Raw genomic sequence first — 144,179 nt, forward strand, 5'->3', positions numbered from 1 at the left:
GGTAGATATTAAACTCAGGGAGATAGACTGTTAGGTTCTTGAGAACATTGTCATAGGGAGTGACTAGGTATTGGAGATGCTGGTCGGTTTATAGGTGGACAAATCTCCAAGTCTGGATGAATTGTGTCCCAGGATGCTGTGGGAGGCAAGGGAGGAGATTGCAAGGGGCTCTGACCCAATTTTTAACTCCTCTCTGGCCACTGGGGAGGTGCCAGAGGACTGGAGAACAGCTAATGTGGTCCTACTATTTAAGAAAGGTTGCAGAGATAAGTCAGGGAACTATAGAGCAGTGAGTCTCATGTCAGTGGTAGGGAAATTACTCGAGACAATTCTGAAGGAGATAATCTATCTCCACTTGGAGAGGCAAGGTTTGATCAGGAATAGTTAGCATGGCTTTGTCAGAGGGACTTCATGCCGAACAAACTTGATTACATTTTTTGAGATTGTGACTTGGGGCGGGATTCTCCGCCGGCGGGATTCTACGTTTTGCCAGCGCTTGGGGGTTTCCCGATGGCTTAGGGCCACCCCACAATAGGAAACCCCATTGACCGGCCGGCTTAACGGAGAATCCTGCCAACGGGTTGAGGCAGAAATGTGGTGCGGCGGGGCGGAGAATCCAGCCCCAGGTGTGTAGATGAGGGTAATTCAGTTGATGTAGTCTACATGGATTTCAGCAAAGCCTTTGACAATGTCCCACATGGGAAACGTATAAAGAAGGCAAATGCACATAGGATACAGGATCACTTGATCAGGTGGATTCAAAATTGGCTTAGCTGTCGGAGGCAGAGGATGATGACGGCTGCTTTAGTGACTAGAAGTGATCCAGTGGTGTACCACAGGGATCTCTGCTGGGTCCTCTATAGATGACTATGTGGGAGGTAGGATCAGTAAGTTTAAGAATGACATAAAGATTGGCTGGGTGGTTAACAGTGAGGTTGAGTGACTTGGGTTACAGAAGCATAGAGACAGGATGGTCAAATGGGCAAAAAAGTGTTAAATGGAATTTGGCCCTGAAAAGTGTGAGGTGATATACTTTGGAAGGAGTAATTTGCCAAGGAAGTACTCAATGAATTTCCTGATACTGGGAAGTTCCGAGGAACAAAGGACCTTGGTATGTGTGCCCATAGATTTCAGGAAGCAGAAGGGCTGGTTAATATGGTGGTGAAAAAGGCATATGGGACACTTGCTTTTCTCAATCAAGGCATAGATTACAAAAACAGGGAGGTTGGAGTTGAATAGTACTTTGGTGAGGCCACAGCTGGAGTACTATGTGACATTCTAGTCACCACATTATGGGAAGGATGTAACTGCACTGGAGGGGGGTGCAGAGGCAATTCGCTAGGATATTGTCTGGGATGGAACATTTAGTTATGAAGTGGTTGGATAGGCTTGGGTTGTTTTCGCTGGAGCAGAGAAGACTGAGGGACGACCTGAGTGAGATTCACAAGATTATGAGGGACATAAACAGGGTGGATAGGGAGCAGCTGTTCCTCTTAGTTGGAGTGTCAGTTACGAGAGGACGCAAGTTCAAGGTGAGGGGCAGGAGGTTTAGGGGGATTTGAGGAAAATCTTTCTTACCCAGAGGATGGTGATGGGCTGGAATGCACTGCCTGGGAGGGTGGTAGAGGCAGGTCACCTCACATCCTCTAAAAGGTACCTGGATGAGTACTCGGCACGTCATAACATTCAAGGCTATGAGCCAAGTGCTGGCAAATGAGATTAGGTAGGCAGGTCAGATGTCGGTACAGACTCTATGGGCCAAAGAGCCTCTTCTGCACTGCATTATTCTGTGATCTTTGGACCGTGGGAGGAAACCAGAACACCCAAACTCACCCAGACACGAGGGGAACGTGCAAACTCTACACGGATAGTGATCCAAGGGCAGAATTGAACCCAGGTCACTGATGCTGTGAGGTAGCTGTGCTAACCTCTGTGATGATACTGCAAAGCTGTGAAAATATGGCTAATAATGAACCTTACTGGAGGTCTGTGCTACATAAAGGAGACTTGCATTTATAATAACACTTTTCATGACCACTAGGCACCACAATGTGTTTGACATCCAATGAAGTACTTTTGAAGTGTAGTAACTGCTGCAATGTTGGAAATGCGGCAGCCAATTCTATGCATAGCAAACTCAAGCAGCAATTTGATAATGATCATACAACGTGTTATTTTGTGATGTTGGCTGCGAGATACATATTGGTCAGTACACCAGGGATAACTCTTCTGTTCGAAATACCGCCATGGGGTGTTTTTACATCCACTCAAGCAGGCAGGTGGGAGCTCTGTTTAACGTTTCACCTGAAAGACCTGCACCTCCGATACAGCACTCCCTCAGCTCTGTACTGGAGTGTTTGGCTCGAGTTTTGTGTTTAAGTCCTGGAGTGGGACTTGAATCCAGAACAAGTTGTGACTCAGGAGGCCAGAGTGCTGCCAGCTGAGGAACCGCTGAGAAGAAGAGAAAAAAAAGGCTAAAACAGACCAGAGAAGAAAGTACATTAGGCGTTAAGAATTAATACTGCGTGCAATTCATCATACGCCCTTGTGATTTGTGCCTGCAGAATCTGAGTGACTGTCCCTTCAGCCGTTTACAATGTTGCAGGTATGGCAACTTGTTTTGGGGGCTGACACCAACCTATTTTGAGATGGACAGTGTTGCCAAAAGTTTCAAGTCTAGAGTTTCGCATGCACAGACGTAAAACAAAACAAAAAACAAGCGAATGCTTTTTATTCCAGATCTCAAGCACCAAACGCCTCGCCCCCGGGAATTTCGTTCTCACTGTTCTCTTTAAATCTGGCCCTTGTCCCGCACTCTAGCACTCCAAATAACATTCCACCTTCAGATGGACATTTTCAATTGAGGTTGATCACGCCGAAAGTGAATGCTGGCTGGTGGGAGGGGCTTGACTGTGGTGTGTGTCCCTCTCCCTCCCTCCCAGTGCCATTGGGTTTTTAAAAAAAGGGGACAGCCAGTAACATTGTGAAGGGAGAGAGGGTGCTGAGATGTAACTTGTGTTGCAGATTATTAATAATAACAACCAGAGCCTCCCTCCCCTTCAGTGGAGGTCAGCAAGAGCGTGGGGCTGTGTGAGGGAGGGTGTGAGTGAGTGAGGAGAGGGTACATATCAGTGGGAGCAGGACTGGAGCAGAGACAAGAGGCAGCCGCAGGAGGGGGGGAGGCAGAGGTCGAAGCTGCTCCCAGGGAAACCGTAACCGGCCCCTCTCAGGGTAATAATGATTCACAATGAATCAGAGAGACCCCTTGATACATCTGTTTGCTGGCGGGTAGGTAACGTTATACATTTTACGGGGGTTGTGTGAGGAGGCGAGTTCACTGCGCGACATGTTTAATGTTTTGAAGCTTTATTTATTTGTGACTTTTTTATTTTGCGGTCATTCCCCTCCTCCCTCTTGCACAAGGTGTAATTGTTTATTTTACGTGTTGCCCTTGGCTGATTCCCCCCCCTCGCTCGGCTGCGCTGAGCAGAAGAAGCCGGCGGTTTCTGTTATGTTTATTTATTTGATCCGTATCATGGCAGTGGGTGTGCGTTGCCAACTATTTAGTTCACGGTTTTTTTCAGCCGCCCGCGGGCATTCGCTCCCCCCCACCCCACCCTCAAACCCTAAAGATTATAATCATTTCTGAAGTGTTTATTTTTCTCTGGCGCGCCACACTGCGGGCGGGTGGGGAGCGCAGGCCTCGGCCAGTCCCCGGCTCTCTCCTGGCGGCTCTCCCGCTCCGGGATGCGCTCGGGCCGGGCTGACTGATATGGCGGTGAGCTGCAAACTGGGCAACTCTTCCCTGACACTCCGACGTTTGGGAGGAAGAATAACTTTCAGTTTTAAAACGAGACGGTGCTGGCGACGCCGTCTATCTCTTTTAAACAGAGTTCAATCTTTCCAATTTCTTCCATAACCCATTTATGATCTAACAGCTCTGGGATTTGTGTGTGTGGAGGGGGTGGGCTCTCATTTCAAAGCCAGGTGTGACACAAAAACTACGCTGTTTACTCCGAATTTTCAGTAGTAGCTTCTAAGCTGCCATGGAAGAGAGTAAAACTTGCAGCAAGGTTTGCTGCTGGTTGCCCTGTGCCTGATTTCAGATTCTGCTTCTAGTAGTCCTCTTATTTACATCAATATTTAATGTGAATGGTTAGAATCGTTTATCTGACCTAGCTCCCTTATGACAGAATGTGTACAGGTTAGCCTCAAAGCTATCTTTCTCTAGTTTCAGCTGCCATGCCCCCCCCCCCCCCCCCCCATGTACCCTCCTCGAACTCACCTTATCCTTGAGACCCACCTGCTGCTCCCTAGGTCCTATTCCACTAAACTGCTGACTGTGGGCATGATTCTCAGAAATGGAGATAGTGTTCGCGCCGTTGTGAACGGTGTTGCGTTTCACGACGGCGTGAAACGGGCACGGGCACTACCGATTCTGGCCCCCACACCGTTCCAGCCTCCCTTCCTGGCGCCAAATGGGCGCCACGCCAACCTGCGCATGCGCAGTTGGGCTGCGCCAACCCGCACACGCGAAGTTGGGCCATGCCAACCTGTGAATGCGCGGGGGACTTCCTCAGCACGCTGGCCTCGACGTATCATGGCGTGGGAGTTCAGGGGCCGGCCGCGTAATAAAATAGGGCCGCCAGCCCGCTGATCGATGGGCCCCGATCAAGGGCCAGACCCCATCGGCGGCCCCCCCGGTAAGGAGCGCTTTTCCCCGCACCACAGGCCGCCTGCCCGACCCTATGCGCAGAGTTCCCGCCAGCTGCGAGCAGATGTGAACGGCGCCGGCAGGACTCTGCCGTTTCCGCTCGGCCCATCAAGGCCGGAGAATCGACGGCCCATGACCGGCGCCACACCAAACGTGCCGCGCAAATGGCGGCGATTCTCCGATCCTCGGAGAATCGCCTGCCGGCGTCGGACCGCGCCGTGGGGAAAAAGGCGCGAACGGCAATTCTATACGGCATGGGAGAATCGCGCCCTATGTGACTAACTTCCCTCCTGGCTCCCATGTTTGTTTATGTTGCAAACAGTTCTATCTTTATACTGTCCCTCTCTTCTTTACCATTCTTTGCCTCTTCTGTCACCTCAAAAAAACAACCCTTGAGCCTAATGTTCTTGCAAACTACTACCCCACCTTCTAACCTCCCTTTCCCCTCAAAACCTTGGGTGTACTGTCACCTCCCAAATACTGGCCTATCTTTTTAAAGTGGCATGTTTGAAATCCTTCAACTAGGTTTCAGTCCTGCCGAAACTGTAGAAACAGTTCTTAACCAAGATACAAATGACATCTTAATTTAGCTGTTGCAAAGATAAAATATCCCACCTCATCCTCAATGATGATGCCAGTGGGGTGGCATGGTAGCACAGTGGTTAGCACAGTTGCTTCACAGCTCCAGGGTCCAGTTTAGATTCCCAGCTTGCGTCATTGTCTGTGTGGAGTCTGCATGTTCTCCTCGTGTCTGCGTGGGTTTCCACCGGGTGCTCCGGTTTCCTCCCACAGTCCAAAGATGTACAGGTTAGGTGGATGGGCCATGCTCAATTGCCCTTCGTGTCCAAAAAGGTTAGGTGGTGTTACAGGGATAGGGTGGAGGAGGTTGCTCTTTCCTAGGGCTGGTGCAGATTCGATGGGCCGAATGGCCTCCTTCTGCACTGTAAATTCTATGACTCAATCTGCCTTTTGATACGGTTGATTACAACAATCTCCTTCAATGCCTCTCGCTGTTGTCCAGATGGGTGGAACTGCTCTCAGGACTAGGACTTGGGAGCGAGTAGGCAATTCAGCCCTTCAGGCCTGCTTGACACATGGCTGATCGGATTGTAACCTCAACTCCACTTTCCTATCAACCCTCACATAATTCTTGACTTCCATGCCTATCAAAATCAATCTAACTTGGTCATTTAATTTATTCAAGACTCAGCCTATTGCTCTCTGGGGGAAAGAATTGCACAGACCTATGACCTTCTGAGAGAAAACAATTTCTTCTCATCTCTGTCTTAAATGGGAGACCTTTTTAAAAAAAAAAAAAAAAAAAAAAAAAATTCCAGTCACCCCCTAGAGGGAAATATCCTGCTGGCATCCACCCTGTCATGGCCCCTCAGAATCCTATATATTTCAGTCACAACCATCTCTTGTTCTCCTCGGTTCAACCTGAAGAATCATAAGTCCTTCATCTCAGAAATGAGTCTGGTGAATCTTCCCTGAACCACTTCTAATGTCATTATACCCTTTTTCAAATAAGAAGACCAGAAATGTACACAGTACTCCAGATGTGTTCTCAACAAGGTCGTAGAGCAGAACCTCCCTTCTTTGAAATTCCATTCCATTTGCAATAAATGTGGACATTCTGTTTGGCTTCCTTTAATCACTTGCTACACCTGCAAACTACCTTTTGTGATTCATGAATCAGGACACTCAGATGCCTATATACCACAGACTGCGGCAGTCTCTTTCCATTTAAATGGTATACCACTTTTCTACTTTTCCTGTCAAATGAGGCAAGTTCACATTTTCCCACCTTATACTTCATCTGCTAAAGTTTTTTGCCCACCCATTTAAACTATCTGTACCTCCTTTGTAGGTTTTTGATCTCCTGGCAACTTCTCTACTCACCTTTGTGTCTTTGGCAAATTTAGCTACCATATATTCGGTCATTTCATCTGCGTCATTGATCTAGATTGCAAATATTTGAAGCCCCAGCACTGCTCCCTGTGGCACTTCACTAAGTTGCAGCTTGCCAAACCAAAAATGACCCACCTATCCCTATTCTCTGCTTTCCATAAGCTAACAAATCCTTTATTCATGCTAATATGTGACCCCCCAATACCATGAGCTCTTATTTTCTGTCATAAACTTTGATGTGGCACCTTATCAAACGTCTTTTGGAAATCCAAGTACACCACAACTACAGGTTTCACTTTTAATCATCTTTCTTGTTACTTCGTCAAATAACCTCATTTGTATGTTTGTATGTATGCTCATAGTAAATTAGTTAAACATAATTTCCCTTTCAGAAAACCATATTGACTCTGCTTGATTGCATTATGATTTTGTAAGTATACTGTTATAACCTCCTTAATAATAGTTTCCAGTCATTTCCTTATGACAGATGTTAGGCTAACTGGATTATAATTTCTTGCATTGTTTCTCCCTCCTTTCTTGCATAAAGATATTTAATTTGCTATTTTCCAAACCGCTGGGACCATTTCCAGAATCAGGAATTTTGGAAGATTATGAACAGCTAAGACTCTAGTATGCAGGGGACTGTCAGCCTTTGATTCTAATAGTTTTGCCAGTACCGTTTCCCTGATGATTATTTTTAAGTTTCTCCTTCACCTCTTGATTTTCAAGTATCTTTGGGAAGTTTTCGAAGTCTTCTACAGTGAAGACAGACACACAGTATTCTGTTCAATGCTTCCCCATCTCCTTGTTTCCCATTATCAGTTTTCCAAATTCGCTCTCTGGAGGACCAGCACTTTTGTTACTCTTTTCTTTTTTTATTTCTAGATAGCTTTCTCTCCTATTCAAATTTATTTTAGTCATTCTTTGCTGGTCCTTAATATCTGTCCAATCTTCTGACCTGCCACCAATCTTCAACGGATTGTACGGCATTGCTTTCAATTTGGTAATTTCCTTATTTAGCCACAGACGATGCATCTTTGTCATTGGGTCTTTCTCACTGGGGTGTAACTTTGCTGAGAGATATTAAAGCTCTTCTTAAAAGTTTGCCAATGCTTTTGCACTGTTGTACCTTTTCAACATTCAACATATTAGCCTAGGTGCAGCTTATATTTCTGGAATAGAAATTTCACTCTAGTTGCTGGATTTCAAGAAGTGATTACACAAATTTGGGTTTGGGCTTGTATTCCCTGGAATTTAGAAATTTAAGGAGTGATTTTAATTGAAATTTTCAAGATATTAAGGTGAACAGATGGGGAGAAACTACTTCTGTCGCTGCGGAAGTCTGGTCACTTTGGGGGCTTGGTCTAAACATCGAATTTAAATTTATTTTATATAGCTCCTGAATATCGTGCTATGGAGTGGTTATTTGGATGGAAAATGTAGGTGTGAATAAAACATAGTGCCACTACTTTCCTTCATTCTTATGCCATCTTCCTTTTTTTCCTGAAACAAAAACAAGTGCAACCCCAGCCCCTTGTATCAGCAGCGAATGTTTGGCATAGTACATGTTGGTGGTTCTGTGGCAATGCTGAGTGAAAGGGCATCTTTCCATTTTGGGGTGATGCAGGATTAGTGAATTATTAAAGATAAGTAGGTGACTATCAGCAAGGAAAACATTTAATGTCTCAAGAATATACAAATTCTTGGTCACGAGGCTTTGATTTGGGGACATGATCATTGGTGCTGTTGACCACTGAGAGCTCAATTTTCCCCCTCAACTGCCCAAGCAAAGCAATTTCCTCAAGTAGTCAGCCCATCTGCTGCACAATTACTCTGCTTCTCCTATTCAGTAATTTTGAATGTTAATGTTCCTTCTTGACCTCCGATTGACTGAGCTGCTGGCTTTAAATTGAAGACAACCCAGAAGAACAGATGTAAGGAAACTAGAGTGAAATTGGCAGCAAAAGGCAGGGCTAAAGGCAGTTACTGTTTAGATATTTGTGTATGAATGAAGCAATGGAGGGCATGTAGGCACTAGTTGAAACAAATAAAAACGGAGAGAAGTATATGGTGCCAGCTGACCGGAAATTGAGAATCTTGACTGGTAGGAACTTGGCCCTCATTTAAAAAAAAAAAAAAATGTTTTTATTAAGACATTTGTACATACATTAAACACAATCAAAACCAAAGTCAGAACAAAACAAATAAATACCCAACCACCTGCATCCTCCCTTTGTTTCCCTCCACCCATCCTGCCTTTCCCCATTTTTAACCCCTTTATCTCCCACCCCTCCCCTCTGCTGACATCTTAATTATCCTTGAAGAAGTCGATAAACGGTTTCCACCTCTGGATGAACCCATCCACTGGCCCTCTCAAGGCAAACTTAATTTTTTTCAGCCTAAGGAACTCTGCCATGTCGCTCACCCACACCCAAGGCTTCGGCAGGCTCGAGTCCCTCCACTCCCAACAAAATCCGTCTCCGGGCTACCAAGGAGGCAAAGGTCAAGACATTGCCCTCACTCGCCCCCTGGACTCCTGGGTCTTCCGACCCTCCGGATATCGCCACCTTCAGCACCGTTGACATTATGTCTGCGAAATCCGCCAGAACTCCTTCAGCTTCGGACATGCTGAAAACATATGAACATGATTTGCAGGCCTCCCTGTCCAGACCTGCCCTCCACCCCCTCAATGATCCTGCTCATCCTAGCCACCGTCATATGCGTCCTATGCACTTCTTTGAATTGAGGCTAAGCCTAGCACACGAGGAAGGTGCGATCACCCTCCTCAAAGCCTCCTCCCAAAACCCAGCCTCCATTCTCTCTTTTCCCCCCCCCCCCCCACAAACTCCTCCTCCCACTTCCATTTACCTTCTCATGTCAGGGCTCCCTCCCAGTCCATTAACTGCTTGTAAATCTCGGATACCTTACCATCACCCACTCCTGCTTTTGATATCACCTTGTCCTGTAGCCCCGGGGGCGGCAGGTTGGGAAAGCACGGCATCTGCTTCCTCACGTAATCCCGCACCTGTAAGTACCGAAACCCATTCCCACTGGGCAGCTCATACTCCTCTTACAATTCCTCTAAGCTCGAAAAGCTGCCCCCGACTAAAAGGTCCCCGAACCGCTCGATCCCTGCCCGCCGCTACCCTTGAAACCCCACGGGAACTTGGCCCTTATAAGCGAGTAGTGGATTTGATGGGCAAAGTCACCTTGCATGTAGGTTACGTTGTTTGAGGATTTGTGGAATTTGAGGATTTGTGGAATTCTATTTCAAAACAAAAATCTGCATTTGTTTCAACATTACGTTATTACGAAGTAACCAGTTTATAATGTTTTCAATTGTCTGACAATCTCCTCGCATTTCTGGATGCAATTTGTTAGCATCTTGAAAATCTTCAAATGCCAAGTCCTCAATTTGCATGATTTGTTTCAGCCTGAATTCCTGCTGCTGTCCATGAATGAATCATGAGCTGTTAGCACTTTTAGTTCCCTATAGCTGTCTGTTACATGGCAAATAGAATAGAATCAGTGGAGAATTTTGAAGTCTTTGCTGACCTTTAACATACCATTTGACCCAGATGTGCTCTTGATGCACAATGTGCAGTGTGATCTAATAGCTTACAATTCTCCTGAATATTGCCTAATTGTAGCATTTAACCTACAAAATGTGATGGTCTGAATCCAGGAAATAAACCTACATGATGCGAGAACAATTCTTGTAAGAAATAATTTTTTGCTTGAATATTGCATTTTGCCGCCAATTTCTGCTTCTCCTCTCTACCCCTTCTCTGTTTTGAAAAGCACTGACTCCCTGCTGATGTACCATTCTCTTTGATACCTGGATCCAATGATATTCTAAACTAGGAGGTTGATTGCCAGAAAGCAAGTTGACCAATTTGACATTCTAGCACAACCTGGTCTATACTTGACCTGCATCCTCACTCATGAATATCCAGGAGGTAGAATCATAGAATTTACAGTGCAGAAGGAGGCCATTTGGCCCATTGAGTCTGCATTGGCCCTTGGAAAGAGCACCCTACTTAAGTCCATATCTCCACCCTATCCCAGTAACCCCACAACTTTTTTTCGACACTTAAGGGGCAATTTAAGCATGGCCAATCCACCTAACCTGTACATCTTTGGATTGTGGGAGGAAACCGGAGCACCCGGAGGAAACCCACGCAGACATGGGGAGAAAGTGCAGACTCTGCACAGACGGTGACCCAAGCCGGAAATCGAACCTGGGACCCTGGTGCAGTGAAGCAACCGTGCTAACCACTGTGCTAACCTAGATGTAGTGACAGGATGAGTCTGATTTTTTTTTTCCATCCACCTCGACCACCTTTGAGAACACTGAGGTCAACTGGGACCATCCCCACCCCAAGACGCGACCTGTTGAGCTACTTGAATACTAGATCACAAACCTGAGACTCCCAATCTTTGTGCTTCAGACTCTTAAGCCCTCTGAAATTCTGTTCACCAAAGTTTTCTCTCCCTTTCCTGAAGTTACAAAGTGGGTTGGTCATCTTTATGGAACTACATTACAGTGTAAATCAGTGCCTCTCACAGTGAGCCAAATTGGGAGGGAGAGAAGAAAGAACCCCTCTTTCAGCAAAGAAGGGGTGACAATAGGAACGTAGGGAAGGTTTTCTTTGCGAAAGCCTGTATCTGCAAATATCTAAAGCCCTCCCTCCTTGGGAGCTTGTATTTCTCCCTCTATTCTTCAAATGTTGCAAAACAACCTTTCAGAAACGGGTCTTTCACCGTGATCACACCTTTTTCCTCCCAGTCTTGGAATCCAGCATCTATTTTTGCCATTTCAAACAGATGGCTTCCTCGGACTGGCATCAGTTTCGATCCTGCCTCTAACTTAAAATAGTTGCAAAACTGCTTCCATATCTTCAGTGTTGAAACTACAACTGGGCTCCTCGAGTATTTGAGTGGCGCTGTAGCCAGTGCCCATAGTCCTGACCCCTTATTTGCCCCTTCCTCCATCTGTACCCACACTGGATCCGGTCCCATACCGCAGCACCAAACCTACTCAGTGTTCACTGCCCAGTAATAGTGCAGATTTGGCAGGGCTAGACTGCCCAATTGTCACCCCCTCTGAAGCAACAATTTACAAATCCTAAGGACCTCACAGCCCATATAAACGAAAAGACTAATTGTTCCACCCTCTCAAAAAATGCTTCAGATAAAAAGACCGTGCGACATTGAAATAAAAACAAAAACCATGGTAGAACGTTCATTTTTACCACATTAATTCGGCCCACAAGCGATAGGAGCACACTATCCATCTTTGTAAGTCTTCCTTAACCCTTGATATGAGGCTTGTAAAATTTAATTTACGGATCTGAGCCCAGTATCGAGCCACCTGTACCCCCCAAGTAATGTGGTTGGTTGATGCCTGAAATGGGGTGTCCCTACTACCCCAGTCCTTTCCTAAACATCTATATATAATCCTAATATAATACAAACCACCAAATATGTCAATAATAAACATCAAAACCGTATATTAGGGCGAGATAACTACAACATAACACCCCATCACCTCCAAACCAATCCAATCTAGCCAGAATATTAGAGCCCCAACGTAAGAATTAATCCAGTCTCAGGCCTTCACCCTTACGAACATCTCTGCAGAATCAAAAAAAAGGGTCCTTGGAGTTGTATGTCACTAGTAACCTCGCAGGGTAGACCATTCCGAATCGTATTCCCTTCTTTATAGCCTGTTTTTTTTATTGATCTGAAACATCGATTCAGCTAATTGTCCCTTTAGTACTTGCACTTTCTTCTCCACATCAACAGAAAATCAAAATATCTGTTCCTCTCTCACCATTCGAGTCTTGCAGCCTTTATTGGGTGTTTATTTTAGTTCCATTGGTAATATTTTGACTGCATGTCTTTTATCAAAGCTGCTTCTCCTTTCCCAATTTTCCTGCCCTTGCTATGACATTCCCAGGAAATTTAGCATGCATTCATGCCTGGCTTAGTCAGGTGTTTAGATAATGGTTACTGCAACATATTCAAAGCTGAATTTTGTTTTATTCTGCTATAGGCATTTGCATGTCCAGTTCTTTACCTTGGGGTAACTTCTCTGGATATTGGTCATTGTATTTGCAATATAAAGCTCTGCTCACTTTGGGATAACAGAGTACTTGCTTTTGTTCTTGCTGGCAGAACCCATTGTGGTCCTGAAATTCAGGGTTGAGAGGATGCGTGCATTACATTTTTTTTTGAGTATCTCTGATATTTTCTGGGTAGATCTTGCTGCTTGAGTTTAATGGCACTCAAGATCAATTTTTAGATGCCGTTGCAATTTGTCATTACTAAAGCCTGGACCTCTTGTCAAATTTTCTGTATTTTTGCCAATACCTATGCGGTCTACTATAGATTTATCTTATGACTAGTGAATTTTCTTCAAACCATGTGGGTTCGACAGTATTTAGTCCGCTGCTGCTAAGTCTGTTCCTGGTCAGTACTACTACCAATTAAACCAGCAACCATTCATTTAGGTAGAAGACCTACACTTGCGATGTCTCAAATATCCAGTCAGGATGGCAAACTGGAGAAAAGAAATCTGTTTCCCCAATCTCGTGACTGTAATGACCCAAAACCTCATGCGACGGTCAGTGAATGATTTCTCTGGTAGTTAGACTTAACAATGCATGTTTAATTTTTACAGTAATTGCATAGCCTGTTGCTGGATGTACAAGATGGAAATGACATTGGACACTACAGGGCATTTGGAATTGGAACAAGCCATACAAGCAGCTGTGTAAATGCTTAACTAATCGGCTTGAAAGTCTGAAATTGTTAGTGCAGACAATGGTGTTGCAAATTACAATTGTAAAAGAAAGAGAAAGAGTCGGATAGAAAGATTGGACTACAAGAGAGAACAAACCGACAAAAAAAATCTAATTAAAACCCATAGGAATGACATTCCATATTTTAAACAGATAATTTGCATTACCAGGCAGATTGACTAACTGTAATTTACACATCCTGCTATTTAAAAGGGTACTTGGTCTAAAATGGACCAGCCCAAACTTTGATGCGAGTTTACTATGTATTTACTATGAAGTACAGAAACATTGCACCTTTTGAAGGCATTTGAATGGGGATATGGACAGAGAGATGCAGATTTTTACAAGCTTAATGACGGAGTAACGCATCACTGACAAATATTTTGCTTTGTGTACTTAATCGCGCATCTTACTTTGCCTTGAGTTGCTGTGACATTTGTACTTAAATACCTGAGCGAGATAATTATTTCTGGCTTGAGTTGGAGTACTACGCAAATAGCACCACTGGGTAAACTGTTTAGATCACCACTTTTTATGCCATAAAAGCTGTTATTAATTTGAATAGCATTTCATTATTTTTCATGGTAAGTTCACGTACAAATTAGGAGCAGGACTAGCCCGTTTGGCACCTCCTAGGTTGCTCTGCCATTTGATAATATCATTGCTGATCTGCTTGTGATCTTATCTCTACTTTCTTGTTTACCCCTCATACCCTATAACTTCAATCAATAATCATTTCAATCAATAATCTATCTAACTTGACCTTCAAAATATTCAATAATCTGCTTTTACTGCTCTCTGGGGAAGTGAATTCCACAGATTAATAATCCTCCGAGACAGAATTTCTGCTCATCTCCATTTTAAATGGGAGACCTTCTTTATTTTTAAACTGTGTTCCCTGTTCTGGTCTCTCCCAAAAGGGGAAACATCCCCCCCCCAATATCTATCCTATCAAGTATCTTCAGGATTTGTATGTTTCAATAAAATCACCACTCATTCTTCTAAACGTTAAATGATGCAGGACCAACCTTTCCTCGTAAGATAACCCCTTCATCCCAGGGTTCAGTTGAGTGAACCTTCTGTGAACTGCTAATACAATTTTATATTCTTTCTTAAGTAGGGAGACAAACTGTACACAGTACTCCAGATGTAGGGCACTATTTCCCCCCTCCCCCATGCCGGGTGGGAGAATAACCTGGGCGCCGCGCGAATCACACCACACCGATCCCCGCACGTGATCCTCTTCCCCCCCCCCCCCCCCCCCGAAACCAGCGGCGCGCGATTCGCACCGGGCCGCTTGGAGAACCGGCGAACGGCGATTCTCCGGCCCGGATGGGCCGAGCGGCCGCTACGACACGACAGGTTCCCGCCGGCGCCGTCCACCCCTGGTCGCTGCTGGCAGGAACTCTGCGGGAACGCTGGGGGGGTGGCCTGTGGGGGAGGGAGGGGGGCTCCTTCACTGGGGTGGCCTCCAATGGGGTCGGCCTCTTCCCCCCGCCCCCCCCCCCCTTCCCGGGCCTACCACTTTCCGCGCGCGCGGCCCCAGAACACCGCGCCATGCTGGTGAGGGGCCGGCGTGCGTAAGACGTTCCCCGCGCATGCGCAGGATGACGCGGCCCAACTGTACATGCGCAGTATTGGGCTACCCCAACTGTGCATGCGCGGGTTGGCGCGGCGTAAGGACGCTGGAGCAGCGTGAACCACTCCAGCGCCGTGCTGGTCCCCTGTGGGGGCCAGAATAGGTCGTGCACGGGCCATGTTCGTGCCGTCGTGAAACGCAACGGCGTTCACGACGGCGCGAACACTTGGCCTCCATATCGGAGAATTGCCCCCGTGGTGTCTTCAACTCCTGTACAATTGTAACACAACTTTTAAATTCCTTTTCTTGCTTATGAGAAATAGAGATTTCCAAATATGCTGGTATTCTACAAAAATCATCACGTCTGATTTTTTTTGTTGAAAGAAACATAGAAATTAGGACCACGAGGAGGCTATTCGACCCTTCAAGCCTGCTCCACCATCCATTATAACCATGGCTGATCATCCAACTCAATTGCCTAATCATGCTTTCCTCCTCCCCCCCCCCAGTATCCTTTGATCCCCTTTGCCCCGAGAGCTATATGTAACTGCTTCTTGAAAACATGCAATATTATGGCCTCGGGTACTTCCTGTGGTAACAAATTCCACAAGCTGACCACTCTGGGCGAAGAAATTCCACCTCATCTCTGTCCTAAATGGTCTATCCGTAAACTGATTCCAATGATTTTGCAGTTTTGTAGATCTACGTCTCGAATTTCTGCAGGGGTGTCACCAATCTCTAATCTCAATTCGCTGAGAGATAGTAAAACAATGGCCATTTGCACCATTTCGCCACTGATTTTGCCACATTACAGTGGGAGATTTTTGCTTCCCATGGATTGGCCCGATTTTATATTCCTTTGTCATGAGGATTTTGTTTGAGGCAAATTAGTCTTAATGGGGATTCAGAAACAGTTTGATCTTAAAAATACCAGCAAACACAAAAAAAAAAGACCAGAGTTTGCTGTTCCAAAGCATCCTCCATGAGTTAGGCTGCGCCCTTCAGTCAAATTGTTTTTCCATTAAGTTGCTGGAAGTGCAAGTTGGTCATGGTATAGCAAGAGAAACAGGGCATCTGGAACCTGAGCGAACCGAGAAACCAACAAGGTTTCTCCTTCACCAGTGTGATTTTTAAGAATTGAGGAGGAAGTAGCAGAACTCTGAAGGAGCTGTAATTTAGGGTGGATGTTGAATTCACCCAATCAATTGAAGAGGGAAAGAAAGATAGAGAGGAAGAAATACAATGGAAATGTACACTTTATTACAACATTTTAGAAATACACTTTGTAAATCTCCAACAATTAATAGCTTGAAGGAACTGGAGTCCACACTTGTAATTTTTAATTTTCGGAACCAGATAGGTTATTTGAAGTAATTGATAATTATAATATAATTAAAATGGTGCTTGCACTACGAATAATGACTAGCGTTTCTCTGCTGAGTTTAATTTGTTAATTTGTATCGGTTGCCCAGTACAGCAACCCCAATGACATACAGTGGTGGAGCATACAGTGAAATTACACTTCACAGAGCTGAACAAAATGGTATAATCTGGACAGCACCCTGACATTTAACTATAGATCGGCTTTTTGCCTAAAGTTCCTGGGCGCGATTCTCCGCTCCCGCGCCGGTTGGGAGAATCTCCTGGGCCGCCAAAACTTCCCGCGACGCCGGTCCGACGTCCTCCCAAGCGGCGGGAACGGCCCCGTCGAGTTCCGCGGGCCACAGGCCAGAGAATCGCCCGAGACACCCAAAATGGCGATTCTCCGGCACCCCTGCTATTCTCAGGCCCGGATGGGCCGAGCGGTCAGCCCAAAACGGCGGGTTCCCCCCGGTGCCGTCCACACCTGGTCGCTTCCGTCAGGAACAGCGCGGGGGGGGGGGGGGGAGGGGGGGTGGCCTGCGACGGGGGGAGGGGGGATCCTGCACCGGGGGGGTACCTCAAATGTGGGGTGGCCCACGATCGGTGCCCACCGATCGTCGGGCCGTCCTCTCTGAAGGAGGACCTCCTTTCTTCCGCAGCCCCGCAATATCCGTCTGCCATCTTCTTGCGGGGCGGGCTCGGAGAGGACGGCAACCACGCATGCGTGGGTGACACCAGTTATGCAGTGCCGGCCGCGTCATATATGCGGCGCCGTCTTTACGCGGCGACAAGGCCTGGCACGTGTAAATGACGTGGCCCCGCTCCTAGCCCATTATCGGGCCCTGAATCGGTCGGGATAGGGGCCGTTTTGCGCCGTCCTGAACCTCGACAGCGTTCACGACGGCGTGGGCACTTTGGCGCGGGAGTGGAGAATCCCGCCCCCTATACCGCATAAATACTGCTGAGTGTCATGTACCTCACCATTATTTTGGCAGTGAAATCTAATCCATCATAGAATAGCAAAACTAACATTTAAAATGTTAGAAACACGGTAAATTTGTGCGTTAATGAAATGGAGTAATGTTCTGTTCAGAATTAAATTCTTAATTTATCTTGTTCTAAATTCATTATGGCTTGTATTAGCAATGTAACTTCGTCCAGTAAAGCTTTCACTATGTACCATGTACCTTTTATTCCTTCCTTTCTCATTGTTTCTTACCTTTTGATAAAATGACTACCATTGTTGCATTGGACTCTCCTTGCTAATTTTGATCCTTCAAATTTCTTCAGTCTTTGTTATCCAGTTCCTTTAAATCCTACAACCATTTTCAGTTTTGAACCTTTGATAATCCTATTCCTTTTTAATATGTGGTCTATACCTTCAGAATTGTGTCAAACATTTTGAATCAACCAATTTGGGTTGGCTTTGGAGGCCCACTACTTTTAGACCTTGGTCATCCCTTGTTTTCTGATTAATGTGGCTTGAAGAGCACCATTTAAAACCATATAATGCATCATATGAATTGGATCATTCTATTTTAACAGTATAATTAAATGTCTTGATCATTGAAATGCATTCATATTTATTAATTTCACAAAGTATCTCTGATTTGATTCATTTGCTCCTTCAATCACATGCTAATTTTTGATTAACATTTAAGTTTAATCAAATGTTTATATACATGCTACTTACGTTATAGAAAACATAGGTTTGGTTTTCAGAATTGCTTCTAAACGTTATCATATTACAACCCTTTCCTAAAATGTAGTTCTAAATGTTTAAAACGTTGTACCTTTTTGTCTCTAAAATAGAACTTGTACTTGAAGTTACATTCCCTGAAAGATCATGAGAAATCAGAGCTGGAGTAGGCCACTTTTTTACCTTTCTCCTCTTGACTACCTTGTCAATCAATAATCTGTCTAGCTCCACCTTGAGTGTATTCAATGGCACAGCGCCCAGTGGGCGATAATTCAAAAGGCTGGTGACCCACTAAAAGGGTCCATCTTAAATGGGTAACGCCTTGTCATTAAACTGTGCTTCCTGAATTCTACCACTAAAGAGACCCTCGTCTCAGCTTCTACGCTGTCAACCTCTCCTCAAAATCATCTCTGTTTCAATAAGATCATCTCTCATTCTTCTAAACGCCAATGAGAATAGGCCCAATCTATTGAACCTTTCCTCATATGACAACAAGACAACACCTCCAACCCAGGAATCGGTCTAATGAACCTTCTCTGAACTGTTTCCAATCCTTACTGTCCTTGGGTAAGGTGACCGAAACTGTGCCCAGTACTCCAGGTGCAGTCTTGACAATACCCTGTACAGTTGTAGCAAGAATCCCTACTTTTGTACTCAAGCACCTTTGCAATAAAAGGCAGCATTCAATTTGCCTTCCTAATTACTAATGCTAACTTTGTGATTCATGTACCAGGACATTTATCATGTACAAGATCCTTGTGTTCTGCAGTTTCTCGCTATTTAAATAATATTCCTCTTTTCAATTTTTCCTGCCAACATGGAGAAATATCTTTTTCCTACATCATACTCCATCTGCCAATTTTTTTGCCCACTTAACCTATCTATATCCCTTTTCAGACTCTTTGCATCCTCCTCACAATTTGCTTTCCTACTTATCTTTGGAATCCTCACAATTTGTTTTCTTGCCTATCTTTGTAATCAAATTTGCCCTTGATGCAATACAGTTGGCCCTTTCATCCAATTAATTAATATAGATCGTAAATAATTGAGGCCACAGTACTGATTCCTGTGACATTCCACTGGTTACTGTTTGTCAACCTGAAAAATCACCAATAATCCCAATTCTCTGTTTTATGCTAATATATCGCCACCAACACCATCTTGTGTTGTAATTTATTATGTGGCACCTTACTGAATGCCTTTTGGAAATCCAAAGACACTACATTCCCCTTATCTACCTTTTTGTTACATCCACAAAGGACTCTTAATGCCCAACACTACCTCCTTCAAATAGATTCTAGCATTTTCCTAATGATAAATGTTAGAATACCTGGCCTTTGGTTTTCTACTTTCTGTCTCCTTCCTTTTCTTGAATAATGATTTTACATTTGTGACTTTCGAATCTGTTGGGTCCTTTCCAGAATCTAAGGAAATTTGGAAGATTACGGGGATGCATCCACTTATCTCCACAAATTGCTTTAAGACCCTAGGATCCAGGTCATTACATCCATGGGACTTTAGATCCGTTAGTTTCTCTGGTACGTTTTTCTGGTGATCATGATTGTTTTAGGTTCCTCTCTCTTCCCTTTCTCCCCTACTTTTTCTACTGTTCTTGGGATGCTTTTTTGTGTCTTTTATGTGAAGACCAATACAAAAAATGTATTCAAAGTCTCTGCCATATCCGTATTTCTAATTATTAATTTCCCAGTCTCCGCTTCGAACTAATGTTTCTACTTTTCTTTTTATGTACATATGGAAGTTTTACTTTCTTGTTTATTTTTTTTGGTCATCCTTCGATGGTTTCTTAAAATGATTCCAATCTTCTGGTCCACCACTAATCTTCAACAGAATTGCACATAATTTCTTTCCATTTGATACCATCCTTAACTTTTTTAGTCATGGATGGTTCATCCTTCTCATCGAGCCTCCCTTTCTCAGTGAGATTCATTTTTGTACCTCCTTAAATGCTTCCCGCTCCTTCTCTACATTTTAGCCTATTTTCAAGGGACACTTTACAATCAACTTTGACATTTTCTTCTTTTAATTGCCTTTATTTAAGTTTGACACTAATTTCAGATGCAAAATTCTCCCCCTTAAAATTAATTTCAATGTTTTGATCACTGTTACCTATAGTCTACTTTCTGTGAGGTCTGTGAGGTGATTTATTAATGTATTACATTATACAGTCTAAAATAGTCTGTTCCCTGGCTGATTCCAGAACATACTGTTCGAAGAAACACTTGAATATACTCCATGAATCCACTTTCCAGGCTACTTTGCTAATTCATTCGGCCAATCTATGTGAAGATTAAAATCTCCCATGTTTGTTGCAGTACCTTTCTTACAAACTCCCATTATTTTTTGATCTTTACTCTGCCCTTTAGTGTAGTTACTGTCAGGCAGCCTATAAACCACTCTCACCAGTGACTTCTTTCCTTGTTATTTCTAAACTCCCCTCAAACTGATTTTATATTTTGACCCACTGAACCAAGATCACTTCTCACGACTGTAGTGATCTTGTCCTTGATTAAACAGAGCTCCCCATCCCCTTTTCTTTTCCTTCCTGTCTTTCCAAAATGTTAAATACCCTTGAATAATCCGGTCCCAGCCATAATATACTCAATTTCTATTCATGCTATCAATTCAGCCATCTTGTTGCTCATGCTGTGCACATTCAGATGAAGAGCCTTTAATTCTGTTTTTCATTTTTACCAAATCTGACCTAATTTCTGGTACATTTTTACATTTGTATTGTTACAATTCCAGTTAATACTACTGGGCTAGAAGGTCCCAGAATGGAACCCTGTCTCAGAAGACCACAATCTTTTTTTTTTAGAAAACGTGGGCGAACAGAAAACATGGACGAACAGTCACAGGACTGCAACTTTGTTTTAATAGTTTTTTTCTTAAACATGAAAAGTTGGATTATAATACTAGAATCCATCACTCCCTCTAATGTTCACAAATTTCAAGGATTTGAAACCAAATTTTAAACCAAATGACAAATGCCACTCAATTGATTTTCCGTGGATTTCTCCTCAAATTTCCCCCAGCCGTTTGTCACATGTGTTTCCAAACTCCGCTCTCAGATAGACACTTTTTAAAATCTTCTTTCAAACAATTCTTTCCATCAGCTGTTTCAAAGAATCCGCCTCCAGGTTTCCCATCTATCCTTTCAAATAAAGCTTCTTCTCCACTGTTTTAACAAGAATCCACCTCCAGATTTTCTAACATGCCTTTCAAGGTTCCTTTGTCTTGAATGCTTTTACACAAAATCTGAGATCGAGCCACTGATTGCTCCACAATTATTTTAATGGCTCACAAACTGTAGTACGATATCTCAAACCTTGGAGCCACTTCAGACATCTTTGTGACTTTGCACTAGCCAACGCCTTCACAGCACTGTCTGTGACTTCACTGAACGGTATCCTGTTATAGTATCTCTATTTTCCAGTTTCCTCTGTTCCTTTAACTTCCGGCTTCCTGGAAACTCCTCTTCATTTCTCTAGATTCCTTAACTAGCTATCCTTTAGATTTCTGGCACTGACATTCGTAACCAGTGTTCCATTGTATGTCCTTTCCTCTAGCAAAGCTAAGGGCTGCTCCCCCAGTAGCCTCCTGTCACCAACTGCTATGAATTCAGTTATACACAGAAACAAAAGGCCTTCCTGTCCTGGAGGCGCCTAGGTTGCTATGCAACATCACTTTCCTTCGCCAAGCTTTTGTTTACTTTTCACGCTGTAAATCCGTCTAAGCACAATAGAAATAAGCATAATAGAAACACAGTCTGAACTGACCAAACCCCCCCCCCCCCCCCCCATACATGCAATCATCCTTATTTAACATAATCAAACTATAGGCTAACCTTTCCTTGCACAGAAACACTACGTTAAATCTGTTCCTTATTTCTAATATTTAATAATACAAATATAGCTCATCCAAAATTACCTCTGCTTTCCTGACAGTATGGCGTATCTCCTCCTGTCACCTTCTGGTTACCAAAGCCCATATTGCTACCTTTGACTTCAACTTTTCAAATCTTCCCTCACTTGTACCCACCCTCAATTATTCTATTTAAAACCCCCTTCAAGCATGATCAGGATTCCTAGAGCTCTATTTCACATTTATGTGAAGTGCCTTTTGTGATATTGAAAACTTGTATTTCTTTGGCACTTTTAAAAATTTAATAGTTTGTTTGAATTAAAATGTCAAAATGAATTGGCTATGTCTCCAGATATTATTCCCTCGTGACCACGCAAAGTTGTTAAAATGATTGGTGCCGTGATCTGGATGTTGATCTTTCACCAGTGACGTCTGAATTCTAAACATGTTTAGATGAGTGAGCAGGCAGTTTCTTGTCTGATTTTTATGGACCCTATATAAAATAAGATTGACTCAGCTCAGTTCCAGCTTCTGATGGACTTGGGTTCACAAAGCAAAACCTGTTGCTAATATTAAATTGCCATTTGATTCAGAGGTTACAGGATGAGTCATATGGGTAATGCACAATAGCTACTGGGGCGGACTAATGTGAGCTGCCTTCTCGTCATTTGACATCTGAGCCACCAATGAGAAATGCTAATACTGGGTGTCCTTAATGAAAAGTGTTCTATTTCCTTGCTAACAGTAACAATTTGCACCTTGATCAAGGATCAAAATATTTTTCAGTACTTTTCATCATACTTATGATCTTTGCAGGACATAAATTTGTTCTTTCAGCTATGGACCTTAGAAAACTGATTTGGTGCAATGGCAAGAGCTATTTTAATGGGGTGGCTGTACGAGGGGGTAAGGAGAGAAGGGGTTCTGTTGCAAGTATATTCAGGCTTGCATTCCCATGACAAAGCTATAAATACTCAAGTTCATAGCTGACTCCAGTAAGTTGGCTTAATTGGAGACCTCTTGTGTTAATTTGCTGCTTAGACCTGAATATAAGATACAACAGCCAATTTTCATCCTCTTAATTTCTGTGCTAACAGGATTTCCCTTATGAAGTTTTATTTCAAATTAAATGCCTCCTTTTTAAAGCTATTAAGTTAAGTCTGCATTGAGGCTACGCACGTGCATGTAAGTATGGTTCCTATTATATCTAATTGTGAAAAGGCTCAGTTGTCTTATCAAGCACTGCAACTGTCTTATTCTGTTCCAATAATAAAAGCAAATTACTGCAGATGCTGGCATCTGAAACCAAAGAAAAAATGCTGGAAAATTTCAGCAGGTCCGGCAGCATCTGTGAGGAGAGAAGAGAGCTAACGTTTCGAGTCCAGATGACCCTTTGTCAAAACTGTTATTCTGTTCCAATGGTTTTAGACAGTGTGGTCGAAAATTCTTGCAAGTTCAGGCTACAATTCAGACCAGCAGTAACGTTCTTTTCTCACTGATTACTTTTTTATCTCCAGTTTTCACTCCTTCTGAAGGTATGGTTTCAAAGATATTGGAAGATCTCCAGCACCTAATCATCTGCTCTTCACATGGGAGCCCGCATAGTGACCATTAGCTGTGCTATGAACCGTGTTCTAGCCAGGCCTGATCCTTTTTTATCATGTAACACTATCACTTTTGGCAGGCACCTCAAAATAGCACGAGGTTGATGTTTTTCTTTGTCTATCCAAGGGGCACTGAACCAACTATGTTGTCCCAACTCCTATTCTGGCTGAGAAGAGAATGTTACTGTTCAGAATCAAATCTGAAGGCTGCTGCTTTGTGTGGCACCAAGTTATATGCCAGAGAAGCTGTTTCTGTATTCATTTCCGATGGGGAAAAAAATTATTTCACTCTGCCAATTGATGAAAAAGTTGATAATAGGACAACACTAAGAGGGGAACTAAACCATCAACGAGGGAAGGGGAGGGAGTGGGGTACCTCGTAAAAACTGGTGTAACGAAGACATGGACTTGTTTGTAAATACCAGGGGCGGGATTCTCCGCTATCTGGCGGGGAGGGCCTTACCGGCGCCGAGGAGTGGGGTGAATCACTCCAGCGTCGCTCTAGGCCGGCGCAGGCAGGGTTGGAGCCACGCCAGCCGGTACCGAAGGGCTTGGCAACCCTTGGCGTCGTGGCAACCGGTGCCGAAGGGCCTCCTCCGGCAGGTGCGAGTTGGCGCATGCGTCGGAGTGCCAGCGTGTACTGCCGTCATCCGCAGCGTGGTTCTTCTCTGCACCGGCCATGGTGGACCGTTAAACCAGCCAGCGCGGAGGTAAAGAGTGCCCCCACGGCACAGGCCCGCCGCCGGATTGGTGGGCCCCGATCGCGGGCCAGATCAACCCCCACCGAGGACTTCGCAGGCTGCCCGCAGAGACAGGTCCCACCGGTTAGGACCTGGTCTAATTTACGGCGGCGGGACCGGCCGAAAATGGGCGGCCACGCGGCCCATCGCGGGGCAGAGAATCGCTGGGGGGACTGCTGCCAATGGCCCCCAACTGGCGCGGCAGGATTCCCGCCCCCGCCGGCGGCGGGGTGGGATTCATTCCACATCCAGGCGATTCTCCGGCGGGTGGGGGGTCGGAGAATCCCGCCCCACTTACACGAGATGTTACTCCGTAAAACTGGAATATGCCAATAGAATTTCGAACCTTTTCCCCTCCTCAACTCATAGAATCATAGACTTTACAGTGCAGAAGGAGGCCATTCGGCCCATCGAGTCTGCACTGGCCCTTGGAACGAGCACCCTACCTAAGCCCATACCTCCACCCTATCCCCGGAACCCAGTAACCTCACCCAACCTTTATGGACACTAGGGGCAATTTAGCATGGCCAATCCACCTAACCTGTGCATCTTTGGACTGTGGGAGGAAACTGGAGCACTCAAGAGGAAACCCGTGCAAACTCCGCGTGTACAGTGACCCAAGCTGGGAATCAAACCTGGGACCCTGGAGCTGTGAAGCAACAGTAGCACACTGGTTAGCACAGTTGGGGGCCATTGGCAGCGGTCCCCCCGGCGATTCTCTGCCCCGCGATGGGCCGCGTGGCCGCCCGTTTTCGGCCGGTCCCGCCGGCGTAAATTAGACCAGGTCCTAACCGGTGGCACCTGTCTCTGCGGGTGGCCTGCGGAGTCCTCTGGGGGGGGGGGGGGGGGGGGGGGGGGGGCGCGGATAGATCTGGCCCGCGATCGGATGATACCCGCAAGGACTGAATAACGGGATGCGGGCCATCTACACACCCAGTTGGAGGAGTCCATCCGCGTTCAGGAGCAGGGAGTGGAGCCACTCATCACAGCCACCCAGGCTGACACCGCACGGGTGGCGTCCGCGGTGGAGGCAATGGGTAAAAGGGTTTTGGCCATTGGTCAGGTTCTGCAAGGCGTTGGGCTTAACGTGCACGCGTCATCCATGGCCCAGGAGAGGACTGCCCTCTCACAGGTAGCCATGTGCCAGAGCCAACACGACATTGCCACCGCTCTCCGAGTCTCACCATGCCATGGCCCGGTCCCAGCAAGCGATGGCACAGTCCCAGCAGTCAGTCGCGGAGAGCATTGACCGCCTGGCGCACGTGATGGATGGCGTGGCACGCTCACGGGTTGAGATCGCACAGTCCTTGGCAGGAATGTTGCACTCCCTGGGCTCCGTCTCGGAGAACATTCGGACCGTGGTCGATCCCGCTGCAGGCCTCCAGGACTGGCAGCGCCAGGTGTCGGTGTTGCGACGGGGATGTCTCCGATCGCATCTCCGTCCAACAGTGCGGCCCGGGGGCCACCGGGCTCCCCGAGGGAGGAGGAGGTTCTGGGGCCCGACCCGGTAGCTCCATCAAGGGACGTCCCGGCACACTCGGCCTCCCCCGTTTCGTCCCTGGCGCATCTGGTGGGCAGCGGCAGGTCAAGGTGGCACAACGCCGTCCAGCATGCCCGCCGAGCGCCCTGGCCCATCGAAGCCGGGCCGCCCCAGGAAACGCGTGCCGAAGGGGAGCCATGTCGAAGGGCGTGATTCTCAGCAGTCCGCCTCCACTCCTGCTGTACCATCTGGGAACACACCTAGACGTAGTGGTAGGGCCCGTAAGGCAAAGAAGTTAGGCACGTAAGAAGTTGGCACAGGTGCAGGGCAGTTTAGTTGTAGGGGGTAGCGCACCTATGTTAATCACAAAAATAAACTAACTGTTGAATTTGACTTGTAAGACTCTGTGCTATGTCCGGTGCCAGGGGGCTCGTGAGGGTGACCGAGTGGCGTAGTGGTATACGAGCGGTCCAAGGTCCGTTCCGGATGTGCTGACCGTTTCCCCCCTGCCTCCCATAATCGGACACCGTTGTCCTCAGTACACCGATGCCAGCCACCCCACAGGCATGTGGTGAGATATCCGTCACGAAGGCTCTGACCACCGGAGTGCATGGTTCAGCTATAGCCATGAGTCAGACCTCGGCTGGCGAATCTGAGCACACAGCTGATCGCAGAGCGGGCTGTCATCATTCAACGTGGCACTGATCACACCCGCTTACCCATTCATCACTATTATGCAATCCCGTAGTGCCGCAGTGGTAAGGTGATGTGTACTTGGTGCCGTGAGCGGGGGTGCGGGGGGGGGGGGGGGGGGGGGTGCGTGGGTGCTGTGTGGTGCCCGTGTGCAGGAGTGACAGTACAAGTGTCAGTGTTAAGCGAATTCCACCCCCCACAGTGCGTGAACCGTCCGGCCACCAACACGTCGCGTGCCCGCTGTCCGCGACGGTGCCGTCGCGCAGCCTCCTGAATGTAACTAGCACCCGGGCAGTGTCTGTGTCCTGCGCCCCTCCCCCCACCCTGATGCGCCCCATCATCCTCATCCTCCGCATCCTCCTCTTCCCCATCCCCCTCGTTTGCGTTGGCTCCGGTGCCGTCGGGTCCTCCCTCCGGCTCCTCCACCAGTGCATCTCCCCTCTGCATAGCAATGTTGTGCAGCGCACAGCAGACCACAACTATGCGACCGACCCTGTCGGGCCGGTACTGCAGGGCCCCTCCGGAGCGGTCCAGGCATCTGAATCACATCTTCAGCAGGCCGAAGCACCGCTCCACCACACCCCTGGTTGCTGCATGTGCCTTGTTGTACAGGCTCTCCGCGTTGGTCTGAGGCCTCCGTATTGGCGTCATCAGCCATGACCTCAACCGATAGCCCTTGTCGCCCAGCAAGCCAGCCCCTCAGCCGGGGGGGGGGCATCCATCGAACATTGCGGGGATGAATGACTGTGCCAGAATGTAGGCGTCATGCACACTCCCGGGGTACCTTGCACACACGTGCATGATCTTCATGTGGGGGTCGCACACCACCTGAATGTTCATGGCGTATGCGCCCTTTCTGTTCAGGAACACTTCCCTGTTGTCTGCAGGCGGGCGCATGGGGACGTGCACACCATCTGATACCCTGGACCATCGGTATCCTGGCCACCTTGGCGAATCCACGTGCCCATGATTCCTGCTGTGCTCGGTCCTTGGGGAATTTTATGTACCTGTCCGCTATGGCGTACATGGCGTCGGTGACGGCCCTGATGCACCTGTGGACCAATGCCTGTGATATCCCGGAGAGGTCCCCGCTCATCGCCTGGAAGGAACCGGTCGCATAAAAGTTTAGGGCCACCGTCACCTTGACAGACTAGTATCGCGTGTGGACGTGGTGTGAGGTGCGCCACGAGGTGGCATATATGTGCGACCGTCTCCCTGCTGAACCGTAGTCTCCTCCTGCATGTGATGTCCGGTACGGCCTCGAACGACATTCTGTCACGGTACACCCTCGGCCTTGCTGGACGCCTGTGGCGCCCTGGCACCACCATCAGTGGATCCTCCTGCTCCTCCTCCTTCCCCCCCCCCCCCCCCCCCCCCCCCCCAAAGCACTTCCTCTGCATTCCTCGCCGCCAGGGGGTCAATGTTTCCTTCGGCATCCCCCTGTACATTCGGGTCCTGAGCGCCTGCGGCCTGCGCGGCGACGACGGGCCAGTCCGTGGCCATCCCCTCTGCTGCACCGGCAACCGCTGCATGTGCAGCCACTGTGGGCTGTCTGACTCTACGCTGCCGGATGGCAAACTCCAGAGCTGCTGCTCCAACCACGGCAGTGAACATCGCCTGCTGGTTGGCATACATGGTGACCTGCAGGAGGGTGGTGGGGGGCAGAGAAACAACATGTTACACCAAGGTTTTTCCACACCTCGCCAGCCGGGTTGCATGGGATACCTGTGTGCCCCGGTGGGATGGTCGCGCTGCAGATACGCAGCCAGCCTAACACCTGGTCACTGTCAGCGTCCAACTGTCAGTTCACACCGTACTCCTCCCAGTGTGCCAGTCGCCTGTGCCCATCAGCCACACGACAACCGTGTCCTCGTCACCGTCCTGCCATATCAGGGCGGCTGACATGTTGCATCCGCGGATGGACGATACCATCCACACTCTCCCTCACCCCCCCCCCACCTGCACACTCTCCCTCACCCCCCCCATCCCACCTGCACACTCTCCCTCATCACGCCCCCCCACCTGCACACTCTGCCTCATCCCCCCCCCCCTCCCACCTGCACACTCTCCCTCATCACCCCCCCCCACCTGCACACTCTGCCTCATCCCCCCCCTCCCACCTGCACACTCTCCCTCATCCCCCCCCCCCCCACCTGCGCACTCTCTCCCTCACCCCCCCCCTCCCACCTGCGCACTCTCCCTCATCCCCCCCCCCCCTCCCACCTGCGCACTCTCCATCACCCCCCTCCCACCTGCGCACTCTCCCTCACCCCCCCTCCCACCTGCGCACTCTCCCTCAACCCCCCTCCCACCTGCACACACTTCCCTCATCCCCCCCCCCTTCCACCTGCACACTCTCCCTCATCCCCCCCCGCCACCTGCACACTCTCCCTCATCCCCCCCCCCACCTGCACACTCTCCCTCATCCCCCCCCCCCACCTGCACACTCTCCCTCAACCCCCCTCCCACCTGCGCACTCTCCCTCATCCCCCCCCTCCCACCTGCACACACTCCCTCATCCCCCCTCCCACCTGCACACTCTCCCTCATCCCCCCCCCCTCCCACCTGCACACTCTCCCTCATCCCCTCTCCCACCTGCACACTCTCCCTCATACCCCCTCCCACCTGCACACACTCCCACACCCCCCTCATACTTGCACACTCTCCCACATCCCCCCCCTCCCACCTGCACACTCTCCCTCATCCCCCCCACCTGCACACTCTCCCTCAACCCCCCTCCCACCTGCGCACTCTCCCTCACCCCCCTCCCACCTGCGCACACTCCCTCATCCCCCCCCTTCCCACCTGCACACTCTCCCTCAACCCCCCTCCCACCTGCACACTTTCCCTCATCCCCCCCCTCCCACCTGCACACTCTCCCTCACCCCCCCCTCCCACCTGCACACTCTCCCTCACCCCCCCCTCCCACCTGCACACTCTCCCTCACCCCCCTCCCACCTGCACACTCTCTCTCACCCCCCTCCCACCTGCACACTCTCCCTCACCCCCCTCCCACCTGCACACTCTCCCTCACCCCCCTCTCACCTGCACCCTCACCCCCCCTCTCACCTGCACACTCTCCCTCACCCCCCCCCCACCTGCACACTCTCCCTCACTCCCCTCCCACCTGCATACTCTCCCTCACCCCCCCTCCCACCTGCACACTCTCCCTCACCCCCCCCCCACCTGCACACTCTCCCTCACTCCCCTCCCACCTGCATACTCTCCCTCACCCCCCCTCCCACCTGCATACTCTCCCTCACCCCCCCCTCCACCTGCACACTCTCCCTCACCCCCCCCTCCCTCCTGCACACTCTCCCTCCTGCACACACTCTCCTCCTGCACACTCTCCCTCCTGCACACTCTCCCTCCTGCACACTCTCCCTCCTGCACACTCTCCCTCCTGCACACTCTCCCTCCTGCACACTCTCCCTCCTGCACACTCTCCCTCCTGCACACTCTCCCTCCTGCACACTCTCCCTCCTGCACACTCTCCCTCCTGCACACTCTCCCTCCTGCACACTCTCCCTCCTGCACACTCTCCCTCCTGCACACTCTCCCTCCTGCACACTCTCCCTCCTGCACACTCTCCCTCCTGCACACTCTCCCTCCTGCACACTCTCCCTCCTGCACACTCTCCCTCCTGCACACTCTCCCTCCTGCACACTCTCCCTCCTGCACACTCTCCCTCCTGCACACTCTCCCTCCTGCACACTCTCCCTCCTGCACACTCTCCCTCCTGCACACTCTCCCTCCTGCACACTCTCCCTCACCCCCCACCCGCCCTCCTGCACACTCTCCCTCACCCTCCCACCTGCACACTCTCCCTCACCCCCCCCCCCACCCTCCCACCTGCACATTCTCCCTCATTCCCCCCTCCCACCTGCACACTCTCCCTCATTCCCCCCTCCCACCTGCACACTCTCCCTCATCCCCCCCCCGTTGGCCGCAGCCTTCTCGGGGAAGCCGACCCGGTCTCCAGGAGCTGCGGGACAGTCCGCTCACCACCTCACTGGTCAGCGTCAGCCAGCACGACAGGCTGACGACTTTAAATAGCAGGTGTGAACGTCGGCGGCGTGAACTGGGTTCACGACGTCGGTACGTCGACCCATCCGGACCTGAGAATAGCAGGGGAGCCGGAGAATCGCCATTTTGGGTGTCTCGGGCGATTCTCTGGCCTACGCCGCGCGGAACTCGACGGGCCCGTTCTCGCCGCTTAGGAGAATCGCGGGAGGGCGTCGGACCAGCGTCGCGGGAAAATCTGGCGACCCAGGCGATTCTCCCAACCGGCGCGGGAGCGGAGAATCGCGCCCATGGTCTCCAATTACCCACATTGTTGTTATGGTATATTGATATTCTCTTTTCTACCCTTGTCTGGGAGGAATTTTAGATGCATTTTTGTGTCACTCCACTTTGTTCCAGAATGTTGGTGTTCTGAACGCATTGGTCTCCAAAAAGTATCGGATTCCAAATTTTTGTGGTAACTAAAATATCTTGCTAAAAAGACTGTTGTACCTAGCACATTTGTGACATTTCGGAAATGCTATTGAGTCGTTTGCTTCAAGAAGTGGTAGATGCTGATGCTTGTGAGATTTAAGAAAGGCATAATCCATCTGCTTGTTCATGAATGGAAAGATTTCCTTTCTTCCTAAACCGACAATTTACCTTCTGTAATTGAGCTTGAAATTGCCACCTTTTAATATGTCCTTAATTAGGACCTGCTATTTGATTCATCAGAAAGGTCTTGAAGCGGAGAGCATTTGTAAATGTTTATCTTCCATGCAGTTTGGAATTGTTTAATTTTTAAGATATTTTTCTTCTTGTTTGGTTTACAGAAGAACAAAAAAGATTAACTCTCCTGTTCGAGAATAAATAGGCCAGTGTTCATTTGTTTACAAGAAGATAGACCGATCCTGCTGCGGTTCAGTTTCTGCAAGGCCCTTGTTTCTTGAATCATTACTAAACAAATACTTTATTTTCATTGTCCTTACTTGTTCCTGCTCTTAAACAAATTTACCGATTTTTGCATGGGAAATGCATCCCTCTGCCAAAAGAATTACATCTTTAATGCTGCAGTTTCAATTCAGAAGTGAAATATCCTCTGTTTAGTCTTATTGGATTTAGGCGAATAAACAGCACCTTTTTTTCATCACAGTTACCAGTATGCGAAAACCATTGGACTTGCCTTTAGCTTTTTTGATTCAAATGCTGAGGAGTCATATGTTCCCTTTTAATCCTGCAATTTGTTCTGCATTTTAATGTGCACAGTTTTATTAGGTCATGGCCATAGCTGTTACATTGTACTTTTCATTCCCCTAATCTGACTACTTTGAGAGCTAGAAGTGTATGATGTGTCCAACAGCTTAAACAGAACGTGATGAAAGGAGAAGTAATAATTTTTTGGACAGAAAGTCTGCTCAGCATTTACATTTTACATTTTCTTCGAAGCAGTTTATAATCTTTCATTTGTGGTGTTTTTAAAAGCCTTTGAAGTCCTCTATTTACGTGAAATCCTGTTTCATGTTCAGTTTGTCATCTTGACAAACAAATCTGTTGTATCAAATAAGTGTTCTGACTATTACATGGTCAAAATAATACTGCAATGTTCTAAATGGTGTAACATATTAAAATTTATTCATAATACTGGTGAATATCCTCAGACCTTGTTTGCATTTATTTTGAGGGAAAAGTTTGCCTTTCAAATGTTCTGTTATAACTGATCACAGTGTTTCTGGGTAAGTGAGAATGATGGATGTCACCAACACCAATTTTATTATATTTTTGACAAGTTAAGTACTACTTCAATAGTCTGTAGTTCACAGGACTATGCACCTTCGTATAGATGGCACTGACCTTGAGGAATGCCTTAAGGCAGGGTTTTTCAAAGTGTGGGTCATAACCCACAAGTGTGTGTCAGGCGAGTCATGGCGCACCCAGTTGCACCGTTCCTGCTGTTGCCCTGATCGCGGGAGAAGTGCCCAACGGCTGCCACTACATTGAGAATGGCGGCCTCTGCCACATTTCAAATTAAAATAAATGAGGCTGTGTGGAATCTTCAGCCAGAAGCAGTAGAAGCCCTGTGCGTACACCTTTTTTCAAAAAAAATGTATTTTGTTCCAAGCATGTGTTTTTTTTTAAAAACAACATACACAAAAACACTCCACTAACTCTCAGTCCACAGTTTGGCATAATTTTCCCCCTTTTTACCTGCCCCCAACGACAAACAGTTCTTCAAACATTGTCATGAACAGCCCCCACCGTGTTTCGAAGACCTCCGCTAGCCCCCTCAAAGTCCCCCGCCAGGCTGCCACCCCTGGTGGCGTATGCGACCTCCAATTTTGCAAGATCCTACGCCAGGCAATTAGAGAGGTGAAGGCCACAACATCGGACCCCTTCCCCTCCAGCAGTTCCGGCATTTCCGATACCCCAAAGATCGCCACCATTGCGTCCGGCCTGACCTCCACCCCCACAATTTTAGATAACGTCCCAAACACCGCTTCCCAATGTCTCTCCTGCTTCTCGCAACCCCAGAACATGTGCACATGATTCGCCCACACTCTCACACCCATCAGCCAACCCTTGGAAGAACCCACTCATCTTCATCCGGGTCATATGTATTCTGTGCATCACCTTGAAGTGAATCCATCTCATTCTCGCGCAGCAGGAGTTGAATTCACCCTACGCATCGCCTCGCACCACAGTCCCCAGCCTCATAGTCCCCAGCCTATTTCCCCTGTGCATCACCTTAAACTGAATCAAACTCATCATGCAGGAGGTTGAATTCACCCTACGCATCACCTCTCACCACAGTCCCTAGCCCACCCCCACCCCACCTTTTCCTCCCATTTCATAGTTTATTTCATAGAATTTACAGTGCAGAAGGAGGCCATTCGGCCCATCGAGTCTGCACCGGCTCTTGGAAAGAGCACCCTACCCAAGGTCAACACCTCCACCCTATCCCCATAACCCAGTAACCCCACCCAACACTAAGGGCAATTTTGGACACTAAGGGCAATTTATCATGGCCAATCCACCTAACCTGCACATCTTTGGACTGTGGGAGGAAACCGGAGCACCCGGAGGGAACCCACTCACACATGGGGAGGATGTGTAGACGCCGCACAGACAGTGACCCAAGCCGGAATCGAACCTGGGACCCTGGAGCTGTGAAGCAATTGTGCTATCCACAAGGCTACCTTGATCCCTACAAGTTCCCGCAGCCACCCATATATATCCCAAAATCATACCCTCTCCTAACTCGTCCCGGAGCAGCAATTGCTTCAATAAGGTGTGTACTCCGACACCCTGGGAAACGTCCTCCACATTCACTGCCCAATAATAGTGCAGCAGGTTCGGGAGCACCAACCACCCTTTCTGCCTCCGTCGCAAGGTCTTCTTTACCCTCGGCATCTCCCCTCCCCATATAAACGTTGAAATCACTGTCCCCAATTTCTGGAATGAGGCCTTGGGGAGAAGATCGGGAGGGTCTGGAAAACCAACAGGAATCTTGGCAGCACATTCATTTTTACCACCTGCACCCTCCCTGCCAGTGCCAGGTGTAACATATCCCATCTTTTGAAATCGCCCTAATCTCCTCTATCAACGTGTTCAAATTCCATCTGTGCATCGTAGCCCATTCCCTCATCACCTGAATCCCTAAATTCCAGAACTTTCCCTAGCCACCTTGAATGGCAACACCGCCCAATTGGTCCCCCGCCCTGCCGCATTCACCGGAAACACCTTGCTCTTCCCGATGTTTAACTTGTACACCGAGAAGGCCCCAAACCTCTCCAATATTCTCATGAACCTACCCATTCGTTCCAGCAGGTCCGACAAACAACAAGTCGTCCAGGTACAATGACACCCGGTGCTCCCTGCTCCCCGAAGGGCCATTGTCAAGGGCCCAGTTGCCAACACAAGCAACAGCGGACACCCCTGTCTCGTTCCCCTGTGCAGTCCAAATCTACGTGAACTCATCTCATTTATACGTACGCTTACCACTGGGGCTACATACAACAGACGCACCCACGCCACAAACTTCGGGCCAAACCTACCCAGGATCTCAAATAAATACCTCCACTCCACCCGATCCAAAGTCTTCACTGTATCCATAGAGACAATAACCTCTGGCACCTGCCCCACTGACGGGGTCATAACCACATTTAACAGCCTCCCGATGTTACTAGAGAGCTGCCTACCTTTAACAAAACCAGTTTGATCCTCAGCGACCTGGCACACATCACTCCATCCTCCCCGCCAACAACATAGCCAGCACTTTCACGTCTGTGTTCAACACGGAATGGGCCTATACGAACCACACTCCCAATGGATCCTTCCCTCATAGGTAGCACAGTGGTTAGCACTGTTGCTTCACAGCTCCAGGGACCCGGGTTCGATTCCCGCCTTGGGTCACTGTGCGGAGTCTGCACGTCATCCCCATGTCTTTGTGGATTTCCTCCCGTGCTCCGGTTTCCTTCCACAACTACCGAAAGATGTGCTTGTAATAATAATCTTTATTATTGTAAATGGAAATATACACTGCACCTGCACCCTTTACAAGGCTAATATGTTCTTCACAAGGTGTGTTTGTTACCCAGAACTGCTCATAGTACCTCGAGCCTAGTTTAACCAGGATTTTGTACAGTTAATATCAATCTTTATTATTGTCACAAGTAGGCTTTCATTAACACTGCAATGAAGTTACTGTGAAAATCCCCTAGTCACCACACTCCTGTTCGGGTACACTGAGGGACAATTCAGAATGCCCAATTCACCTAACAGAATTCACATTCAGGCACTGGAGTGTGGCGACTGGGGGATTTTCACAGTAACTTCATTGCAGTGTTGATGTAAGCATACTTGTGACACTAATAAAGATTATTATTTTGTTATTTGGGATGAGTGTCGTGCCTGTGTCAGTGTCTCTGGCAGCTCTCCCTTCCCCAATGCCTCACTAAACTGCACCAATAAATGTGGTGCCAACTCTGCGCAAACGCTTTATAAAGCTCTGCCGGAAAGCTGTCCGGCCCTGGATCGCTCCCTGACTTCATCCTCCTAATGCTCCCTCAGCCCCAGCGGGTCCTCCAATGCCTGCCTCATCTCTTTCTCCAACCTAGGAAACTCCAACCCATCCAAAAACTGTCCCATACCCCCTTTCTTTCCATCCGACTCGGCCCTGTACAGCTTCTCATAATACCCACTGAACATCTTGTTTATACTCCCCGGCTATGAGACTACTTTCCCGTGCTCTGTTCGCATCTGTAGAATTTCCCTGTAGACGGCCTACATCCAGCTGATGGGCCAGCATACGGCTCACCTTCTCTCTCTCTCTCTCTCTCTCTCTCTCTCTCTCTCTCTCTCTCTCTCTCTCTCTCTCTCTCTCCTCTCTCTCTCTCTCTCTCTCTTTCCCCCCCCCCCCCCCCCCCGGGTTCTTAAACCTCCACGGATTAACCTTTCCCGGGTTCTTAAAACTCAACAGATCAACCATTCCCATACGTTCCATGAACCCTCCCAACTCCTCCGACATCCTCAACCTTCCCATCGACTTGGGGCTCGACCTGTCCACTCTTGGTTCCATCACATAATTAAAATCTCCACCCCATATATTCCCAATTTGGTCCATATACATTGACTAGCATCACCGGTGTCCCCTTCAGCACCTCTCTATCACATGTCTATAACCCCTCCCCCCAGGAGTGCTGCACTTCCTTGGTCCCCACAAATCCAATCCTTCCGTTCAACAAAATAGACCCCCCCCCCGGCACGACTTTGAGTCAAACCCCGAATAAAATACTTGTCCCACTCATCCCTTCCACAATCTAACCTGATCTTTCACCTGGAGGTGCCTCTCCTGTAAAAAGATCACCTCCACCTTCAAACACCTCCGGTGTGCAAGAACCCAAGACCTCTTAATTGGCCCATTTAACTCTCAAATGTTCAACGTTATAATTCTTACTGGGGGCTTACGCTCCCCCTACCATCTGCCATCATCCCCCTCCGGCTCTACCTCTTCTAATACCACCCTGAACCAGGCAGATTCAAGATGGCCCCCACTCTGCCCATGACCACGCTCAAAGTCTCCAACTCTGCCACATCACGGTCCCCACCTGGCCACCTCTAGCGGCCTCCTCACCCACCTTATCTACATTCACCAGCATTACCTGCCAGTGTGGCAGCTCCCTCTCCCCACCGTCCTTCGGTACAACATCGCTTTGGCCAAGTTGAATCCAGCACGTCTCTTTACCAGCTCTGCTCTAATGTCCTGGTATATTCAGACACAATTCCCCTCTCATTCATATCTCGCTTCTCCCTCGCCCGTCGTAGGATCTTCTACTTTTCCACAAACTTGTGCAACCGGAAAATCACCATCCTCTCTCGGCTTCTGCCTTAAAGATCTGTGGGGCCCTGTCCATCTCTGGGGCCTTGTCCAGCACTTTCTCCTCCACCAACCCGGCCAGTATCAATATTTTGTGGCACTCGTTCCTTCCACATCCTCTGGCATGCTCTCCATTTGCAGGTTCTGCTGCCTGGACATGTTCTCCTTCTCCTCGGTCTTTGCTCTCAGTGACTTATACAGGTCCCCCAGGATCCTCATCTCTACCTCCCAGGACACAATCCGATCGCTCTGGTCGGACACCACCTTCTCCACCTTGTGTATCGCTACCCTTTGTGCCTCAAGGCACTTCTCTACATGGTCCATCGATCCTCGCAGAGAAGCTACTGCTCCCTCAATGTCCTTCGACCATTCGCCATGTGTCTCCTTCCTTTGCTGGCGAAATCCCTCTTTGATGAAGGCCATTAATTGCTCCACCTGTGGCTTTCCCACTAGCCACGACCCTTCCCCCTCTGCCATTCTCGCAATTGTTGCTGCGCCACAGGTCCCCTCTAATTCCTTAGCCAGATCTTTCACTTTTTTGCTGGGTCTGGTATCCAGTTGGCATGCCAATCTTGGCGAGAATCTCTTCCTTTACACCTTCTGCATCAGTTTCCTGCCGGAGCTACCTCACAATGGGCATACAATGCCCAAACCAACACCTTTGAGCAGGAGCTGCCACCAGAAGTTGTTGTCCTGTGCGTACACTTGACATAAAGTGCCTTGTACATGCTTTGGTGCCAAATCACGGAGCAGAATTACTTCCATTTTCCAGATGCTGTCAAGAGGACTGAGGATGGATCGTTTTCTTAAAAGTAAGAGACGGCCAGAGACTCAAATAGGCAGTGTACCTATTGGACAGGGTGTCTCAACAGAGTCTGCTAGAGAGAGCTGCTCAGGAGAATCCAGACAGGACAGAACAGTGCTAGTGTTAGCTCTGTGCAGAGATTCAGGGCCTCTGGTTAACAGCCTACAAAGAAGAAGCTTAACTCTGGGGCAAAGCAGTATAAAGATGATTTCATGGGATATGGTTTTGTCAATTGTGCCAATGCAAATAAAGATGCAAAGCCCATGTGTGTTGTATGCAGGGAAGTATCAGCAAATGAGAGAAGTTTCAGATTTTGAAAGCAAAGTGGTAGATGAAAATTCCTTTTGAGATTGAGACCCCAGAGTCAGTTATTAACTTAACGCCGACTCCAAATTAAAAGTCAGCACTGCTGTTGGTGTGTAAAAACCACAACAAAAGCCCATGAGGCGGTCAGCATTCTGGAGTAGTATCTCCCAGGACCATCCAGTGCTGAGTAAAACACACATTTTGTTGCTGTTGCCCGTCACGATGACCTACAGTGCAAGGTTGGATCTTCCATTTTCCTAAGATGAAGACAGTACAAAAGAACTAGCTGAAGTTTGCACCTGATATGCGCATTGCCCTCTCCTCCTTTGAACCTGATTCAAGTGAGATTGTGAGGACCAAGCAGGCCCCTTTATTGCATTAAACGTAAGCAAATGTGAATTGGGTTGCGAAGGTTGGCCAGTTGGCAAAAGTGGGGGAGGGGGGTCTGTGGAAACAGTTTGAAAAGCACTGTCTTGAGGGATATCTTAATAGATATGGGACGGGTTTCTCCATCCCGCCACATCAGATTTCTGATGTGGCACGCCATCGGGATTCTCCGTTTCGCCAGCTGGTCAATGGGGTTTCCCATTGGGCCAGCCCCACGCCATTGGGAAACCCCCAGGCTGCTGCAAAACAGTGAATTCTGACGGCGGAGAATTCACCCCATGGTATTTTGTGCTGCATCTTCCATCAGTGCTTCAGTGGAAGAGAGTCTCCATTTGGAAGGATGTGGATCACTGCTGATCATTCTTTTGTGACGTTCACCTGCACTGTAAATTCTATGATCTATGATCAGCTTTATGGATATCTCTTTAATTTGGATTATGCAGCTCACCCAACGGGCGAAATGTCTTACCCAGTGTATCATTAAGCCTTCCATCCAAAACGATCCTGCTTTCAATCCAGGTCTTGTCCATACAGACACAGTTTGAAAAATTGCATTTTTCAATGGATAAGTTTTTAATCAAATTTTGAATTTTGTTTTGATGGTTCCAGTCAAGTTTTGTTTTTTTTAAACTTGAAGACTCTTCCAAAATACTATTTGGACTTGATATTTTTTTCTGCTGTTGCAATTCCCAAGCTGTCAGCATGGTTAATTACATGTATTTATGAATTTTATTTTCAGCTTCCAAATGCGTACAGTCATACATTTCCTTCAATTTTGTAAGACCTGTGGACCGATTTTGAGAATTTTCTATTGAGTAAAATGAATATTAAAGTTTGTTTTTTGAAGATCTGGCTTTGTCCAAGCTGGATAAATGAGCTTTTAAAATATCTGGTGTAGCTTTTGTTTTACTCCCGATTGTGTCATGCTGTGAGTGACATTGGGCTTATGGGATGGAGAAGAGAGATTCTTTTTTTTGTTCACTTTATGCTACTTCAATTGATGTAAAATATAAATTTTGGAAAAAAGGTCAACACCTATGAGTTTTGAGGGAAAGAGCAGGGGAGTCATATAGTTTCTTCATCGAATTTTTTCTTTTAAGTAAGATTAAATTTCTCTTAAAATTTTGGTCATGCTTTTCATTTCTTTTTCTTTTCCAATTAAGGGGCAATTTAGCATGGCCAATCCACTTAACCAGCACATCCTTGAGTTGTGGGGGTGAAACCCACGCAGGCATGGGGAGAATGGGCTGGTCATGCTTTTCTGAACAATGTAATTACACTTGTAAACAGAGGTAGGTCCTTTATGTATACAGTTATCTGAAACAGTAGAGACTGGGCAGTTGGCAGTACGGTTATAGGCTGATGTTGGTTTTACTCATGCCATCTCACCCCTGTAGGCTTTTAAAAAATGTACATATCGGATCCGGACTTCAGATGACGGTGATGTGCTGAGCAGGCGCACATCAGGTGGCTCTCCTCCAAACGAGAATTAAAAAGGCACTTTTAGTTGAATTTTGCCTAAATTCCGAAGACAAAGACTACCTCAACAGCAAGAAGAGGGAAACCAAGAAAGGATGCCAGCAAACAGGAGCTCGAGGAGTCGAAAAGATTGCAAAAGTGGCGGAAAGAGCCACAAAGCAGCAGGCGGACGAGATGGCGGACCCATGGGGCGAAGGGGTCCCGGCCACCTAGGAGAGAGGGTGTCCACCGACCTGAACATCAGTTCTCTCTCTTCCTGTTTAGATCCATACCAGTCTTCATCCCAAGGCCTATTTCCACAAAGTACACAAAATGATTGTGGTGTGTATGTGTGACCCTGATGCGATCTATTTAATAAGATTTCAGTTTTGATTTGTGATTGTAATTGTGCAGCTTTTTTTCCTGTCATTGCCCTCACTAGCATTTCCCACTCGGATTCAACCTTAATCATACACTCTGCAATTTCTCTTTGGATGATTTTTAAAAAATACTTCTATTGAGCTTTTAACAGTTTATATCACAAATTCAGAAAACCAACATATATATCAACAAAACAAGAAGTTCTAACCAACGACAAAAATACTCTCTTACAGATTGCATTGCCAGACTTGGCCAAAACACGTATTCGCAATTGTTTACGTATACTGTGGTTAAGGCATTCCTTTTCCAGCAAACCAGTCTCTTGTAGTTTTCCTCTGAATATGATTTTTGACCATCTGATTAATTACCTTTTTAAAAGGGAGAATTTTGGTTTGATGCATGGATGGTTTGAGCTGCTGTAGTGGATGGTGTATGAAGTCTTTTCTATGTACAGCGTCAAATAACCTGGAAGCCCAAATCATTAGTCCTTCCACAGTCCAAATAAATAAGAACTGTGTTGAAAGATCGTGCCGTGAGATATGCTACTTAAATATTTAACAGTTAAGGACATAATGATAAACAATACTTAATTGTGCTGCAGTTAATCTTTCATTGCGATTCTGCGTCTGCCTGCCCCTTTATTATCTCATATTACAGAATCACTATTTTCTGCCACTTAGGAGGAAACTTCTTTCCCATGATCAATAATGCAAATTGGAGTTACCTAATTTAGCGTATGTATGTATGTACCTTAGGCATGGGAATGAAGACCATTTCAAGTGGGAAAATGAACTTAGCCTTGGATTGTGATTTCTATCTTACAGGAGGTGAATGTTGCCAACAGACAAAAGTTACTGTACAATGCATCTCATTGTGCAGTGGTTCACTTGGGATTTTGTCACATGAAAATTCTGCCAGATAACTTGGAAGGCAGACTGGAAGTAGAAGTATCTGCATAAGAGTGGGGTTAATTTGTTTTATTTTTGTTTTTATATCAAGGAAAAACATTGCCAATGTGATTACCTGTATGTGTACATGCGGTGCATATCTATATTTTTGAAGTGTAACTTGAATTTTTGTAATAAGCTTTTTGTGTGGAAAGGATGTTGCTGCTGAGGTCTTTGTGTATCGGACACTATACAGCTACCTGAACAAGTACAATAACTGCAATTGTTGTGTCAAATGCATCCACTGCTTTAATTGATATTATTTATCTTCCTCCCACTTTTGCTCAGCTCTTCAGCTATTTCCATTGTTCAGATGTGGCTAGACAGGGACTATTGATATACTATTTAAATAATCTTGTGTATCATTGTACATCTGCACAACATTTACAGTGAGATTTTCTTTGACATGGAAGGGGAGCTGATTAAATGTTGGAAAGGAAAACGGAATAATCACAAACCTAGGATTGGTCCTTGAGCCATTCAAGTTTTTATGCCTCCGTATTATAGAATAGTAGAGGGCAGCACGGTGGCACAGTGGTTAGCACTGCTGCCTCACGGCATCGAGGACCCGGGTTTGATCCCAGCCCCGGGTCACTGACCATGTGAAGTTTGCAAATTCTCCTTGTGTCTGCGTGAGTCTCATTCCCACAGTCCAAAGATGTGCATAGTTGGTGGATTAGCCACGCAAAATTGGAGACTCTGCACAGAGAGTGACCCAAGCCAGGAATCTAACCTGGGACTCTGGCTCTGTGAAACCATAGTGCTAACCACCATGCTATTGTGCTGCCCACATCTTTATGCTCTAACTCCAGTTCCTTCACAACTTGCTGGTGAATGTTGTACTGTTTCTTACTGGCCCTAGTAAATTTCCTCGCTACTTCCACCTTTTTCAGAGTGTTTCTTTTATTTTCTCTTTCCTTTGAAAAAGCTGGGCTGCTTCTCATTTAGATTAGGGTCACAAACTTTTACCTTGTTTTCTTTTGCTGTAGTTCTCGCAAAGTGTATCCAACTCTTTTTTTTTTTTTCACTCGTCCTACAACTTCTGCTGTAGCTGTCTTATTTTCTGACTGATTGCAGGTTTATCGTTTGCTTGTAATTTATTGTGAAAACTCCCAAAGAAATTCTCATTACAATACAAAAGGCTGGGACGCAACTGAATCTTGCATGCTTTCATATCTTCATTTGGTCATTTAAAGTCTTTTGGTGCCCTCCTTCTGGGGCCCATCGGTGCCCTGCTTCTGGGGCGTCTTTCACTGCCTACTCCGTTTGGTTTTGCCTCTTCCTTGAGGGATGTTTACCTCCACTGTGCTCCAGCATTGCCTCTTACTTGAATTCTTCAGTGCTTCCTATGAAGTCCTGTGTTGCTTGCGGACCCCTTTTTGGAGTCTTTTCAGATTTTCCTGTCCCTTGTCCTTTGTTCCTTCCTGTGGTTGTTGCATTAAATATTGCAGAGTGTAAACTTTCCTCTCTTTTTCAATTGCCACAGCTGCTGTTTTCTCTATCTGTGCTTTTGCTATTCCCATGCTTTTGAAGTTTTTGGCGGGAAACTACAGTTCCTTTTCTTTTGAACACGTTTCTTTGCTGGTGGAAGATTTTTACATCAATTCCTACAGTTTTCCCTTTTATTTCCTCCTCATTCTCATATCAATCTTTTTATGAATTTCACTGATAGATCTAGCATATTCCGTTCGGGGTCAGTTTTAAAAAACTTTTTAACTTGGTTTCATTTGAAACACGTTGGGGACATCTCCCCAAAACAGCAGGGTCGGGATTCCCCGCAGATCAGCGGCGAAATTGTGTTCGGTGATCGGGCGGAGAATGGATTTTCGGTCCGAAATCGGGGCCGGAGCCGGTTTGACGCCAGTCCTCTCCAATGCTCCGTCCCCTCCAATCTGGCATCATTGTTCCGCGCGCTGTTTCAATGCCGTTGGCACGTCATGGGCCAACCCCACGATGCTCAGCCCCCGGTGGGCCGGGTTCCCGACGGCTGGGGATACGTGCGCTCCCACCGGTCGGGAACCCGGCGTGCCGGATGCGAAGTGCCCAGCGCCGCCACACTCGGCCGGGATCCGTGCCGCTGGCTGGGGGGTGGACAGGGGGTAGGCTGTGGCGTCGCCTATGGCGTATTGGGTTCGTGCAGAGTAGTCGACATGTTGTACGGCGCGACCGCTGCAGGTTGTCAGCCGAGCACATGCGTGGCCCGGGACCCGGCCATTCTCCGACCGTTTTCGAGGCAGGAGTTTCAGTCCGCACCGGTGTCTGAATCGGTGTGGGTTTCATGCCGATTTTTCGGTCGTAAAAGACCACACATGCTCCACTGGCGCCAGCACCTAACCGCTGAAATGGAGGATCCAGCCCCAGAACGTCTCTGCTGGAAGTCCCTCGGTGCAGGAATCTCTCTCCCTGCTGAAGGCGATCTTCAGATCGGGAGACCCATAATGACTCGCTAAGGCTTCCCTTTTACTCTGTTTAGCATCTGAACTTGTTTAACTGCAGCAATTTCTGCCTTCTGTTTCTTCTTTTTAAATTTGGACCACAGCTCTCTACGAGCTGGGTATATCTTTTTACTCCAAACACTCGTGTCGTTTTTTTTTTTCTTAGTTCCTCTTTAGATCAAACTTTCCTTCCCTTGCTCCTTGTAGCGCACAAAGACTCCGAGAGATGAATAGAGTGAAGTCGATGAGGCTTTATTAAGCGTGTCTGTTCCCCCGCAGCTCGGTAGTAGACTGGCCTGCGGGGGAGGACTCCGGCTTCCTATACTCCGCCTTCAGGGCGGAGCTAGAGGTCAACGGCCAACCAGGACCCGGGATCTGTCAGCCAATCACATTAGGGCTTCCAGTCCCACATGACCCCTAATACATACTACCACATTCACCCCTTGTCAAAAATGAACCCGGCGGGGTGATGCTTCGCATGGTGGTAAGGGTTTACAGGGCTGGTCCTGGGAGGAAAACATTCATATGGCAATACAGTATGTACAATTTTGTCCTGTTTCAACTATTTACAGAAGGTATCGGGAGAAAAAGCAAAATGTTCTTGTGAAAAGTCCATATATTGATTTAGATCGACGCCATGAGTCGGTCGGGCCGTCTGGTCATCCGTGTCGATCGCCTCGGCCCCGGTGGTGGTGGTGGTGTTTGTTCCGGTGTTGTCGTCTCCGGGAGCCTTACGGTTTCAGCTTGGGCTTTATTCTTGGTCGGGCCTGGGGGGAGGGGGACCGATCCTCCTGGGAAGGGGGCGGTCGCGGGGTGCGGCGGTGGCAGGAAGGGGGGGGGGTTGGGTGAATGGTGTCGGGGGGGGGGGGGGGGGGGGGTGGGTGTTGCCGGCGGGCGCCAGATCTCGCAGGGAGACCGTGTCCTGTCGGCCGTCGGGGTACTCCACGTAAGCGTACTGCGGGTTCACGTGGAGGAGGTGAACCCTTTCGACCAACGGGTCCGCCTTTTGTGCCCGCACATGCTTTCGGAGCAAGATGGGTCCTGGGGCCGCCAGCCAGGTCGGCAGCGACGTTCCAGAGGAGGACTTCCTAGGGAAGACAAGGAGACGCTCATGAGGCGTTTGATTAGTGCTCGTACACAATAGCGACCGGATGGAGTGGAGAGCGTCCGGGAGGACCTCCTGCCACCGTGAAACTGGGAGGTCCCTGGACCGTAGGGCCAGTAGGACGGTCTTCCAGACCGTGACGTTCTCCCTCTCTACTTGCCCTTTCCCCCGGGGGTTGGAGCTGGTCGTCCTGCTTGAGGCTATGCCCTTGCTGAGCAGGAACTGGCGCAGCTCGTCACTCATGAAGGAGGACCCCCTGTCGCTATGGACGTATGCGGGGCAACCGAACAGTGTGAAGATGGTGTTCAGGGCTTTAATGACTGTGGCCGCGGTCATGTCAGAGCAGGGAATGGTGAATGGGAAGCGGGAGTACTCGTCCACTACATTAAGGAAGTATGTGTTGCGGTCGGTGGAGGGGAGGGGCCCTTTGAAATCCAGACTAAGGCGTTCAAAGGGGCGGGAAGCCTTAATCAGGTGCGCACCATCCGGCCTGAAAAAATGCGGTTTGCATTCTGCACAGATGTGGCAGTTCCTTGTGACTGTACGGACCTCCTCTAAAGAGTATGGGAGGTTGCGGGACTTGATAAAGTGGAAAAACCAAGTGACCCCCGGGTGGCAGAGGTCCTCGTGGAGGGTTTGGAGGCGGTTAATTTGTGCGTTGGCACATGTGCCGCGGGATAGGGCATCGGACGGCCCGTTAAGCTTTCCGGGACGATACAAGATCTCGTAGTTGAAGGTGGAGAGCTCGATCCTCCACCTTAAGATCTTGTCGTTTTTGATTTTGCCCCGCAGTGCATTATCGAACATGAAGGCTACCGACCGTTGGTCGGTGAGGAGAGTGAATCTCCTGCCGGCCAGGTAATGCCTCCAATGTCGCACAGCTTCCACTATGGCTTGGGCTTCCTTTTCCACTGAGGAGTGGCGGATTTCTGAAGCATGGAGGGTTCGGGAGAAAAAGGCCACTGGTCTGCCCGCTTGGTTAAGGGTGGCCGCTAGAGCTACGTCGGAGGCGTCGCTCTCGACCTGGAAGGGGAGGGACTCGTCGATGGCGCGCATCGTGGCCTTTGTGATATCCGCTTTGATGCGGCTAAAGGCCTGGCAAGCCTCTGTCGACAGGGGGAAGGTCGTGGTCTGTATTAGAGGGCGGGCCTTGTCTGCGTACTGGGGGACCCACTGGGCGTAGTATGAAAAGAACCCCAGGCAGCGTTTCAGGGCTTTTGAGCAGTGCGGGAGGGGAAATTCCATGAGGGCGCGCATACGTTCGGGATCGGGGACTATTATCCCATTGCGCACTATGTAGCCCAGGATGGCTAGCCGGTTGGTGCTAAAAACGCACTTGTCCTCGTTGTACGTGAGGTTCAAGGCTTTAGCAGTCTGGAGGAATTTTTGGAGGTTGGCGTCGTGGTCCTGCTGGTCGTGGCCGCAGATGGTTACATTGTCGAGATACGGGAACGTGGCCCGTTGCGGGTTGATCAACCATTTGGTCCATCTCCCGTTGGAAGACCGAGACCCCGTTTGTGACGCCAAATGGGACCCTTAGGAAATGGTATAATCGCCTGTCTGCCTCGAAGGCTGTGTACTTGCGGTCACTTGGGCGGATGGGGAGCTGATGGTAGGCGGACTTGAGGTCCACGGTGGAGAAGACTTTATATTGGGCAATCCGATTGACCATGTCGGATATGCGGGGGAGAGGGTACGCGTCTAGTTGTGTGTACCTGTTGATGGTCTGGCTATAGTCTATGACCATCCTTTGTTTCTCCCCTGTCTTCACTACTACCACCTGCGCTCTCCAGGGACTATTGCTGGCCTGGATTATGCCTTCCTTTAGTAGCCGCTGGACTTCGGACCGAATGAAGGTCCGGTCCTGGGCGCTGTACCGTCTGCTCCTAGTGGCGACGGGTTTGCAATCCAGGGTGAGGTTCGCAAACAAGGACGAGGGTTGCGAGGCCGCAGATAGTGAGTGGGGGTATTGGGCCGCCGAATTTGAAGGTAAGGCTCTGTCGATTGCAGTGGAAGTCTAATCCCAGTAATGTGGGTCGCAGGGTTGGGGAAGGACGTGTAGCTTGTAGTTTTTGAACTCCCTCCCCTGCACCGTTAGGGTAACTATGCAGAAACCTTTGATCTGTACGGAGTGGGATCCTGCAGCTAGGGAAATCTTTTGTGTGCTGGGATAGGTGGTCAAGGAACAGCGTCTTACCGTGTCGGGGTGGATAAAGCTCTCCATGCTCCCGGAGTCGACTAGGCATGGTGTCTCGTGCCCGTTTATTAGCACCGTTGTCGTCGTCGTCTGGAGTGTCCGGGGCCGAGCTTGGTCGAGCGTTATTGAAGCAGTGGAGCGTCTTCCTCGAACCCCGTGGAGCCGTCGACACTGGGGCCCATTGTTGCCGCCCAAGATGGCATCGGGGATGAACAAAATGGCTGCCCCCATACATCGCACGTGGCTGGGGGGTCACAGGATGGCGGCGGGGGTGGACAAAATGGCCGCCCCCATGCGTCGTACAGGTCTGGGGTGGTCCAAGATGGCGGCACCCTTCCTCCCCTCATGGTGGCCGGGACCCAAAATGGCGGCATCTGCGGGTCGCACATGGGGCGCTGGGGGGGGGGGGGGGGGTTGGGGAGCGTTAGGAACGCGCGGGGCTCCCTCATCTCTGGGGACAGCGGTGGTCGGGACCCAAATTGGTAGCGCCGGCGGGTCATACGTGGGGCGCGGGGGGAGGGGGGTTTGGGGGGGCGTTAGAGCCACGCAGAACTCCCTCTTCTCCGGGGAGAGCGGTGGTCGGGACCCAAAGTGGTAGCGCCGGCGGGTCATGCATGGGGCGCGGGGGGGGGGGGGGGTTGGGGAGCGTAAGCGGCGTGCAGGGCTCCCTGTTCTCCCCGGACCGCGGTGGTCGGGACCCAGAGTGGCTGCGCCTGCGGGTCGTACATGGGGCGCTGGGGGGGTTGGGGAGCGTAAGCGGCGTGCAGGGCTCCCTGTTCTCCCGGGACAGCGGTGACCTCGCGGGACCAGCACACAACCGCGAAATGACCCTTTTTCCCGCAGCTCTTGCAGATTGCTGCGCGGGCCGGGCAGCGCTGCCGGGAGTGTTTCGCCTGGCCGCAGAAATAGCAGCGGGCGCCCCCGGTGCGACTTGCCGTTTGGACCGCGCAAGTCTGTGGGGTGTCGGGGGGGGGGGGGGGGTGGGGGGTTTGTCGCGACGGGTACGTACGGAGCCCAATGGGCTGCCGCGCGTCGGGGCCGTAGGCGCAGGTATTACGCGCGGCCACGTCTAGGGAGGCTGCTAGGGCCCGTGCCTCTGACAGTCCTAGTGACTCTTTTTCTAGAAGTCTTTGGCGGATTTGGGAGGAGTTCATACCTGCCACAAAAGCATCGCGCATTAACATGTCCGTGTGTTCATTTGCGTTCACCGAAGGGCAGCTGCAGGCGCGTCCCAAAATTAGTAGCGCGGCGTAGAATTCATCTATCGATTCTCCGGGACTTTGCCGTCTCGTTGCGAGTTGATAGCGAGCGTAGATCTGGTTTACTGGGCGGACATAGAGACTTCTCAGTGCTGCGAATGCCGTCTGGAAATCCTCTGCGTCTTCGATGAAAGAGAAAATCTCCGTGCTTAACCTCGAGTGCAGGACCTGTAGTTTTTGGTCTTCTGTGACCCGGCCGGTGGCCGTTCTGAGGTAGGCCTCGAAACAAGTCTGCCAATGCTTGAAAGCTGCTGCCGCGTTCACTGCGTGGGGGCTGATCCTCAGGCATTCCGGGATGATCCTGAGCTCCATCGTCCTTTTTAGGCACGCTTAATAAATTGTAGCGCACAAAGACTCCGAGAGATGAATAGAGTGAAGTCGATGAGGCTTTATTAAGCGTGTCTGTTCCCCCGCAGCTCGGTAGTAGACTGGCTTCTTATACTCCGCCTTCAGGGCGGAGCTAGAGGTCAGCGGCCAACCAGGACCCGGGATCTGTCAGCCAATGACATTAGGGCTTCCAGTCCCACATGACTCCTAATACATACTACCACACTCCTGAAAGCTAATCTCTCTTCATTTTAATTTCTATATCTTTCCAAACCTTTTGACTCATCGGCCACACGAGTTCATCACTGTCTACCCCTCTCTTTGCCAGCTCTCTGAGTATATTCGCAGGCACTTGGGTGAGTTGACCCTCTTTTCCAAACTCAGTTAATTTGGGCACTGATGAGTGGGCTGTGCTATCCAGTTGATCCACCTCTTTGCCAATATGTTATGATGTATTGTGGGACACTCCTGGCGTTGCGAAGAGACTTCAGACTTTATTCGGAACAAGAAGGTGTTTATTAATAAAGAGAAACTTGATGCAGGAGGTTTTGCAGCACTAAACTGCCTTGGACCACAGCTCCAAGTCCTGTACGCTTACTACATGGCTGCTAGATGTATTCTGCCCAAGAGAAGACTCCACCCTCTGGGGTGATCATTCACTCTCGATTCCCATTGTTCCTTCAAGTCAGGTGACCCATCAGCTGTACTGTCTTAAAGAGACAGACACCATGGGCTGGATTGTCCGATCCTGCAGCTTTGTCCGGCGGTCCCCCCAGCCGCCGCCGAAGGCCCCCCCCCCCGCCAGTGGAACGGCTCTGTCCCGACTGTGGCGGTGCTGGACTCAGAGCGCAGCCGCCATGCGAGGCCCCTGAAAGGTGTGAGCACACGTGATGTAGGCGATCGGAGAATCCTGCCCCATATACGCAACAATTCCCCCTACATTTTATATCCAAATTGTCAATATTTGCCCCTAAAAGCAGGGGGACCTAGTACCAAGCCCTGCCTAAACCTCACTGGAAATGGCTTTCCATTCACAACATCTCATAGAATCCCTACAGTGCAGAAGGAGGTCATTTGGCCCATCTAGTATGTACTGACCCTCCGAAAGAGCACCTAAGCCTAGGTCCACTCCCCTACCCTATTCTCATAACCCCAACTGACCTTGGGACACCAAAGGACAATTTAATATGGCCAATCCACCCACCTGCACGTCTTTGGATTGAGCGAGGAAACCAGAACACCCGGAGGAAACCCACGCAGGCACGGGGAGAACATACAAACTCCACAGAGACAGTCACCTGAGGTTGGAATCGAACCCATGACCCTGGCGCTGTGAGGCAACAGTGCCAGCCACTGCCGTCCACAATTTTTGTATCCATCTTGCTACATTCCTGTGCGTTGCATGGTTTCTATTTTTTAACCAGTCTTCCATGTGTAACCTTGCCAAAAAGGCTTGCTGAAATCTAAGCAGCCGCATCAACTGCAGCATCATCACCTTGTTACTTCCTCAAAAGAAAGTCAAATTAATCCAACGTGACCCTTCCTTAACACATTCAAGCTGACTGTCCTTGATTGATCAGTGTCTTTCTACGTTTTCCTTTATGTGGAGATGCTGACTGGGGTGGGCACAGTAAGAAGTCTTACAACACCAGGTTCAAGTCCAACTCACCTGGTGAAGGAGCTGCGTACTGAAAGTGAGTGATTCCAAATAAACCTGTTGGACTTTAACCTGATGTTGTAAGACTTCTTACTAAGTTTATCCTGTCACAGAATTGTTTTCCCACTACCTAGGGTTTGACTGACTAGCCTGTAATGATTTAGTCAATCCCTTGCACCCTATTCAACGTCACCACATCTGTGTGCATTTCTTCATTGGGGAATTATTTTGGTGATGTAATAGTATAGGTAGAGATATGCTATTTGTGAAATTCTCATTCTCAACATTGTTCTCATGACTTTTGTTTGCTGGCTAAATGCTTATTTTGGACTAAACTGGGCCATTTTGTCTTGGCAGCTGTGGGGGGACAGTAGGAGCCATTTTAACATGCCCTTTGGAAGTAGTGAAAACCAGACTGCAATCATCATCTGTCACACTCTACATCCCAGAAGTTCACCTCAGTACAATAAATGGGGCTCGTGTGAGCCGGGTGGCTCGTGTTTCTCCTGGCCCTCTGCATTGTTTGAAGTAAGTACTGCATTTTCTAATTTGTGAATATTGCCCTTTGTATCTCAGTTTACATATTTTTAGTACATTTACATTTTTTTAATACATTGTATGAAATGTAACCACACATCTATGTAGAATAGGTGCTTGATTTCTTTGTTTTTTCCTCTGCCTACTTTTCCTGTCTACTTTTCCTGTCTTTCTAAAGTATGTATAACTCCTACTGGGGATAAAAGCAAATTACTGCGGATGCTGGAACCTGAAACCAAAGTGAGAATGCTGGAAAATCTCAGCAGGTCTGGCAGCATCTGTAGGGAGAGAAAAGAGCTAACGTTTCGAGTCCAGATGACCCTTTGTCAAAGCTTTGGTTCCTTACTGGGATATCTGGTACACTCTGATACAAGAATCAAGACCACTTGAATTTAGTCTTGATGGGGAAGTCACAGCAACTCTTTGACTAGGGATCTGACAACTGAATTCAATCGTGTCCTTTGCAAAGGTACAGTAAAAATCATGGGTGGTCACGCATCAGGAAGTCCAGTTCCTTTATTTCTTTCCTTCCCTTATGCATTTAGCTGTATTTCCCTCATGAAATCCAAATTGAGATTGAGTTCTACCCACATTTCATGGGGTTAAAGATGAAGTCATGGGGTTATGATGAAGTTAGTATTTTCTGTGCTTAAAGTGCAAACCTAACTTTCGCATTGTCATCTTGCTGTGCATGGATCAATTGTTCTTCCTTATTATTCCAAAAATTGAATAGGATTTAGAATATAACCTTTAGGTTGGAGGTTAAAGTGCTTTTTTAATGTAAATTTAAAGTACCCAATTTTTTTTTTTCCAATTAAGGGGCAATTTTGCATGACCAATCCACCTACCCTGCACATCTTTGGGTTGTGGGGATGAGACCCACGCAGACATGGGGAGAATGTGCGAACTCCACACGGGCAGTGACCCAGGGCCGGGATCAAACCTGGGACCTCGGTGCAGTGAGGCAGCAGTGCTAACCACTGCTCTACCGTGCCGCCTCCAGGTTAAAGTGTTAACTGTAAGATAATTGGAAACATTTGCCAGAGAGGAAATGATTCGGGCTGGAGCCTTAGTTGGATGATTATTCTGTTTCATTTTTCTCTATCTTTGCTGACGGAAGCAAGCAGTTCACTTTTAGAACAGACCAGAAAGGCAGTTGCAGTTTGATCCAGATGTAGACTGCAGTTCAGAGTTAGAGCGAAAGGAAAGTTAGGTTTGCACTTTAAGCACAGAAAATACTAACTTCTTCATAACCCCATGACTTCATCTTTAACCCCATGAAATGTGGGTAGAACTCAATCTCAATTTGGATTTCATGAGGGAAATACAGCTAGATCATTTGTTCTAGCTGGCAGGTAGTGGAAGAAATCTACAGTGGTCCTCACGGAGCCTTGTGGCAGAAAACAGTCAACACAGTTAGCTTGGATAGCGGGAGGTTAGTTGGGTAGCGGTAGGTTAGTTGGGTATCTCCTGGCAAGGAGAAGTGACATCAGTTTAAAAAAGAGGTAGAGAGTAATGTAGCTAAAAGGCTGATGGAAGACTCCCATAGGACCTTGCCTCGGACGATAGCTGAAATCCTGAGAGAATTCACATGAATTCCAGAGAGCTGTGGCATACCTTTTGGGGGTTGGTCTCAAGAAAGGTGAATGAACGTTCAGGATTGTATAAGCAGTGGATAGCACTGTTGCCTCACGGCGCCGAGGTCCCAGGTTCGATCCCGGCTCTGAGTCACTGTCCGTGTGGAGTTTGCACATTCTCTCCTTGTTTGTGTGGGTTTCAACCCCAAAACCCAAAAGGTGTGTAGGGTAGGTGGATTGGCCATGCTAAATTGCACCTTAATTGAAGAAAATGAATTGGGTACTCTAAATTTATTTTTTAAAAGGTTTGTCTAAGACAAGGGAGGATAGTCCAAACAAGGGAACTCTTGGGGGTGAGATTGAAAAATAGAACTGAGCTTATAGCCAAAGTTTTTAGGCGGAGTGGAGCTTGCTCTGTTTAATTTCTCTTCAAACAAAAACAAAATTTACTAATGTTAAAATATAAAATCTTGTAGCATAGATTCTGTCAATGAATTACTGGGTGCTTCGGTTTCTTCTTTACACGTTAATGGTCCCTAACAGAATCGTAACATTATGCTTACTTAAGGAATGGATAGTAACTGTTCCATTAAAGATGTCTAACAAAATATAGTATTCCCCAGGATAAATTTCACAAGCATCCTAAAATGTACTGTATTTCATGTCTATATATTTTGAGGACTCTACACACACATGTTGCATTTCTTATTAGCTGTTTCAGATATGTTTTAGTTTTTCAGAACAGCCTTCAGTTTTGACTACCTATTCCTAATCCTTGAGATATTTGTTGATCTGCATCTTGCAGATTTGACTCCATTCTTATATTCCAGATTCTGTTTATGGGTTTCTGTGTCTCTACCCACTTGTTGTACTCAACAATAAGTACATTTGGGATCTGGTTAGCTCTTTAACCGTCTCTTTCATCCATCCAGCCCAACCACACCACACCACCCACCCTGCCTCTACCTGTTTGAGGCAGGTAGAGAGAATGTTTTCTACCATTGTCTCCCACAAGCTTTAATATTACAGCTTTCGCTTGTGCTGCCCGTCTTTCTTTTGCCAATTCCTTTTTTTTTTAATCATAAAAATATTCTCTTCCAAAAACAGCTCCTTATGCTTGTGCTCAATTGCCAGCCACTTTGTCTTTACATAAGGGAAAGTACACCAGAGATCATAATCACATGGCTTATCATTGAATTTTAAGCTGCTGCTCGCGTGCAACTCTTAAGTGGGTGGCACGGTAGCACAGTGGTTAGCACTGTTGCTTCACAGCGCCAGGGCGCCAGGTTCGATTCCTGCTTGGGTCACTGTCTATCGGAGTCTGCAAGCTCTCCCTGTGTCTGCGTGGATTTCCTCTGGGTGCTGCGGTTTCCTCCCACAAGTCCCAAAAGACGTGCTTGTTTGGTGCTGAAATCTCCCTCTGTGTACCAGAACAGGCAATGTGGTGACTAGGGTATCTTCACAGTAACTTCATTGCAGTGTTAATGTAAGCCTACTGTGACAATAATAAAGATTAATATTATTATTATTATTATGGCCTGAATTATTTTTCTCTTCCATTTACTCTTCCAGTGGTCAGCACTTATTTTTAATTTTGTATTGTTCCTTACCTGTTTAATGATCCATGACTTTTATTTTTAAACAAGTAGGGGATTTGCCCCTTAACAACATCGACTGATTCTGTAATAGCTAAATAATTTCTGAACACCACCTGACAATCTCTATCTCATCCCATTAGTCAGCCTTACTAAAGGATCAAGATGTTGGCTATTTTGTGTTTTCTTTTTCAAATGCAACATTGAACTCCGTCATATTTTGATTACTATTGGATACATGTCCAAATAGGTTTTTAGGCTGTTAGGTTAACAATATCTGGTTAGCAATATTTGGCTCATCTTTAAATTGAATGGCCTGCACCCTGCTTGGCTCATGTACAAGCATATGGAAGAAAAGATTAACTTAAAATTTGGAAGTACTAGTTTAGCAAATGGCTCCTCCCTTGATTTATGTGTTGGATTCAGTTAATATTTACTAAAACATTAAATGCAAAATGCTAAGAAAGGGAGGGCACGCTGTGTACTCATCTGTGTGGTGATATAACTTAATAACAGCTGTAAATACAATTGTTGCGTTTTTAATTTGGTTTTGGTCCATCTATAAACCAGGAGGATAAGTGGCCATTTTTTATTTGACGCAATGGCACTTCTACAAAACCATACTTGCAGAATTTGTATTTTTTCTCCTTTTTGGAATATTGTTTGAACTATACTAGCCTGGATTTTGTAGGCTGCAGCAAAGCAATGGCTCTCGGTGTTCACCTCGCTGATGGCTCCTGCACCAGGTTTAGAGTGGAAGTTTCTTGTCATTTGCATCTGTTAGAAGGGACCTGTGCGAAGGGCAAAAAAACAAACTGACTCTTCAGCCAATTGAATTGGGCAATTCTCAATGAGCCGAGCAGAGTCCAAACTCCCAAGTGTAGAGCCAAGCATATTACTGGAAAATATTTTGTTGAAGCTTTTCATCTTCCCTTTATCAGGACAATTACAGGAATGCCAATGTCAGGGAAAATAACAGCTTTATATGGTACGAGAAGCGTGCTAATTTGCTTGGCTGAGTATTGCATTCCGTTTTAGGTTTCCAAGTCTGTTGGCTGAAAGCTACCTAATCAACACTTAATTCTATGATAAAAGCAACTACTACAAATGCTGGAAATCTGAAATAAAAAAGAATATGCTGGAAATACCCGGGTAGCATCAGGAGAGAAAGCAGCATACTTAATATTTCAAATTGGCGATCTTTCACCAGAACTGGAGAAAGTTATTTAGAAATGTAACCTGCTTTCAGCAAATACAAAGCCTGGGAAAGCCAGGGAGGGATCGAACAAAAGGGAAGATTTGTGATGGGCAGGAGGCAAGAGTAATTAAATGACAAAGTCACGATGGTGCAAGGCAAAGGTGGATTGCATTGGGGCAAGTAAAGAACATGAGATGAGTCTTGTGAACCTGTAAATGGAATGGCAGGCTCATTACCATCAGCTGTTGTCCAAAAGAATGGATAAGTAGTTATCGTCTGTCATGATTGAACTCCAAATCCAGAAGGTGCAAAATGCCTAATCGAAAGATTAGGTACTGCTCTTGAGCTTTTGTGTTTAATTTTAACAATCAAGGAAGCTGAAGGTAGACGTCAAAGTGGGAGTGGAATGGAGAATTAAAATGGCAAGTGCCCAGAAGCTCATGGTCATAATTGTGAACAGAGGACGTTTACAGTGATAATCTATTTATTTAACTCGCCCCATATTGTCCTTTGCATTGTTACGTGTAATTCTCTTCTCCACCTCATCTGTGATAGTATGACTAAATATTTCCTCTAGTATAGCAAGTACCTTTCAATCAAACTCTGCCATTGGGCTATCTGCCTGCTTTGAAATCACTTCCGTTTTAGAATCTGAACTTTAACTTTTGTGCAGAATGCACCATTTTCTCTGCAGAGTTAAATTCTTTCGAGACTTTTTCTTTTTCTTTCTTTTTCCATCGGCATTCCATATTTTCATTCCATATTTTGAAATTGGTAAATATGTATCTTATCTCAATTAAAAAAACATGCAAGTGTAATATTGTTGCATATTGAGAGATTTGTTTTAATGCCATTTCCCATGTGACTTGAGTGGTGTTATGTTTGGAGCAACTTCTCCCTGTTGCCCAACCTCCCAAAGTTGCAGCTTTCGCCCTTGCCTAACCCCCTGTTCCCCGACTTGCCCTCTTACCATTTCGCCTGAACTTGCATTCCTGATCGAGATCCAGATTTGAAGCTCACAGTGAGGGTTTAGGAGAGGGAAGCAGCAAGCGAGGGGAATTGAAAAGCACGATAGCATTGCAGCTCGACATTTCTGCATCATTGGGACTCCCACTTCCACACACCTAAGCTCCGGCTTCTGATCAGATTGGGATCTTGAACAGGAGAGATGAGCAGTGAGATGGTGAGTCAGGGAGTGGGAGGTTTGGTGAGATCAGAGGTGGGTCAGAAGTGAGAAAATAGATTGTAACTCTGGGATGGGGATGGATCTGAAGCAATTGGAAGGACCAGGGAGTGGGAGGTTTGGGAAGCAGGATTGGCAGCAAGCAGGAGGTTCTGAAAGTATAAAGTTACATTTATACCGTAAACTTTATTTATTTTTTTCATTTACTTTAATGTAAAATATTGCACTTATTTAAAAAAAAATAATAAATTTAGAGGAGCCAATTATTTTTTTTCCCAATTAAGGGTAATTTAGTATGGCCAATCCACCTAACTTGCATATCTTTGAGTTGTGGGGGTGAAACACACACAGACACGGGGAGAATGTGCAAACTCCACACAAACAGTGATGCGGGGCCGGGATTGAACCCGGGTCCTCGGTGCCGTAGGCAGCAGTGCTAACCACTGCACCACCCTGCCCCCTAAAGTATTGTACTTATAATGTTTTAATATGTTTTTTTCCTGATAATGACGGTCCTATAGAACTTAACTATAGTTTTAACATTGAATCCTATGGGAACAAATGTTTCATTTAAAATTGTTTCACTTAGTGTTATGATTTTCAGGAACACATCTACACTTGTGAGGACCTGCTGTAATGTAGCTCTTTCCAAAGTGTTAATTTTGTTAATTGGTTTTAAACTATAATTCTCTGATACGTGTCAAATACGGGCAAGTGGGACTACTTGGTGATAGAAACTGGGCGGCATGGACAAGCTGGGTCAAAGGGCCTGTTTCCATGCTGTAAACATCTATGACTTATATCTGATATTTTCTTGCTTAAAAAGAGCTCGAGTGGATTATGGTGTTGATTTCTTCCAAGAATGCATTGCATTTAGACACTCATATCCCACTAAAACCTTCAGATCTGTTTCAAATTCAGAGCTGTCAAAATGGGTTACTTGACCAGTAAGTACTCTACCATGGGAGCTTGAGTTTGTGCATCATCTGAGCTGGCTGATCTCTGCAGGAGTAGCACTAAAATTGGTTAGGGAAGGGAATTTGCACATTTCATCATCCAATAGTATTTGGATGTGGTAGTTCAAGTGAGGACAAGATTGGGCACACCTGTACTTTCCATACTGACCTATATGTGAATAATGACTGATTTGGTGAGGAACTAGATGGTAAGTAGCACCTGTGGAATTGTGCTCGATAGAGTCCTGCCTTCAGGAGAACAAGAAGTACAGTCAAGTTAAAAATCTTTAATTGACTTCCTGCTAACAGCCAATGACAAGAGTTTCATGATTTCTAGTTGGGGGGGTGGGGGGGTGCAAATGGAGTAAATGGGCACATAACAAAGTGCATTGAAAATTGTTCGGCCTCAAATCTGTAGATAATTAACAATAGAAGAATGAAAGATAAAAGATTAACCAATCTGATCCTTCATGCCACACTCAACCAGATTGTATGGATATTAAGGACCATTAATTTCAATAGACATCATGTTAAATTCTTCCAGGAAATGCTGAAACCCTGATGGTTAATATTTTCCTACTTTGCCTGTTTGTTTGTGCCTAGTCCTGTTTTTGTAGCCACATGAGATGTTCAGATTTCTGTTAAAAGTGTTTGTTAAATTAAATATCTATTGACAGCTCACCAATGTCTATTTTCCCTCATTTAACTGCATTAAAATGGACATAGTTTATGTAATGCAGTTTACTGTGGATACGTGCGAAGTAATGTGTTTTGGGGCAAACCACAAAATGTGAATATGCACCCAATAGGAAGATAGTGAAGGGTGGTCAAGACCAATTTCCCTGAAAGTGGATGTGCAGGTATCTTAACACTGCAAAAAGATCATTCTACGTTTTGTAAATAGGATGGCGTAGAAGAATGAAGTAATAAATTTGTACAGATCATTGATAAGACCATGTTTAGAGTAATTTTCAGCACCCCATTATAGAAAGTGGCATTAAAGGTCGTCGACAAAGATTCATTAGGATACATGGGTTGGAAAGCTGTTGTTGAAAGGATAGACTTGGTATAATGAGATTATTTCTGCAGGAGCTGAGAAGACTTAAGTGAGAGATGTTTTAAAAATGTATGGAGTTTTGATAGTGAATAGGGAGGTAATATTTCCTCTGGTTAGTAAGTAATGAGGAGTTGTTTATTTCAAAAAATGGATCGCCAAACACTGGTTCGGAAATGTTTCCCTATGCAGAGGTATGATAGGGCATGAGATAATTTGTCAAATAGTGGCTGAGGCAGGAACCATTGAATCTTTTAAGAAAAAAAACATGAAGAAATATGTGAAGCAAATAAAGATGCAGGTCTTGGGGGATAGAGTGAACCATGCAGCCAGTTTTAAATTGTTGTAACAAAGCCATTGCAGACAGGATCATTCTAATTGCCTCCTTATGTGGTTCAAACCTTTGTGGTTCAAAGTTCAGTTTAGATCATACCAAATTTAGAATTGCTAGCGATCGTATTGTTCAGATTAGGCAGACATCTGTTTACAGCGCAGCATCTTTTATAAAAAAAAAAAAAATGTATGTTGCAAACTAAATACATCGATGCCAAATTTTGCTCATTATAATTTCCCATTTTTAAAATGTTTTTCCCAGGATGATTCTGGAAAAGGAAGGTCCCCGTTCTCTCTTCAGAGGGTTGGGACCTAATCTGGTAGGCGTCGCACCCTCTAGGTAAGCAGTCAAACTATAGCTTTGCATTATTTACAGTAAACTTTATCCAGGAATGATGTGCAAGATGGGTATTTTTCAAAATATGTTTATTAAAAATTTTCCAGAATAAACAAAATCTTACAACAGAACTAACCAAATTTACGCAATAGAAGAAAGAGACTTACAAGCAAAATCACATATTAAGTTTAACCCCAGGAACTAAACTAAACCCCCTAACAGCTGATGGTGACTAGTTCCTTAAAAAAGGAAATGAATGGCTGCCATCATAGGTACAACTCTTCTACCGACCCTCTAATGGTCTACTTAACCTTCTCAAATGTAGAAAAGACATAAGGTCACCCAACCAGGTCGAGGCACTGGTAAACCTCCACCCAAGCAGAACCTGTCTCTGGGCTATCAACGAGGCAAAAGCGAGGACATCCACCTTCACCCCGACTGAAGCATCAACACGTCTGGTACTTCAAATATGGCCACCAGCAGACATAGATCCAAATCAACATTGAGTATCTCCGACATGGTGTTGAAGAAGCCCAGAACCTTACCGACTTGGGACAAGACCAGGACATACGAATGTGGTTAGCCGGTCCTAAGAGCAGCGCTCACACTTGTCCTTCACCCCAGAGAAAAATCCACTCATCCTAACTTTAGTCAGATAGGCTCTATGCACCACCTTGAATTAAATCAAACTTAGTCCAGCATATGAAGACGTGTGATTGATCCTGCAAAGAGCCTCACTCCACACTTCATCATCCAGAATGGGACCCAAAACACCCACCCATTTTGTGCTCGCCTCACTTAATGGAGCTGACTCTGCTGAGTAGATCTCTCTCTCTCTCTCTCTCTCTCTCTCTCTCTCTCTCTCTCTCTCTCTCTCTCTCTCTCTCTCTCTCTCTCTCTCTCTCTCTCTCTCTCTTTCTTTTCTCTCTTTTCTCTCTTTTTCTCTATCTTTTTTCTTTTTTTTCTCTTCTCTCTTTTTCCTCTTTTTTCTCTTTTTTTTTTCTCTCTCTTTCTCTTTTTTTCTCTTTTTCTCGCAACTCATGCTCCTCTCCCCCTCCACAACTGGAATGGCTAAGCTGATCAAAAAGTCAGTCATGACTGATCCATCAGTTGGAGGCTCTGATCTGTAGAGACCCCGATTGAATGATTCAAAAGTCGCATTAACCTAAGGAGGGGCGGAAACCAGGTAACTGCTCTAGTTGCCTACCTGTACGATCTCCTGGGAAGCCGCCTGTTTTTTCAGATGATGAGCTAAAAGGTGCCTGGCCTTCTCACTGTATGCCCTCCAGCATCGCAGCTGGCCTACCGCTCTGTTGATCATAGCTCGAGTTGTTTCTGCAGCTTTTTCCTACTTGCCAACACTGGTGCTCCACATCAAGAATGGAGTCCACCAGCCTCTGCCACTCTGTCCTCGCTGTGTTCACTCTGTGCGCTTTATAGGCGATAGTTTTGATATCTAAGTAAGTATGTGCTGGCCCGGGAAAGGGTCCAGAGGATGTTCACAAGAATGATCCCTGGAATGAAGAGCGTGTCGTATGAGGAGTAGTTGAGGACTCTGGATCTGTACTCGCTGGAGTTTAGTCGGATGAAGAGGGGATCTTATTGAAACTTACAGGATACTGAGAGGCCCAGAGTGGACGTGGAGAAAATGTTTCCACTAGCAGGAGAAACTAGAAACCGAGGGCACAGCCTCTGACTGAAGGGACGATCCTTTAAAACAGAGATGAGGAGAAATTTCTTCAGCCAGATGGTGGTGAATTTGTGGAACTCTGCCGCAGAAAGCTGTGGAGGCCAAATCACTTGGTGTCTTTAAGACCGAGATAGGGGCTACGGGGAAAGGGGATGAGAAACATATTAGCTATGAATAAATGGCAGAACGGACCCAATGGGCCGAGTGGCCTAATTCTGCTCCTATGTCTTACTGTCTTATAATCTCCTCCTTGAGGACTACCTTAAGGGCTTCCCACGGTGTGCAAGGTGAGATAGACTCACTTTTATTACATTTTATCTAGTCCCTAATGGTAGTGGACATGCGTTCACAAAATTTCTTGTCTGCTAATAATGTTGTGTCTAACCTGACTGAGCAACAAATCAACAAAATGTGGGGCATGGTGTGAAATCACAGTCGCTGAGTGCTCAGCAGCCACCACAGATTTTTTTTTTTGGGGGGGGTAGGGGCGGAGAAAGAGAGGAGAGAGAAACAACCTCCCCACCCCCCCTTCCCCCCCACCCCCCAATCTGTTCCATTATAAACAACAAAGCTCTGGCCACTGCTGATGGAGTCAGAGATTTGGTTGTGGATCAATCTAAACTCGGATTCAGAACACAATTTGGGTCCCCATCCAAAATAAGCTGACGAGAATCCAAATCGGGGAGGAGGCCAGCAAGTTATTAATAAAATTTGTATCGTCCCAGTTTGGGAGATAGATATTAACCAGACCCCCCATAGATATTAACCAGAACCATTGGAGTGCCCACCAAAGGGCCACAGATAATAAAATGTCTGCCATTGAGTTGGCAAAGACGTTAGCAGCAGAGAATGTACCTTTTTATTAATTAATATTGCCGCACCCTGCGCCCTACCATCGAAGCCCGAATGAAAGACTTGTCCCACCCATCCCTTCTGCAGCCTTGTCTATTCCCCGAACCATAAATGAGTCTCTTGCAAAAATACCACATCAGAATTTAAACTCTTAAGGTGAGCATATATTCTCTTCTCACTAGGCCATTCAGTCCCATGACATTCCAGGTGACCAAATGAATTGGTGATCTTCACCCGCCCCCAATCTGGAGCCTGCCATTTCCACCAAGCGAAATGACCCAAAGGATACGTAAAAGGGACAGTAACCAGGCCCACCCAAGACGATGGCCACCAAACCAAATCACAAGATAAAACAAAGAAAAATCTGCAGGCATCGTCAGCTAACACCAACCCCCACCCCCAAACAACTTTGTCCTTGAACGCTACCACACCCAAATATGCATACAAATGGAAGCAAGGCAAACACAAACAACTAAAATCTACTTCTGACAAATCTAAATAAAACAAGAACTCCAAGCTCATTATCTAAAAAAATCTACTATAATGAGCTGCAGCCAACCCTTCAACACCACTCCCGTTAGTTAACTCTTAGGTTAGCAGGGAGGCTCCCAACTAGAGTTGAGCAAAATAATTACAAAATGAAACAAAATACTAAAACCTATATATGTGCTCCGAAAGGGAGCCATATATTTTCATAACAATCAGAACAGAACAGCCACCTAAACCTAAACCCCAAATCTAAGCCCAAACTGTAAAAATTCAACCCCAACAAGAACCGGAAAATACAAAAATAAACATTGAACCCCAACAATGCAACAATTCAACATGCCTGGCCCCAACACCCAAACAAACTCCATCATACCGTGCCCAACCTGTGTTTCTTAACAAAGGAGTCCACCTCTCCCGGCACATCAAATAAATAGTCCTTTCTCTCGAGGGTCATTCTAAGCCATACCGGGTACACCACGCCGAACCGGACTCCAGATTTGTACAGGGTGGCCTTGGCTTTGTTGAACACAGCCCTCTTCTTCACCAGCTCCACTTCCACGTCTTGGTTAAATCTCATGACGTGGCCTTCCCATTTGAAGTCACAATGCTCCTTGGCCCCCATCTCTGAACCTGCTCTTTCTCTTTGAAGCAATGGACCTTCACTGTTGTGGACCCTGAGGTTGAGGCCTCTGCCAGAGTATAGGGTGGGCTCAGTTCAACTCTGGAGAGGACATGAATCCAGCCTCCCCACCATCTTCCCGAACCTCTCTGCAAAGTACTTTGGGTGTTGGGCCTTTAATCCCCTCTGGCAGCCCCACAATTCGAATGTTTTGCCTCCTGGACCAAATCTCTAAATAATTTACCTTGGCCTTCAACGGTTTATTTGCTTCATCCATCAAAGACATCTCCGCTTCTGGTGATACAATTTGGTCACTCCAAAGGGCGACTTCAGTATCCTTTATGATGGTTCCAATGGGCTATCACTGTTTCAGTGGTCTTCTCCAAGGTATCTTGCATGGGGGAACAAGGCCTACTCCATTGATTTTCGGAGATCATCCGGCGCAACCAGCCAGTGTTCATCAAATTCCTTCGCCAAGGTCCCCGAAAGCACCTTGGCTGTTAGTGGAGTGGCGGAGCGCCAGAGGCTGCCTGTGCCATTTTGTCTGCCGACGAGCTCTGTGAGGCCTCCAATTCCATCGATGAACTTCCACTGTCCGCCTTCTTCCCCTGACTTTTCTGGGCAATTCACACATACAGGATCCCTCGCCCATTAATTTTATGGGTTTTAAAAGAAAATACCCCCTGAAACTGAGAGAAAAAGGCAAAACTTGCAATACTCTAGCAGGAGCCACCTTGTGCACATCTTCCCCCTACATTAAGCCACCAGAAGTCTTGTGCAAGATCGTCTTGGCATTTGTACATTCCTCATTCAGGTGGTTATCTTAACTTGCTGACTAAAATTGATGCTGTTTTTCTGACTATCCACAAAATTCAAGCTCCGTACTAAATGTAGATCTACCATAGTAGTTCAAACCAGTCCTATAAATTAGCAGTCATATAAGGTAGATGTCTTTCATGAAATGAAAATATGATTTGTTGATATGTTTTGAGTTGATTTTTCCTTTGACAATTATTTTTATGAGGAAGTTAATGGAAGAATCCGACTTGTGTCCTGTTCCTGCTAACATTTTGTATATGTCAGTCTCATTCTAAATTGAGGCTGGGGGAAAGATGATAAGAATTGGAAAAAAAACTAGAACTGAAGAGCCTGATATGCCAAGAAGGTTGGAGAAAGAAGAGAACAAGTAGAAAATGCAAGTAAAGCAGCCAGCCTAAAAATAAGTATTGAACATGCACAGTTATCTTCTGATTGTGTGCTGTTTGACACAAATAATAGTGGCACTATTGCATACCTATGAAACTTCATTTCACTTGCAGAAAGAAGGCATTTGGCCCATTATGACCAATCCAGCTCTCTGTCGAGCAAACCAGTCTTGGCTCAACATAACTTCCTTGCTTTTGTACACACTACTTCTATTTATGAAGCCCAAGATCCCACACATTTTCTTAATTACTCTCTCAGTACGTCTTGCCACTTTCAAAGATCCGTGCACGTGAGCCTCCAGGTCCCTCTCTGTCCCTGCGCACTCTCAGTTGCCCATAGCTCAGTTGGGAGAGCGTTAGACTGAAGATCTAAAGGTCCCTGGTTCAATCCCGGGTTTCGGCGTCAGGCCGAGAGCCGGCTTTCCTTGCTACCTGTTATGTTGCCCTGCCTTACGGGCGGCGTGTAACTCTTAAGTGGGCGGCACAGTAGCACAGAGGTTAGCGCTGTTGCTTCACAGCACCAGGGTCCCAGGTTTGATTCCTGCTTGGGTCACTGTCTGTGCGGAGTCTACACGTTCTCCCTGTGTCTGTGTGGCTTCCTTCCGATGCTCCAGTTTCCTCCCACAGTCCAAAGATGTGCAAGTTAGGTGGATTGGCTATGCTAAATTGCCCTTAGCATCGAAAAAAGGTTAGGTGGGGTTACTGGGTTCCGGGGATAAGGTGAAGGTGTGGGCTTAAGTAGGGTGCTCTTTCCAAGGGCCGATGCAGACTCGATGAGCCGAATGGCCTCCTGCACTTAAATTTTATGATCCTTAAAGAAGTCGATGAACAACTTCCTCCTCGAGGAGAACCCCTCCTCTGCATCTCTGATGGCGAACTTGGATTTTCTCCAAGTGCAGAAACTCAGCCAAATCGCTTACCCATACATACCCCTGCACTTGTCGGCTCCGAGACAGCACAACAAAATCCGTCTCCGTGCTATAGGTGACAAAGGTCATCACATCCGCCACTCTTTCCCACCTGCACTCCCGGATCCTCTGACGCGCCACATTTTGCCACTTCCAGACTCTGAGCTACAGTTACCGCTAAATCTTTGTCCTTATCTACAAATCCTGTCCAAACCCCCAACACCCTGAACTCCTGCATGCCCAAAACATGTAGTCATGGTTTGCCGGCCTCCCTGCACACCGCCCACAGCTATCCTCCATCCCTGGAAAGAATTGACTCATCCTGGACACCGCCGGCCCTGTGTACCACTTTGAGCTGGATGAAACTAGTCTTGCGCACGACGAGGGTGCATTAGCCCTCCACAAAGCCTCACTTCACACCTCTAGTCCCAAAGTCCCACCCAGCACTTACTCCTAATCTCCTCCACCTGGGCAGTCTCTCTTCAGAAGCTCCCCTTATATATCTGAGACCTTGCCCTCCTATTTCCTCTCGGATAGGAGTTTGTCCTGCAGCACCGGGGGGTGTACCTGAACCTAGTCCCCTTCGGTAACTGGTGTTACCCCTCCAAATCTGAAAACTCTCTCCAACAAACCAATCCATAAAATGTTCTATTCCCCACTTGTTGCCACCCCCGGATCCTCACATCCAACCCCGCCAGGGCAACCTATGATTGTGGCAAATTGGCACCCACAAGGGTCTTCCATTCTACAGTGCTGCTGGCACTGGTTCCACACCCGCAACGCTGATACCAACACCGAGCCTGTGGAGTATCTGGCCAGCGAGAATGAGAAGGGCGGCAGCAATAGTTACCTCAAACTGGTTCTTTTACAGGGGGCTACCTCCATCCGCTCCCACACCGACTGCTCCTCCACTGCCCATTTCCTTACCATTGCAGTGTTTTCTGCCAATAATAGTTTTGCATATTCAGCATCGCTAATCATCCCACCCATCGATCCCTCTCCAAAAACTCCCTCCTAACCCACGGAGTCTTACCCACCCACACAAACCTCAAAATCATCCCATTAACCTTTCTAAAAAACGATTTGGGCACAAAGATTGGGATGTTCTGAAACGCAAACAAAAACTTTGACATTGCCGTCATCTTTACTGTCTGGGCCCAACCAGCCAAAGAATATGGCAGCACAACCCACTTCTTAAAGTCTACCTCATTACCTCCATCAACTGTGCTAAATTCAACTTATGCAGCTAGGCTCAACTCTGCACCACTTGTATACCATAGTAACAAAAACTTACCCCCATACTGAAGAGGCCTCCTCCCCTATCCCTGGCATTAATTGGGAATATCTCCCTTTTCCCCATGTTGTGCTTGTACCCCGAAAAGAGGCTAAAATCCTCCATGATCCGATAAAATCTCCCGACCAGGTCCGAGATATACAGCAGGACATCATCCACATAAAACAAAACTCCGTGCCCCTGTACCCCCCCCCCCCCCCCCATTCTTCGCTCAATACCCTTCCACCCCCTCGAGCCCCTAAGCGCCATCATCTGCGGCTCAATCGCTAGGGCACAGTGCAGCGGAGAGACTGGACACACCTTCCTCTTTCCCCCAGTGCAAACAAAAATCCTCCGAGCTGACCTTGTTAGTCCGAACACTCACCTGAGACGCCTTATACAACAGTCAAATCCAAACCATAACCCTCTCAAACGATAACCGCCCCAGCGCCTCAAAGTACACCCACTCTACCCAATTGAAAGCTTTCTCCGCATCCATCACCACCACCTCTTCAACTTCTCGGCTCTCTGAAGGCATCATGATTACGTTCAGTAACCTCCGAGCATTCGTTGACAGCTGCCGCCCCTTCACAAATCCCGTCTGGTCCTCGCCTATCACCCCGGCACACAATCCTTTATCTGTGTCACCAGTACCTTTGCCAACAGTTTCGCAACTGCAATCAACAGCGAAATCGGGTAGTACGACCCACACTGCTGCGATCCTTGTCTTTCTTTAAAATAAACAATGTCGCATTCTGAGATAGCATGGGAGATCTCCCATCTCCATCGACTCATTATACATCTCGACTAATAGGAGCCCCAGCTCTGACCCAAACGTCGTGTAGAACTTGGCTAGAAACCCAACTGGATCAAGGGCGTACCCCGTTTGTGTTGACTCCATGCAATGCGTTACCTCCCTCAGCCCGATCGGGGCCTCCAGTCCTTGCACGTTCTGCTCTGCCACCCTCGGGAACTCTAGCCTCGTACCCTCAACCCCCGCTGGAGGCTCCGAGCTATACAATTTCCAGTGTAAAGCATCAAATACCCCATTCACCTCCTCCAGCTCTATTACCATCGTACCCCCGAAATCTCTCACCCATCCAGTTTCCCCAGTGCCTCCTCAGCTGATGCGCAAGCATCCTGCTGGCTTTCTCCCCATATTCGTATACTGCCCCCTGACCCTGCGCAGTTGCCTCACCAGCTTTCCCTTGGACACAAATCCAAACTCCATCGGGAGGTTCTGTCTCTCCTTCAACAGCGCCTCCTCACCTGCCACTGAGTACCTTCGGTCACCCCTCAGAATGGCCTCCACCAACCTCAACCTCTCAGCCCAATCCACCATCTCTTTGTGCGCCCGGATCAAGATAAATTCCCCTTGCCACTGCCTTCAGCGCCTCCCAGAACATGGAGGCAGAAACCTCTCCTGTCTTATTCTGCTCCACATAGTTCCGGATAGCCACTCCTATCTTTTCGCAAACCTCCTTATCTGCTAATGACCCCACATCCAACCTCCACTGCGGCCGTTGGGGACTCCCCTTTGCCACCCGCAATTCCACCCAGTGCAGCGTGTGGTCCAACACCACGATCAGCGAATACATCGATCCAGCCACCACTGCCAACAGTGCCTTGTCCAGGACAAAGATATCAATCCAAGAGTGCACCCAGTGGACGTGCGAGAAGTACGAAAATTAATTTGCCCTTGGTCTTTCAAACCTCCACGGGTCTGCCTCTCCCATGGCCGACACCTTCAGGGACCTGCTCCAGCCCCCTCTCCAGCTCCCCCGTTTCTCTCTCTCTCTCTCTGCCCCTCCCCCACCCAATAATCAGTCGGTGCATGTCCAGGTCTGTGATCTTTGCCAAAACCCACCTCAAAAACTTTACATTTTTACATTTACATCGTCTCAATTTGGGGCATGCACATTCACCAGCACCATGGCGCCCTGTCCAATCTCCCACTCTCAACACAAATCTACCCTCCGGATCTGTCACTATACTCCCCACCTCAAAAGCCACCCTCTTATTGATCAACATTGCCACCCCTCTCTTCATATCCAAATGGAATGCCTGCCCCACCCATCCTTTCCTCAACCTCGTCTGGTCCCCCACCTTCCAATGCGTCTGCTGAAGAAACACCACGTCGGCCTTCAAACTCCTCAAATGCTCGAAAACACGAGACCTCTAAATCGGCCCATTTCATCCCCAAACATTCCACGTAAACCACCTGAGATGCAAGCCATTCAGACCAGGCAACCCCTCCACTTTCCGCATAGCTAGCCTTTCTAGTATACCCTGCATATTCATTTTCACCCATGCACCATCTCCAAAGTTTTTTATGTGTCTACTCTGACCTCAGTAGTAACCTTGTTTTAAATCATTAACAATAAAGAAAAACCATACTGAACCATTTACCAATTTACTAGTTTCTGTGGTTTACACTAGTCGATTTCTTGGAAAATTCAATTTCTAAATTAATTTTCTGAAACTTTCAAAATGTGCTGAAGAAAATTAGCTGCACTTTAAGTTTCTCATTGAATGGGCGCAATCTGCAGGAGGTTGTTAGTGCGACCAGTGCTAGAGGCTTTGCTGGCTTCAGGCAAAGTAATTTTAAAACCAGCGTTAAAGATCACTGGAACTCTACCTATGTGACATTGCTGGTTTGACTTGCTGATTAAAAATAGCAGGAACTCTTCTCCAATCTATAATATAAATGACGGTTATATAAATGACTATGAAAACCAGGTTAACAAGTTGTGGTTCCTTTTTTTGCCGTCACGTAAATGAAGGATGTAATTTAAGAGATAAATTGCCTCCATTAATATGTGAAATATATTTGGGAATACCTATTTTCTTTATAACCACTTTACATTAACAGACTCGGAAAAGTAGTTGATTAACTTTATTGCAGTGCTATACAACCAAACAAATGTCACACGAAGCACTTAAACCTGTTGCAAAATTAATACAAATGTGCTTAATGGTGTTTTTTTTTCAAAATGATGTTCGTAAATCTTAGCAGTACTAAGGGCAAGCATATGGCTGTTGAATTTGCCTTTTGTGACTAAAAGCAATATCAAAAGGGCTAATTAAGTTGCTCTGAGTAGGGTCTATCTGTTCAATAAAAGCATTAGCAAATGCAGACGAATTTCGTAAATCGCTCACTTCAGTAGTAATTCATTAACGCAAATGTGAACACACAACATCTGCCAGCATTCAAAGTGCCACCTTTCTAAGCTTGATCGATATAACCTATTTATTCAAATTCGCTGTTCTGAAATGAAATAATACATTTTATGAATGACGATTGTAGAAAGAAAATTGCAATGACTTTCTATGTTCTGTTGCTGATGGGTTTAAGAATAACGGCAATGTGAAACCTTTATGCAAAATAGATAGCTGAAGGCTCGAGCCGCTTGATCTTTAATGTGTTACCATAGGTTTTTTACTTAATTAATGCCACCTTCTGAAAATGTTGAGAGTTCAAAGGAAATAACCAACTTGGTTGCAGTCCAAAAATACACCAGTTCTGACTGTGTAAACGTACCAAATGGCAAGTTGCAGAGCAGTACTGAACCAGCAAGCCCCTAGACTTCAGCTGGTATTGGGCCAGTGTAGCCACCTAAAATGGCTGATTCCCTATTAATTTGGCCAAAACCCGATTTAAAATGGCTATCCGAAAAGGCTGATGGGAAAAGCAGCCAACAGGACACAAACGGATAGCTGCAGACAGAATAGCGTATTCGGCTCTGGGGAAGTCGGCCCAGATCGATTCTCAAGACTATTAGCAGCACATCAACCCAGACATCTGCAGTTTAATCGGCTATCCCCGGGAACAATTGCAACATATTAGCAATTGAATGCCGGACCAGACCTGTCGGCGCCTGCAGTGGCCGAAACAAAGACAGGTGAATGACCACCACCCCCGATCGAGGAATCGCCCCGTTATTGGACATATCGAACCCGGTGATTGGGAACTAGTCCAATCACTTGGGACTCAGGGTCAAGGGCCGCCCCGAGAGGCGGGAAGCCCCTGGGCCCTATAAAGTGAGGGGCCAAGTTCAGATCTCTCTCTCTCTCTCCCTTCTTCACCTGCTCGAGACCTTCGCAAGAACATCGACCAGAAACAGTAAGTTTGACTCCAGCGATCGCTACCCGATAAAGACTCCTAGCCATCGACCCATATCAGCCTATTTGAATCCCGCGGGCCAGATCCGATTCGATAAGCCATTCGTTTCCCTGACTTGGTGGGCCCTTCCTAAAGTTAAGTATTGGCCAGTAGTGATAGGTTTCTATATAGATAGTAGGATTATTGTGTAAGCATTGATTGTTGTATATAATAAATGACCATTTTAACTCTTACTAAGCGGTGTGCTGACTTATTAATCATAACTCGAGCTTGAACCACGTGGCGGTATCAGAAAGATACCTGGCGACTCGTGAGCAAAGGTGACATAATCAGAGCTAATAAACTAAGGCTAAGAAGAGCAACATAATTGGCGACTCCGCCAGGACAAGACATAGAAGTGGAAAACCACTCCGGGAGAACCCCAGAAATTTGAATAGAATCCAATTGGAAGCAAAAACAGAAAAAAAAACCCACAAGTGTTCAAGCGGTTCTGGTTAATAATTCACAATTCTGAAGTGTGTGTATGCATGCGTAACTAACAGGGTTATAAGGTAAAACTGATAGATTTTTGTTGCGTCAAAACTGTCGGAATTCTGTATTTGCGGAAATTAGCGCAAGCCGTACCCGCATCTACGACACCACCTTAGCCCCTGTTCCAAATTTGAACGTAGCGAGCAGATAAGAGAGATGGCCATGCAGGCAATGCAACGCCTCATGAACCCCGAAGAATTTGCGGTTGCACCGATCAGCAGCATTAAAGTGGGACAGTGTCCCATTTGGGAAGTGGAAATTCGCAAATTTCTGCAGGGCAAAGGATGGCCCGTGTGGAGTGGTTTCTGTAATAATGACGACTCAGTTCCCGGAAGTATAGGGCATACTTGGTGGGAGAACATGAGTGAAATCCATAAGAAAAGCTTAGCGAAAGCGCGCAAGCCAATGGCAATCGTGTCCTGCATGGCACAATTGCGAGGCACAGAGGAGGTCGTCAGGACGCTCTGAAAAGAAATAGAAGGCATTCATCGTTATGAGTAAAATCGATGTATGCGAGATGGAAAAAGAGAACCTGGAATTGAAAAGGCAGTTAGAAGCCAAGGACGAAGAGGTGGCTGATGCCAAACGGGGTCACCAGTCTTGTCTGGCGCATTTAAGCAGTTTTCAATCCCAGTATGAGAAGGCTTATCAGGACACGCAGCGTGCCGTCCTGGTTAAGAAAGAGACAGAGAAGCAGGTGGAGGCGCTACAGAAGCAGTGTAGTGATCTCAAGGCAGCCTTGAGAGCGCTCCACGCTGCAACCACGGAACAAAGGCAGAGTACCTTAGACCATGCAAAGTGCCGAAAGCAAATTGCAGACCTGCAAGCAATGCTATCTGTCCAAAAGGGATTCCAAGACACCTTTGGGGAAAGTTTAGAACAGGAAGACGGCCCTGATTGGGAAGAACTGCAAGAGACAGCGCAGAGATATGTTCAGGGAACATGTGCGCAGGGAAAGCCCCAAAGGAGGAGAGCACCCCACCCCCTCACACAGCAGGTAATACAGGCTCCCATGAACCCTGTAACAACCCACCGCACCGCCACAGCAGACGAGGCGGAAGTCTTATATTCCACCCCCCTCACAGTGACCCAATTACGGGACGCGTGTGCTAAAATCACACCATTCCTCCCCGCTTCAGACCCACACCATTTCTTTGCCACCGTCAAACACCAGGCGACCATGTACGACCTGGATGAGAAAGAGCAGGTAAAGCTCAAGGTCCTCAGCTTAGATCCATCGGTCGCAGCAGCCCTTCCCGACCCACAGAATGTAGGAGGAGGCACCCTTGCAGAAATGCATACCGCAATCCTGGATGCGATCGGGTATAACCGGGACGACCCCGTAGATGGCCTAAATAAGTGCAGACAGAAAAAGTCTGAACACCCCACAGCGTTTGCAGGACGCTTGTGGAGTCACTTTGAAGCCGTTTGCGGAAACGTAGACCGAGCCCATTTGTCCGCAGACAATATGCCCAAATGGACCCGCACCCTTATCTCCCATGCCACGGAAGCAGGACAGAATGCCTGTAGTAATTATGACCCCTCGGAGGAGGCTCATAATGAGAAGTGGGTGGTCAAAAGATTGTCCCGCGTTTGGGAACAAGCGGCTCACAGTAAACCCGCAGCTAGAACCCCCGAGGAAAAGCAAGCCGCTGCAGACGTGCAGGCAGTAAGAACCACTCTTCACAACCCCGCCTGGGTAAACAAGGGAAAGAGCAGCCCCCCAGCAAAACCGCAAGAATGCTACAATTGCGGACAATTGGGACATTTTGCCAAAGAATGCAATGGCCCTAAAAAGCCACAGAGCCCAACAGACAGGCACTATCAATAAGAAAAAAACAGAACCCATACATAGCGTTAGCGCCCAGTCCGATCAGACAGACTTGACTGGAACGGACTGACGGTGTACAGGGTCCCCCAGCTGGGTCTGCGATACCCTTTGGGATAGGTCAGGACGACCCGTAGTCGCAGCAAAGGTTAGGGGACAGCCGATCGAGCTTCTCTGGGACACAGGAGGGCCCCGCGCAACCTTAAATTCCTCCACCTTTGGTAAGGACACGTGGCCCACCACAGCCACTATCACCCTCAGCGGCTTCACAGGCCACTCACAATAGGGACATATCACAACCCCTGTACCCATCCAAATCGGCACCATTAATACAAAACCCCCCGTAGTGTAAGTCGACCTGCCCCCAACGGCAGAGCACATTTTGGGGATCGACTTCATGAATTCTCACCACCTCTCTTTCGATCCAGTCAACCAGTGTGTCTGGAAGATGGCGAAATCCGCTAGAGCCCCCGCAACGCTCAATATAGGGGATTATATGAACAAAATTAGTGCAGTAGGCGAGTTTTGGTTCAACCCCACCACACTCAGCACGGACCGACAGGTTAGGGCAGTCCTGCAAAAGAACAGGGCAGCATTCGCAACCCACAAACACGACTGTGGACGGATGAACGGTTCCGTACAAATAACAGGACCGGACCCTAGACCCCAAAAGCAGTACGGATTCCCCCTAGAAGCAGAGGGAGAAATCCTAAAGGTTATAGAAAGTTTATTAGAGCAGGGCGTCCTAAGATCGGTAGCCTCAACTAATAATGCCCCGATTTGGCCAGTAAGGAAGCCCGACGGATCATGGCGCTTGACCATTGATTATCGGGAGCTCAATAAAGTCACCCCCGTAGCAGCCCCCACCGTAGCAACAAGTCCCGAGACCATGCTCAAACAGGGACTCCATGCCCGATATTTCACGGTTTTGGACGTCAGTAATGGGTTCTGGTCCAGTCCATTGACAAAGGCGTGCCAGTATAAATTTGCCTTCACTTTCAAAGCGCAGCAGTACACGTGGACATGCCTGCCACAAGGCTCCCACAACTCCCCCTCCATTTTCCACCGACAGCTGGCAGATGGACTAGCAAGATTTTCTCACCCCAAATGTCTGGTACAGTATGTAGACTATCTACTACTGCAGACAGACACAAAGGAAGAGCACATTGAGCTTCTGTCCGAACTCCTGGAATTACTACATTCCATTGGCTGTAAAGTAAACCCCAAAAAGGCCCAGATATTGGAAGAGAAAGTGGTATATTTGGGTACTGTTATCACACGGCAAACGCGAGATCGAGCACAAAAGAATTGACTCGATCGCTAAATTGCCCCTTCCGCAACACGTTTCAGCCCTCCGGTTGTTTTTAGGACTGGTTGGCTACTGCCGAAACCACATTGACGGTTTCGCCAGCAAGGCAGCGCCCCTCTCAGACCTCCTAAAGAAAGGTGCCCCCTGGGAATGGCTTCCGCAGCATACGGATGCTGTGGAATCATTAAAACAGGCGCTCATAGCCGCCCCCGCACTACAAGTTCCCGACCGGCTTTCCCCTTGCGCAATAGAGGTAGCGACCACAGACCGCACCCTTTCAGCCGTGCTCCTGCAGGAACAGCATGACCAGCTAAGACCCGTGGCTTATGCCTCCCGAATTTTAGATGCTGTGGAGCAGGGATTCTCAGTCTGAGAGACACACCTGCTCGCAGTTTTCTGGGCAGTCCAGTACTTCTCATACATTACCGGACTGAACCCCATCACCATTTTGACCGAGCACACCCCCACCCAACTTTTACTGGACGGACGACTTAAAGACGGTACTGTCAGCCAAATCCGCGCTGCTAGGTGGACCCTTCTCTTACAAGGACGGGACATCACAGTCAAACGGACCAAAACACACACATAGCAGACAATCTACAGTACCCCGGAACCCCCCATGAGTGTGAAATCATCTCGCCCCACCATAATACAGGTCCCTTTATCGCGAAAACACCCCCCAGAAAACTAGCCACTCCATCTCAGAACCCCCCTCACCCGGACACGTGTGATCCCATTAGGATCTATGTGGATGGATCTTCCACAGTCCTGGATGGGCGACGCATAACAGGTTGTGGGATTTATGTGGGGGACGCGCCCTCGAGGAAATCGCATTAAAATTACCCGGACACTTAGGCGCGCAGGCAGCAGAGCTTGCGGCCATCCTTCCCCAGCCCAGCAGACATATATTCAGACAGTCTATACGTGTGCAACAGCCTCACTGGCTAAGGCAGGATCCAGGCATGGGTACTTTAGGAAGCCCCCCGAGAGCGCCCCAGTGAGTGCGCCCCAGTGAGTGCGCCCCAGTGAGTGCGCCCCAGTGAGTGCGCCCCAGTGAGTGCGCCCCAGTGAGTGCGCCCCAGTGAGTGCGCCCCAGTGAGTGCGCCCCAGTGAGTGCACCAATGAGTGCAGTTCAGGTCGCGCAGACTAGGATCGAAGATCTAGCAGAGGCCCAGAAGCAGGATAGTGCTCTCACTGAAATCGTGAAAGGGACGTTTCCAGCCTCATACGAGAGGTACAGAAATACAATAACCACACATGACGGTGTGGTGTTGAAAGACACCCTTTATGTAGTTCCTGAGCAGGATAGGAACCAAATAATCTGTTTATTCCATGATGGTCATGGACACCAGGGAATCAAACCCACCGCAGCCCACCTCAAACAGCTTTGATGTTGGCCTAATCTCAAAGAGGATGTATCCCATTACATTGAGAATTGCCTCATCTGCGCTCAGAACAACCCAGATAGATATGCCAAAAAGGCCCAACTCAGCCACACCCGACCCGTTAACGGCACCTGGACTAACCTCCAGATCGATTTTATAGGTCCATTGCCCCCTTGCAGGAATGGCTATAAATATGTTCTGGTGGTCATAGACACTTTTACAAAGTGGGTGGAAGCATTTCCAGCCCGCACCAACACCGCGAAAACCACAGCCAAAATCCTAACCCACCACATTTTTACAAGATGGGGACTCCCCCGCAGTATTGAATCGGACCAAGGTTCTCACTTTATGGGACGGGTCATGCAGAACGTCCTCCCGATATTTGGCATAACCCAAAGATTTCACATTGCGTACCACCCTCAATCGAGTGGTATAGTGGAGCGCATGAATCGGACCCTAAAAACCACCCTTAGAAAAATGGTCCAGCAAAACAACACCACTTGGGATTCTGTCGTCCTCTTTGCGCTGATGTTTTTGTGTACACTGTTTCCACCTCCACAGGTTTCACCCCACACACCCTCATGACCGGACGCCCCATGAAAGGGACGGAGTACTTGTTGGGTTTAGACCTGACCAGCCCTGAAGTTACGGCCCTCACCCATGAGAAAGCCGTTGAACAATTACTTATAAATGTAAAAATGGCTCAGTTAGCAGCCGCTGTTAAACTGGGTACTAAAAGAAAACCGAGCAAGGCCTGTTTTGATTAGGCAGTACATGCAACGGAGTATAATATAGGACAACAAGTGATGTTGTCTGTGTATAACCTCAGCACATTTCTGTCTCCGAAACACTCGGGTCCATACTCCATTACGGATAAAGTAAGCCCATCGGTATATAAAATCAAATACCAAAATGGTAAGACTGTGGTTTCACATAAACCAGCTAAAGGCTTATGGAGCACAGTCAAACCACGCCCACCACGTCATGCTTGACGCAGCAGACCAAACCCTGCCCACAGCCAACATGACCACACCAACCCCCTCCACGTCCAGCCCAGACACGAACTCGCCCCCGACTCCACCCACAAACTTTACACTCCGCCCCGGAACGCCCACAGACTGCAGCAGCAGAGACAGCGACTGTGACTCTGACGACAGCCACAGCACGCCTCCCTACTATCCGGGTCCCACACCCAGCGACTCCGAGTTCGACTCCAGGGACCCCTTCCTCATCACTTTCTTAAACAAACCACACCACCGACCACCGAACCACACGGACGACCCCGACTTTATCCCCACTCAACTTGACGAACGCCATTGGCACCGCGACAACTCCTACAGACTCGTCCGCAACGATGAGAGCAACCCCAACTCGTACCACGTAGCCCTCTCAACATTAATTCACTCCAGAATTTGGCACCCGGGAGAAGGGGACAACCCCGAGTCAGACCCCCAATCCGCCAACCCCTTTGCGACCCTGTTCGCAACAGAGAACTGAGGTGTCCACATGATGATTTAAAGGAGACACTTGGGGAAAAGTGTTGTCCTTCCTGATGGAACCTGCAGGATGTTTTACGTTGTTTGTATGTTTGTTTGTTTGTTTAAGTGTTGTTCGTCCGACAGGAGAATTTTTCTCACACTCCCGTTCTGCCGAAACCTCTGAGGACTTGCCTCAGTGACCCACCGCGGCCAGACGCTCGTTCAGAGGAACTAGCTTTTCAGCTGATACTTGTCGGGTATCAGACGCCCGATCGTAACTGCTCTTCTGATTTGACGGGAGACTCACAGCAGCAACCCCACCATGATGACTACATTTTTGCCCGTTCTTGTCGGTTGCTCAGGAGAAACGGCGTGAGACCCGCCCTGCCTGGGGACCCCCCCCCCCGTTGGTCAAAAACGCTCGGGTAGGGGGGATACGGTATTGGTAGCTGTCCTACCCCGGGGACTCCATCCAAATCTTGCCCGTCGTGGCCCATACGCACCTCATTCGACCTTTTCCTTTCAAAAACAGTTTTATTTATTTAGGCAGGGTTTCTGCCAAATGCTATTTACATCCTAGAACATTTGGATGATAAATCAGCACTGGTCCACCATTGGGAAGTGTGCCGTGTCCTAACATTTGTTTTGGAAAAACAAAATGAGGGAGTCACATATAGTGACCAATTATAAGGGAATAATTGGCCCTGCAGGACAGACACACTAACATACCGGATATTATACCAAGGTAGTTACAGATACTATGCTTGTTTTACAGAATTCCAGAAGCTCCAGGACCGGAGAAAACAGAGAACACAAAGAAAGAAAAAGAAAGAGGACAGCCATGAGGACTTCTTTCATCGTGATCAAGATTTTTAAACTGGACATTTGGTTGCACGGGACCGCGGACCCCATTACTTCAAACCCCCATGCCGTTAATGTTTCACTGCCCCGCAGTACCGAGGGCCCAGTCACCAGCCACGCTGCATTATCCTGGTGTGCCAAGTTCATAACTTGGTACTCCCTGTCGTACGTTATCGAAGCACTATTAGCGTTGGCCATACTCTGCTGTGCAGTACAGACTAGTCCTCCGCAAGTGGAGAAGGAGAGCGTACCACGCTCGAACCCCGGTATATCGGATCCAATCCCCTATGTTCGGGTATGACCAGACCCCCGCAACCTATAATACAAAAATAAAGAAAAAGCACTTGCGTTTTCCTGTAAATAAAAAGATGTACAAACTTTCATGAAAAAAAAATGTATGATCCTGAGCTTGACTGCCAAGCCAGGAAAGAATATATGGAATGTTATGATTGTTGTTGTATGTTTTAGAGAGATAGGATGATGCAATGCTTGATGAGTGTATTTAGGTACAATTAGAGGTTCCAAGTTTTTATTTTGTAGATACATGCCCCTGCCTGACATAGCGCCCTCAAGAATTGTTTAGGTAAATTTTTGTGCATAGCTAGGGTCAGAGTAGTGGCCATGTAGGAGGTGCCCCCCCCCCCCCCCCCCAACGGTCAGGGAATGCAAAGGACAAAATTTATGTGATCCTTCGTGTTAGGATCACAAGGAGGGACTGTAGCCACCTAAATTGGCTGATTCCCTATTAATTTGGCCAAAACCAGATTTTAAAATGGCTAACCGAAAAGGCTGAGGAATCGCCCCGTTATTGGACATATCGAACCCGGTGATTGGGAACTAGTCCAATCACTTGGGACTCTGGGTCAAGGGCCGCCCCGAGAGGCGGGAAGCCCCTGGGCCCTATAAAGTGAGGGGCCAAGTTCAGATCTCTCTCTCTCTCTCCCTTCTTCACCTGCTCGAGACCTTCGCAAGAACATCGACCAGAAACAGTAAGTTTGACTCCAGCGATCGCTACCCGATAAAGACTCCTAGCCATCGACCCGTATCAGCCTATTTGAATTCCGCGGGCCAGATCCGATTCGATAAGCCATTTGTTTCCCTGACCTGGTGGGCCCTTCCTAAAGTTAAGTATTGGCCAGTAGTGATAGGTTTCTATATAGATAGTAGGATTATTGTGTAAGCATTAATTGTTGTATATAATAAATGACCGTTTTAACTCTTACTAAGCGGTGTGCTGACTTATTAATCATAACTCGAGCTTGAACCACGTGGCGGTATCAGAAAGATACCTGAGCTCGTGCCTCGTGAGCAAAGGTGACATAATCAGAGCTAATAAACTAAGGCTAAAAAGAGCAACACCAGTCAGCTGGTTTTGGCTCAAATGGTCAAACTCTATATTTTGCATCTCTCCACCTAGGCAAGGAAGAAGATCTGTTGTAGATGTTGAGAATTTTGGAAGTATGCCACATTTTGGACCATCACACTCAATTATTCCAGTAAAATGCAAAATTTAGCAAGTATTTTTGTAAATTGTCCACATGCAAAATATTAACTTGTCTGTTTGCTTTGCGGGTACAGATTGACCTCTGATTCCAACATTTTCTGTTTTTAATATTGACCTTTTATTGTAGCCATTATTCAGAAGTAATCTTTCAACTCTGCGGTCTTTATTTATTCATTTCCACAACGTGGGATTTGCTGGCTGTGCCAGCATTTATTACCCATCCCTAATTGCCCTCTATGGTGGGGGTGAGCCACCATCTTGTGTAACACTGCAGTCCCTCTGGTGGAGATACACCCACACTGCTATTGGAGAGGGAGTTCCAGGATTTTGAACCAACAAGTGAAGAAATGATGATATAGAAAGTTTACAGGCATCAGATGAGAATAGGATTGCATTTAGCATGCATCAATGACGCATGACTGTTTGAGATACAAGAAAACTGCAAAGGTTGAGAAGAGAATAAAATTAAAGGAATAAGGATCAGTCAGTCAGTAGGGCATCTGATTCAAGATCTTTATCGTGGCCGAATCTGTAGCACTGGTAAAATATGGTGAACTCCACACATACATCCTTCTTAGATGCTGAATGGTGTAATGCAATCACTGTTCCTTCTAACCTCCATAGCAGCCCAAACATTTTGCGCGTATCGCGCACAAGCCGGCCCCTTTAAATTACCACGCATGTGCAACTGGCAAAAACATTTGAGGGGTGTGTACTTAAATTGCCTGCCTGTTCAAAATAACTTGGAGAACAATTGAATGCAACATCGTATCAAATTTCCCTCATACATTCACTTCTTCTGAAATGTGCATTTTTACATCTTTTCATCCATTTTTTGTTTATGGGAAATAAATATTTTGAAATGAGACTAAGGTGCACACACCTTTGGGCTGCACGATAGCACGGTGGTTAGCACTGTTGCTTCACAGCGCCAGGGTCCCAGATTCGATTCACGGATTGGATCACTACCTATGCGGAGTCTGCACGTTCTCCCCGTGTCTGGGTGGGTTTACTCCGGGTGCTCCAGTTTCCTCCCACAAATCCCGAAAGACGTGCTTGTTAGGTCAATTGGATATTCTGAATTCTCCCTCTGTGTGTACCCAAACAGGCACCGGAGTGTCGCAACTAGGGGATTTTCACATAACTTAATTGCAGTGTTAATGTAAGCTTACTTGTGACAATAATAAAGATTATTTTCCAAAAATGTGATGCTGTGTAGAAAAATTACAGAAGTTTTTATTGTAATTGTATTTAAATCTTTAGTAAACTGTTAGATTTCAGCTACAGCCAAATGTTCATTGGTGTAATCTTACTTCCTCTTGTAGAGCGATTTACTTTGCTGCTTACTCCAGTTCTAAGGAAAAGTTGAATGCTATCCTGGAACCAGATTCCAGCCAGGTGCATATGGTCTCGGCTGGAGTAGCAGGTAAGAGTAAAGAGTGCTGCTTCTTTCTTAATGTTTTAAGGAAAATACTTAACAGAATTTACAGAGATTAGTCTTGAATCGGTTGAAAATCTAAATTTCCAAATCTTTAAAATTAGATGAATTTTAAGCTCGAGTGTGTCAAAAATGTTGTCTCTGCAGTTTTTATGTACAAGGTCTCATGCCAGTTGTGATCACGATTGTTTCATTTCAGAATTTCCTTTGAAATTGGAGACTGATGTCTGTATGGATACATATTGCAAGTTTATGGGACAGTGTTTAGTATTTTAGTTTGAATATCCACTTCATAAAATGCTTTCTTAGTATAGAGATCTTTGTGTGATCAAACAAATTTCAAAAATTTCAGTTTTCATAAGGTTTCATCAGGAGAATTATCAATTATCTCATTCTAGAGAATGAAAGACTAGCTACTAAAACACAGCTTTTAACTTGGCTTTGGGGACAAGAAATATTTAGAAGCTGTTTCATAGATTTGTATTCACTGTCAATTTTTCAAACTACATAATTAACATCTTTTTTAGCAGGTTGCGAGGTGGGAAATTGACTACTTCAATTGACTAAATTTAAACATCCTTATCTAATTAAACTATTTGGCTGAGCATCTTTTACATATATGCTCAGCCAATCTCCCTTCCCTCTTCGTTGCAGTTTTTGAGATACACTTGGAAAAAATCACCTTAATCCATTTAACAACTAAATTATCCAACAGAGCTATCCGTAATATGTTCAGAAAATGCCACAGAATGAGTAATCTGTGTCCCATGATTAATAAATTTAAGTTCAAAGTTATTAAAGTATTTTAGATAAAGCAGAGAGCAATTGGATTTGAAATGACATTTTGGTTACTAAAGATCAGTTTTTCCAATAATCTAAAACATTTAGGCATGGACAAATAATATTTTTCATAAATTATTTTTCCTGTGTAAAGTTAGTCATTTGTATGATTAGATTAAAACATCAACTTAAAATTGCAGCACTAAAAAAGGGATAACTGCAACTGTGAAAGTTCGTATGACGTGTTACTATTGTGATAGTTTTAAGCAAGACTACATTTTAATCGGGCTATTTAAAAAAGAGTAAAAGAAATTTTTAAAATAGCATGGGTGACAAACTGACACTGGGTACTTTCCGATTGATTAAAGGTGTCAAAAATGTCTCAAGTTGCTGACCCTACTCTTTTTCAATTGGTACTGTGGTTCACAAACTGTACTGAAAGACAATCTTTAGTTTAATTGCTTCTCCCACATCCTTTCAAAATGAATAGTGAAAACTAAGCATTGAACTTTTCCTGATTTGCTTAATGGTTATGTTTTTTTGTAGCACTGAGTCACACAGACCAGGAAGGTGCCGGATTTGATCTCTGGCCTCATCTGAATTAATTGCTGACACCCTGGGGAACTCTGCTGCTCCACTTGGATTGGGATAGATTGGTGGAACATTCAACTAGGTTCCAAATCTTAATTCCCAAACAGTGAATTCTTTTGAAAGGCACATATGTACTTAGGGCAGAATAATTCTTGCTTGTTCTGCCATAGGGCAGAATAATTCTTTCTTGCTTCTGCCACCCCAGTGGCATAATAACTTAATTTAAGTCCTCTTCCCAAAAGAATGACCACTTAGTCAACAATACCACATCACTGCAACTGTTTGGCAACACGTGTTAGTGCATCAGAATTGGAGAAAATAGGGTGTAAAGGAATAAAAGTATCAGTCATGGAAGAATAATATCTTTGGCTTTTAGTTTGATGCCCAGTTAATTCACCTTCAACCCTTCACTTTTTAAAATGTTAACGTGCATTTTCTTAATGGCATGATGGCAAAAACTGTGGTGTAAAATTATCACCAAAACCTTAAGTAAAATCCAGGATATTATACTAAAAATATTTCAGCAGGATTAATAATAAAAGATTTCATTTCTCACAGAAGAAATACAAATCTTTCTCATGTGAATTTACTTAGTAATGCATGGATGTGGTGTCATTTTCTGTTTGTTTTGTTGGCCTAAAATTGTTTGTTAACCACATTAGACCAATATCTTGAAACAAAAAATTGTGCTCAAACTTTCATGGTTTAGATCAGTCACAGTGGATTCCTTGTGATGTGAGGATCTGTCTTCAGGTTGGATGGCCTTTGTTCTCTTTAACCTCACTGGTTAGTTGATATTTTCACACATGCCTTGCATTACAACACAATTATTTTTTATTTGATGAAATTATGGGAAACAACATAAGTCGTAAAGTCGTGTAAATTCCAGAAAACAGATTTTGTTTCAGTTTTTTCACTTGTTATCTGGGGTGATAGCCTAGAAGCCCAAGTGACCATGTATGAAAATTGCTAGAACAGAAGGTTTCCTCTGAAGTTTGTGGATAGTTTGGAAAATTGCTGAAAAAGAAAGGTAATGAGATGTTTCAATAAATAACTTTAATAGTTTGTCTAATGCTACTTATCTAGTGATGGAGGTGGTATTTAATTCCTCCCCCATATGCTTTAGTATTAATGGAATGTTCAAAGTATTTTCCATCGTAAAGACTGATGTAAAATATCTGTATACCTCCTGTGCCATTTCCTTGCTTCCCATAACTATCTCCCCAGATTCATTTTCTGAGGGGCCTATGTTCACTTTGACATCATTCTTTCTTCTTATATATTTAGTTTATTGTCAGTTTTTATATTCCTCACTAGTTTGCCGTCGTAGTTTATTTTCTCTCTTTATTATCTTTTTAGTCCTCCTTTGCTGGATTCTAAATTTATCCTTAACTTCCTTGGTTAGCCATGATTGTTTTAACCCTCTCTTAAGATCTTTCCTCCTTACTGGGATATGTATTTGAGAGACTCATGAATTACCTCAAATGTCTGCCACTACTTGCTTACTGTCTTTCTGGCTAATATATCCACTCAGTCCACTTTAGCTCACTCTATAGAATATGACTTTGGTACAAGTTGTTAACTGACCACTGAAATGCAAGGAAGCACTGTATTCCAAAGTGTGCATGGGTCTGATTGGCAAACAAAGCAGTTAACTAGGACACATTATACTTAATATCAACCCATCCCAAAATTTCACCTTCCTTAAAACTTTGAATGGAGCCTCACCTTTCTCTGATTTACTGTTGCTGCAGAGCCCTTTTAAAAGGAAGTTACAAAGCTGACTAATGGAATAGTTTAGTTTGCTAGCTTTTCATCCCAGAAGGTTTGTTTCAATCTAGCCCAGGATACTGGAATGAAAATCAAGGAGAGAACATCAAAAATTATAAAATCTAGCGGAACTCTTTCCCATACGCTTTTCGAAATAGCCAAAGTTTTGAATAAGTGCAGATATATCCGGTATATACATTATGAATATCATTAGATTATGAACATAGATAGAATTGTTATTCGAACCCTCCTGATGGGGAAAGAATGCAATGTCACAAATGGTTAGCTTGACAACTTCCCGACATGCAACTTCATATTTTGAGCCTTTGAGTGGATCTCTGTTTTCAATTTTCCTTCTCCCTCACAACAGTTCCATTTTTGTCACCCCACCTATATCCAGTTTTCTAACTTTCTCTGCAACGATGCTGACTTGAGGTAGAGCATAGTTCCAAATCATTGGCATCTTACAAAATTGCTTAATCTAGTACGAGCATGAATAGCAAATATCAGAAGACTGATCGTTTGCAGAGGCATCATGTTGCAAGCCTGTCATTGCCAACATCCTTGCAAACACTTCCAACCGAAGCCATTGGACAACATTGAGTACCCAGGCTAATTTCAACCCTTCCTTGCTCTCAGTATGGGGCACTGAGAAAATTGTCACATTTCGTACCACGCCCTAGATTACATAATCTGCCTCCGAATAAATTAGGGATCAAACCTGTAACCTGACTGGTCTGTTTGGCTCTCTACCAAGCCAATCTTTTTATTCATTCCTGGATTGGGTGTTGCTTTCAAGATCTGCATTTCTTGTCTATAAGGCCCGTATTTCTTGTCTGCCACTAATTACCCTTGTGAAGGTGCACCACCTTAAATCACTGCAATCCATGTGGGGGTGGGGAATTTCAGAATCTTGACCAGTAACAATGAAGGAACAACAAGTGTAACTTGGTGGGGAGCTTTTGAGGTAGTGGTACTCCATACTGTCCTTGTTGTTCAAATGGTAGGGGTTACTGGTTTGGGAGATGCTGTCAATGATGTCTTGACTAATTGCTGCTGTGCATCTTGTAAATAGTACCTACTGCAGCCGCAGGGTGCCGGTGGTGGAGGGAGTCTATATTTAAGATGGTGAGTGGATTGCTTTGTCTTGGATGGTGTTCAGCTGCTCGAGTGTTGAGGGAAGTGCAGGCATTCAGACAATTGTACTCCGTCACACTCTTAAACTTTTGCCTTGTGAATAATGAAAAGGCTTTGGGGAATCGAGGGGAATCGAGCTCACTGCTGAATACACAGCCTCTGATCTGCTTGTAGCTACATTATTTATGTGACTGATCAGCTAATTTTCTGGTTAATAGTGAACCCCATGATGCAGTGGTGGGGGAATTCAATAATGGCAATGCTGCTGAATGTCACAAGGTGATTATGTGGTACTCTCCTGTTGTAGATGGTCCTTGCCTGCCGCTTGCATGGTGCAAATGCTACTAGTGACTTAATAGCCAAAGTCTAAATAATGTTTAGGTGAGCAAGGACTGCTTCATTATCTGAGGATCCCCACTGCAGATTTTATGATAGAAGGGTGGTCGATGATGAAGCAGCTGAAGATGTTTGGGCCCAGGACCTAAATTTTAGAACATGCATGAAAAGGGTTTGGACCATTAATAGATTCCACAATCAGCTCAGTGTTTTGAATATCTGGCTTAAAATGACAAAATAAACAACATTGATTTTTCCATTGGACATGAAGATTAGATCTAATTGAATGTATCTGGTTATGTATGTCGATCGCCACATAAGAACTAGGAGCTGGAATAGGCAATTCAGCCCCTCTTGGCCTGCTCCAACATTCAATACGATCGTGGCTGATCTCATTTCGGCCTCAACTCTACTTTCCTGCCCGTTCTCCATAACCCTTCAACCATTACTTTTGTTTTTGAATTTTTTATTTATTTAACACGTGGACATTTTTACACAAAACAAAACAAAACCCAACGTCCCCCACCGCTTGGCAGCAACCAGTTTCAAAGTGGGGGGGGGGGGGGGGGGGTGGGGGGTTGAGAAGCTGACCTCCACTCCAACAGGACCTACCTGTGAGTGATCAACGAGGCGAAGGCCAAAACATCTGCACCCCCCCCCTCCTCCTGTCTGCAACTCTGGCAAGTTCGACACCCCAATTATGGCCTTTAGGGGACCCGGCTGCAGATCCACATGCAGGACCTCCGACATGGTGCTGAAAACTGACCCCCTTTGGGCATGACCAGAATATAGGGACATGGTTGGCTGGGCCCCTCCTACACCGCTCTCAACTACCCTCCATCCCCTCAAACAGCCGGCTCTCCTCTTTCTCCTCCCATCCCCAGAACCTCGCATCCAAATTCCCCGGCTCAAGCCAATGATTCCCTCTTGATGGCCTCACCATTTGCCTACCACTTCTGGATTCCCAGAATACTTCCCTGGGGCTAGCTATGCGATTGCACACCTGCTGTACCTGCATTCTAGTTTTCTGTACTTCATGCATGAGGACACCCAGCTCTGAAGCACTGTTTCTCTCCATTTACTTGCCTTTCCATTTTTCTGACCAAAATGGATCACCTCACACTTATCCGCGTTAAACTCTATCTGTCAAATTTTGGCCCACTCACCTTATCTATCTATATCCGTTTGTAAATTTCTTATTTCCTCATTGCAACTTACGATCCCACCATTTTAGTGTCATCTGCAAATTTGACTACAGGACCTTCTATCACTGCATTTAAGTCATTAATATATATTGTAAATAGTTGGGCCAGGGGATCGAATTCTATGGCACCCCACTAGTTACATCTTGCCAACCATAAAAAGATCTATTTATCCTGACACTGCCTTCTGTCAGTTAGCTGGTCTTCTATCCAAGCTAATCAATTACTCTTAATCCCATGTGAATTTAGCAACTTTTGTTTCAGGGTGACTTCAAGAAATGAACCTGGCTGGAACTATTTTTCATAAACCTATTTAGTCCTGTTTGAAATTAAAGAATAAACTGATATTTCTGTTGCAAGAAGATCAATATAAATTAGGCGCAGGATTAGGCCACTCGGCCCTTCAAGCTGCTTCACCGGTCAATAAGATCATGCTGATCTGATTTGTAACGTCAACTCCACATTCCGGCTTGCCCCCGACCTTTCACCACCCCCTCCCCCTTGCTTTCTACTTCATCTTTCTACCTCTATCTTAAAAATATTCAAAAACTCTGCTTCCACTGACCTTTGAATGGGGGTTCCACAGACTCTCAACCCTCAAAGAAAAAATATTCTCCTCATCCCTGTCTTAAATGGGAAACTCCTTATTTTTAAACAGTGGCCCCAAGTTCTAGGCTATTCTACCAGAGGGAACATCCTCCATACTTGGACCCTGTCAAGACCCCTCAGCGAGGGTGGCTTGGTGGTGCAGTGGTTAACACTGCTATCTCACTGCACTGAGAACCCAGGTTCGATCCCGGCCCCGGGTCACTGTCACAGCCCAAAGATAGGTCGATGGATTGGCCACGCTAAATTGCCCCTTAATTGGAAAAAAAAATAATTTGAGACTCTGAATTTAAAAGAAAATGTAGAATAGATCACATTCTACAAATAAAATGGGTGGCACGTTGGCCTAGTGGTTAGCACTACTGCCGATGGCACTGAGGACCTGGGTTCGATCCCAGTCCCGGGTCACTGTCTGTGTGTAGTTTGCACATTCTCCCTGTGCCTGCGTGGGTTTCATCCCCTAACCCAAAGATGTGCAGGTTAGGTGGGTTGACCACACTAAATTGTCCCTTAATTGGAAAAAAATAATTGGGTACTCTAAAATAAAAAAAAAAAGACCCCTCAGCATTTTTATATGTTTAAATCTAGTCGCCTTACTTTTATAAATTCAGCGGATACACACCTAACCTGACCAACCTTTCCTCATAAGACGGCCCACTCAATCCAAGTATTTGTTTAGTAAACCTTCTCTGAACTGCTTCCGATGCATTTACACCCTTCTTTAAATAAGGAGACCAATACTGTGTATTCCCTGATCATTCGCCATAATGAGGTTCAAGCATGAATAGCCACTTTAGCTGCAAATGCTGTTAATTCATAGCTCAGTCCAGAAAGGAGAATATTAAAAAGTATTTCTGCAACTAATGAATGCAGTCTTGTCTGGTAAACTTCCATTTTTGATAATTCTCTATCTTCTTCCCATGATAGCATGTGACTAGAAGATGTGATTGAGTGGCGCACGAACGACCATTTGCTAGTTATTTTCTCCTTGAAAGATCATAAAAGGAATTGTAATGGACAGTCTGCATCTTATGGTTCATGACACAGTTCATTGAAAACTCTTGAAGTGGAGTGTCTATCTATACCAATTTTAATTAAGTAGTTGATTCAACCACAAAACATATCTTGTTTCATAGTCACATTAATTACATGAATTTTAGCGGACAAGCACTAAATCAAGACCATCGCTTACTCGCATCACAAAAAATACTGCTGCAAGACTACATTTCATCCTTCTTAGACTTTGAATTTGTCCATAATTCGTATTCAAGAGAATAATCTAATGTGGCCTTTAACCTGACCAATGTTGTGGTATCTGTTCTGTTTTGTCGTGTTTCTTTGTTTTAGGAAGGTAAATGCTATCCCATGGAACCTTACATTGGATTCTTGGAATGGGCAGATTCCCCAAAGAAATACCAAAAAACTGACACTTCTGCACTGCACTGCACTATCTCCACAGTTCTGCAAATATATTGATTGGGCGAACTTCTGCAAAAGTGCAAGTGTTTAGAAGAGTGGTTACCATGTTGTCATACGTTCACACAAATCCCTGATTCCATCTCATTTTCATTCCAAATATCTTTCCTTGTAAAAATGTAATACAATCTGCCTTGAGAAGTGATTCAAAAACGTAGCTCAATTAATGATCATTACTGTTTAACATGTACATACTTGGTGATGTCACTCGCATGCAGCATAAGGAAGATTATGCTCCAGATTATACAAGCGCTGGAGAACATCCTAGATTTCTTAATGGTTATTTGGTAGACTTCTGGAAGCAAAAATGTAATATTCCAAGGCTTCTGAAGTTGTAAACGTTTTTCTATTGATTTGCTGTGCAAATTTGCTACATTTTGACTTTAAGACGAGGTTAGCATTTATACCTGTTCCAAAATATTAACAAATAACATTGTCCTTTTTTTTTGATGGTGTACGACTGGTGGTGATAATTTTGTATGAGTATTCCATTAGTGGTATTTTATGATCTTAAACTACCTTGCTATGCTGCAAATAGCAAAGATTCAGTACTCCAATGTTTAAGTATAAGCTTTTTCATTATCACATTTTGGCCCTGTTTTTAATTCACAGTCGTTCAAGAGGGGGGAAAAAAACTCAACTTGAATGAGACTTGCAATTAATTATTTGAGTTCTACCAAAAGGTACAGTATTGCAAGTTCATCTGATAAGGTCACTGCTTGTTGTTGTGATACAGAAAGCCTGTGTCTATTTTAGGCGCATACTGTACATTTCTCCCAAGAAAAGAGTGAAATCCTGTCATCCCATGCTACACATCAGCAGGTCACTTCCTATCGTCAGTGTAAGCAGAAATAACGACTAGCTTTAACCCTGTGAGTACTGAACTGAGCGCCTATTGCAGCCAATAGTGTAATGTGTACCAGTAGTATTTAATAGTCTTGGTTCTGAATACTGTTTATCATTTTTTTAAAAACATGCACCGCATACTTTCATTTATGTCTTGCCTGTATGTGAACACTCTCAAGTGTGTATGTTAGTTACATTGCACCAGCTACCATTTACAACACTCTGTTAATCAGGTTTCAGATTTGAAGATAGGTAGTGAAGGTCATCGCTGATTGGGAGCATGAGTGTTTTTACGAAATTCAGAAAAAAACAGTTCCAGGAATCCCATTATAAACCCATGTCATTTTAGGGAAGGAGACCGACCACCTTACCTGGTCTAGCCTGCATGTAACCACAGTACAACACCATTGTCATCAAGAGCTAAGTACTCACTGAAGGGGCCACTCCATTAAATCAGTAAGCTAAAAAGGATAGTGACTTCAATGCATTGGCTGCAGATATTCAAAAAGAAGGGTCACTAATACTGCCTTGAAGGCAGCTAGAGATGGGCAATAAATGCTGGTCTTGGTTGTGACACCTATTTTGGAAAATAATAATTATCCATGTTATAAAACTACTTTTTGTTGTTTAGATAACAGCAAAATACTGTGCATACTGAAAATCTGAAATAAAAACAGAAAATGGTGTTGATGCTTAGCAGGTATGGAAGCATCTGTGGCGAGAGAAACAAAACAGTGCAGGTTTGAGACCCTTCATCAGATGGAGTTCTGATGAGAGGTAACGGACCTGGTTTCTTCTGTTTCTCTCTTCATAGATGCTGTGTATTTCTACCATTTTCTGCTTTTATTGATTGAATGTCCTGAGAAACAATTCAAAACTGAGAGATTTGTGAATGCCCTTCCTTATAGTCCTGTGTTACAGACTTGCTTATTATACAAATAACAAAAGCAATAGTTGGTGTAATGAGCCTTAATGGACTTCAATGATGACCATAAAACTCTTGATTGTCACATTTTTTAATGTATATATATATACAGATTAAAAATTACCAAGAACTGCAGTAAGTAACAGAGTAGTATAGCACTTACCAGCTGAAAAATCTTACTTGAAGCCACATTGGTGGCAGGGGTCTGGCGGGGTGCTACTTTCCTCATATGTAATACATTATGCATATCTCAAGGAAGTCAAGAGTTGAAGTTGCAGAATTGACTGGCTGGCATCAAGTAAATTGAGGAGGAAGTTTTTGTTGGGCTTTAAAATTAATAATTAACACTATAGACTTCCTGGATATTTATTTGTGATTGGAATTAATGTAAAGAAACATTTTGCAATGTTTTTTTTGTCTATATTAAAAACAGATACAACAAGATTAAGTTAATGTCTGGACAGAGTACATTGTTAGTTTAAAGCCCACATTTTATATTTGATGTTGAGAATTGTTGACTATTGAATTGGCATAGCTCAGAATTATCGTAGAATCTGTCTACATTATCATCACATTGAGGTGCTTTTTATTTCCACTCATTCTTCACATTAGTGACTAACGAAGCTGCGGTATGTATTAGGTGCCAGCAAACACTTCATGCCCTTCTCCCTTTTCTAATTTTTTTCCCCTCCATTCCAGAGGATGTTGATGCATGTTGGTTCTACAGATGTCAACAGTCCTCTGCAATCTCCCCCACGTTGTCGTTCATCAGTATCAGCCTACACAATGAGAATCAATAGGTTATTTTATCACTTGTGGACATTGAGCTGTGCAGCTCCCACATTCTAACAGGTTCAATGGCAGGTACTTGAACTAACTTAGTTCATTTGACTTCCATTTTAGCAACTACCAACTAGCATGGCACAAATCTGGAACCTTGTTCATGGTTCGTGCTTTTACCTATTGTGCTATGAGAGGAACTCACCAAAATCTTTTAATGAAATTTGAAATAAAAATTCAGTGATCTTGTAAATAGAATTTCCATTGAAGGATTAGTTTAGTTTCTGACTTGCCTCTAGCTATGAACAGCAATATATTTTCACTTAATATAAAAAGGGAAATGATGGAAGCTCACATTTCATAAATATTTTTTAGTTAGCTATTGCAGCTTTTTCCCTTTCTCTGGGAAAATCGTTCTGATCACTGTTTGAGGTGATATAGAAATACATTCAGGAAGAAGTTTGTTTCATTCTCGCTACGAGCAAAGCAATTCCCACCACCTTTCCTCCAACCCTTTTGTGTGACTAGTGTTTCTATTCTGGGAGACGAGTAAAATTTACTTGAGCGCAGACCTGCCAGTGCATGCATATTTCTATTTCACAATGTCAATCTTAATTTGTTATTTCAATAAACTTGAGGACATTTGTTAGTTTGAAAAATAAAGCATCACCAAATTCCTAAATTGCTAATGTGTATTTAATATGCAGCCGATATTAAAATGTGGATTTGCTTAAGTAGACCATTAAAATCAGCTCTTGATTCAGTGTTCATAGACCTGGTATTGAGTGTTTGTTATTTCTTCCCAGGCTTTACGGCTATTACAGCCACCAATCCCATTTGGCTAATAAAGACACGCTTGCAATTGGAAGCACGGTAAATAGGACCTTTTTTGTTCATTTTAGTATTAATAGGGAAAACTAAAACTTGTTAACATACAATATATATTTTCATACAAACTAACATTGTTCCTTTTTCAGAGTTAAACAAATGTTGGAAGCTCCACACCTGGATATTTTTTTAATGGATGCTGTTAAATGTGTTTTGCTTTGCGTTGCTGTATGAATATGCAACATGGCCAAGTGCCTAAGCCTTTGTATTGGCAGGTTTCTTTTTATATTGCAGTGAATTCCAGCAATGCCTTGATTTCCCATATGACATGATTAACAATAAAAGTCTTTTAAACCAAGATCAGAATTAATTGGATGCTATTGCAGGACTTGCTGTCGATACAATCCGTTTGTATATTTGCACCCAATTTCCAGGGTTCGTGTTGGTTCAGAAATATAATTTTTATAAAATATGCCCAATTGTTTGAGATGCAAAAGTGACTAAACCAGAAAAGAGATTGTGTTTCTGTATTTGAAAGAGTTAATAACCTTTGTTTGAATGAGGTGAATGCATGGTAACGAGGGTTTACAACATGAAAGCAAACAGGGCTTAAAGGAAAACTAGGTTGTTGCTTAACAATTAGGGGCTACCCTAGGATAGAAAGACCCTTGAGTTAGTTTCAAGCTAGAGCCAGGAGAAGCTGGACAGGACCAGGGAGCTGCAGAAATTCTTTTAAGTTAAAGGAACAAAGCACAAAAAGGTGAAGAATTCAAGAAAAAAGCATAAAAAGTAAAACGCATAAAAAGTGATCTGAGTTAAAGAGACAGCTGCAAGGAACAGATTAAAAGTTGGCTAGGTAGGGCAGCACGGTGGCACAGTGGGTTCGCACTGTGGCCTCACGGCGCCGAGGTCCCAGGTTCGATCCCGGCTCTGGGTCACTGTCCGTGTGGAGTTTGCACATTCTCCCCATGTTTGCGTGGGTTTCGCCCCCACAATCCAAAAATGTGCAAGGTAGGTGGATTGGCCACGCTAAATTGCCCCTTAATTGAAAAAAATGAATTGGGTACTCTAAATTTTAAAAATAAAAGTTGGCTAGGTGTGAGAAACCAGACATCGAAGGTAAATCAAAAGTTTGGTGACATCTTGATGCAGCCTGTGAAGCAGTAGTGCTCTGTTGGCATGGCGGGGCACCTGAGCGATTGTGTGGAAGCTTGAATGCATGTGGCAATCGAAGGCAGAGGAATACAAAAAGGAGAGGTTAAAATCCTGGAAGTGGATCTTTGGCAAAAGCATTCAAGAGAAAGTTTTGTTTTGGGGAAGATTCCAAGCATGTTCTTAGAGAGTGGAGTTTGGAAACACTCGTGTGGAAGTCAGAGATCCAGTTGGCTCACAGTGTGACAAGCATCGGGGGGGATTTGTAGAGAAATCCACAGAAATTGAATTGAGTGGCATCTGTCACTTCATTTCAGATACGGTGCGTCTGACCATAGCTGTCCTGATGGTTTACATGGCCTCTGAACATTAAGATATGTTTTGTAACTTGGAAAGATATAGGTAGGGTGAAGGAGCAGTGTATAAAAGTCAATTTATTTTGACTTACTAAATGTTTTACCTTTTGTTAAAAGTTAATCGGCAGTCCTGTGACTCTGTTCATCCTGTCTCTTTATGAAACCAAATAAAAGTTACGATCTGTTGAGTCTGTGTTCTGCTCTGGGACCTGACTGCTGGCAGTAACACCAACTGGGATTGTGACAAAAGCAAATAAGCTGATTATTCAAATTGCGGCAGTATTAGTAGCAGAACATAAGAACTAGAAGCAGGAGTAGGCCATCTGGCCCCTCGAGCCTGCTCCACCATTCAATGAGATCATGGCTGATCTTTTGTGGACTCAGCTCCACTTTCCGGCCCGAACACCATAACCCTTAATCTCTTTATTCTTCAAAAAAACTATCTATCTTTAGCTTCAAAACATTTAATGAAGGAGCCTCTACTGCTTCACTGGGCAAGGAATTCCATAGATTCACAACCCTTTGGGTGAAGAAGTTCCTCCTAAACTCAGTCCTAAATCTACTTCCCCTTATTTTGAGGCTATGCCCCCTGGTTCTGCTTTCACCCGCCAGTGGAAACAACCTGCCCGCATCTATCCTATCTATTCCCGTCATAATTGTATATGTTTCTATAAGATCCCCCCTCATCCTTCTAAATTCCAACGAGTACAGTCCCAGTCTACTCAACCTCTCCTCGTAATCCAACCCCTTCAGCTCTGGGATTAACCTAGTGAATCTCCTCTGCACACCCTCCAGTGCCAGTACGTCCTTTCTCAAGTAAGGAGACCAAAACTGAACACAATACTCCAGGTGTGACCTCACTAACACCTTTATACAAATGCAGCATAACCTCCCTAGTCTTAAACTCCATCCCTCTAGCAATGAAGCACAACATTCCATTTGCCTTCTTAATCACCTGTTGCACCTGTAAACCAACTTTTTGCGACTCATGCACTAGCACACCCAGGTCTCTCTGCACAGCAGCATGTTTTAATATTTTATCATTTAAATAATAATTCCTTTTGCTGTTATTCCTACCAAAATGGATAACCTCACATTTGTCAACATTGTATTCCATCTGCCAGACCCTAGCCCATTCACCTAGCCTATCCAAATCCCTCTGCAGACTTCCAGTATCCTCTGCACTTTTTGCTTTACCACTTATCTCCGTGTTGTCTGCAAACTTGGACACATTGCCCTTGGTCCCCAACTCCAAATCATCTATGTAAATTGTGAACAGTTGTGGGCTCAACACTGATCCCTGAGGGACACCACTAGCTACTGATTGCCAACCAGAGAAACACCCATTAATCCCCACTCTTTACTTTCTATTAATTAACCAATCCTCTATCCATGCTACTACTTTCCCCTTAATGCCGTGCATCTTTATCTTATGCAGCAACCTTTTGTGTGGCACCTTGTCAAAGGCTTTCTGGAAATCCAGATATACCACACCATTGGCTCCCCGTTATCTACCGCACTGGTAATGTCCTCATAAAATTCCACTAAATTAGTTAGGCACGACCTGCCCTTTATGAACCCATGCTGCGTCTGCCCAATGGGACAATTTCCATTCAGATGCCTCGCTATTTCTTCCTTGATGATAGATTCCAGCATCTTCCCTACTACCGAAGTTAAGCTCACTGGCCTATAATTACCCGCTTTCTGCCTACCTCCTTTTTTTAAACAGTGGTGTCACGTTTGCTAATTTCCAATCCGCCGGGACCACCCGAGTCTAGTGAATTTTGGTAAATTATCACTAGTGCATTTGCAATTTCCCTAGCCATCTCTTTTAGCGCTCTGGGATGCATTCCATCAGGGCCAGGAGACTTGTCTACCTTTAGCCCCATTAGCTTGCCCATCACTACCTCCTTGGTGATAGCAATCCTCTCAAGGTCCTCACCTGTCATAGCCTCATTTCCATCAGTCACTGGCATGTTATTTGTGTCTTCCACTGTGAAGACCGACCCAAAAAACCTGTTCAGTTCCTCAGCCATTTCCTCATCTCCCATTATTAAATCTCCCTTCTCATCCTCTAAAGGACCAGTATTTACCTTAGCCACTCTTTTTTTGTTTTATATATTTGTAGAAACTTTTACTATCTGTTTTTATATTCTGAGCAAGTTTACTCTCATAATCTATCTTACTCTTTATAGCTTTTTTAGTAGCTTTCTGTTGCCCCCTCAATATTTCCCAGTCCTCTAGTCTCCCACTAATCTTTGCTACTTTGTATGCTTTTTCCTTCAATTTGATACTCCACCTTATTTCCTTAGATATCCACGGTCAATTTTCCCTCTTTCTACCGTCCTTCCTTTTTGTTGGTATAAACCTTCGCTGAGCACTGTGAAAAATCGCTTGGAAGGTTCTCCACTGTTCCTCAACTGTTTCACCATAAAGTCTTTGCTCCCCGTCTACCTTAGCTAGTTCTTCTCTCATCCCATTGTAATCTCCTTTGTTTGCGCACAAAACACTAGAGTTTGATTTTACCTTCTCAACCTCCATCTGTATTTTAAATTCCACCATATTGTGATCGCTCCTTCCGAGAGGATCCCTAACTATGAGATCCTGAATCAATCCTGTCTCATTACACAGGACCAGATCTAGGACCGCTTGTTCCCTCGTAGGTTCCATTACATACGGTTCTAGGAAACTATCGCGGATACATTCTATAAACTCCTCCTCGAGGATGCCTTGACCGACCTGGTTAAACCAATCGACATGTAGATTTAAATCCCCCATGATAACTGCTGTACCATTTCTATATGCATCAGTTATTTCTTTGTTTATTGCCTGCCCCACCATAATGTTACTATTTGGTGGCCTATAGACTACTCCTATCAGTGACTTTTTCGGCTTACTATTCCTGATTTCCACCCAAATGGATTCAACCTTATCCTCCATAGCACCGATGTCATCCCTTACTGTTGCCCGGATGTCATCCTTAAATAACAGAGCTACACCACCTCCCTTACCATCCACTCTATCCTTCCGAATAGTTTAATACCCTTGGATATTTAACTCCCAGTCGTGACCATCCTTAACCATGTTTCAGTAATGGCCACTAAATCATAGTCATTCACGATGATTTGCGCCATCAACTCATTTACCTTATTCCGAATACTACGAGCATTCAGGTAAAGAACACTTATGTTGGCTTTTTTACCTCTGTTCTGTATCTTAACACCTCGATCAGTAACCTCTCCTAAGTTATATTTCCTCTTAACCTTTCTCCTAATTTTCCTTGTCGTTGAACCCACATCTTCCTGTAACAACCTGCCGCGTCGCTTACCATTAATGTTTTCACTTCCCGTTTTATTCCTTTTTGTATTCCTGTCCTATTCACTGAGCTCCCCTCAGTCACTGTACCTTGTACTGTCACCCTTTTTTATTTTTGACTGTGGCTTCTCTGCCTTACACTTTCCCCTTACTGCCTTTTGTTTCTGTCCCTGTTTTACTACCTTCCAACTTCCTGCATCGGTTCCCATCCCCCTGCCACATTAGTTAAAAAAGAAGAGGTCTGAATGCTAGATGCCCCAAAGAAACTTAATATTGAATTGGGGTCAGGGGCGCATCCAAATTAACATAAACATAATAACAGTAATGGCACCAAAGAATGACAAAGCCCTGAAACCAGAGGGTTTCCATTCAAGAGCTTGAAGGAAATAGGTGAGTTTATGCCAAAATCACATGATATTGACTTGAGACAAATACACTCGTCCCTCAATTATTTCTGTACCAGAATGAAAAAGTAACATGCTGTTTAATTTCCTTGTGTAGATATTGAGTTCATTAAGGTAGCTCGTACATTGTCACATGCACAAGCACACACGTGATTATAATAGAACATTCCTATGCCAGCTTTGGCTGCATCTACTTTCCACGTACACAAAAGATAACTAATAGATGGAAAATGTAAATATATAATCATAATTGCAAATTCTTCTTAGTGTCAACCATTTCCACTCAGATTATATAAAATAATATATTACAAATTATTTGAGTAAAAATCAGGATTGTATTTTCTATTTTCCTATAAATAAGTAGATTAAATGTATTTCGGTGTTATGATTTCTTCAATGACAGTGTTCCAAAACTGCAAACGCAGCAAATCTTGGCAAATGCCATCTCTGGCTTTAGTATTCACTGCCCTCCAACATTAGGAGACTACATTGTGCTATTATATTTAATATCAGAATATTAAATTTTAAAAAAAAAAGTAGCCATAGCTCAAATATTTTTTTTTAATACTAGGGAAATCCTATTGATATTTATTTGACTACCCCAATTGTAATGCATCTTACATATTTACTGTGTTATAATGTGTTTTAAGGACTGATGAAGCTGGCTGTTGTGATATTTGGAAACAATTGTTTATCTGCTCATGAATAGCCAGTTGCTCGTGCTATAATCTATCTTCTGTTAGAAGGTACTGAAGGTATTGGGGGGTGAAAATAATATCATCATATTTAAATTGAAATTATTATCTCTTCGTCATTTTTGTAGGAACCGAGGTGAAAGGCGAATGAATGCTTTTGAATGTGTGCGAAGAGTATATCACTCTGATGGTATCAGAGGCTTCTACAGAGGAATGTCTGCTTCCTACGCTGGCATCTCTGAGACTGTGATTCATTTTGTAATTTATGAAAACATAAAGCAAAAACTGATGCAATCAAAGACCTCCTCAAACATGGATCCTGAAGAAGATTCTGTAAAATATGCTTCTGACTTTATTGCCCTGATGCTAGCTGCTGCAACATCTAAAACATGTGCCACCAGTATAGCATATCCTCATGGTTAGTATTTTCTGTGTGTATTTTGCTGCTTTTTCCAGTCTCTTCTGGATCTTGTATACATGTTCTGTTTTTAAATGCATTTCAACCTAGGGTTATAAAATGTATTCCAATTGTCAGGCCCTCACTTCTCCATCCTTCCTCTCCTCCTATCCCCATATTCCCGCATTACTTCTTGTATGGTAGACTATCTTTGACTTGTTAAGAGAATTTCTACCTGTGTATATATTAAAGACTTTGGAGCGACAACTTGTTCATGGCATCAAGCCCATTTGCCCTGTTGCATATACCAGGTCCACAAAAATTATGTGATGATTTATTTTATATTGTACTAAATTAACTGTTAAATATCGACCTACGGTTCGATCAGCACGGTGGCACAGTGGTTAGCACTGCTGCCTCACGGCGCCGAGGTCCCAGGTTCGATCCCGGCTCTGGGTCACTGTCCGTGTGGCGTTTGCACATTCTCCCCGTGTTTGCGTGGGTTTCACCCCGACAACCCAAATATGTGCAGGGTAGGTGGATTGGCCACGCTAAATTGCCCCTTAATTGGAAAAAATGAATTGGGTACTCTAAATTTATTTTTTTTAAATATAAACCTACGGTAAACTATACCAGCCTGTGAATTGTGCACCAAATGAGGGATACCCACCTCCGGCTGCTCCTTTGATCAGAAGTGCTGAAATTAGATTATTAAAAGTCAGTGACCTAATGTAGATTTAAAGTTATTGCCTTATCATCTACAAATTTTTAATGCTTTTCAACATTGCCTGGAACATCGGATTATTCAGAATGAATGAAGTGTTCTGTAAACCACACCTAGAGATATATAACCAAATAGGCTTTCTAAATGTCTTTCTAAACTCCGGAAACAGATGAGACAGTGCACTGTGGATTTGCACTGTGAATTTGAACATTTTTTGGGAGAATTTGGGAATTATATTTCTAACCCAGACTAAAACTAGATTCTTTACTGGCTGTGAAGGTCCCCAGATGAAATGAAACTAAACAATGGCACTGTTGAGGCACAGGTTTTTTGACCATAAATTGAGTATTTAAAATTTTGTTTACACAGAGGTCATAAGAACGAGGCTACGAGAGGAAGGAACAAAGTACAGATCGTTTTTTCAGACATTCTCATTAGTAATATCTGAAGAAGGTTACAGATCCCTCTATCGTGGTCTTATCACTCATCTGGTCAGACAGATTCCGAACACTGCTATAATGATGGCCACCTATGAGCTCGTAGTTTATCTGCTTGATGGATAATGAAAATGGTGATTTAATGTAAGAACATGGAAGACCAAAGGATTTGACTGGACCAGAAAACCCAGATAGATTTTAACACTGAAAAAGATGAGTCAATTGTGAAAATGTAATCTGCTGTTAAGTCTCAATGTCTGATTCCTGAAGAAAATTTTCTCTTGTCGAGAGGCTGGCATCGTCACCATGGCAATGACTAAAAAGACCGAATTACTTCATTTGTCAGGGAACAGTTGAACAAATCTAAATTTTATGTTATCTCTGTTTTATGTTTCTTTATATACCATATTTCACTGTTGCATCAGTATTATAATTTTTTCCCTAAAAGTTTCAATGTTGGTGTTTGACTGAATACCTTTTTTAGTCATACAAACATAATTCTTTACAGCCCCTTCACTTTGTTAATTATTGCATCAGTATTAATTTTTTCCCGAAAACTTTCAATGTTGGTGGTCGATTGAATACCTTTTTTAATCATTCAGCATAATACTTTACAGCCCCGCGACTTAACTGATATTCTGTGCAAAGCAAATCTATCCTTATTACCATGCATGTTTTTGCCAAGAATATTGGAATCCGTCCATAATCAATGGTAGCTGAGATCCTCGCCCATATCATCTACAGCAACCTTTATTGATCAGAAAAATGAAAACTTAAACATTTTTAATTCTTTAATCGATATTGAAATCATGGCGCGAGGGTTTATTTTACAATTTTTGCATAATGTTAGAAATGCAGCACTTTCAATCTAACCTGGCACAAGAACTTCACGCAGAAAAATGGTGGTCTTGTAATTTCCCGAAAGGAACCACCAGATCACAGAGTAAATTGGTTATTTTAATACACAACAATGCAGAAACCTAATTGAACTCTATATGTGGTCCTCTGGTGATTTGTTTTATAATTGGTTTACTTGGCATCTAAAAGATGACTAATGAATGTAAAGCAAGATAATTTGAGATTGATTTGTTTAGTGTTCCCTCTAAAATATTGCATGGACTTATTGTGGGATATATGTGGGCTGTATTGTGGGATATATGTGGGCTGTATTCAGAATCGTTAGAGAAACAAATCTACTGTAAGAATAATTGCATTGTAAGGCAATCAGCCTATAGATACCTATGAAAAAGATGTTAATGTTACAAATGGAGCAATGTTACAAATGGAGCAGTTTGAAGAAAGAAATGTAATACCAGTGTGAATTTGATGCTGAAGTAGGTGACTTTGTCGAGAAAATTTCCTCAAGCACTTTGTGGCCTTTCTGCCTTGTGGATTTTGTTTATTCTGATGGTTTCAGTTCATAAATAGTCAAATTTTAATCTTTGACAAGTCTATTTAGTCTAATGTAGTTTACGTCGAGCTATGCATTTTGCAATATCAAACGCTTCTGGATCCATACTCTTGTATAATTTATATTTTGGGGGTTTTGTTAGTACAGCACATGATTAAGCATTTGCAACCTACAGTTTTGCATTTCTTGAAACCTTAAATTTTTTTTAAATTTTAAAATCTCCTTTTGCCTTGAACTATTTGTCTGAACCTAATGTGAACCTTCAGTGAGCATACCAAGAACTCTCCATATTTTGATAGCGTTCAGCTTTGTTTATCTAAATCGTTTATGGATAAACAAGTTCTGTTGAGCTGAGGACAGAAACTGCATTAAACATTTTTAATCTTAAGAAACAGTTAATCTGTGCACTGTCCAGATTAAAATTAGGTAACTGAAGGATATGTCGCACACAATCTATTTACAACTTAATGAAAACTTTTTTCAATACAGCTGATGGAGTCGTGGGTGCATTTGGCAAGTTGTACTGGAATGCTATAACTTAGTCAAAAAGTTGCAGCAAAGCAGTATTGAAGTGGTTTTACAATTTGGACATCTGCACCTATTTGTAAGTGTAAAGCTATTGTCAAAAATAATCTTACAAAATCTCAAACGCACAAGACTTGTGTTAGCTATAATGCCTGTGACTTTTTTTTTACTTAATGGTTATTTCTCATTACTCAGTATGTTGTATCCTGGAAGAATCTGGTTTGCACTTGGGCTGGGGTTATGCAGCTTCTACTTTGCTGAGCCTTTATTTTTAATGTTGCAATAATACCATTAATTACGGGATCATTCAAACTGTAACAGAATTTGAAATCCTCATATGTGTAAGGTCAATATGCCAATTTAGTAAACATTGATACCTTGCAACAATATTGCTGTTCAATTCCAGTTCTAAAGTGTGCTTGATCCTTTGAAGTAATGCATCCTTGGATGTAAATAATGTATGTACGTACTCTGTACAAGATCATTAATTCTTAAGTCCTTATGTGCTTTGGATGCTTTTGCATTGCAAAGGATTAAAACAAAACATTAGCAAACTCTACTGCAATTTCATTAGTATGCAGTTTATATGGTATTCCAGTATGCTTCTAAATACAGTATATTTTATATTTAACCAGCTAGAAGAAAACCTATCCAAGTTCACACAGATATGCCTCTCATCCGATGTTGTTTCAAATTCACCAATATTTGTATATTCCGTTTAAGTAACACCACAGTTTGTAGTAACACATGGCTCAGATTTACTCACTCGAGTTTTAATGAGCATTATTCTTCTCACATTTGTATAGAATCTTACACTTCTGTATTAATAGGTGTTGGTCTGAGTAAAACAATGTTACATATGGCTTTATTATTGAATAAGAGCCAGTTTTGGTTCAGTTCATTGAACAATTTTGGTACTTTTGTTCAAATAATTGACATAATCTAAGATCAAATTGAGTGATAAGGCAATCCCAAATGAATTCTACTACAGTGAGGAATGAGGTATTATATTTTTCTCAATTAATTTTGAGGAAAAGACCAGAATAAACTAAAAGGTTTGCTGATAAATGAATGCAGTCCTTTGTCTAAAGATTTAACTGTCCTTTGTGCAGACTGTGAAAGAAACAATGCTGTTTTGTGTATAGGTATTGGTATAAACATCAACTGGAGAAGGATGGCTGCTCATCAATGAATTAAAAGAGATTGGATAAAAAAGTTTCTCCGTCCATATCACTTGGCCATTTCGCAGAACATTTTTTTTGGACAAAAGACAATTAATTGGCAGATGTGATCGCTATTCCATCTTTGCCCTCCAGACCCCTTGCTTGAAGGAGGTGATAGATGCCAACATGCCATTGTATGGCTTCCTAGATATTTTGCTCTTCAGACTTTCCTAAGTGCCCATTCTTAGTATCTGAAGTATGGTCAGTGGATTTGAATGTATTGGTGGCTATAGCATCACAGTTGAGTCTAATCCTGGCCTTATTTGATTCCTACATGTATATGGTCAATAGTGAGAATTCCAGCTGATTTTGTTACTTCTACTCCAGGACCGTTCTAGTGTTACCATCACCATCTCAGTTAAGTTGAACTAAGTTAACATGTGTGAATTCAAACCCGAGATCTTCCTGGTCTCTTCAGTGAGTAGCATGCTATGTAGTCTATTTATGCTGTAATCACCAAGCAGAAATGATATTCAGGAAATTATATTCCTCCCATTGAAGTATTGAAAGTTGCTCCCTTATGTTCTCAGTAAATAGTGTTTTTTTTTTAAAGAGGTATCATACGTGGGAAACAATGTATTGCGCTCCCTTGCTTGATACCCCGCTGATCGAGTCATATTCTTAAGTTCTGCATGTTTTCTTTCTCATTCCTTTAAAATGTAATTACAGTTTTACAGCGTTTTGGTTTATAAATACACCTTCAGCTGCCACTTCCAGGATTCTTGTCAGGTATTTTGTAACAATCAAATGTTTTGGGTATTGGATTAATATTTCCATTGTTTACCAGAAGCTCTTACTGTATAAGGCAAACAACTTATCACATATGCAGCTTGTAAATCTTGATTCATAGCTTGTTTGCTTAAAAACCTCTGACTATATAAATGATTGTAATATGGGCAAGACCTTAGGACACAAGTCCACATACTTAAACGTTTGCAATTGTTTGATTCTAGCTGATTTAGCTAACTGAATAGAATTAATCTGTTAATCACAAAATATATTACTGCTGGAACATAACCATTCATTTAGCGACTAACCTATTCAGAAATATTACTAACGTCCACAAAAACATGCTCGAGAAAATGTTATTGCACAGTCCATTTTTGAAGTGCCCTTTTCAGCAAATCAATGTTGACACAAGCCAAGCATTGATTTTCTAAAGCAAATATTACCAAAATAATTATTTGAACACCAGAATGAAAACCTGGGAAGACATCGGTGATGTTACAAAGCTCGGTACCTTTAGCAGCAGAAAACTGGATCGCCCAGTCAGATGATCATCATTTGAAATCCAGTCTTGCTAACCTCCCTGTGATGTTTTTTCTTTACCTGTTCTTAACCAGGCAACTAAGATTAACACTTCCCTAGGCGGTAGTTAAATGTACCATTACATGAGGAGCGGTTATGCATGTTACTTGTCAGCTGTTCAGAGCAGAGCACTGAAAGCAATGGAAAAATACCAAGTGCTGATCATGCTTTCTGCCCCAACTGAAGAGAGAGGTATAAGAGCTTTGGATCAAATTGAGGGAAAATAACAGTTTTTGACAAAAAACAAAAGAGGGAGCAGATGCTATACTGGTCCGTGTCTTATGCAGATGCAAGTTATATGTAAGCAAGTCACATGTATTTTGATTTGCCTATTTTTGTTTCATCTTTTGTAGCTTGGATTTTAGACAGTTTTCAGTAGAATACACATCAGCAAATGCATAAAGCAACTTCATGAGGACTTTTCTTTCGCAAACATTCAAATTGTTTACAATTGCATTTTTTTCAGGTCAACATATTTCTGGATGGCTGCACAATTCTTTGAAGAAAATTACTGCATTAAACAAATAATAGATATCTGATCACAATAGATTGTAAAACATTTCATTGGGTATATTGCAAGACACGATTATATAACATTTAACTTCTGAGGAGCAAAAGCAATTTTAACTTAAAGTGGCCTACTGTAATTTAGGTGACAATTCTGTGATGTAGACCTTCATGGTCTGTGTCCAATAGCTCGAAAGCATCTTTGTATCGAGTAATAAACCTTTACGTACACTGAAATGTTAGTTGCACATGAGAAAACATCAGCAAGACGCTTGAGCCTATGATTAAATTGATTTGAACATAAATATTAGAGTACCATTGAGTTAATCAAATGATAATTTCTGTACAAGACAACAAGAACATGGATTCCAACAGGGACAATTCTGACATTTAAAGAGAACTCCTAAAGATCCTCCTTTGGTATTCAGAGAATTAACGTGTATGTTTATCTGTTATACTTAGCAAGTCTGATAAATCCTCATGGTTTGATTTTCCCACCCTCCATTTTTTACAATCAGAAGACTGCAAAATCTGAGGCTGTTTCCAACCAATGGTTGGAATTTTCTCATTATTGATGGTTCTTTGCTGATTCACCTATGAATCCCAAGTTGCTAGGCTATTAATCAGCCTTTCTTCACTCACTAAACAAATGTCAGTAGACTAAAGGTGAAGGTGCTTTTCTGAAATACAGTATTTTATAATAAAAAATAAGTTGGATCTTACAAACTGCAAATATTTCATATCTCGCTATTTATATCCTTCCGTAATTATTTGTAATCTTAATCTCCTCCAGTTCTAAATTATTTTTGATTCTGAAGCAAGAAAGTAGTCTCCCAAGCTCCCCATGTGCAAGTATTGAAAGCCAGTCTGTCAACCGGTTACTTAAGTTTGAAATGAAGGAAAATAATGAGGACAATGTGACCTAATGGAAGAGTATTACTAATTTGGCACACTAATAAACTAACTCACAACAACTTTCTCTTTGCCTATATAGTTTTAACCGTTACTATTTTGTGCATACTTGTGTATGTTGTGAAATGTTAATAAATTTGAGAATAGATGCTTCAACTACTGTGTTTAATTGGTGTGTATTTTTGTTTGTGTATGTGGGTAATCTTGGCATCCAAACTGAGAACTTTCCTAATTTTCCTCCATTCTAAGATTTCACATTAATTAATGCCTAGATGAATTACATAGAAGGTTCACAGATTTACAAAACCGTTTGATTTGCAAATTAAAGACATAGATTCTACATCAATTATTAAATCAAGTGTGACCTTTGTTTTTGTTGCTTGATTTCAAACTTGCAAATTAGTCAAACGGGATCAGAGGTGAGCTGGCAAGATGGATACAGAACTGGCTAGGTCATAGAAGGCAGAGAGTAGCAATGGAAGGGTGCTTTTCTGATTGGAGGGCTGTGTCTAGTAGTGTTCCGCAGGGTTCAGTGCTGGGACCTTTGCTGTTCATAGTATATATAAATGGTTTGGAGGAAAATGTAACTGGTCTGATTAGTAAGTTTGCGGATGACACAAAGGTTGGTGGAATTGAGGTTGCAATGAGGACTGTCAGAGGATACAGCAGGATTTAGATCGTTTGGAAACTTGGGCGGAGAGATGGCAGATGGAGTTTAATCCGGACAAATGTGAGGTAATGCATTTTGGAAGGTCTAATACAGGTAGGGTATCTATAGTGAATGGTAGAACCCTCAAGAGCATTGACAGTCAGAGAGATCTAGGTGTACAGGTCCACAGGTCACTGAAAGGGGCAACACAGTGGAGAAGGTAGTCAAGAAGGCATACGGCATGCTTGCCTTCATTGGCCAGGGCATTGTGTATAAAAATTGGCAAGTCGTGTTGCAGCTGTATAGAATCTTAGGCCACACTTGGAGTATAGTGTTTAATTCTGGTCGCCACACTACCAGAGGATGTGAAGGCTTTAGAGAGGGTGCAGAAGAGATTTACCAGGATGTTGCCTGGTATGGAGGGCATTAACTTGGTTTGTTCTCACTGGAACGAAGGAGGTTGAGGGGCGACCTGATAGAGGTTTACAAAATTATGAGGGGCATAGACAGAGTGGATAGTCAGACTTTTTCAAAGGGTTGAGGGGTCAATTACTAGGGGGCATAGGTTTAAGGTGTGAGGGGCAAGGTTTAGAGGAGATGTATGAGGCAAGTTTTTTTTTTTTACACTAGATTAGTGGGTACCTGGAACTCGCTGCCGGAGGAGGTGGTGGAAGCAGGGACGATAGTGACATTTAAGGGGCATGTTGACAAATGCATGAATAGAATGGGAATAGAGGGACACGGACCCCGGAAGTGGAGAAGACTTTGGTTCAGGCGGTCAGCATGGGCGGTGCAGGCTTGGAGGGCCGAAGGGCCTGTTCCTGTGCTGTACTTTTCTTTGTTCAAACAAGCCATTTAAAAGAATGTTGGATGTCAATCTCAGAATCCCCACAATGCATAAGAAGGCCATTCGGCCCATCAAGTGTGCATCGACCCTTCAATAGAGCACCCTTCTTCAGCCCACTGCCCCACCCTATCCCCATAATCCCACCTAACCTTTGGACACTAAGGGGGAATTTAGTATGGCCAATCCACCTAACCATACATCTTTGGACTGCGGGAGGAAACTGGAGCACCCAGAGGAAACCCACGCAGATGGGGAGAACATGCAAACTCGACACAATCACCCACGGTCGGAATTGAACCCAGGTCCCTGGAGCTGAGGCAGCATCGCTAACCACTGTTGTACGTATTAAAGGGATACAAGTGTTTTGTGACTCAATTCTTTTCAGGATGCTTTAGTTTGTGCATTTTTAATACAACTTTAAAATTATTTTTTTCTTGTGTCACCTGATATCACAGAACAGGATTAGATTGCAGAGGGCATTTAAGACAGATTAATTTATCAACATTATTTGTTTAAGGATCATCCTGTCAACCTTGGAGATCTCAAACTACCAAAACTTTATTTCCTCTCTCCTGCAAGTTGCCAATGGCATAAAGATACACCAGCTAGTTAGCTAAGGTGCAGTTCATGGTCTAATGCTACATTTTGATTATGGACCCACCTGAAGCATCACTTGCTTCAAATGTTTATGGAAAATGGCTACAACAGAGAGAGTTTCATGTTGTCCTTTAAGGTAAGTGTGTTACATTGTAAGATATGAACTGAATTCTCCAAGAATATGTTTTGTAAATGCATATAAACTACTGTTATGACTGATTTTCCCAAGAGTGCATAATTTCAAAACTACTGTAATTGGAAGTTATTCAAATAAGTCAACAGATGTCAATATCAATGTGATTTTAACATCAGGATTTTTTCACTGTATATTGATTATGAAACCTGTTTGACACTATACAAGAAAAGTGTTTGCACATTAGATGTAAATTGAGAGATTTAAGGGGTAAGATAACACTTTTTAAAAAAAAACATTCTAAATTAAATCAAAATGCACCAATATTTTCTCAGTAGATTATTTTCACAAGAATTTATGCCCTACTCCATCTTTAAAGTTGATGTTATATATTTGTAATTTCCCAAGAATGGCCCAGAGGTACAATGGTGGTGGTATTGTCTTTTTTCAGATTAATTAGAACCAAAAATCCTCACTCTGACTCTAGCTCCGCCATCGTTCAGCAAGTTACAAAAGGGGCACAGACCAGCAAGATTCAACTGGTCCTTAAATCACCCAATAAACCCACTTAACATGCATCTGGGATGCCCGATTGTGGAGAACAAATTGGGCTAACCTCCCTTCCCCTGATCACTATCCAATATGTTGCTACATGGTGGGAGTGGTTTGTTAAGTAGGAACTTGCATTTTATATAAGACCTTCAGACATTACAGGTGACTGTAAAGCTCCTTGGGAATGTCGGCCTTGTACGCTAAGGCCCCATAGATATTCTACACAGCAAGGACACAAATGACCAGATTATCCTTTTTAGGTGTTGGATGAGAAATAATATTGGTCTCCACACCAGGCAGATCCGCTTGCTCTTTCAATAGTGCCAGGGAATTGTGTTCACATCAGAGAATAGGATTTGACCTCAGTTTAACATCTCCGCCAAATAATGGCACCTTGGATGGTGTAGCACTCCTTCAGTACCCCTTGGAACTGTTCACCTTATGAAGGAGCTTGCTCACCTGATGAAGCAGCTGCGCTCCGAAAGCTAGTTATTCAAAACAAACCTGTTGGACTTTAACCTGGTGTTGTAAGACTTCTTACTGTGCCCCTTAAGAACTGTCAGCCGGTCTCCACTTTCAAGTATGACTTGACCCCACAACCACCTAACTTCTGAAGTGAGTGCTACCACCTGAGCTAAGGCTGACACCAAAATTAATTGAGCTCAGTTGTTGTGTTCCCTAATGTCGAGAGTCATATGGGTAGGCAGTGGCGTAGTGGTATTATTGCTACACTAGTAATCCGGGGACCCAGGCTCGAATCCTTCCATGGCAGATAGTGAAATTTGAATTCAATAAAAATTTGGAATTAAAAGTGTTATGGGCCAGGGTTTAGAGAGCCCCAAAGTGTATCATGGAGTTCACCTGACCCACAACTTTTACTAGATTGTGATAGGCGGAGCACGCGGCCCACTCTACAGGTGTGGTACAGCAGAAATGGACAAGTATTTTTTAAAGCAAAGCAATGTTTATTCTATGAACTCAAGTTAACCTTTTACAACATACAGTGAACATCTTAGCAACCATCAATTCAAATACAACCCCCAAAGAATACAACACTAAGTAAATCTTCCTTTTAACATCCATAAGACTTAAAACAAAACCTATTAAAGAAGCGCCTCAGGTTTAAATTCACTACTGAGAACAGTTACCATGTTGAAATCAGCAAATGGACACTCATAAGCTTGCAGAGGTTCACACAGATCCTGCTGTGATTGCAGCTTCTCCAAAACTAAAATGAAACCAAATCCACCCTGCAGCAAAAAGCCTAAAGCGAAAGTAAAAGGCTGACCGACATTATAAACACTAATTTCTTAAAGGTACTCTCACATGACACCTCCCCACCCCCCCCCCCCCCCCCCAAGAAAAAAAAAATCCATCAATTTCAAGATGGTTTCATTTTTCACCTTTTCACTATTCTTTAAGAAATGCATTACAGTAAATATACTTTTTCATTTAAAAATAACATGCATGCAAACGGGTATAATAATATCGTCCATTTTTTTTCTCCTTCCTCCAACTGGAATCCTTGATTGACAGACTCTTTGAACAAAAAGGTCTCTGCGCGATCCATCCATTTCTCTATGCCTCGGCATTTCTCTTCAAAATCAGATACTGTAGTTCAATCTGATCACAGAGTCCTTGTAATTCTCCAACACAGGAGCATTGGTTATCACAGCTTTCAGGCAGTCGAATGCCTGTTGAAAGTCCGCTGTCCACTGAAATTGTCAACGTTTCTTCAGCAAGTCTATCAGTGGAGCAACCACGCTACAAAGATTTTTCACAAATGTTCGATCAAATCCACTCGTGCCAAAAAATTGCATTATTTCCCTTTGTCTTGAGGGTATCGGAAACTCCTCAATAATAGAATATATAGAACATTACAGCGCAGTACAGGCCCTTCGGCCCTCGATGTTGCGCCGACCTGTCAAACCACTCTAAAGCCCATCTACACTATTCCCTTATCGTCCATATGTCTATCCAATGACCATTTGAATGCCCTTAGTGTTGGAGAGTCCACTACTGTTGCAGGCAGGGCATTCCACGCCCTTACTACTCTCTGAGTAAAGAACCTACCTCTGACATCTGTCCTAGATCTATCTCCTCTCAATTCAAAGCTATGTCCCCTCGTGCAAGACATCACCATCCGAGGAAAAAGGCTCTCACTGTCCACCCTATCCAATCCTCTGATCATCTTGTATGCCTCAATTAAGTTACCTCTTAACCTTCTCCTCTCTAACGAAACAGCTTCAAGTCCCTCAACCTTTCCTCATAAGATCTTCCCTCCATACCAGGCAACATTCTGGTAAATCTCTTCTGCACACTTTCCAATACTTCCACATCCTTCCTATAATGCGGCGACCAGAATTGCCTGCAATACTCCAAATGCGGCCGGACCAGAGTTTTGTACAGCTGCAACATGACCTCATGGCTCCGAAACTCAATCTCTCTACCAATAAAAGCTAATACATCGTACGCCTTCTTAACAACTCTTTCAATCTGGGTGGCAACTTTCAGGGATCTATGTACATGGACACCGAGATCTCTCTGCTCATCCACACTGCCAAGAATCTTACCATTAGCCCAGTACTCTGTCTTCCTGTTATTCCTTCCAAAATGAATCACCTCACACTTTTCTGCATTAAACTCCATTTGCCACCTCTCAGCCCAGCGCTGCAGCTTATCTATGTCCCTCTGTAACTTGTAACATCCTTCCGCACTGTCCACAACTCCACCGACTTTAGTGTCATCTGCAAATTTACCCATCCTTCTACGCCCTCCTCCAGGTCATTTATAAAAATGACAATGGCCTCTTCGGGTCACTGAGTCAGGTGGGATGAGGCCAAACGATTGGGCGCTTTATTTCATAGAATGGCTAAGTAGGTGCCATCCAGTTATTTGGACCGGTTGTGTTTTTGTTACCTCCAAATTGAGCTACATTTACATCTGATCCTTTCAATTTTTTTTACTTTAAAGAACGCACCTACGATGTTAAGTAAGGAAATACTACATTCAGTGCCCTCCCTTCAGTCCTTCTATATTCTCCCCTGTGTAAACGTAAGGTCATCCAAAACTCCGCTGCCCCTGTCTTAACCCACAGCAAGTCCCATTCACCCATCACCCCTGACCTACATTGGTTCTTGGTCTGGTAGCATCTTGATTTTAAAATACTTGTCCTTGCTTTTAAATCTCACCATGGACTCACCCTCTCCTCCTTGTTCCGTAATCTCCTCCAGCCCCTCTGATTTACCTGTGCTCCTCTAATCTTGACCTCTTGGGCACTCCAAATTCTAATTGTTGCACCATTGATGGTCACACCTAAAGGCGCTGTATGATTTGTTGTTGATATCTGTTGGTTTCACATCCCATGTGACCATTCGACCCTATCCGATTGTATGGCCAAGGAAAGTGACTTGGGCTTTTCCAAATTCACTTTTGGCTAGGTTTATCACCAAACCTGCCTCCTGAAGTCGATCGAATAACTCCATCAGATGTTTTAAATGTTCTTTCCATGTTTGGCTGAAAATTACCAGGCCATCGATGTATACCGCACAATTGGGTAATCCTGAAATGACTTTTGTTAGTTAACCGTTGAAATGTGGCTGGGGTGTTTTTCATGCCAAATGGCATAACTTTGAATTTGTATATACCGTCTGGAGTCACGAGAGCTGAAATCTCCTTCACCCTTTCGGATAAAGGTACCTGCCAGTAACCTTTAAGTAAATCCAGTTTGGAAATAAAAGCTGATTGTCCCACTTTCTCAATGCAGTCCTCCAAACGTGGGATAGGATAAGAGTCCGTTCTTGTAACTGTATTAACCTTTCTATGGTCCACACACAACCGTTGGGTACCATCCGGCTTTGGTACCATCACTATGGGTGAGCTCCATTGGCTGCAACCCACTTCAATTATGCCATTTTTAAGCATACCCGCAATCTCTTTGTTAACCTGTGCCAATTTTAAAGGGTTAAGTCTGTATGGATGTTATTTGATTGGAACAGCATTTCCCACATCTACATGTATAGCCATTTTAGTACTTCCTAATTTATCTCCACAAACTTGCCCATGTCATGTCAATAACTCAGGTCAGTTTGTTTTTCCTCTGGAAGGTAACTCAACAATTTATCCCAATTTTTAAGAACATCCTCGTTTGCCAATTTAATTTGAGGTATGTCAAATTCACAGTCATCTGGATTTGGTTCGTCACTTTGAGTTAGAATCATTAAAACCTCCTTTTTCTCTCCTTCCCTTTCAAAGTACCTTTTAAGCATATTCGCATGACACACTCGGTGAGTTTTCCTTCTTTCTGGTGTTTTTACCACATAATTCACCTCATAATTCAATCTGATAAGGTCACCAAAGCCTTGCTTTTAATGGCTCACCTACCACTGGTAACAACACTAAAACTTTATCTCCACTGGCAAAATACAAACTTTGGATTTCTTGTCTGCTACCCGTTTCAGCACATTTTGTGCAACTTTTAAATGTTGTCTAGCCAATTCACCTGCTCTATTTAATCATTCCGTAAAATTTGACACTTAATCCAATAATGTATTTTCCAATTTCTCACTCACCAATTTTTCCTTAGTCCATTTAAGTGGTCTTCTTACCTCATGACCAAAAATTAGTTCAAATGGACTGAATTTGGTTGACTCATTAGGTGCATCCCTAATTGCAAACAGTACGAATGGAATTCCTTTATCCCTATCCTCTGGATAATCGTGACAAGCCCTCCGCATTGTCTTTAATGTCTGATGCCACCTTTCTTTTTTTTTAATAAACAATTTTAATGAGGTATTTTTTGGCATTGTAAACACTAGAATTACAGAACGAGAAAACAAAAGGACTGTACAGTAAACAACAGTGCAATTGCCATAGCCCGCCCCACCCAGATCTGTCTAATTAACTCCCTATACTACATTACCCTAAATCTCTCTTTCCCCCCCCCCCCCCCCCCCACTCCCTATACTACATTACCCTAAATCTCTCTTTCCCCCCCCCCCCCCCCCCCCCCCCCGGGGGCATCATGATCACATTGACCAATCTTCTTCTATTCGCCACCAGTTGCCTGCCTTTAACGAACCCTGTTTGATCCTCCCTAAAAACACTCGGCCCTCAATCCTAGTGGCCAAAAGTTTTGCCAGCAGTTTAGCATCCACGTTAAGAAGGGAGATCGACCTATAAGACCCACACGACTCCGGGTTCTTGTCCCATTTTAGAATCAAGGAGATGGTAGCCTGCGACATCGTCTGCGGCAGCACCCCCTCTGTCCCTTGCCTTATTAAAAACCTTGACCAGCAGCGGCCCCGATATCCTGGATAACTTTTTATAAAATTCTACCGGGTACCCATCCGGCCCCGGGGCTTTACCTGACTGCATGGCCTTTAAGCCCTCAAATATCTCCTCAGCTCTGATCGGTGCGCCCAGCCCTTCTACTAGCTTCCTACCCACTTTGGGGAATATCAGGCTATCTAAGAAGCATCTCATCCCCTCCGGCCCCGCGGGGGGCTCCGAGCTATAGAGTCTGCTATAAAAGTCCTTGAAAGTCCTGTTCACACCTGCCGCATCCCCTACCAAGTTACCGCCTCCATCCACCACTTTACCTATTGCCCTCGCCGCCTCCCTCTTTCTGAGCTGCTAAGCCAGCATCCTGCTGGCTTTCTCCCCATGTTCATATACCGCACCCCTCGCCTTTCTGAGCTGCTCCACTGCCTTACCCGTGGACACCACCCCAAACTCCACCTGCAGCCTCCTCCGTTCCCTCAAGAGCTCCGTACTCGGGGTCCCCGCATACCTCCTGTCAATCTGCAGGATCTCCGCTAACAGTCGGTCCATTTCTTCCCTGTCCGTCTTGTCTCTGTGAGCCCGGATTGAAATCAGTTCCCCTCTCACCACTGCCTTGAGTGCCTCCCACACCACCGTTGCTGAGACTTCCCCCGTACCATTGACCTGCAGGTAGTTTTGTATACACTTCTTCACCCTCTCGCACACCCCTTCGTCTGCCAGCAGTCCCACATCCAGCCTCCACTGCGGGCGCTGGAAGCTCTCTTCACTCACCTGTCGCTCGACCCAATGCGGGGCATGGTCGGAATTGGTGATTGCCGAATACTGCGCATCCACCACCCCTGTCAGTAGATCCCTACTCAGTATTAAAAAATTGATCCAGGAGTAGACCCTATGGACGTGCGAGAAAAAGGAGAATTCCTCCCCTGTCGGCCTGCCAAATCTGCACAGGTCGACCCCCCCCCACCTGCTCCATGAACTCCCTCAGCTCTTTTCCCATTGCTGACACTCTGCCCGTTTTTGAGCACAACCGGTCCAGGCCTGGATCAATAACTGTATTGAAGTCCCCTCCCATAACCAGCTTGTGGGAATCCAGGTTGGGTTTCTTCCCCAGCACCCTCTTTATGAAATCCGCATCATCCCAGTTTGGCGCATATATGTTGACCAGGACCACCTTCCTCCCTTCCAGCTTACCGCTAACCATAAGGTAGCGACCGCTCCCATCCAAAACAATACTCCCCACCTCAAACTGCACCTGCTTGTTCACCAGAATCGCGACCCGCCTCGTCTTAGTATCTAGCCCTGTGTGGAATACCTGACTAACCCAGCTCTTCCTCAACCTAATCTGGTCCGCTACCTTCAGGTGCGTCTCCTGTAATATTATCACGTCCGCCTTTAGAGCCCTAAGATGCGCAAACACCTTTGCCCTCTTCACCGGCCCAATTAGCCCTCTAACGTTCCATGTGACCAACCTAGATGGGGGATCCCCTTGCCGGTCAGCCATCCCCTTTCCTGGGCCTGCCCCCAGCCCCTGCCCCGTGCCTCTGTGGCCCCGCCTCCTGGCAGCGGCCATCCCCGACCTCTTCTCCGCTTCTAAAATCAAATCCCTCCCTCGTCAGCCGAACAAGCCACCTCTCCCCCACCTAGCATAAACACTCTGTAACCTCACCCCATTCCTAATCTGATTGTATACACACAGCACACTGTGCTCCCGCAGACTAGCTCACCCAGCTAGCCTGGTGGCCCACGGCTCTGCGCCAGCATGTCTCCCACCTATTGTTGCCTACCTGCCCTCCCCCGCCCATCGAAACCATCACCCTCATCAACCCAGCCCTGACAACCGCCAATTCAAGAAGCAGACGCCAACCAGATTCTGTGTAAAGAAAAACAAAGCCAAACTCTCGCCATAATACAGATCAAAGTAATACTACTCAAAATAATACAAAGTCAAAAATCCCCACCACCATCTCCCTCACAACACAGAAAGCCCACCGAAATTGAATAATTTTTTTAAACTACTTTCCCCTTCTTAAACAAAACACAGTTATCAAAGAGAAAAAGCCAAGAACGAAAACAAACAAACGAATAAATCAGTGTAAACAGCATTTAAAACGAACAGGAAAAACAGTTTCTCAAACTTAGAGCAGAATGTTCTCAAGTTGGCACCAGTCCTTTCCTCCTGGCGAACTCCATAGCGTCCTCGGGCGACTCAAAGTAATGATGCTGGTCCTCATGGGTAACCCAAAGTCGCGCCAGATAAAACAGTCCAAACTTAACCTGCTTCTTGAACAGGATCGACTTGACTTGATTAAAGCCTGCCCTCCTCTTGGCCACCTCCACGGTTAAATCTTGGTACACCCGCAAAATGCTGTTGTCTATCGTACAACTGCGTGTGCGCTTGGCCCACTGGAAAACGCGCTCCTATACCTGTGGAACCTGGCCACCATCGCCCGAGGGGGGTCTCCCTGTCGCAGCTTCCTCGCCAGCGCTCTGTACACCCGATCCACCTCTAACGGTTGGGGGAACTGCTTCTGGAACATGTTCGACACAAACTCCCCGGCATCCGCACCCTCCGGGAGGCCAACAATCCTTAGGTTCTGCCTACGGGACCTGTACTCCAAATCCTCTATCTGTTCCAGCAGCCTTTTTTGCCAGTACCTCAGCATCCCCACCTCCATCTCCACCGCCGTCTGGTGTTCCTCCTGTTCAGCTAGCACCTTCTCCAGTTTCTCGATCATCTGGTCCTGGGCATCTAGCCTCCTCTCCATCCTTAATCGGGTCCAGACATTCCCGTTTCTGTCTGGCGAAGCCTTCCCGGGTGATCTGCATCAGCTCCTCCGTTGATGGTTGGGCAGAAGCCCCAGGGGTTTGGGCACTGGCCATCTTGTCTGCTGCTGCAGCCAACACCCAGCTCGAGCCTGTCTTTTTGTTTCTTCCCTTTCGATCCCTTCGGGCTCTCTGTTCCATAAACCAATATATACACCAGACACTTGTTCACTCTTAAAAATACAAAATAAGTCGGGGGGGGGGGGGGGGGGAAAGGTTCCAATGTCTAGCCAGAGCGGGAGCCACCAAATGTGCGACCTATTCCCTCATAGTCGCTACCAGAAGCCCTGATGCCACCTTTCTAACGCTCCCTGTGATTCTGGATGGTACGCAGTTGATTTAAATTGTTTTATTCCTAAGCTATCCATAACTTCTTTGAATAACTTTGAGGCAAAATTTGATCCTTGATCCGATTGTATTTCTGTGCGTAGTCCATATCTAGTAAAGAATTTAAGTAACTCCTCCACAATCTTTTTAGCTGCAATATTACATACTGGAATGGCCTCTGGAAACCTAGTAGACACATCCATTAGTCAAAAGATATTGATTCCCACTTTTTGCTTCAGGAAGCAGTCCTACGCAATCAATTATGACCTTTGTAAAAGGTTCCTCAAATGCTGGAATGGGTATTAAGGGCGCTGGTTTTATCACTGCTTGAGGTTTCCCTATCATTTGACGTGTGTGACATTTTTGACAAAATTTAACTACATCTTTATGTAGTCCAGGCCAATAAAAATGTTTCTGGATTTTAGCTTGAGTTTTCCTTATTCCCAAATGACCTCCCACTGGGACCTCATGTGCAACTCGCAACACCTCCTTTCTATACCCTACCGGCAATACTACTTGATGAACTTCTGCCCACTTTTCATCTGCCTGCATATGTAAAGGTCTCCATTTTCTCATCAAGACATCACTTTTACGGTAATAACACTCTGGTATACACTCAGATTCCTCTTCCGTACATGGAATGCGAATAGAGGGATACGGACCCAGGAAGTGTAGAAAATTGTAGTTTAGTCGGGTAGCATGGTCGGCACGGGCTTGGAGGGCCGAAGGGCCTGTTCCTGTTCTGTACTTTTCTTTGTTCTTGTTATGCTTTCTGATACATCCATTTTATTTCTATATTTTTTTGTTGTAACTCCGCCAATTTTCCTGAACTAAAAATAACCGCCTCATCCTCCACCTGTTTTTCAACCTTTTTCAACCATCTGATCAAAAATCGTTTCTGATAATGGCACTTCAACTTCATCTTCAGTCTTTGACTTCTCCTCTTGTCTTAACCTGTGACTTTGAGACCTTGTTACTACACAATCCGGAAAAATCCCTGGATAGTCGTCCTTCAACACTTTGGTTCTCTGATTTTCCACTGGCTTATCAACCACAGTAGGCATCACTCCCATCTGCGATCCAGCTATAGCATTACCCAAGATAAACTGTATTCCTGGACAAGATAGTTTCTCTATTACTCCTACTACCACTTCACCACTCTTCACTGGACTTTCCAACCTTACCTTATATAATGGAACACTACTCCCATCGCTCTGAATTCCACATATTACCACCTTTTCTGTCAATATTCTTCCCAAACTACATAACTCCTCATCTCTTACCATTAAAGATTGACTAGCTCCCATATCTCTTAAAATTGTGACTTCTTTACCTAATTCTCCTGATACACATGAGTAAACTTTACCCACACAAGTAAATTCTTTAAAGAGATCTGGCACCTACCTATTAAGCATCTCTTGATCAGGCTGTACAATCTTTTGCACCTCCTTTGCTTCACTTGGGCTTTCCTTTACCCCTTTAACAAACCCCACTGTCTTATCCTGTTTTACCACATCAGCCTTCCCAGTGCTTTTCTTCAACCACCAACACTGTGACTTTATATGGCCTAGTTTATTACAGTGAAAACATTTGAAATTTTTCATTTCCTTTCCACTGTCCTGGATTTATTTTTTAGTCTGAGCTACACGCTCCTTATTATCTACCATCAGATCACCTTTACCTTTACCGCTTGAGTATTTCTCATGTCCCCAGTTTCTATCCCTCACAGGCTGAAACTGATGTCGGAAACCAAGCTTTGATTTATGAACTAATTCATAATCATCTGCCATTTCTGCTGCTAATCTCGCAGTTTTAACCTTCTGCTCTTCCACATGAGTTCTCACTACATCAGGAATTGAATTTTTAAACTCCTCCAAAAGTATAATTTCTCTGACAGCTTCATACGTTTGGTCTATTTTCAAAGCCCTTATCCACCTATCAAAATTACTCTGTTTGAACCTTTCAAACTCCATGTATGTTTGACCAAATTCTTTCCTTAAATTTCTAATCCTTTGTCTGTAGGCTTCAGGCACTAGTTCATATGCACCTAAGATGGATTTTTTCACCTCCTCATTCATCCCAGATACCTCCTCCGGTCGTGATGCAAACACTTCACTAGCGCTACCTACTAGCTTTGTTTGAATCAGTCCTGTGGCCATTTCATTTGTTTAGCTACCTCAAATGAAATGAAAAAGGCTTCTACCTCCTTCTCATCAAACCAGCAGAGGGCAGTAGAGCAGAGCTGCTGATTGGCTGTTACAGGGGAAATTTGCATACGTTTGTTGCGGTTAAAAAAAAAAAGGGCAGCACGGTAGCATTGTGGATAGCACAATTGCTTCACAGTTCCAGGGTCCCAGGTTCGATTCCAGCTTGGTTCACTGCCTGTGCGGAGTCTGCACATCCTTCCCGTGTGTGCGTGAGTTTCCTCCGGGTGCTCCGGTTTCCTCCCACAGTCCAAAGATGTGCAGGTTAGGTGGATTGGCCATGATAAATTGCCCTTAGTGTCCAAAATTGCCCTTCGTGTTGGGTGAAGTTACTGGGTTATGGGGATAGGGTGGAGGTGCTGACCTTGGGTAGGGTGCTCTATCCAAGAGCCGGCGCAGACGCGATGGGCCGAATGGCCTCCTTCTGCACTGTAAATTCCATGATAATCTATGCTTGGACATATTTAAATAGATCCCCACCAAGCCTTCGACTTTGATGCTCTTTCTCACTATCCTCATCACTATCATCCAACTGTACGTTTCACTTTACGTCTGCCAATTTTAACTCTGTCATGTTTCATGGCCATTTTCTGAAGTTCAAACTCTCGCTCTTTATCTTTTTCCCAGATCTGTATCTCCCTTTTTCTTTTTGTTCTGCTAGGGCTATTCTTTCTTTTCTCCTTTCCTCTCTCTCCTTTTCATTTTCCTCTTTCTCTCTTTCTTTTTCCTCTCTATCTCTTTCTCGTTCTTTTTCCGCTCTCTCTCTTTCTTTATTCTCTCTTTCGTATACAAGCTGCTTTAATTCTTTCTTATGTTCCATTTGTTTAATTTGTAACTGAATTTTTGCCATTTCCAATGAGTCAAACTGTATCTCAGGCAACTTTAAATGCTTAGCCACTGCCATAATCACCTCATCTTTTCGCATTTTGTCAGGTAATGTTAACTGCAATGTTTTTGCCAAATCTAACAGTCTGCTTTTAGTCTGTCCGTAAGGTACTGCGTGTGACTGTCTCCACCCCCCAAAACTTCAGAGCCTCTGAAAGAACCATTGTCCACAACACACTCCCCACTTAAACTGGAATACCACACCTGGAAAGCAACCACAATATGCTCACCCCTCACTGTCTTTAAGTTCGCTAAGCCAATCCAATAGATAGACTTTTATCCCCCTCGAGCCCCCAATTTGTTATGGGCCAGGGTTTAGAGAACCCCAAAGTGTATCATGGAGTTCACCTGACCCACAACTTTTAATAGATTGTATGCGGAGCACACGACCCACTCTACAGGTGTGGTACAACAGAAATGGACAAGTATTTTTTAAAGCAAAATAATGTTTATTCTATGAACTCAAGTTAACCTTTTTACAACATACAGTGAACATCTTGGCAACCATCAATTCAAATACAACCCCAAAGAATACAACACTAAGTAAATCTTCCTTTTAACATCCATAAGACTTAAAACAAAACCTATTAAAGAAGCGCCTCAGATTTAAATTCACTACTGAGAACAGTTACCACGTTGAAATCAGCAAATGGACACTCATAAGCTTGCAGAGGTTCACACAGATCCTGCTGTGATTGCAGCTTCTCCAAAACTAAAATGAAACCAAACCCACCCTGCAGCAAAAAGCCTAAAGTGAAAGTAAAAAGCTGACAGACAGCCCAGCGCCGCCCACTCTCTGACATCACAGCAGTAATAAACACCCATTTCTTAAAGGTACTCTACAGATATTTATATACACACCTATTTATAAACACGCATTTCTTAAAGGTACTCTCACATGACAAAAGTCAAAAGATGACCGTGAAACCATTGTCAATTGTTGTAAAAACACATCTGGTTCACTAAGTTCTTTTGGGGAAGGAAATCTGTCGTCCTTACCTGGTCTGGTCTACATGTGACTTCAGAACCACAGCAATGTGGTTGACTTAATTGCCCTCGGGGATGGGCAATAAATGCTGGTCTACCCAGCGACGCTCTCATCCCATGGACGAATAATGAAAGAAATACACACTTGGCTGTACTGAGGGAAGCTATCTGCTCTGCAATCAGGCCAATCGTGCCAGACTTTAGCTCTGGAAGAGAGAATAGTTGTCTGTAAAGGATTGTAGTATTCATTAACAGTATTTCCTCCTAAATCATAGTTTAATAGAAATTATGAAAGCACTAATTCGTTGTGGATAAATAACCTTGGACAGCAAATATGATAAAGTATGTAAATATTGGTACAAAAATTCAAGCCAAATTTATATTGCCATTTTCAATCCATCAAAATATGAAAATTTTAATTGATGAAATCATAAAATGAATGTAGTGCAAGCACAGCAGCATTAATTTGAAAGATAGTTGTATTATCTCCCTCTAATTAATTCCAATGTAGGATAAGATGGACCCTTCCCACTTTTAGCCATAGGATGGCAGTGTAAGAAGGTTGCTCCTTGGTATAACATGGAGCAATTGTTAGGCACTCGTATACAATAAGAACAGTTTAAATGAAGGAGTTGCCCTTGTCAAAATTAGTAGAGGCTAACTTGTTAGAAATTCTAAGAGCCAATTTACTTAAATTTGATTAATGGTTTAATAATTTTGTGACGAGGGATCGAGCCAGCGGCAGGGATCGACCCCCCCCCCCCCCCCCCCCCTCTCACCGGGCAGGAGAGGCAAGAGAACATGGGGGACCGAGCCAGCGGTGGGGAGCCAGCGGCAGGGATTGACGCCTCCCGCACGGCAGGATAGCAGGAGAATGCAGGAACCGAGCGGGGACCGATCCAGCGGCAGGGACCGACCCCCACCGTCGGCGCCCACGAGGCAGGCAGCGGAACAAAGGAGGACACCCGGCCCAGCCAGAAGCCGCTCCCTCTCTCGACCCTCCTGACCCGGCGTGTGGGTGAGTGAGAAAAAAAAAAGCTTCCCCAAAAACATTTTGAAGAGGAAACTTGTAAAGAGAAAGAAAAAATTTTCTTACCCCTTTTTAAAAAAATGTTTTTTGTTTTTTTTCAATTTTTAGAAAAAGGCGTTTCAGAGGGAGGAAAAAAAGGTGTTAAAGGAGAGAAGGGAATGGGGAAAAGAAAAGGGAGAGAAAAGAAAAGGGAAAGGTGGGTGAAAAAAAAGGGTGAAAAAAATGCCAGACGGTAGCCAAAGCAGAAGGAGAAAGGGCACCAGAAGCAGAAGGGGCCATGGGCGAGCCCACTCAGACGAGCTAACCGGCACATGAAGCGGTGGAACGGAAGGCCGCCGCAACAAAAAGAACTGGGCAGACAGGAGCTTTTTCCCCTTGGGCCAGGGGGGAACTGGAACTGGAAGGCAGCCTTTGTCGAGGCGCTGAGGGAACATCAGCAGGAAAGCAAGGCAGAAGCTAGTGCAGACATGGAGGCCGTGGTGCAGGCAGCAATGGCCAAGGCCCTGGCGGAGGTACAGCTCGCCCTGGGCAGAGCAGAGAAGAGACTGGAAGCCCAAGAGGAGAAACTGGAATCCCAAGAGACGACCATGAAGGAGCTGGAAAAAGCTGCGACTGACAAGAGCGACCGGATCACAGCCCTGGAGAAGAAGGTGATGAGACTGGTCACAAAGCAGGGGAGCTTGAAGGGCAGAGTGGACGATCAGGAAAACCGCTCAAGAAGGCAAAATGTTAGGATAGTGGGCCTTCCAGAGGGTATCGAGGGTAGAAACCCCACAGCATACGTGGCTGAGATGCTGGGTAACATAGTGGGGAGGAAAACTTTCCCCAACCCACCAGAAATGGACAGAGCACACCAGTCGCTGCGCCCGAAGCCCAAGGCATGGGATCATCCGAGGGCAGTTACAGCTAAACTGTCCGGTAGCCAGACAGGGAAACAATCTTGCACTGGGCCAGGCAAAACACAACCTGCAAAGGTGGGAAGGACACCTCATTAGAGTCTATGAGGACATTGGGGCAGACATTGGGGACGGGCTGAATTCAATAGAGCGAAAGCAGCTCTTCACCAGAATGACATACGTTTTGGTATGCTGTACCCAGCGAAACTCTGGGTCACATACCAAGAGAGAGACTTCTTCTTCACAGCCCCCGCCGAAGCAAACAAGTTTGTCAAGGAACATGGGCTGGAAAGAAAACAGCAAGGGGCAACAACGCGCCAAAGGGGGGGGGGGGAGTGGGAGGCAAAGCTAGCCCCCCTCCCCCGCCACAGCAAGTGCACCCTGAACAAAAAGCAAACCACTGCCCGAGGGACCGCTTCAGCTGGGAGACCAGGCCCCAGCACGAGGGAACGAGAGTAGCGGAGATGGGAGAGCAAGTGAGAGGAGTGCGGTAGGACGGGGGACGAGCGGGCAGAAAACCATAGAGGTCGGGCGAGGGAGAAGCGGGGCAGGAAAGCTAGCGCCGGAGGCATGCAACAAAGCTGGGCCGCAGCGCGCCCCCAACTGGGGGGATGGTGCCAGGCAGGGGTTGGGGCGAAGGGCAACTCAACAGAGATGGGAGAGCAAACGGGGAAAGGAGCAGGGGAAAGAGGGACAAAAGAGAGGTATACAGGAGAGGGAGAAAAAGGGGGGGGAAAGGGAAGGACCGGAGGAGTGGGGGGTCACAGCGAAGGAGGGACATACAAGGCTAGAAAGAGAATAACAATAGAGCTACCAAGTGCCACAACTAAAGGCTCGGAACAAGGAATCACTGCAAGCATCCACCCAGTACGGTCTCTGGGCGACGGGAGACTGCAGAGTGCTGTAGCCATCTGGGATGGCCACTTAGAACTAGGTATAGAGAAACTCGCAAGCATAGCGGGTAAAATGGACAAGCCAAGACTCAGGCAGGCTCAGAGCCTGAAATGCATATTTGCAAGCAAGAAATCCAGACGGTATCGAAACTCCGACCAATTAGTATTTTAATGGGGCCGATTAACATTTGATGGCCCATCTTCACCAAACAAAGGACTGGTACTCGAGCAACCGGTACAGTCCCAGACATTTTGGCGGCATTCCCTGGTCAAGGGAAACGCAAACAACGGGGTCAGTGACCGCTTGGGACATGCCCAGCCATCCAGATCCCCGACCACTTATTGGTTAGGATTCGAACGGAGTGATCAGGGATCACCCAATTAGTGGGGCCCAATCTGAAGGACCGCCCAAAAGAGCACGAAAACCCCTAAGTATAAGAAGAAGAGTCGGCCACATGTTCGTCCTCTCTTGGACCTGGTACCCCGGTCACAGCCATCTCCAAGTGCAGCAACACCAGAAGCAAGTCCAAGTTCAACACTCACTACCAGACAGATGAGCCCAGCTGAGCAGCAGTTACTCCTTCAGACCCGAGAAGATCCAGAATCGAACAGTGGCCACTGTTCTCTGACCTAAGCCAGGTGCCCGAAGTTAAGTACAGGTTGTCTTAGTCGATAGGTGTAGTTAACTAGTAGTATTTATGTTGCATCATTAATTGTGTGTGAATAAAGTACCCTTGACCTTGAACTAACTAACTGGTGTTTGGCTCTTTGATCGATAGCCGGTCGAAACTTGTGGTGGTATCATTTGATACCTGGCGACTCTAAGCATTCGGACATAGATAACATAGAAAAAAGGGCAAATTCATTGATTGCCATAATTGGAACAGAGCCACAGAAAGGACAGAGTAAAAGGAGAAAATTGGAACAGAGCCACAGAAAGGACAGAGTAAAAGGAGAAAAGGCAACAGTTATTGGCGACTCTTGTGGGATTCGACCCAGAAGTGACTGTGTCACTCCGAGAGAACCCACAAAAGTGTTTGAATTAGAATCCAAAATTGGCAAAGTAAAAGAAACCTCAAGCGAAACCAGTATCGATCAAACCTCCAGAATTCGGAAGTGTGTAATTTGCATGCGTTCTAACAAAGGGATATAAGGTACACTCAATAGATTTTGTCGCGTGAAACTTTCGGGAGTTGCATAAACTGGAAAATAGCTTGAGCTGTACCGTGTTTGCACCACCGCTTTATTGCCCCTTGTTCCAAATTTCCGGGAGACAGAAGTAATTGTAGGGATGGCCATGAAGGCAATGGAACGCCTTATGCATCCACAAGAGCCCAAGGTCGCAGCGACCAATAGATCAGAACAGTGTCCCGTATGGGAAGAAGAGCTTAGGAGATACCTAACTGGTAAAGGATGGCCCCTATGGTCGGAATTTTGCGCAAATGAGGAAACAGGTCCTGGCAGCATAGGACAGACTTGGTGCGACAGCCTGCCTGAGATTCACAGGAAAAGTTTAAGCAAGGTTCATAAGCCGATGGCAATCGTGTCCTGTCTGGCACAATTGCGAGGCATAGAAGAGGTCGTGAGGACGCTCCGTAAGCAGCTTGAGGAGAAGGAGAGAAGTAGAGGGAGATATTAGTGAAAGCGAGAGATTAAATGTGCAGCTCCGGGAGCAGTTAGCGGCGAAGGACGAGGAAATGGATGATGTCAAGAGGGCACAACAATCCTGTCTCGCCCACCTTAGCAGCTTCCAAATTCAGTATGATAAGGCCTACCAGGGGACACACCGTGCTGTAATGGTAAGAGAAGAAACAGGGAACCAGGTACAACAGTTAAGGAAACAGTGCGACGATTTGAAGGCAGCCCTCCAAGCACTCCACAGTTCCACCACGGAACAGAGGCAGAGTTCGGTGGATCATGCCAAGTGCAGGCCGCAAATTGCAAAGTTGCAATCCCTGCTATCTGTTCAAAATGGATTTAGAGCAGTGTTCTTCAAACTTTTTTTCCGGGGACCCATTTTTACCAACCGGCCAACCTTCGGGACCCAACCCGCTGGCCTTCGGGACCCAACCCGGCCGACCTTCGCGACCCACCATTTTCTCTTACCTTGTTTGCTGCTGATAAAAATGGAGGAAATGGTTTTTGGTCCCTTTGGCTCTCGTACACGTTCCTCCAATGGAACCTGTTGGATGAAGGTGAAGCCTTCCGGTGTCGGAAAGTATGGAGTCTCCATCTGTCCAAAGTTCTGCATTTTTTTCCGTAAACTTTTATTGAATAAAACCCCCCGAACTTGTAAAAAAGAAAATGAATAAGATAAATGAAAAAAAAATTAAATCAACAAATGAATAAAATGAATAAACCTCCCCCAAAACTTGTAAAAATAAAATAAAATGAATAAAACCCTCCCGAACTTGTAAAACAAAAAGCTGCGACTGTTTAAAACAATAGCGGCCGCACTGCGCATGCGTGCATATACAATGCGGCCGAATTTCTTTTCATGTTCGCAGCCATTTTATGGTTTATGGACCCAGGGGACGGTACGTCATGGTCAACGGGGCCCTGGATGGGGCACCGGTAGTCATAGTTGACGTGTAAGCGCCCAACTGGGACGACACGAGCTTCATCAAAAAGACCATGGCAGAAATCCCTGACACAGTGACGCACTGGCTAATCATGGGGAGGTCTTCAACTGTGTACAGGGCACAACGACTGACAGATCAAACCCCAAAACGGGGAAAATGTCAAGCATGGCAAGGGAACTCGGTCACTTTATGGATCAGATGGGAGCAGTGGACCCCTGGAGGTTCACCCACCCAGGGGAGAAGGAGTTCTCCTTCTTCTCCCTAGTGCACAACGTATACACCAGAATTGACTTCTTTGTGGTGGGGAAAACGGTGCTTCCGGCGATAGACAAAGTGGGATACTCCGCAATTGTGATATCTGACCACGCTCCACACTACATGGACGTGAGGCTGGAGATGGGCAGGGCCCAATGCCCCACATGGCGTTTGGACATTGCCCTACTAGCAGGCAAGGCCTTCAACGGAAAGGTATCACAGGCCATAGCAGAGTACACGGAGAACAACCAAAACGGGGAGGTCTCACCCTCCACGTTCTGGGAAGCGCTAAAGGCCGAAGTTAGAGGGGAAATTATCACTTTCAAAGCTCGAAGAGATAGGGAGGAAAGAGCGGCTGGGCAGCAGCTGGTCGACTCCATACTGGAGGTAGACCGTAAATACTCTGAGGCCTCGACCGTAGAGTTCCTGGAGGAGAGGAAAGAGCTACAAAGGAACTTTAATCTGCTCTCTACCAGAAAAGCAATGCACCAACTCCGCCAGGCATGTGGGACACTATACGAACACGGAGACACATCCAGCCGCCTGTTGGCACACCAGTTGAGAAAGCAGGCAACCACCAGAGAAATTGCACAAATCATGGATACCAGAGACACATTAGAAACAGATCCAGAAAAGATGAACAAAACCTTCAAGGCCTTCTACCAAGGGCTGTAACACCTCAGAGCCCCCAATGGGGGAGTCTGGGATGAAACGTTTCCTTGATGGACTGGACATACCAGTCATGGGGAGGCAGAAAACGGGGCCTGGAAGCACCACTAGTACTGGGAGGGATCATGGACAGCATTAGCTCCATGCAGGCGGGGAAGGCGCCGGGAACAGATGGGTTCCCGGCGGACTTCTACAACAAATTTGTGACAGCACTGGCCCCGCACCTGCGGGAGATGTTCACAGACTCGCTAGCGAGCGGCACACTGCCACCTATGCTAGCACAGGCCTCAAATTCCGCTGATACCTAAGAAAGATAAAGACCCAACGGCATTTGCATCATATAGACCCATCTCAGTGCTGAACACAGATGCCTAAATACTGGCCAAAATCCTCGCCAAAAGGCTAGAAGACTGCATACCAGAAGTAGTCGCATAGGACCAGACGGGTTTTGACAAAGGTAGGCAGCTAACCTCGAACATCAGGCACCTGCTAAACGTGATAATGACCCATCCGGGGAGAGAATACCAGAGGTGATCGTCTCCCGAGACACAGAAAAGGCCTTCGACAGGATCGAATGGAAATACCTCATAGAGGTACTGGAGCGGTTCGGGCTTGGAACAGGGTTCACCTCCTGGGTAAAACTCCTCTACAACGCTCCCATGGCGAGCGTACGGACCAACAACACCAACTCCCGATACTTCCAGCTGCACAGGGGCACCAGACAAGGATGCTCACTGTCCCCGCTGCTGTTCGCTCTAGCGATCGAACCATTAGCAATTGCTCTCAAAGCAGCAAAAAGCTGGAGGGGGATCCAAAGGGGCGCCAGAGAGCACAGAGTGTCACTCTATGCAGTTGACCTGCTCCTCTACATTTCGGACCCACAGAGCAGCATGGACGGAATCATCGCGCTCCTGAAAGAGTTTGGCGCCTTCTCGGGCTACAAACTCAACATGAGCAAAAGCGAGATCTTCCCGGTACACCCACGAGTAGATGGGGCAGCACTAACGGGACTGCCGTTTAAACAAACCCGACACAAATTCTGCTACCTGGGGATCCAAATAGCCCATGACTGGAAAGAGATCTACAAATGGAACCTCACCAGTCTCACAGAGGAAGTAAAAAAGGACCTGCAAAGATGGAACATACTCCCACTCTCCCTCGCGGGGAGAGTCCAGCGATCAAAATGAACGTGCTGCCCAGGTACCTCTTCCTACTTAGATCCATCCCGATCTACATCCCCAAGGCCTTTTTCAAAGCACTAGACAAACTAATCATGGCGTTCGTATGGGGAGGGAAGAATGCTAGGATCCCAAAGACGGTCCTACAAAAAACAAAATCCGGGGGGGGGCTAACGCTCCCAAACCTACAATTCTACCACTGGGCGGCGATGGCCGAGCGAATAAGGGGATGGATCAAGAAGCCAGAAGCCGAGTGGGTGCGCGCGGAAGAGGCCCCCTGCAAGGGGACCTCCTTCCGGGCCCTCGCCACGGCGGCACTCCCATCCTCACCCAAAAAACACTCCAGCAGCCCGGTGGTGATAGCCACCCTCCAGTCCTGGAACCAACTACGGCAGCAATTTGGCCTGACCAGAATGTTGGACAAAACTCCCATCTGCAACAACCATAGGTTCACACCAGCGCTGACTGACACCACCTTTAAAAAGTGGGGACAGGACGGAAGGACATTGACAGTTAGGGACCTATATACGGACGGCAGGATCGCAACACTGGGCGAACTGACAGAGAAATTCCAGCTAGCCAGGGGAAACGAGCTAAGGTAACTGCAACTCAAAAACTTCCTACGAAAGGAGACAAGGACTTATCCACAACCGCCATGACAGACATTACTGGAAGAGTTACTGGATGTAAGCATCCTAGATAAAGGGAACTGTAGCGACATGTATGACTGACTGGTAGAAAGGGCCAACACCGTACTGAGCGCAACAATAAAGAAATGGGAGGAAGACCTGGGGATTGAAATAGGGTGGGGACTCTGGAGCGAAGCACTGCATAGGGTCAACTCCACCTTCATGTGCGCAAGGCTCAGCCTGATGCAACTAAAAGTGGTACATAGAGCCCACTTAACAAGAACCCGTATGAGTAGGTTCTTCCCGGAGGTGGAGGATAGATGTGAACGGTGCCAAGGAGGCCCGGCCAACCACGCCCACATGTTCTGGCCTTGCCCCAGACTTGCGGGATACTGGACAGCCTTCTTCAAGGCAATGCCCAAAGTGGTGGGGTTGAGGGTGGAGCCATGCCCGAAAGTGGCGTCTTCGGGGTTTCAGACCAGCCAGATCTATTCCTGGGGAGGAGGGCGGACGCCCTTGCCTTTGCCTCCCTGATCGCCCACCGTAGAATCCTGTTCGGCTGGCGGTCAGCAGCACCACCCAAAGCTGCAGACTGGCTGCCCGACCTCTCAGAATCTATCCAAATGGAGAAAATTGAATTCGCCATCCGAGGGTCAGACGACGGCTTCCACAGAACATGGGAGCCATTCACCCAATTGTTCCAGGACCTGTTTGTGGCCAACGAACAAGCAGAAGAATAGCCAGGTAGCCAAGAATCAGGGGAAAGTAGCCGAGGATGGGGAGGGAGGGATAGACCGGGGGATGCGGGGGTATATTAGTTAAACCTAAGAGAAAAGAAAGGGGAACTACAGGAGAAGGGGGGGGGGGGGGGGGGGAAGAGGGAGGAGACAGGGAACAATAATGGGGAACCAGTGAGGTGGGGGGGGGAGGCAAGTGAATGACAGCCGGAAGGAGGGTACGGGAAACAATAATAAACTTGGCATCTACAGGAGCAGAGAACAAGGAAAATCCGGGCGAAAGAAGGATGAAGCGGAGGTGATTGCGAGACGACGACGGCAGCGAAAACCGTCCGGGAGAAGCAAGCGACATCACCAACACCAGATCCATTCGCGTATTGCCCTCTGTAATTGTTCTGTAATTGTTTCCCCAGCGCCCAAATGTATATGTACCCCCCCTCCCAGTTTCCCACCCCCCCCACAAACAGATGCCTATCTATGTGCTAAAAACAATATCGCCAATTGTACAGAGCTGCTGTTGTTGAGCCAGCACATAATACCCTAGCAGTTATTTTATTCTAACTTTAAAAAAATGTTTCTTTGTCTTGTTTTTTGTGTGTGTTCCCTTCTATCCTATGTATATATATATATATATATGTATTCTATTTTGTATACATAACGGTAAATATACTTTATTCAAAAACCCAATAAAAAAACATTTATTCAAAAAATAATTTTGGGTTAAGAGGCAATTTGTAACTAAAACCATTATCTACCTTTATCTACTAGAGAAACAATGCTCATTCCAGTAGACAAGAATTGTTAAAACAATGCAGGCTGAACACTTAAGACATTGGAGCAGGAGAAAACCATACAGCTCTGCCATTCAAAGTGATCATGGCTGATCTTGGCTTCAACTTAACCTTCCTGCCCATTCCCCAGCAATCTGCCTATCTCCACCTCAATTATATTCAATGATGACATAACCACAACCCTCTGGTTTAGAACATTTCAAAGATTCACGATCCTTGTGTTTAAAGCGGGCAATTGTTTAAATCATCTAATTAGCATTCACCAAGGGTGGCAGGGTAGTGCACTGGTTAGCACTGCTGCCTCACAGTGCTGAGGACCCGGGTTCGATCCCGGCCCTGGGTCACTATCCATGTGGAGTTTGCACATTCTCCCCATGTCTGTGTGGGTCTCGCCCCAATAACGCAAAGATATGTAGGGTAGAGGTTTGGCCATGATAAATTGCCCCTTAATTGGAAAAAAATAATTGGGTACTCTTAAATTTAGTTTAAAAAAATTAGCATTAACGGGCAGCTCGGTGGCGCAGTGGGTTAGCCCTGTTGCCTCATGGCGCCGAGGTCCCAGATTCCATCCCGGCTCTGGGTCACTGTCCATGTGGAGTTTGCACATTCTCCCCGTGTTTGCGTGGGTTTCGCCCCCACAACCCAAAGGTATGCAGGTTAGGTGGATTGGCCATGCTAAATTGCCCCTTAGTTGGAAAAAATGAATTGGGCTCTCTAAATTTTTTTTTTTAAATTAGCATTAACCATTTTCCATTTCTATTCCAGTCGATTGCAAAAATTGCTACTTGCAACACATTAAGCAGCGTCCTGGAAGCTTAATATGAGAACGTTTGTGTCTGGTTATGGTGCAATTACCTTGTATACTTGCATCACTTCTATTTAACAGCGGGTTAGACTTTGCATTACTCAATAATGACTAAGTAGCAAAGTAACTAGTGCCTAAGTAATGTCTGAAGTATCAAGTAGCTGTGATAATCTTTCACGAAGATAAAAGAAAAAAAAAATCTTTCACTTTTGCTAGAATATGACCATCGCCGTATATCCTTGCAAGTGGACATCACTTACCATTTACTTTTCAACTCTCTAGCTCCACCCACCTCAGGAATGGAGAAAACAATCATGTACTTCTGAAAGGAACCTCTCAAATTTTGCAAAATTATTTTTGTAATACATGAAATAATAGCTATTCCATTAATATTTTTGTTCTTCTGAACACCATGAACATTGCACATGAATTTCACCAACATGCCTGTTTAAAACAGTAAGCCTGGACCACATTTATGTGGGATGAATATGGGGAATTGTTATTGTCTGTAAATTCTTGGAACACATCAAATCTCAAACATAATTTTCATTTAATGCTTTTAAAATTTGCCTCCCTCCTCCTGAAGACCAGATATATGTAAGAAAAAAATATTTCAAAAGCAAAGGACTGCACAGACTGGAAATCCGAAATAAAACCAATAAATGTGCGTAAGACTTGCTGACAGCATCTGTGGAGAGCGCAACCGAATTAGCATTTCATATCCATGACCTTTCATCAGAACTGTTCTGTCCAATTCAACAACATATAGATCCAACACATATTCACAATATTGCACAATCTCGCCAACAACAAATGAAGGACAATCACTAAAACAGTTGCCGCACTCTTCCACTATACAAATAATGAAATGTTGGCTAGACTTGCAGTCTTAATGAAAAGTTCATTGTACATTTGATGCACCGATATTTCATGGGTCTCATGGCATAGCTAGTTTTGAGAAGTCAGTGCTTTTGGAGCTATTGCTTAGCTTTCCCAGGTTGACACCTATGTGGCAAGTCTACACATTACATTCTTTCTCATGTTCTTTATTGACTTTTCATCCCATTAAGTCAGCCCCTTTCGTAGACCCGACACTGCAGAACCTAATCACTCAACACATCAAAATAATTGCGTGGAAACATTGGACGTGGTATTAGAGAAGGAGGCAGCCCAGACGTGCAGGTGGAGGATGGATATGGTGGTATTGGCGGATCAGGGCATCTGTGATAGGGACATGACTGAGGAGTATGTGGGGTTTAATGTACGGGGAAGTCTCGCTGTCAGTAGTTTGGGAGGCTCTGAAGGTGGTGGTGAGGGGGGAGGGAATCTCGCTTAAGGCTAAGGTGGATTGGGAGGAGAGGGAGGAACGCCAATGACTAATAGGAGAGATTTTGGAGGTGATGGGAGGTACTCGATGACTCGGGGCTTCTGGCAAAGAGGAAAGAGTTGCAGGTGAGGTTTGACCGATTGTCCACAGGGAGAATGGTGTGTCAGTTGAGAAGGGTGAAGGAGGCTGTCTATGAGTACGGGAAGAAGGTGGGGCATGTGTTGGCAGATCAGCTTCAGTGGGAGAGAGATAGTTTGGGTGTGGGACAAGACGGGGAGCTGGTGGTGGCTCCAGAACAGATTAATAAGGTGTTTGAGGAGTACTATAGGGACTTCTATATGCCAGAGCCACCAGGGAATGAGCAGGAGATGTGGGAGTTTCTCGGTGGGTTATAGCGCCTGAGGTTGGGTGAGATGGAGAAGGCAGGTTTGGAGGAACCGATGGGTGTGGAGGAAGTGAAGGTGGCAATCAGGACGATGCAGGCAGGGAAGGTTGCAGTTCCTGGTTGAATTTTATGAAAGATTTAAGAATAGGCTGGCGCCGTTGTTGGTGGGGATGTTCAAAGACATGATGGATAGGGGTGCCCTGCAACAAATGATGGGGCAGACTTCCATCTCATTGTTGCTTAAGAAGGACAGGGATCCGGTGGAGTGTAGGTCACAAAGGCCCATATCTCTGCTGAATGTAGACGCCAAGATATTGGCAAAGATGCTGCTGTTAAGGTTAAAGGGGTGCCTTGTGTGAATGATTGGGGAGGATCAGACGGGATTCGTAAAGGGCACACAGTTGTCCTTGAATGTGAGGAGGCTGTTGAATGTGGTGCTTTCTCCGACAAAGGGAAGGGAGACGGAGGCCGTGGTGACATTAGATGCGGAGAAGGCGTTTGATCGGGTGGAGTGGAGTTATTTGCTGGCGGTGTTGGAGAAATTTGGGATTGGGCTGAGATTTGTGGCGTGGGTGCAACTGTTGTATAAGGAGCCGATGGCGAGCGTGTGCAAGAATAGTATGAATTCAGGGTACTTTGCATTGCACTGGAGTACGAGACAGGGCTGTTCTGTCTCCCCTTCTGTTTGCATTGGCTACAGAACACTTGCCATTGTTCTGAGGAGCTCGGGGTTGTGAAGGGGATAGTGGGGGGTGGGGGTGGGGGGGGGGGGGGGGGGTGGGGCAGTTGGTAGAGCATAGGGTGTCCTTATGTATGACGTGTTGTATATTGCAGAGCCAAGAACTTCAGTGGGAGCATAATGGCGTTGCTTCAGAGATTTGGGACTTTAGGGTACAAACTGAATTGAGGGAAAAGTAAGTACTTTATGGACTCCTCCCTGGGAGTGGGAGCGGGGTTTGGGGGGCTGCCATTTTGTTTGGCAGCATCTCACTTCAGGTGTTTGGGGGTGCAGGTGGTCCGTGACTGGGTGGTTTCCGGAAGTTTAATTTCACTAGTTTGGTGGGAACGGTGAAGGCCGATTTGCTGAGGTGGACAATCTCCCTCTGTTGTTGTACCGGCAGTAAACATTAATGTTTTGCTGCAATTCTTGTTCTCGTTTCAGTTCCTGCCGGTCTGTTTGCCCAAGGCTTTTATTAGCGAGGTGGACAGGCTGATTGCTTCATTTTTTTCGTGTGGGGGCGGCTACAATTAGAAAGGGATAATGCAGAGGGAACAGCAGGCGGATTGGGAGGGGTGGCGGGGCGGGGGGGCTAGGCCTCTCAAATTTGATGTATTACTATTGGGCAACAGATGTAAAGAAGATTCAGGGATGGAGTAGGGAGGTGGGGACTTTGTGGGTGAGAATGGAGGCGGAATCTTGCAGGGGGTCGGGATTGCGGGCACTGACAATTGCGCCACTCCCGATGGAGGATGGGAAGAGAGGGGAATCAAGGAAATTAAGGAACTGTTTCTGGGAGGGCGATTTGCGAGTCTGGAGGAACTTGCCAAGACGTGTGGACTGACGCAGGGCGAAGGTTTCAGGTATATACAGGCAAGGAAGGTCTTCCCAACCTTCCCGATAGCGTCTGCCTCCTCATTGCTGGAGGCGGTGATGTCAGCGGGGGTTTGGAGAGGGGGGGTCGTCACAACAATTTACAGGAGGAATTTGGAGGAGGATGGGGTGTCCATGGGGGGGGGGGTTTAAGGTGAAGTGGGAGGAAGAATAGGGGGTAGTGTTGGAGGAGGGTTTGTGGTGTGGGGTGCTACGGAGGATAAATGCCTTGACTTTATGTGCGAGACTGGGGCTGATACAGCTGAAGGTAATGTACAGGGTGCACCTTACAAAGCCTAGTATGAGCTGCCTGTTCAAAGGGGTGGAGGATGTCTGCGAGTGATGTTCGCAAGGCCCCTCACACAATCTGCATATGTTTTGGGCCTGCCTGAAGCTGGAAAGGTTTGTTTATTTTGCATTTTGGGGGGTTGGTTGCCGTTGACTGTTGAGGGAGAGGTGAGGGGGTGCGGGGGCTTTGTGGGTTAAGAGGTTTGTGGGTCTGTCGTAAATTGTAAAATGTTGAAAATATGTTGAATAAAATTACTTTCAATAAATAAATAAATGCTTCAAAAACAAGTCCAGATATGGATGACAAAATCCACTTAGCTGTGGCTGTGATTCCCTCCAAAGCCGAATAGCTGCTCAAACTCAATGTCTCGGTTCACGCAAGAAAAATAGCTGTTAGGTAATAGGCAGAAGTTATGATGACATGGGTCATCTACCGTAGGGGAAGGGTGAAAATGTAATGCTGGAAAGCAGTAACTTAAAAAGAATAAACAGAAAATTCTATTCATACTGAGCAGGCCAAGCAGTACCATTGCAAATAGAGTCAGAGTTAATGTTTCAGGTCAGCAACATCTCAACAGCACTTCAGAAACCCTCTGTTTGAACCCACTACTTGTAAGGCCAAGCATCATTGTTTTCAGATACATACATCAAGTTCTCACTCACAGCTGGAACAGAATGCCACCAATAGAAAGAGCTGAAATGCATCTCCCAAACTGCAGGAAAGTCTCTTAAGCATTCACACACCTCAAGTAATCATTCACTCAAACATTATAGTGGAATCCACTTAGCCTATATTACTAATGTTGCCCGCTCATAGAATTACCCATTCATGAAAATACCAGTTAAGAAGATGTTCTGCTTTACTGAAGAGTGAAAGTGTACTATGAAATAATCTTTAAATGATTTTGAAATATCTATTATTTTAGGTTGCTGCTTGGCTAAAGACAACAAAAGTTAAAGGAATCTTCCACATTTTAAATGACTGCTCAGTACAAAGGATATAACAGCCGAAGTATGATGTCACATCGAGCACACATTAATGTCAGAATTACTCATGGATGGTGACTAACGGTTAAGTTGCAATTCAGTATAGGGTAGTCTAAGGTTTCTTACCAGCATTTTGAGGACCGAGTTTCCCGATACTGTTCAAATTTTCAGTGAAACCTATAAATCATTGGTCTTGATCGTGTATTAATTTTTCTTCAAAGCACCTTTTTTATTGAAGCCCAAAATGTACCAGTGTAGAAGTAAGAGTGTTATACAGAAGGGTAAAGTTTCTTGTTTTTCACAGTCCAGGAAGGGTGCAGTGGGACGTTTGATTTGTAGCAATGGGCCTGGTCAATGAGTTTGGCAGAACAGCATTGGAAGGTCCTGAAGAGCGATATGGGGCTTCTCGGGTTTGACTGCGCTGACCAGGGTTTTACAACATTAAGGTGGGATGCCTGAGGGGCAAGATTCTCCACTCCCGCGCCGGTTGGGAGAATCGCCTGGGCCGCCAAAATTTCCCGGGACGCCGGTCCAACGCCCTCCCGTGATTCTCCCAAGTGGCGGGAATGGCCCGGTCGAGTTCCGCGGGCCGCAGGCGGGAGAATCGCCGGAGACACCCAAAATGGCGATTCTCCGGCACACCTGCTATTCTCAGGCCCGGATGGGCCGAGCGGCGAGGCCAAAACGGTGGGTTCCCCCGGCGCCGTCCACACCTGGTTGCTGCCATCGTGAATGGTGCATGAATGCTGGGGGAGGGGGGGGGCCTGCGGGGGGGCGAGGGGGGATCCTGCACCGGGGGTACCTCAAATGTGGGGTGGCCCGCGATCGGTGCCCACCAATCATCGGGCCGACCTCTCTGAAGGAGGACCTCCTTCCTTCCGCGGCCCTGCAAGATCCGTCCGCCATCTTCTTGCGGGGCGGACTTAGCGAGGACGGCAACCACACATGCGCGGATGACGCCAGTTATGAGGCGATGGCCGCGTCATCTATGCGGCGCCGCCTTTACGCGGGCAACAAGGCCTGGCGCGTGTAGATGACGCGGCCCCGATCCTAGCCCATTGTCAGGGCCTGAATCGGTCGGGATCGGGGCCGTTTCGCGCCGTCGTGAACCTCAACGGCGTTCACGACGGCGCGGCCACTTCGGCGCGGGAGTGGAGAATTCCGCCCCTGGTCTTTAGGACTATGGCGTGGTGGTTCCTGGATTTTTAACAATATGGGATGCTCCTGTGATTTAACAGCACTGAGGCAGGACACCTAAAACATGCCTGGTTTGGATGGAGAAACAGGAGCTGGAAAGTGGTACAATATAAATCTTGGGGCTTAGCATCATTAGCAGGGTTGTTAAGGTCTGACAGCATTAAATATAGCTTAGCTAGTCTTCAGCCAAGATTGAAGAATTGATTTCAAGGAGTCATCAATGTAAAATTGTCGCTACAGTCCTGAGGAGAGGGGCTAGGAGAAACCTCTTTACACTGAGCATGTCATGATTTGTGAAAGAGCCATTGGAGCAGATATTATTGCAACTTTTATTGGAAAAGTGGGTGGAGGAGAATACGAGTCTATGTGGAGAGTTCATGGCAGTGGCATATGAATCCAGAACTATGGGACACAACTTTAAAATTAGAGCCATTCATACCTTTTAGGAGTTAAAACAAGCAGCAAGTCTTCTCAGAGTTTTGGAGCATAGGACAGGAGTATGCCATTCAACCCCTCGAGCCTGCCCTGCCATTCAATGAGATTGTGGCTGATCTGTGGCCTAACGCTATATACGTGCCTTTGCTTAACAAAAATCTACATATCTCAGATTTAACCACTGATCTAGCATCAATTGCCGTTTGTGGGAGTTCCAATCCTCTACCACCCTTTGTGTGCGCAACTGCCTCCTGAATGGTCTGACTATACCCCCTAATTCTACAATCTCCAACCAGTAGAAACAGTTTATCTTTATCTGCCCAGTCTTTACCTGTTCATATCTTGAGCTGCTGCAAAGACTGTGGATTTTGGGACAATTGAAACTTCTAAGACTGAGAGCGATAGGTTTTTGTTAGACTGATGTTCTAACGATTAGTTTAGATAGACATGTGGGTGCAGTGCTGAGGAAGTGCTTCAGTTTCGGAAGTGCCAACCAAGGCCTCGTGGTCCCCTTTCGAAAAAGAGCAAAGGAGTTCTCTCTGGTGACCAAGCCGATATTGATTCTTCAACCAATGTAACTAAAAAATGATTATCTGGTCATTTATCATTGCTGTTTGTGGAACTTTACTGTGTACAAATTGGCTGTGGCGTTCCCCACATTACAACAGCAACTACACCTCAGAGTAATTTCTCTGCTGTAAAGCCCATTGGGAAATCCTGAGAGCATAAAGTATGCTGTATGAATGCAAGTTCTTTCCTTTCTTTAGGTTATAACAAAGACATGGATCCTTAAAACCATTTTCTGAGCTGTACTGTACACTTTATTTGGTCCTATGTCATGACAATTGCCTCAAAGCAAAAATGCTTCATTAGCCATAAAGTGCTTTGGGATAACCTGAGGTCATGAAAGGTACTATATTAAAGCTCTTCTTTCTTAATTTCTGTAAAGATTTAATCACTTGCTAATACTCGCATTCCAAGCATTGTCTGGCATCTTTGAATTTGTCTATATATATGTTTCTGGAACATATCTCTTCATTCACCTGAGGAAGGAGCAGCGCTCCAAAAGCTAGTGACATCGAAACAAACCTGTTGGACTTTAACCTGGTGTTGTAAGACTTCTTACTGTGCTCACCCCAGTCCAACGCCGGCATCACCACATAATTCGTAATTGCTGTTTGTGGAATCTTGGGCAAATTTGTTTGCTGCATTTGCTTAAAGAACGACAAGCAATTGTAATATGAAGTGCTTCAGGATGTTTCTGGGAGGTATGATTAGGTACTATATAAAAAGAGAAAGAGGATCCAATAAGAACAATTTCTGTTGCCTGCCAGTTCAGGGCTGTACAACACAATATATAGTCATGACAGGAAAGATGAATGATTGACAAGTAACAATCAAACTAATCGTTTTGAAGTTTATCTTGTGATAACTTGCTTTTTGGTTTTAGGGTTGGTGTAAGTGTTGCTATCCCCACATGATTGTCTTCAAAGTGAATTTAGATTTATGGTTGATTTTTGTTTCCGTTTTGTAATATTTGTACATGAAAGGGCTCAGGTGTATTAGAATATATCTCCCCCATAAATGTAAGTACTTGTCCTGTCATTCCATATTTATTTTGCTGAAGGCAAAATATAGATTGTTTTTAACTCCTTTATATAATTAGTTGTGAAGCACGGTTTTTGACCCATAATTAATATTGCACGGTGACATAGTGGTTAGCACTGCTGCCTCATAGCGACAAGGGTTCAATTCCGGCCTTGGGTCATTGCCTATGTGGAGTTTGTACGTTCTCCCCGTGTATCTTCCGGGTTCTCCAGCTTCCTTATGCAGTCCAAAGATGGCTGTGGGGTGGGAGCATCAATCAGAGCCTGGTAGCTCTGAATTTGCTGCTGATAGGCTCAATGAGTGGGAAAACAGTGTGCCAGATGCTGAGAGGTGGTGGAGACTTAGAGCATTTCAGACAGATCTCCTGTTTGTCTGGTGTGAAGTTTCTGAACTTTCATTGAGTGAAGCAGCAGCCAGATTTCTGCCATTCGGCCCGTCAGCCTGAGGTCGCCGACCTCTCACCGGGGTGCGAGCCTGCAAAGCCTTCAGCGAGGCGAGGAGGAGGCACTGGCCAATGCCCCATCCGGGGGGGTGGGGGGGAGCAGCGGAACGACTCTCGACCTCCAGGCCAGGGCTGAGGAAGAGGAGGGTGGGCAACCAACCAAGCAAGCAAAGAAAGAATCAGGCCAGGGCAGGCTAGATAAAGCCAGCAACCAGCAACAGCCAGCTAGCAGCACATGCAATCGTCGAGTCCCAGCCACCCGACCGAGGGGTGAGCAGTCAGGAGGTGCGAGGGCCAGGCAAATGCTGGCATTGTGGCTTTCAGGAAGCAGTGGCCAGTGGGGTAATTTGACCAAAGCCAGAGGTCAGGGCTAAGAATGTGAGGGCTAGGTGGCAACTGGGCTGGTGAGGGCGAGAGCAGTGGTCAGGCCTGGCACACTGACAGTGCCACCTGGGTGCCAGACTGGCACTGCTAAGGTGACCAGCTGGCATGGGGTCTGCCAGGCTGCCGAGCTGGTATTTTCTATGTGCTGCCGATCGGGCCGGGGGCATCCTGTGCGGATGTTGGAGGGGGGCACCCTCCACAGTGCTTGAGGGGATCGGGCGGTCGTGTCGGGGACCTTGGAGATCGGGAAGCCATTTAAGAATGCCATCGTGATCTCTCGCTGCACTGAGGAGTTCTGGCAAGCATAGAGTATTTTTTTGGAATTTAGTTTTTAAAAGATTAAATCATTGTTGTTTTGATAGCTGTATGGTTGCACAGTCATTAGCACTGCTGCCTCACAGCGCCAGGGACCTTGGTTTAATTCCAGCCTTGGGTAACTGTCCGTGTGGAGTTGTACTTTCTTCCCATGTCTGCGAGGGTTTCCTCCTGGTGCTCCGGTTTCCTCTCACAGTAAAAGGATGTGCAGGTTAGGTGGATTGGCCATGCTAAATTGCCCCCTTGTATAATTAGGTGAGGTGGATTGCTGGATTGCGGGGTATAGGGTGGGTGCGTGGACCCATGTAGGGTGCTCTTTCAGAGGTCGGTGCAGACTCGCTGGGCCGAATGGCCTCCTTCTGCACTAAGGGATTCTATGATTCTACTCTGAAGTATGTTGCATTGGTTACACAGATTAGGGTTATTAAATTTCTTAAAATCTGGTCCTACATACGTGACTAAAGAAAAATGAATGATGAGGGGGTTCCCAGTGCCTTTGTAGTATAAACCAAGTAATCATCACTGCTGCAGAGTCCTATAATTATTCAATGTGATCTCAAAAATCATAGACAGATTTATTCTCATTCCATCACAACAGAAAAAGCTGCTGTCAGTTGAACTGGTTTTGCTGGTGTTTTTAATCAATAAACTATTCTAAATGTAGTTTTTTCTCTACAGTGTCAAATATCTGTTAGTGCATTCAAAACACTGACTGACCCAAGGGCAGTGCATCCCCGCATTGATCCACAAAGCTACATTGCTGCTGGTTTGAGCAGATGTGACATGACTTCCAGGCAAACCTTCTCAGGAAAGAAATGAAATTTTAAGCAGGGTCTCCCAGGGTCATTCTTCTACATTTCCCAGCTGAGGTGGCCTGATTCATCTTCTCATTGCATTTTGAAAATCCCAAGTGAAAATAATGAATATCCAACTGGCCAGTTGCCAGCACAAAACAGGCATTAAAGAGGCAGTTGGCTGGCTACTGGTAGGTGAAGATTCCAGAGCATCCCTACTTCTCCAGACCACACAAAGGAATTTATTTTTCACTAACCTCTGGGGCCTCTGCATCTAATCTGGCAAGTTTCACTGGATGGAGTGACGACAAACAAATTCTGCTTTATGTGCGGCTCTTTTGATGTTACCAATCATTGTCGTGAGTGGAAGGGTGGTGACAGAGGCTGTGGATGAATTCAATGTGGGCAGAAGGCGATGAAAAGGGAATCTAGGAGTTAGCCTTATCATTCCAACTGTCCCAGTACAACTACATCACCGGCATCTACCCGGCAATGTGGAAAATTGCCCAGCTAAATCCTATCCACAAAATGCAGGGCAATTCAACATGGCTAATGACTGCCCCATCAGTTTACTCTCGACCATCAGCAAAGTGATGGAAGATTTTGGCAACAGTGCTATCAAGCAGAACTTACTCAGCGCTCATTCTCAGTTTGGGCCCCGTAGGAGCCACTCATCTCCAGAACTCATTACAGGGTTGGTTCAAACAAAATAAAAGTGCTGAACTCAAGACGTGAGTTGAGAGTGACGGTCCTTGGCATCAAGGCGGCATGAAGGAGCCCCAGCAAAATTGAAGTCAATGGTGGGGGGGTGGGTCTGTCCTTGGCATCAAGGTGGCATGAAGGAGCCCAAGTGGGGGGGGTTCTCCTTCGCATAAACACCTTCAGCTGCTTCATCGCTGTGTTGCAGCAACTCACTAAGCCTTCACGACAGCACCTTCCATATCCACAATTCCATTTTTTTTACATTTAGAGTACCCAATTAATTTTTCCCAATTAAGGAGCAATTTAGCGCGGCCAACCCACCTACCCTGCACATCTTTGGGTTGTGGGGATGAATGTGCAAACTCCACACGGACAGTGACACAGAGCCGGGATCGAACCTGGGACCTCGGCACCATGAGGCAGCAGTGCTAACCATTGCGCCACCGTGCTGCCCCCATACCCACGATTTCTACTGCCTGGAAGGACAAGGGCAGTTGATGAATGGGAAAACGACCATCTGCAAGTTCCCCTCCAAGCCACACAACATCCTGACTTGCAACTATACCGTCATTGCCTCATTGCCAAAATCCCTTTGTAATAGCTTTGTGGATGTGCCTACACTACATTCACTGCTGCAGTTTGAGAAGGCGACTCACTGCCAACTTCTCAAGGGCAATTAGAGATGGACAATAAACATTGGCATAGCCAGTGAGGCTCACATCCCATGAATAAATTTATCAAAAATAAGATTTACATATTTTGCAGAACAAGTTGTTGAAAGTATTGCAGCAAGGGAAACTGTGCATCTGTGGCAATGTCTGGACCTTTGTATCCCCGCAACCCAATCAGGTTGAAAGACTGTTAAAGTAACACAGCAAAGACTGAGAAGAAAGTGTAAATTAGAATGGGTGAAGTCAAGGTCAGAAAGAGAAATAAAGGCCTGAATCTTGCGCTTGTCGGGCCCATGTGATTGACGGGCCTGGAAGTGGATGCAACATGTGCCTCCAGCTGCGATCAGCCCCTGACCACGATTTCATGCTGGTTGGCCACTTAGCCAGAAGCCCGTGTGATGCATGCATTGGGAAAGGCTCAGCAGGGAGGGTGGTAGGAAGGCAGGCACGGAGGGAAACGAGGGTGTGGTCGGGCGCTCCCTGAAGGCTGACAGCCTGAGGGAGCTGTATGATGTGAAAATTAAATGAGCTCAGTAATGTGCTGCAAACCCTGTAATACTGAATATTCAAGCAGCTGACAGCAGATCACAGAGCACCTCGCTCCTCAAACACCATCCTTTATCTTGTAGAGTTGATGGCCGCCTGGCTGAATGACCTGTCTGACACCTGCAAAAGTGGACAGGCCATGTAAAATCGCTGACAAGTGTCTCCTCAATGGGCTACATTGCTGTAAGCATCAACAGTGCATGTGATTGCAATGAAGTCGTGATTTTAAAAAAAAATTATTCAAGGCTTTTAAAAAATATACCAAAAGAACAATCAAAAAGCATTAGAAGAGCCACATCTATCCAGCAAACAACTCCAACCTCTCCTCCATGGCCCATTTCTTCACCATCGCAATGTTTGCAGCCCAATAATAATTTATCAAATTCAGTAGCGTCAGCCACGCCCCCCTTCCCACTCACCCCCATCCAGAGAAGCCCGCTGCACCCGTGGGGCCTTCCACGCCCACACATATCCCGAGATCAATCCATTAACATTCCTGAAAAACAACGTAGGGACAAAGATTGGGAGGTTCTGAAACACAAACAGATACCTAGGCAGTACCATCATTTTTATTGTCTGCATCGGCCCGACCAGAAGAACAAAAAGCACACTCACCTTCGGCAATAACTTGGCATCGACATTCAACAACGATATCGGGTGGTGTGACCACACTGCTCTGAGTGCTTATCCTTCTTAATAATCAGGGAAATAAAAAATAGAGGGAGTTTCCCTCCTAATATCAGTTTTAAAATAATTTCAGTAACTTCACACTGTTGCTAATCTATTTATTGTGCCCACCTCAAAATGATACGAAAAATCTAAGGCAGAGGTCACCCTACCTGAATCTCAGTTAAGAACAGTGTGTCAGATGTCTCCACTTCACTAAGGAAAAACAACTTAGGGACAAGCGACCGCGCGACACGGAACGGCATCACCGAGGCGCGTGGCGTCATCGTTAAATGGACGGCAACAGCAGAGACACAGGAGCAACGCGGGAAAATGGCCGCCCGGCGCGCAGTGCCAAGGTTCCAGGACCGGGACATCGGGGCGCTCCTGGATGCCGTGGAGCGGAAGAGGGAGGCCCTGTAACCCGGACACGGCTGTAGGATCGCATCCAACACCAGCCGGCGCCTGTAGTGGGAGGTGGGAGAAGCTGTCTGCGCCGTGGGCATAACTCCCAGGACAGGCAGCCAGTGCCACAAGAAGGTCAATGACCTAGTCAGGGCAGCCAGGGTGAGTACCCCCCACTGTGCCCATGGCACCAACCCCCAAACCCTCACACATGTCCTCAAATGAGTTTGACTCTCTGCTAATCTAACTGTAGTAACTCAGTCTAACTGTACCAGCTTGCTCTAAGCCACGTGCTGGAATGTGATGCTGTTGATCAACCCTGTCTAATTCTCTTGATGTCTGTCTGTGGAAAGAGGCAGGGTGTGAGTGCCTCATCCCTTTTATAGTGTTTATGTCATGCCCCCTTGTGGTGACGCCACCTCTGAGTGTCCTGACTGCCCATTGGTTGTGTCCTATTCTGAGTTTTCATTGGTTGCATGTTTGCATATCATGACACCGCCCAGACGGGTCCCGGGTTCCTGGAGTTCCCACACCCACCCATAGACCTGATGCAGTCAGGGATCTGGGACAAGTGGAGGGGGTTACGGCCGGCTTGCAGCACCTGTAGAGGTGGCTGGAGGAGTCCACCCACTTGCAGGAGCAGGGAGTGGTGCTGGTCATGCGTGCCAC

General features: G+C 45.6%; 1 protein-coding gene and 1 non-coding gene across 2 annotated transcripts; both read left to right on the forward strand.

The window, feature by feature from the left end:
- Nucleotides 1–2,963: 2,963 nt before the first annotated feature.
- On the forward strand, nt 2,964–101,624 carry LOC140389911 (solute carrier family 25 member 36). The gene is made up of 7 exons (XM_072474552.1): nt 2,964–3,288; nt 50,467–50,637; nt 58,805–58,882; nt 80,260–80,360; nt 91,628–91,694; nt 97,700–97,989; nt 99,062–101,624. The coding sequence occupies exons 1-7, from the start codon at nt 3,248–3,250 to the stop codon at nt 99,253–99,255; spliced, it is 942 nt and encodes a 313-aa protein (XP_072330653.1). The 5' UTR covers nt 2,964–3,247; the 3' UTR covers nt 99,256–101,624.
- On the forward strand, nt 64,067–64,137 carry trnaf-gaa (transfer RNA phenylalanine (anticodon GAA)). Its single transcript has one exon. It is a non-coding gene; the product is annotated as a tRNA-Phe (tRNA).
- Nucleotides 101,625–144,179: the final 42,555 nt, after the last annotated feature.

Source organism: Scyliorhinus torazame, chromosome 14, assembly GCF_047496885.1.
Source record: "Scyliorhinus torazame isolate Kashiwa2021f chromosome 14, sScyTor2.1, whole genome shotgun sequence".
In the NCBI taxonomy this organism is placed as follows: domain Eukaryota; kingdom Metazoa; phylum Chordata; class Chondrichthyes; order Carcharhiniformes; family Scyliorhinidae; genus Scyliorhinus; species Scyliorhinus torazame.

Excerpts from the sequence above, each read along its gene's own strand:
- LOC140389911 (XM_072474552.1), top strand. The coding sequence starts at position 3,248 with ATGAATCAGAGAGACCCCTTGATACATCTGTTTGCTGGCGG. Across the intron at positions 91,695-97,699 it reads CGCTTGCAATTGGAAGCACG|GAACCGAGGTGAAAGGCGAA; the intron begins GTAAATAGGACC and ends TCATTTTTGTAG. Across the intron at positions 97,990-99,061 it reads CAGTATAGCATATCCTCATG|AGGTCATAAGAACGAGGCTA; the intron begins GTTAGTATTTTC and ends TTGTTTACACAG.